The sequence below is a fragment of the Budorcas taxicolor genome, chromosome 18, assembly GCF_023091745.1.
Source record: "Budorcas taxicolor isolate Tak-1 chromosome 18, Takin1.1, whole genome shotgun sequence".
Classification (NCBI taxonomy): domain Eukaryota; kingdom Metazoa; phylum Chordata; class Mammalia; order Artiodactyla; family Bovidae; genus Budorcas; species Budorcas taxicolor.
The window spans coordinates 51471024-51615202 of record NC_068927.1 but is presented as its reverse complement, the minus strand read 5'-3'; the positions used below and the strand labels follow the sequence as shown (position 1 = coordinate 51615202).

At 45.3% G+C, this 144179-nt stretch overlaps 3 protein-coding genes, 1 non-coding gene and 2 pseudogenes across 4 annotated transcripts; 5 read left to right on the top strand and 1 right to left on the bottom strand.

Moving 5' to 3' along the window:
* Positions 1 to 8971: 8971 nt before the first annotated feature.
* LOC128063651 (40S ribosomal protein S26-like) lies at positions 8972 to 9318 on the top strand (annotated as a pseudogene).
* Positions 9319 to 45022: 35704 nt separating this feature from the next.
* On the bottom strand, positions 45023 to 45095 carry TRNAG-GCC (transfer RNA glycine (anticodon GCC)). Its single transcript has one exon. It is a non-coding gene; the product is annotated as a tRNA-Gly (tRNA).
* A 4260-nt stretch (positions 45096 to 49355) lies between these two features.
* Positions 49356 to 65656, top strand: LOC128063721 (cytochrome P450 2B4-like). The gene is made up of 9 exons (XM_052656534.1): positions 49356 to 49526; positions 55332 to 55494; positions 55643 to 55792; positions 57094 to 57254; positions 58653 to 58829; positions 59302 to 59443; positions 60978 to 61165; positions 61339 to 61480; positions 65466 to 65656. The coding sequence occupies exons 1-9, from the start codon at positions 49356 to 49358 to the stop codon at positions 65654 to 65656; spliced, it is 1485 nt and encodes a 494-aa protein (XP_052512494.1).
* Positions 65657 to 67827: 2171 nt separating this feature from the next.
* On the top strand, positions 67828 to 101108 carry LOC128063962 (cytochrome P450 2B11-like). The gene is given in 12 exon segments (XM_052656789.1): positions 67828 to 67879; positions 67882 to 67988; positions 71865 to 72031; positions 72117 to 72253; positions 72880 to 73055; positions 90254 to 90412; positions 90414 to 90452; positions 90813 to 90954; positions 92517 to 92704; positions 92892 to 92990; positions 98770 to 98890; positions 101059 to 101108. Coding segments are annotated over 12 exon segments (1437 nt in total).
* Positions 101109 to 101237: 129 nt separating this feature from the next.
* LOC128063961 (cytochrome P450 2B4-like) lies at positions 101238 to 125903 on the top strand (annotated as a pseudogene).
* Positions 125904 to 129416: 3513 nt separating this feature from the next.
* LOC128063735 (cytochrome P450 2B4-like) lies at positions 129417 to 143731 on the top strand. Its single transcript, XM_052656547.1, has 7 exons — positions 129417 to 129581; positions 138295 to 138457; positions 138548 to 138697; positions 139430 to 139590; positions 140018 to 140194; positions 142258 to 142399; positions 143562 to 143731. Exons 1-7 carry the CDS (start codon positions 129417 to 129419, stop codon positions 143729 to 143731), a joined length of 1128 nt encoding a protein of 375 aa, XP_052512507.1.
* The last annotated feature ends 448 nt before the right edge of the window (positions 143732 to 144179 follow it).

The following is a 144179-nucleotide window of genomic DNA, read 5'->3' as shown; positions in this document are numbered from 1 at the left end:
ACAAAAAACCTCGAATTGCCAAAGCAATCTTGAGAAAGAAGAATGGAACTGGAGGAGTCAACTTGCCTGGCTTCAGGCTCTACTACAAAGCCACAGTCATCAAGACAGTATGGTACTGGCACAAAGACAGACATATAGATCAATGGAACAAAACAGAAAGCCCAGAGATAAATCCACACACATATGGACACCTTATCTTTGACAAAGGAGGCAAGAATATACAATGGAGTAAAGACAATCTCTTTAACAAGTGGTGCTGGGAAAACTGGTCAACCACTTGTAAAAGAATGAAACTAGATCACTTTCTAACACCGCACACAAAAATAAACTCAAAATGGATTAAAGATCTAAATGTAAGACCAGAAACTATAAAACTCCTAGAGGAGAATATAGGCAAAATACTCTCCGACATAAATCACAGCAGGATCCTCTATGATCCACCTCCCAGAATACTGGAAATAAAAGCAAAAATAAACAAATGGGATCTAATTAAAATTAAAAGCTTCTGCACAACAAAGGAAAATATAAGCAAGGTGAAAAGACAGCCTTCTGAATGGGAGAAAATAATAGCAAATGAAGCAACTGACAAACAACTAATCTCAAAAATATACAAGCAACTTATGCAGCTCAATTCCAGAAAAATAAACGACCCAATCAAAAAATGGGCCAAAGAACTAAATAGACATTTCTCCAAAGAAGACATGCGGATGGCTAACAAACACATGAAAAGATGCTCAACATCACTCACTATTAGAGAAATGCAAATCAAAACCACAATGAGGTACCACTTCACACCAGTCAGAATGGCTGCGATCCAATAAATGTCTGCAAGCAATAAATGCTGGAGAGGGTGTGGAGAAAAGGGAACCCTCCTACACTGTTGGTGGGAGTGCAAACTAGTACAGCCACTTTGGAGAACAGTGTGGAGATTCCTTAAAAAGTTGCAAATAGAACTACATTATGACCCAGCAATCTCACTGCTGGGCATACACACCGAGGAAACCAGAATTGAAAGAGACACATGTACCCCAATATTCATCGCAGCACTGTTTATAATAGCCAGGACATGGAAACAACCTAGATGTCCATCAGCAGACGAATGGATAAGAAAGCTGTGGTACATATACACAATGGAGTATTACTCAGCCGTTAAAAAGAATACATTTGAATCAGTTCTGATGAGATGGATGAAACTGGAGCCGATTATACAGAGTGAAGTAAGCCAGAAAGAAAAACACCAATACAGTATACTAACACATATATATGGAATTTAGAAAGATGGCAATGATGACCCTGTATGCAAGACAGCAAAAAAGACACAGATATGTATGGCGGACTTTTGGACTCAGAGGGAGAGGGAGAGGGTGGGATGATTTGGGAGAATGGCATTGTAACATGTATACTATCATGTAAGAATCGAATCGCCAGTCTATGTCTGATGCAGGATACAGCATGCTTGGGGCTGGTGCACGGTGATGACCCAGAGAGATGTTATGGGGAGGGAGGTGGGAGGGGGGTTCATGTTTGGGAACGCATGTACACCCATGGTGGATTCATGTTAATGTATGGCAAAACCAATACAGTATTGTAAAGTAAAATAAAGTAAAAAAAAAAAAAAAAAAGACTGAAGTATGTTGTGTCCCTGACTGACCACGGGGAGGGGAGCCACCTGCCATCTTAGACAACATGTCTACTTCAGGAGGGTCACGAAAGAGAATGAGAACCTTCTATTTTACTTAAACCATTGTATTTTGGGATCTTACAGTTATAGCAACTTGGCCTTTACATTAATATAGACCTTCTCTGGGCCTTATCTTATTTATTCATTTATTTTTGGTGGTGTTGGCCCTTTGGTGCTGCACGCAGGCTTTCTCTAGTTCCAGCGAGTAGGGGCTACTCTTCGTTGCAGAGCACAGGGTCTAGGGCACAGGCTCAGGTGCTATGCTGCAAGGCTTAGCTGCTCTGCAGCATGTGGAATTTTCCCGGACCAGGGGTTGAACCCATGTCCCTTGCATCGGCAGGCAGATTCTTATCCACTGTACCATCAGGGGAGTCCTGGTCTTTCTTCTTGGAAATGTTCTGATGAATACCTTAGGTCCCATCTACAGTCAGTAACATGGCTGATGTTTGTCTATAGTTGACCAGCTCCGTTGACTCCCGTTAGGGGTCTAGCGCTCTGATGACTGTTGCTGAGAGGCACACCCTCCAAGGTGGGATCCAAACAGTGAATGGCTGTGTGGCTGGCAGGCTGTTCACTGCACACGGAGTGAGCAGCAAATGCAGCCTGCTTACACTTCACCTGCCAAGTCACGCACCGTGGAGCAGAGCTGCATCCAACCACAGGAGGGCAGTTTTGTTTGTTTTTTCCCTGAGAAAGCATTGCTTGCCAAACTTTGCTCTTTGAGGTATGGCTCTGCCCAGATGAGATCCTTGCTTCCATCTAGAGGGAGAGCCTTTTTCTGGTTTAATACAAAGGCACCCCACTGGCCCTGAGTTTAGATTCAAGAACCAAGAGTTGTCAAGATTTCTGGTATTACAGACAAGCTCCGTGGAGTTCTGTAACTGAGTGAGGGCTCATATGCCCACAGCAGAGAAAGTCGACCTCTGATAGTGGGTGTTTGCAGCAAAGTAAAACTTTATTTGTGGGGCTTTCCTGGTGGCTCAGATGGTAAAAAAAAAAAAATCTCCCTGCAATGTGGGAGACTCAGGTTTGATCCCTGGGTAGAGAAAATCCTCTGGAGAAGGGAATGGCAACCCATTCCAGTATTCTTGTCTGGGAAATCCCATGGACAGAGGAGCCTAGTGGGCTACAGTCCTTGGGGTTGCAAAGAGTCGGGCATGACTGAGAGACTTAACACGCATGCATTTGGAGGACAGCAAGCAAGGAACTGGGAGACAAACCTCAGGTCCACTTGAACTTGGTCTTCAAGTTAAAGATATTTTAAAGAGGAAGATGACAGAAAAGATTGAGCATCATCTTCTGATCTTTCTTAATCATAGTTCCAGGAATCAGGATGTCTTCAGTTTACAATTCTTTGGCCAAGTGGCCAATGGCTTAGGGATCCCTGAGTTCATTTTGCCCTGGGGAAACATCCTGAGCTTGTAGTTAATGATGTCTTTAATACCAGTTTTAGTGCACTGATGATTTGACAACAGCAATCTTAGTCATCTGATTGTGGTGAAGCAGTGTTCAGTCAGGCAGACTCTGGGAGATGGTGAGGGACAGAGAGCCCTGGTGTGCTCCAGTTCATGGGGTTGCAAAGAGTCAGACACGACTTGGCAGTGGAACAACAACAACAGCACAGGATTGACTTAGAATGGATGAGGATGGGACTGGGGTCAGAGGAGACACTCAAGGGAAGAAAGTTCTGGAAAGAGGAATTAAATCACAAATGTGGTAAGGGAACTCAGTTTTAAGGGGACTTGGTTTCCTTCCCATGAATTGAAGCAGCCCCCCTCCCCCCGCCCAGGGATCAAAGCTGGGTTGCGTGCGTTGCAGCTAGATTCTTTACCAACTGAGCCAGCAGGGAAGCCCCAGTCTGTGGTCGATCGAGGCAAATTTAAGATCCATGAACAAGAAGAAATAAAGCAGCACAACCCCAGGAGGGAAATACCTTCTAAACTCCCTTCAGGCTAGACAAGGAAGACAAAGTGGAGAATTAACCCTCAGAGAAGAGGATTAGAGACAGCCATGTTGGTTACTGAGGATGGTGAATGCAGCCGTAATTAAAAGACGCTTGCTCCTTGGAAGGCAAGCTATGACAAACCTAGACAGCGTATTAAAAACCAGAGACATCACTCTGCTGCCACAGATCTGAACAGAGAGCTATGGTTTTCCCAGTAGTCATGTATGGATGTGAAAGCTGGACGATTAAGAAGTTTGGGCACTGAAGAACTGATGCTTTCAAACTGTGGGGCTGGAGAAGACCCTTGAGAGTCTCTTGGACTGCAAGGAGATAAACTAGTCAATCCTCTTAGTTGAGGCGTGAGGATCCAGTTCCCTGACCTGGGATGGAACTGGGCTCCCTGAACGGGGAGCATGGAGTCTTAGCCACTGGACCGCCAGGGAAGTCCCAGAGGTAAACATTTTTAAGCAACTTGACTACCAGACTTGGTATTAATATACCCACATCCTCATGGATCCTCCAAAACGACCCTGTGCAATGAGTACTCTTCTCATTTCATTTTACAGATAAGGAAACAGAGGCAGAGAGGCCAAGACATTTGTCCAAGGTCTCCAGCTTTGGATTCAGACCAGTGATTTCAAATTGACTCCCCCATGCATGGACCCCATATGACCTCTCTTTACAGCTGGAGAAACTGAGGTGCAACAAGGGGAAAGGGCTTGGTGAGAACGTTGGTCAGGCAGGGCTAGGTTCCTCTCTAGAAGTCAGCGAGAAGTACCTGGGCCATTCTGGGCTTGACCTGGAGGACACACATGACTTGGCAGGCAGAGTACACAGAGTGGGAGAGGCAGCAGAATAGTTCCAAAAGAATCCCTCGGGAGGTTAAGGGCCCATGCCTGCTTTGTTTACAGCTTTGTGTTTATAGCCTTGTCAAGAAGGGCATGAAAGAATTATGCACAGGAATGTCTGCAAACACAGGTCTCTTATTCAGACTTCCCACCTCCTCTTCCTCACCGCAGCCCTTTCTTTGGCTGCATTTGGCTGGGGAAACTTGCATGAGACCCTTCCTTCTCTGACCTTCTCTTCTTTTAAAAAAAGTATTGATTGATTGATTTGTCTGTGCTGGGTCTTAGTTGCAGCATGCAGTTTCTTTGTTGTGGTATGGTGGTGCTTGTGGTAAAGAACCCGCCTGCCAATGCAGGAGGCTTAAGAGATGCAGGTTCCATCCCTGGGTTAGGAAGATCCCCTGGAGGACAGCATGGCAGCTCATTCCAGTGTTCTCGCCTGGAGAATCCATAGAGTGGAACCTCGTGGGCTACAGTCCCTGGGGTCGCGTGGTGTCGGACACGACTGAAGCAACTTAGCACACATACATGCACGTGGGGTCTTTAGTTTTGGCATGTGAACCGTTAGTCGCAGCATGTGGGATCTAGTTCCTTGACCAGGGGTCGAATCCTGGCCCTTGCACTGGAAGTGTGAAGCCTTAACCACTGGACCACCAGGGAAGTCCCAGAGTCTTCATTTTCAAAAATTAGTATAAGCGAGGAGCTCTAGGATAGACTTTGGAGGCAAAAACAGCTTGGATTCAAGCCACATCTCTGCTGGATGGCAACCTTGGACATATACTTTAGCCTCTTTGAGCCTCAATTTTCCTCTGTGAATTGGGGGTGAAATGACATAAGGCCTGGCCTGTCAAACTGTCAGGCAGTGCTGACTCACAGCAGGCTCTCTAATAAGAGCATTCTTGTCGTTATGAATGTTTCAGTCAGAAATGTTAACAATGGCATCATTGCAAGGAAGGCTTATTGTTTGAGGGGGTTTTTGCCTTTTTTTTTTTGCCATGTGGCATGTTGAATCTTAGTTTCCTGACTGAGGACTGAACCTGTGCTCCCTGACGTAGAAACATGGAATTTTAACCACTGGACCGCCAGGGAAGTCCTGTTTGAGGGTTTTGGAGCTGGGTGGACCTGGGGTCAAATCCATCTCTGCTGCATTCTAACCCTGACTAGAGACCACCCCCGCCCTGTCTGAGCTGTTTCCTCATCTAGAGGTCAGGGATAGCGGACTCAGAAGACGAGAGGGTTCAATCATGTAATTTCATGAATGTAAATTGCTCAGTGTAAAGCTAGTTTGGACTAAGAAAAACTCTGTCGACATTAACTATTATCCTGAGATTCTAAGATCCCTCAGCACTGCACCCACCCTTCCAGGTGCATCTATTACTGAGTCCAGGCTCACTTTTATTTGGAAAACCAGCTGAGAAGCTGGCTGACTGATGTGTCAAAATAACCATCTTACGGGATCTGGATGCCAGGTTCTTTTATAGAACAGAAGTGAAGGGAGGTGAGGAAACAAGGCAAAAAGCCCATTAACCTTGCCTGTATCTCCTAGAATGGCAAACTTGGGCAGGGGAATCTGTCAATCTCCTCTTTCCTGAAGCCATTCACAGGTAGGCAGGGTCAGATGATCTCTCTGTGAGCTGAACAAAGGCATTCTAGCCCTACAGGTCAAGCAGAGGGGGCAGAGTTCCCTAAAGCAGGCCATTATGCCTGGTTATAATAACAAAAACAACATAAAGCAAGTTAAAGGAACAATTCCAACATGGACTTAGAATTGGCTCTTCCCTGCACACATCAATTCCTCTGGATGGCTTTCCTCCCAAATGAGGGTGCTTCAGCCCCCAACCTGCTTGTCTGGAATAGCAGCAAGACCAGAGCAACCCCGGCCCTTTGTGTGTCTGGGAATTTCCCATCCACCCATTGTCCCCGCCACCATCCCAGCTCCAGCCTAATCTTCCCCATCTCTTCCCTTGTTTGCAGCTTACCACCAAATCCTGTCCATTTTACCACCAAAGTATCTCCACTTAGAAGATACTCAATCTGGGGGCCATCTCATTTAACCACTTATACTTGCTTTCCTGTTTGAAGAATATGGGGCAGAAACAGAATCTATCAATATATCAGAGGATTGTCAAACGCATTAAATAGCTAAAGACTGAAAAGCTGAGTGTCTGAGACATAGTAAGAAGTCAATAAAGGAACTCACCAAAAAATAAAAAATAAAAAAGAGTTGAAACAACTCCAAGGTGACTCACATAAGAGGGGTTAAGTTGACAAACAACACACTGGCCCATCACACAGTTTGCAATAGTATTCTTTTCCTGACAAACTGACCCTGAAACAGGAAACAAAGCCTCCAAATCATTAAAAACAAAGGGCACCAGAGAGTCAGTCTTCATAGCTATTAATAACACTCCAGCCAGGTGCATGTACAAACGTGGAGCTTACACTTGACAGTACTTGCTTAAATGGGAGTGCTATGTTATAGGAGATCTCACTGTGAAATGGCCGAGATGGGGCTCTTCTGACATTCTAAGATGGCTTGTTCTGTGTAAGCTCTAGAGAAAGCCTACTTGAAAAAGCTATTCCCCCACCTCCTCCGCCTCCCTCAAAATTCTGACTCTAAGGGAACAGAAGTCCTGTAAGATGGAAGAGTCAATACTGACTTTCCACATGCTAGATCTGTCTCTTTGACTTTACCCTGACCCTGGTATTCTTTACCAGGGCTTCCCTGGTACTTAGCTGGTAAAGAATCCCCCTGCAATGCAGGAGACCCCAGTTCAATTCCTGGGTTGGGAAGGTCCCCTGGAGAAGGGAACAGCTATCCACTCCAGTGTTCTTGCCTGGAGAATTCCATGGACAGAGGAGTTGGGCAGGCTGCAGCCCACAGGGTCACAGGGAGTCAGATACAACTGAATGACTAACACTAGGAGATATTTGCAAGACTAACGGCCTTTTTCACTTTGTTTCCCCACCTCCCCGCCCCAGCTTCTAATTCATAAACAAACCTGGCATCCAGACCCTGACAGGATGGTTATTCTGAGATTTTAGTCTGCTGTCTTCTTGGTCAGCCAGCTTTCTGAATCAAGTCCCATTCCTTGCTTCAACACTGTGTCTTGGATTCGCTGGCCTATTGTGGCAATCAGAGTGAGCTTGGACTCCATAAGAATCCTAAGGGGAGCTTGCATTCCTCTTCAGGTGCCTTTGGGGTGTAAATGTTCTACCTGCTTTTTTCAAGGAACTTTTACATAAGTGATAATTCCAGGACTTCCCTGGTGGCCCCGTGGTTAAGACTCTGTGCTTCCAATGCACGGAGTCCAGGTTCCATCCTTAGTCAGAGAACTAGATCCCACATGCTCCAACTAAACTGAAGATCCTGCCTGCTGCAGCAAAGGTCCTGTGTTCGGCACAGTCAAATAAATAAAGACTTTTTAAAATAAGAGAGAGAATTCTTAAAATTGAAAAAAGAAGCCTTTTAAAACTCAAAAGTTTAAGTGTCTTCTCCACAAAACAGTACAAGACTTTAGCCTTCAGAGTGAGCAGACCTAACATATCTCAACTGCTATTTATAAACGAGTCAATTTTATATTGTATCTGATCCATGACTAAAGTTTCATTTTTATTTCTATTTTTAAAATTCATGACTGACGTTTTAAAATGAAAGGTGAGATCTGTGGTTATGTCTGTCTATATGTCTATTTGTGTACATTATAGATATATTTTTTTCTATCTCTGAATGGTATTACCAAAACTAGTTTGTAAAAGACCTCTATTTAATTGGCATAAAAGTAAGTGCCAAAATTTTAGTGAAATTCCAGAGGATCAGCACAGTCTTTTGGTAAAGTATAAAATTTTGGATGTAAAGTATTTGGTTAGTCAAAATAAGAAGACTGGACAGGAAGATGATCCTGCTGACCGAAAAAGATGCACAATGTGAGAATTGTGAGTGAAGTTTTATTTGGGGCAAAATGAGGACAGCAACCCGGGAGGAATGCATCCCAAATAGCTCTGAGAAACTATAGTAGTTCCAAAGAGATAGTGGGAGAAGGTCAATATATATGATTTTGGTGAAAGAGGAGTTCAGTGCAATCAAGCACTTATTTTACAAAAGGTTTTCGGCTAGTCACAAGAAGCTGATGTCACCGTGAAGAGATCTAGTGCTTTTCTAGGTATGAGGAGATGTAAAGATTGGGATAATCAAATGAGCTCCTGAAAACATCAAACTATGTAAAGATTTGTTCCACCAGTTTCCCTGGAGCATAGAGTGCCTCATTCTCCACACTGAGCTCATTTCAAAGCGTGTCACAGGTCGACAGCCGCAGCAGCACAGGATTCAGTCTTTGCAGAGGCAGATGGCTAATGTCCTTGGCAAGTGCCAATTTGTTGCTGATAATCCCTTGAGTGATGAATTAAACAAAGAACAAGAAGATATTACAAATAGTACTTCAAGAACTTCCTTCTCCCATTAAAGACCTTGTCTCGCTCTCTCGCCTCCGCGCTTCCAAGATGACCAAGAAAAGAAGGAACAAGGGTCATGCCAAAAAGGGCCGCGGCCACGTGCAGCCTATTCACTGCACCAACTGTGCCCATGCGTGCCCAAGGATAAGGCCATTAAGAAGTTCGTCATTCGGAACATCGTAGAGGCTGCAGCTGTCAGGGACGTTTCTGAAGCGAGTGTTTTCAATGCTTATGTGCTTCCCAAGCTGTATGTGAAACTACATTGCTGCGTGAGTTGTGCCATTCACAGCAAGGTTGTCAGGAATCGCTCTCCGGAAGCCGGGAAGGACCGAACACCTCCACCCCGATTTAGACCTGCGGGTGCTGCCCCATGTCCTCGACTAAAGCCCATGTAAGGATCCAAGTCCTTAAAGATGGAAGAAATATTGGTTTCTCTGAAAAGACAATACAATGGAAATTATACTTTATGTAGCATGTTGAATATATGTTGCCGGATGGAGTGGGGGTTGTGTACATCTTATTTCTGTCTTTGGTCTCCCCAGTTTGCATAGCTTAGGGGTGGGGCGAGGAATTAGGGCATCTGTGTTTGATTAATTCAGCCTGGCAAATGGCTTAAGTTGGTGTCTTAAAAGTGGGGAGGAAGCTAGCAGAGTGAGGAGTGCATCAGGAAGTCACTAGGGTGTGCATTCCTCTTGTGGCAACATGAAGACTTTAATGAAAGTCCACAACTTGAACAGCATGAGGGGATCTGTATTCAGGTCCTTAACCTCAGGTCAAGTTTACCTGCCTACCTTGGTCTGCTGCTAAGCTAATCACCCAGCCTTCATCTTTCTGTGGTACATTGCTCTATGGGATGACAATGCCCTGAATGCTAAGCATTCGTAGAAATTTGTGGAAGTCCCATATGAGGGGAGTTTGTGCAAAAAGTCTGGGAAAAGTCTGTGTGACAACAGCTCATTTGTTCCAGAATTCAGAAATTAGAGGATTCCCAGCTAGAAATACACAGCTGGCCGTTTAACAACATGGGTTTAACTGCAGGGGGCGGGGTTGCCTTGTTTTCAGTAAATACATCCTACACGATCCACAGTTGGTTGAATCCTCAAGTGTGAAAGTACAGACAGATACAAAAGGCTAACTCTAAAATTAATTATAGAAGGATTTTTGAAGAGATGATGCCCCTAACCAATGCTTTGTTCAAGGGTCAAATGTACATGTATATTTGAAAAATTAATATGTAAATGGTTTGCTAAGGACTTTACTGGTTAGGTTATGTGATTTTTTCCCTTAAGCTGAACTAGTAGCTTGGAAGTTTTGATTAAAGTACACATTGTTCTGGGGAAAAAAAAAAAAAAAGACCTTGTTCTCAAATCTAGGATATCATTAGTAACGGAATACTTATGTGTGTGTGTGCGTGCGCGCACGCATGCATGTGCACGTGTGTGACCGTGTGCGCCCGTGTGTTTAGTTGCTCAGTCATGTCTGACTATGACCCCATGGACTGTAGCCTGTCAGACTCCTCTGTCCATGAAATCTTCCAGGTTGGCATTTCCTACTCCAGGGGATCTTCCCGGTTCAGGGATAGAGCCGGAGTCTCCTACATCTCCTACATCGGCATGTGGATTCTTCACCACTTGAGCCACCTGGGAAGCCCAACATAAGAGTAATAAACTTAATTTATTTTTGTCACATGGTAAACATTTTCCCCCAAAGTTAAAGATGAGTGGTTACAAAATAATATTCACTTCATAATCTCCAACCCCTTCAACAGCCTCTCCCACAAATACCATTCAGTTAAAACAACATGTTCAAAGTAAACCTTATAAAAATGTGAATTTTTATAACTTGGGTTCTTCATGGAAGACTTCTTCTTCACATAATAATTTTAAAAACTGTACATTTCAGATTCATACCACTGGGCCACCAGGGAAGTCCCCCAAAATGAAAATTCTTACTGAAAAATAGATATTTTTGTTTTCTAAAGATTACTAGTAGTCAAAAGTAACTGAATAGCTTCTTGGAGCAATCATTTCAACCAAGTGACTTTCATTAATTAATTACATTTTGGTTGCTCTCTTGGTCTTCGTTGCTGCAAGTGGGCTTTCTCTAGTTGCGATGAGCAGAGGCTACTCTTCCTTGAGGTGCACAGGCTTCTCATTGCAGTGACTTCTCTCGTTTAGGAGCACAGGCTCCAGAGCATGGGCTCAGTAGTTGTGACCCAGGGGCTTAGTTGCTCAGTGGCATATGGAATCTTCCCCAATTATGAAGTGAATATAATTTTGTAACCACTCATCTTCCATGGGCATATGGAACCCTTGGCAGGTGGATTCTTAGCCACTGTACCACCAGGGATGCCCCCAACCTGTTTTATTTTTTTTCTTCAGTCTTTAAGGATGTTATCATTTGTGTTTCAGCAGATACCAAGGTAATTCATGTTTGTGTCAAACTACATTGGAGTCAGTAAAACAAGTGACATCATTCTGACTTTCTTAATTCCATAGGGGAGGAATCTCTAATCACCTTACCCTGGGCGGGGTGGGGGGTGGGTGGGGGGGTGGGGGCGGCATCTGCTTTCTGCTTTCTGCTTCATTAATACCTAGATTTACTCCAAGTTCATCTTATCTCTGTTACAAAATTCATCAATAACAAAAATAACTTCTTGTGATATTTTCCTAGGTAATTAAATAAATGTAAATTAGAAAAGAGTTTTTAGAGGAAATCTTTAAAAATAATAATTATGTTTTTATGGTATGTGGTGACTGGAAACTTTAGGATCTTGCTAAATTAAATAAAACGAAAATTTACTGAATATCTAGATTATTCCCAAATAAAATAAGATACTGAAACACTGATTACTGAACATAGGATTCTTTTTACAGAGAAAATGAAGATATTTAGGACTACTCGTAAGTATACTTGGTGCCGCACTGAGAAAGTTTCTATAAGAAAGCACATGTTTTAGGAAGCTATAAATAGTATTTATGAGTTCGCCAATTCACAGAATGCTAATGCAAAATTTGCTTACTTCTTAATGTAAAGTTGCTTACTTCTTCATTTGCACTAGAATTTAAGTATCTTAAAGGTCAAGGATTCTAATTAACATATGCAGTTAAAATTACTACAAAGTTAATAAAGAAAACACCTTTATATGTAAGACCAAAAAAAGGTACAAAGAATGGAAATGGTATTTGTTAGGGAAAGAAAGTAATTTTGTCCTAAAGCTGGTTATTTCTAAATGAGAAAGAAAATAAAGGATAAACTAAAATGGACATAGAAAGATGTAAAAGGTTTGTTTTTGTGAGAAAATAGGAATCTTTAGAAAGAAATTTTAAGTGTAGCCAGGACTGGCTAAGGTGAAAACGAATTTAAGTTAATGAGTAAGCTACGTGCTGCGATTCACAGGGTTGCAAAGAGTTGGACACACTGAGCGACTGAACTGAACTGAATGCAAAATTAAACTTTGTCTTTTCGCTCTGTTAAGAGGACAAAGTTTTCTTGAATATTGATCTGCTTTTGAGAGCAGATTGTGAAGTTGTTTTTTTAACCTTTTAAGTAATCTGTTGTAACTTCCTGTATTTGCTTTTGAAATATTTTATTGTCCTGTTTGCCAAAGAATTGATGCTTTTGAGCTGTGGTGTTGGAGAAGACTTTTGAGAGTCCCTTGGACTGCAAGGAGATCAAACTAGTCAATCCTAAAGGAGATTAGTCCTGAATATTCACTGGAGGGACTGACACTAAAACTGAAGCTAGCTCCTATACTTTGACCACCTGATGTGAAGAGCCGACTCATTGATGCTGGGAAAGATTGAAGGCGGGGGAGAAGGGGGCAACAGAGGATGAGATGGTTGGATTGCATCACTGACTCAACAGTGAGTTCAGGCAAACTCTGGGAGATATCGAAGGACAGAGAAACCTGGTGTGCTGCAGCCCATGGGGTTGCAAAGAGTCAGACATGACTCAGCGACTGAACTGAACTGAACTGATTGTCACGTTGGTTAAACAAATAAGCATTGTTTCACAGTGACCTATGATTCAACTTGACCAAGTGTTTTAAAACCTTTTGATATTTCCATCAAACTTTCTCAAATAAAATTCTAAATGAAATCCCTTTATTATCTAAGTAACCCTGAGATTTTCAGAGGCCCCTGAAACATCTAAGAGAGATATTAAATTAATTGACTTATTTGGTACATGAAATTACATGGGAACCATTGTCAAATAAGTGATAACCTTCTTAGGTCATATTGCATGGGTAAATGTTAATAATGTGTGTTCTAAAATTATATGGAATTCCTAAAGTCTGTTATATGTTAGTGTTAATGTCATCATTCATAATTCTAGTTATTACGTTAAAATGTGTATCATAGAAATAACCAAATTTTCTTTGTCGATTACCTTATAGTCAGATCTTTACCATGCCATTTTAACTCTTTTGTCATTTACAAACAGTTAACATTTTACTCTCATGCTTTTGCAAAAATGCTACATCTTCAAGAAGGGTCATAGAAAGGACTTTTTGACAAGAACAAACTGCTGATAAACTTTTAGACCATACCTTTGAGCTGGGTAAGAATTTATAGAACTCTAATGAAGAAACCGATGGCTTTATAAAACTACTAACCAAAGATCAAGAATTAGTTACATAAGACTGAATGGACTGAGAAATGATTATAATTTTTGTGGCTTTTTGTCTGAAATATTACTAATTTTTTAAATCTTTGTTTTCCAGACATAAGGAGTCTTTCCTCTCGAGGTAACTAGAACTTGCAGCAATTCGATATCTTGGTAAATAAAGATGAAACATTTATTTATTTTTTTATTTTTGCTGCATGGCTTTCAGGGTCTTAGTTTCCTGAAAGTGAAAGTCGCTCAGGCATGTCTTATTCTTTGCAACCCTATGGACTATACAGTCCATGGGATTCTCCAGGCAAGAATACTGGAGTGGGTAGCCTTTCCCTTCTCCAGGGGATCTTCCCAACCCAGGGAACGAACCCAGGTCTCCCGCATTGCAGGCAGATTCTTTACCAACTGAACCACAAGGGAAGCCCAAGAACACTGGAATGGGTATGCTTTCCCTTCTCCAGGCGATCTTCCCAATGCAGGAATCGAACCAGGGTCTCCTGCATTGCAAGAGGATTCTTGACCAACTGAGCTATTAGGGAAGCCCTAACCAGAGATCAAACCTGGGTCCAGGCAGTGAAAGTGCCAAGTCCTAACCACTGGACCAGCAGAGAATTCCCAAAACATTTATCTTTTTCTCTCTACCTGATCCCTTCTGGTGGGATCCTTCCAAAATCCCTCCAGAATTTCTTGTGCCACTACCCTCCACCCTGCCCTGGCACACTCGTATTCTGGTGGCATGGCACAAGAAAAGAAAAAGACTCCTGGGAGTCAAAAAAGGAGATTTGATCCCAACGAAGAGCTTTGGATAGGACCAAACAGGAAGCCTATCCTTCTGTCTGGAGCTCAATACTTTATTTTATAATATATTCATGAGCTAGCTCATTGGAACCCAGACAAGATGGTATTATGGGGTAAACAATAATTTTGGAAGGCATCCTTTACAACAGCTCAGAAGGTTTATTCTTCAAAGATGTACCATTTGGCCAAAATATTACTCATGGAAGCCATGGTATGGTTCTCAAGGACATTTTCCTTTACCTGCAGGTCCCTTTGAAATTTGGCAGCTTGATTTTATACAAATGTCTGACTCTCAAGGTAATCAATACATTCTTGTTATGATTTGTATATTTCACATTGGGTTGGAGCATTCTCATGTAGACAGCCCACAGCACAATCAGTAGGGAAACTCATTTTCAAAAGGGTAACCCTCTTTTGGGGAGTCCGCTCAGAAATGTGTTAGTCACTCAGTCGTGTCTGACTCTTTGTGACCTCATGGAGCCCGCCAGGCTGCTCTGTCCATGGAATTCTCCAGGCAAGAGTACTGGAGTGGGTTGCCATTTCCTCCTCCAGGGCATCTTCCCTACCCAGGGATCGAACCTGGGTCTCCTGCACTGTGGGCAGATTCTTTACCATCTGAGCCACCAGGGAAGCACCCTCTTCCCTCAGAAATACATAACCATTAAAAAAAAACAAAACATAGTAATAGAGGAACTCATTTTACTGGACAAATTGTTTAAGAATACTTTAAGATTTGGCCGACTATGGAGCGTTTCCATGGTGATTTTCCTCGGTCTTTCCGGTTAATGGAACCAGCTGGAACAATTAAAACCCAATTGGCTAAAACTGTAGACGCTAAGTCTATTCCACTAACCCTCCTCAACCTCAGATCTATACCCGTCGATAGAAACATCACTGGTTTCCTTTAGAGATCATCATACGGAAACTAATGAGACTGGATGAAGGATTATATGAACCCATATTATTGAAAGGAAACATATCACATTATTACAAAAGTTTAATTGAAAGTGGAGCACATGATCTCTCACCTTAGGCTATCGTTCCAGAAAAAATTCTTCTGGCGATTGAGTGCTTATTGCCTGTGGTATGTATTTGCTTTTAGTGAGTGCATGTTCAGTTGCTAAGTTGTGTAAGTTGTGTCCAACTCTGAGTGACCCCATGGACTGAAGCTGGCCAGGATTCTCTGTCCTTGGAATTTCTCAGGCAAAAATAATGGAGTGGGCTGCCATATCCCCCTGCAGGGGGTCCTTCTGACCCAGGGATCGAACTCATGTCTCATGCATTGGCAGGCAGATTCTTTACCACTGAGCAACCCAGGAAGTGCTTAGAGGCAGGTTCAAATGAGGCCAGAGCTCAGAAATGTCAACTAAGAAGACCCCCCCACCCCCACCCCCTCCCCAAACTGCCCCATCTTTGCCCTCTTTCTCCATATCCTTGCTGGATTAACTGGATGTGAATTCTCTGAGCTGAAGACCCCACCTCCTCCCAGGAATGTCTCATTATAGTTCTAACAAGCCTCTTGCACTTACACAATAAGAACAGATACCTGATATAGGGCAGGAGCAAGGTAGGGAGGCTCATTGCTGAGTCCAGCGTTAACTCTTTAGGTGCTGTTTTCTGGGGAGATCGGGGGATTCTGGGGTGACCAGGGCCACATGGGAGCAGTAGGGGAGACCCTCAGGGCAGTGGCTATTTACCACTAAGTCCAGGAAGTATTTAGATATTTTATCAATATTAAGCCTTGTCAGTCCTGGCCCCAAGATCTTAAAATGCTGCTGCTGCTAAGTCGCTTCAGTCATGTCCGACTCTGTGTGACCGCATAGACGGCAGCCCACTAGGCTCCCCCTTCCCTGGGATTCTCCAGGCAAGAACACTGGAGTGGGTTGCCATTTCCTTCTCCAATGCATAAAAGTGAAAAGTGAAAGTGAAGTCGCGCAGTCGTGTCCGACTCCCAGCGACCCCATGGACTGCAGGCTACCAGGCTCCTCCGTCCATGGGATTTTCCAGGCAAGAGTACTGGAGTAGATCTTAAAATGCTAAAGCTCTCTAATTTAAGAACTCCAGCTCCAGGTGTCAGTGTGGTAACAGCAGGGAAGAGCATGGACTTAAACTTCAGCTAGACCTGTCTTTATGGGGCTTCCCTGGTAGCTCAGCAATGTAGGAGACCCTGGTTCGATTCCTGGGTCGGGAAGCTTTCCCTAGAGAAGGGATAGACTACCAACTCCAGTATTCTTGGGCTTCCCTGGTAGCACATAAGAAGCTGCCTGCAATGTAGGAGACCTTGGTTCGATTCCTGGGTCGGGGAGATTTCCTAGAGGAGGAAATGGCAACCACTCCAGTATTCTTGCCTGGAGATTCCCCATGGACAGAGGAGCCTGGAGGGCTAGAGTCCATGGGGTTGCAAAGAGTCACAAGACTGAATGACTAAGCATAACAGAGACCTGTCTTTAATTCTGCCCCTGCCAGTTCCTACATCTCTTGGAGCCCCTGTTTTGCAATGTGTAAAATGAGACGATGCCTGTAAGGTATGAGCCCAGGATTAGCCCAGGTAAACATCACTTCTCGGAGATTGTTCCTGGGTGTAGGGTAAACCTTGACGGTTGTTTTGTTTTGTTTGCTTTTTACTTTTTTTGTAATGCAGTTGCTTGACTTAAGCTTTGATTGTCAGAGGCATCTGCTTCCAAGGTGCCTTTCTCAAATAAACACATTACCGGCCACAGGATTAGGTGAAGAGCCAGCCCACCTTCTCCCACTGAGGCCCTTTGTTTTAGAGCTCTTGGTTGACATGGATAACTTTAGATCATTTGGGTTGCTTGCTTTTTTCTCTTCTTACACTTCATTTATTTTTCCACACTTTATTTTCATTTGATTTTTAAATTAATTAATTTGGCAGCACCAGATCTTAGTTGCAGCACTTGAAATCTTTAGTTATGGCCTGTAGGATCTAGTTCCCTGACCAGAGATGGAACCCAGGCTCACTGCATTGGGAGCGCAGAGTCTTAGCCACTGGACCACCTGGGAAGTCCCCTGTCTTCCTACACTTTAAATTCATGCTCTTCTGTTTTGAATTCACCAGTGAGGAGTGGGCCAGTGAAACCCTAGGTGCCCATTCTTGACACCAATAAAAGCAGAACCCCAGGTTTGCCCCCCACCCCTCTGCACTCCCCCCCACCCCCCATCTATACCAGAGACCTCACTGAGTGGCTCCAGCTGCACTATGTAATTTCTAGGTCTCATAAATAATAAATCTTTATTTTTTTTCTCCACAAAGTTTCCTGATGGTTATTGCTGAAGGGCATCTTGCATTCATAATAAAAACTCCAAGGGCCAGTCCAACCACAGACACTGCTTATTGATAGCCTGAGGCCAGCAAAAACACTGGGAATTTAGAAAAGACAGAGGAACCAGAGATCAAATTGCCAACATCCACTGGATCACAGAAAAAGCAAGAGAATTCCAAACAAACATCTACTTCTGTTTCACTGACTATGCTAAAGCCTTTGACGCTTAGATCACAACAAACTATGGGAAATTCTTAAAGAGGTGGGAATACCAGACCACCTTACCTGCCTCCTGAGAAAGCTGTAGGTGGGTTAGAAGCAAGTTATAACCAGACATGCAACAATGGACTGGTTCACAATTGGGAAAGGAATGCATCAGGGCTGTATATGGTCACCCTGCTTATTTAACTTCTATGCAGAGTACATCATGTGAAATGCCAGGCTGAATGAAGCTCAAGCTGGAGTCAAGATTGCCGGGAGAAATATCAACCACCTCAGAAATGCAGATGATATAACCCTCATGGCAGAAAGCGAAGAATTAAAGAGCCTCTTGATGAGGGTGAAAGAGGAGAGTGAAAAACGTGGCTTAAAACTCAACATTCCAAAAATGAAGATCATGGCGTCCAGTCTCATCACTTCATGGCAAATAGATAGGGAAAAAATGGAAACAGTGGCAGATTTTATTTTCTTGGGCTCCAAAGTCACTGCAGATGGTGACTGCAGCCATGAAATTACAAGATGCTTACTCCTTGGAAGAAAAGCCGCAACTAACCTGACCGAGTATTAAAAATCAGACACATCGCTTTGCCGACAAAGGTCTGTTTAGTCAAAGCTATGGTTTTTCCAGTGGTCATGTATGATTGTGGGAGCCGGACCATAAGGAAGGCTGAGTACTGAAGAAACGATACTTATGAATTATGGTGCTAGAGAAGACTCTTGAGAGTCCCTTGGACAGCAAGGAGATCAAACCAGTCAATCCTAAAGGAAATCAACCCTGAATGTTCATTGGAAGGACTGATGCTGAAGCTGAAGCTCCAATACTTTGGCCACCGGATGTGAAGAGCCGACTCATTGGAAAAGACCCCGACGTTGGGAAAGACTGAGGGCAGCAGGAGAAGGGGGCAACAGAGGATGAGATGGTTGGATAGCATCACCGACTCAATGGACTCTGGAAGATAGCGAAGGACAGGGAGGCCTGGTGTGCTGCAGTCCACGGGATTGCAAAGAGTCAGACACGATTTAACAACTGAATAGCAGCAACACATCTGTGAGGCAAAACAATGCCACGGTTAAGAGCCCAAGCTCCGAAGTCAAGCAGATCCTGCTTAAGTGGCAGGCCAGCCACCTACTAGCTGTGACCTTGAGAAAGGCCTTTTGCCACTTTGCAAAGTCTCACTTCCCTCAGCTCCCTCTCTCTCTCTTCCTCAGTTCAGTTCATTCGCTCAGTTGTGTCCGACTCTTTGTGACCCCATGAAACGCAGCACGCCAGGCCTCCCAGTCCATCATCAACTCCCGGAGTTTACCCAAACCCATGTCCATCGAGTCGATGATGCCATCCAACCATCTCATCCTCTGTCATCCCCTTCTCCTCCTGCCCCCAATCCCTCCCAGCATCAGGGTCTTTTCAAATGAGTCAGCTCTTCGCATCAGGTGGCCAAAGTATTGGCATTTCAGCTTCAGCATCAGTCCTTCCAATGAACACCCAGGACTGATTTCCCTTAGGATGGACTGGTTGGATCTTCTTGCAGTCCACGGGACTCTCAAGAGTCTTCTCCAACACCACAGTTCAAAAGCATCAATTCTTCAGTGCTCAGCTTTCTTTATAGTCCAACTCTCACATCCATACATGACCACTGGAAAAACCATAGCCTTGACTAGATGGACCTTTGTTGGCAAAGTAATGTCTCTGCTTTTTAATATGCTGTCTAGGTTGGTCATAACTTCCCTTCCAAGGAGTAAGCGTCTTTTAATTTCATGGCTGCAGTCACCATCTGCAGTGATTTTGGGGCCCAGAAAAATAAAGTCAGCCTCTGTTTCCACTGTTTCCTCATCTATTTGCCATGAAGTGATGGGACCGGATGCCATGATCTTTGTTTTCTGAATGTTGAGCTTTAAGCCAACTTTTTCACTCTCCTCTTTCACTTTTATCAAGAGGGTCTTTAGTTCTTCTTCACTTTCTGCCAAAAGGGTGGTGTCATCTGCATATCTGAGGTTATTGATATTTCACTTTGCTCCAAACTCACTGGCTCCCTCTCTGTTTCTGAACACAGTGGGCCTATCAACTTCAGGGCCTTTGCACTAGCTGGTTCTTCTGGGAATGCTCTCCCCCAGTATATCCAGATGGCTCCCACTCTCATCACATCTAGGTCTTTGCTCAAAGACTTTCCTTCTCAGGGCAGCCTCTCCTCACTTATTTAAAACTACCACCCCCTCTGCCTAGCATTTCCTTTGTCCTGTTTCTACTCTATTTTTGACCACAGCACTCATCACCATCTGATACATCATATATTTTTCATTTGTATTTTTACATTTTAAGTATAGTTGATCTGCAATGTTGTACTAGTTTCTACTGTACGGCAAGGGGATTCAGTTGTATATATATATATGTATACGTATAAATACCTGGCTTCCCAGGTGGCCCAGATGGTAGAGAATCCACCTACAATGCAGAAGATCTGGGTTATCCCTGAGTCAAGAAGATCCCCTGGAGAAGGAAATGGAAACCCACCCCAGCATTCTGGCCTGGAGAATTCCATGGACAGAGGGGTCTGGAGCACTACAGTCCACGGGATTGCAAAGATTGTGAGTGACTAACCAGCTGGCACTAGTGGTAAAGAACCCACATGCCAATGAAGGAGACATAAGAGATACAGTTTTGACCTCTGGGCGGGGAACTTCCCCTGGAGGACGGTATGGCGACCCAGTCCAGTATTCTGCCTGGAGAATCCCATGGACGGAGGAGTCTTGTGGGCTTCAGTCCAAAGGGTTGCAAAGAGTCAGACACGACTGAAGCAACTTAGCATGCACGCACACACACACATATATATTTTTTCATATTCCTTCCCATTATGGTTTATCACAGAATATTGAATATAGTTTCTTGTGCTATACAGTAGGATCTTGTTTATTTTATATATAGAGTTTGATATGGCATATCTTTTGCTTTTTACTTAGTATTTGTTTCCAAACATACAGGAATGTAGATGCTTTGAGGGCAGTGTAAACTCTTTGTCAGTTTTATCCACAGCTACTGTGTTAGGTGTATAATTTGTTAAGTAAATGAGTAAATGAATAAATAAAACTGACACAGAGGAATAACTGGACAAACAAAATGTGGTATATCCATACAGTGAATGTTGTTCAGCCTTATAAAGGAAGGAAATTATACTCATACTGTACCATAGAGGAACCTTGAGGACATTATGGTAAGTGAAGTAAAAGGTGAAAGTGAAAGTCACTCAGCTGTGTCTGACTCTCTGCGACCCCATGGACTACACGGGTCATGGAATTCTCCAGGCCAGAATAGCAGAGTGGGTTGCCATGCCCTCGTCCAGGGGATCCTCCCAACCCAGGGATCGAATCCCAGGTCTCCCGCATCGCAGGTGGACTCTTTTCCAGCTGAGCCACCAGGGAAGCCCTAAGTGAGGTAAGCCAGCCACAAGAGGACAAATGCTGCGTGGTTTCTCGTATATCAGGCACCCAGAGCAGCCAGATTCACGGCGACAGGAAGTGGAGAGGCGGTTGCCAGGGCCTGGGGGGAATGGAGGATGGGGAGTTGTTTTTTAAACGGATACAGTTTTGCAAGATGATCAACACCTTTGCAGATGCAGGTGGTGACGGGTGCACCAACATGAATGTACTTAAAGCCACTGAACTGCACTCTTAAAAACGGTTAATTTTATGTTACACCACTTCCAAGTGGTAAATTTTATGGTATGCATATTTTACCACAATTAAAAATAAATGAATCAATAATTTAAAAATATCTGATGGGGGCTCATGATATCTACTTCACAGGCTTGTTGTAAAGCTTCAGTAAGATGGTCCCTGTGAGCAGCAGATAAATACAGGTTGTGGTTCTCATGGCTGGAGAATTCTAAACTGTAGTGGCTCTGTGATGAGAGAAACAGCATAGCACGGGGATGTGGGTCTTGGCAAGTCCTGGCTTTCCCACCTACCAGCTGGCCACCACTGGGGCTCAGTTTCCTCCACTGTAACATGGAGATAACAGTGCCTACACTTGAGGTCATGGGAGGATGGAATGACTTAATAACTGTAAAATGTTTACAACATTGTCTGGCACAGAGGGAGTGGTTAACAAAGGCCAGCTATTCTGGTTGTTTGAAGAGCTCATGATTCCAACATTTATTTATGATAAATATGATAAAAATAAATATTATTTCTTTGTTTCTAAAGCCCCTAAATTCACCCTCCACCCCCAGATAACTGGGCTGTAAAATCATTTAAACTAGACCTTATAATTTGTTGCTACACCCAAATTGCTTTGAGAGTGCAAGAGGTGCTATTAGTAACTGAGCCAGGGACTTCCCTGGTGGCCCAGTGGCTGGAACTCCAGGCTCCCAGTGCAGGGGGCACGGGTTCCATCCCTGGTCGGGGAACTGAAATCCCACATGCCATGGCCAAAAAAGTGAATGAATTAATTCAAAGAATAATTAAGCCAGGACAAGAGGCAGTTAACCGGACTATCCCCAGGCCATCCCGGGCAAGAGTCATCCTTGTATAACTCATCCCTCCACAGAAGGCAGCAGAGAGCAAGTCTCTTGGCTGATGTTAACAAACAGGGCTCACTGGTTCACCCACCCGGCAAGGTTTCTTTGCATCATCAGTTTACTCAAGGACTGAGAGTTAAGCCAAAGACAGGTGGAAACACGTGAGCCCTCTCCCCGGTACAGGCTGTGGCTCAGAGGCAAGAACACGGGTGGGAACCCAGCCCTGGGGCCCAGCCCCTGCTGGGTCTGGGTGTTGGCTAGGAGTTGGAGAAAAGGATTACCAGGGCCCTGGCTCTGTCTGCACGTGCCTCAGAGGAGATGGCACTCTGAGGACATACAGGCGTGCAGCGAGTGGGATTCTTTGAAAATATGTCAGACCACGTTCCCGCCTCTGCTCAAACACCTTCCACGGGTTCCATCTCTTTCAAGAAAAAAGCCAAAGTCCTCTGCCATCAATCCTATCACCTCTCCATAACTGGCAAGCTCACTCATCCTGTCAGCCACACTGGCCACCTGGTTGCTTCTCTGAACTCCAGGCACATTCCTGCTCCAGGGCCTTTGCACTGGCTGCTCCCGTGGCCTGAAACTTTTCATTGGGATATCTGCATCAGCGCTTTCTCATTTCCTTCGAATTTCTCTTCCAAAGTCCCCTTCTTAGCAGGGTCTTCCAAATCACCGAGTTGAAAACCACAGATGGCCCCATCCACTACTCCTGCCCCTCTTATTTATTCTCCCACAGCTTTTTACATCACCTTCAAACATTCCATGTTGCTGTCATTCAGTCACTAAGTCATGGCCGACCCCTTGTGACTGCATGGACTGCAGCACGCCAGGGTTCTCTGTCTTCCACTGTCTCCTGGAGTTTGCTCAAATTCATGTCCATCGACTCAGTGATGCTATCTAACCATCTCATCCTCTGTCATCCCCTTCTTTTGCCTTCAATCTTTTCCAGAATCAGGGTCTTTTCTAATGAGTCAGATCTTCGCATCAGGTGGTCAAAGTATTGGAGCTTCAGCTTCAGCATCAGTCCTTCCAATGAATATTCAGGGTTGATTGCCTTTAGGATTGACTGGTTTGATCTCCTTGCAGTCCAAGGGACTCTCAAGGGTCTTCTCTAGCACCACAATTCGAAAGCATCCCATACCATTTAGTTATTTCTTGTCTCTTAATTATTATCTATCCCCTCTCCCTCCCTCAACACACTTAAATGTCAACTCTGCAAATGTAAGTACTTTTCCTGTTTGTTCGCTATGGTATTCTCAGCACCTAGCACAGAGCCTAGAATGTAGTAGATGTTCGATAAGTAATTTGTTGAATGGTCTGTGAGGCAGGCATTTTTATTACCCCTCTTTACAGGTGAGGAAACTGACGCTGTGAGGTGGAAAATCGCTTGACCAAGGTCACACAGTAGAGAAAGTGTCAGAGCTGGGATTTATTTAAGAAACATATTCATTCAGGATAAAGATGTGGTACATACATACAATGGAATATGACTCAGCCATAGCAAGAAGGAAATAATGCCATTTACAGAAACAGGGATGAACCTAGAGATTTTTATTCTAAGTGGAGTAAATCAGACAGAGAAAGACAAAACCATATGACATCACTTACAGAAAGAAAGTGAAAGTGAAGTCTCTCAGTCATGTCCGACTCTTTGCGACCCCATGGACTGTAGCCTACCACGCTCCGCCGTCCATGGGATTTTCCAGGCAAGAGTACTGGAGTGGGTTGCCATTGCCTTCTCCAGAGGATCTTCCCAACCCGAGGATCAAACCCAGGTTTCCCGCATTGTAGGTAGATGCTTTACCATCCGAGCCACCAGGGAAGATCTAAAATATGACCACAAATGAACTTCAAAACAGAAACAGATCCACAGACACAGAGAACAGACTTGCAGTTGCCTAAGAAAGGAAGGTGGGGGAGGAAAGCAGTGGGAGTTTGGGGTGAACAGATGCAAACGATTTATACATGGAATGGATAAACAACAAGGCCCTCCCGAATAGTACAGGGAATTACATTCAATATTCTTTGATAAGCCATATTGAAAAGAATGTATGTATATGTATAACTGAATCACTCTAGAGTACAGAAGAAATTAACATGACATTGTAAATCAATTACACTTGAATAAAATAGATTTTAAAAATGCAAAAACAAAACAACCCCCCCCTGCATTAATGCAGCAAATGTTTGTTGAGCACCTACTGTATGCCAGCTGCCATTCTGGGAGCTGGGGATAGAACTCCCAGTGATTGAAGGGAGCCCCAACCCAGGGTGTCAGACTCCCGAGCCTATTTGTGGACATTAATGTGCATGTAGGGAAACTGAGGCCAGACAATGGAAGGGAGGCACAGGGTCCCAGCCAGGGGACAGGGGCTCAGTGTCAGAAGTGGGCTTGGCTCTGCAGGAGCTGTCCTGGCTGTAGGATGAGCTGGAAAGCTGTCCTGGGTCTGCAGGTCCAGAGCCACGGGAGGCAGTGGAGAGGTGGGTGAGAAGTGCTGTACCAGCCACGTCAGGTGGAGAAAGAGCTCAGTCTCGGCCAGAGACTCTCTGGGGCATACCCAGCACCCAAGGGGAGCAGGGAGCCCGAGATTAGAGATGAGGAGGGAGAGACAGAGAGAAGGGGATGGGAAGCACAGATTAGAGGTAACAGACCTGGAGAAAGAGATAGGTCAGAGATGACCTCTGGGCCACTGTCCGAGTCACTGATGATTTAAGACTGGGATTTCAGTTCAGAAATCTTTCCTGATTTCCTCCTTGAACATTGAAACTTCATTCTCCCATAAGCCAGGATGTCACACACTATCGTCCCCAGGTGATCACCTCAATGAGTGTGGACAGCTCCATCTGAGAAGCAAAGTCGCCCCTGGGTTTGGGGAGAAGATAGACTGAGGCATTTCAGTATCTTCCCAGAGATCCTGGGAAAGTGAAGTTGTGGGACTTTCAAAGACTCCAGGAATCAACCATGTTTCAAATATGCTGAAAAGTCAGGTGGGGAAACGATGGATTAGCCCTGCTTAAGATCATCCTTGGGTCTGCATCCTTTTGTCTTTCAGTAGCAGCCCACAGAATCAGGCAATCACTTCTTTTTTAAAGACAAGAATTTTATATGTTTATTTTTGGCTGTGCTGGATCTTTGTTCCTGGGCAGGTCTTTGTTACTATTTCTCTAGTTGCAGCGAGAGGAGGCTACTCTCCAGCAGAGGTGCTCGGGCTTCTCATTGCGGTGGCTTCTCTTGTTGCAGAGCACGGACTCTAGGGAGCATGGGCTTCAGTAGCTGCAGCCCGGGGGCTCGGTGGTTGTGACTTCTGGGCTCTAGAGCACAGGCTCAATAGTTGTGGCACATGGGCTTAGCTGTGCTCCTTGGCATGTGGGATCTTCCCGGACTAGGGCTTGAAGCTGTGTCTCCTGCATCGGCAGGCAGTCTTTACCACTGAGCCACCGGGGAAGCCCAGGTGATGGCTTCTTTTATTGAACTGAAGTTGATTTATGGTTTGTGTTAGTTTCCGCTGTACAGAAAGTGAAAGCAGTAGCTTCTTCAGTGAATGCATGTGACCCAAGAGTTTGCTCCTAGGGACTGCTCCTTCAGTAACACTCTCTGGGGAGGCTGGAGACCCATGTAGAACAGTATACGTTGCAACAAACAGAAAAATTCAAAAATCATGTTGATGTTTGGCAGAAATCAAACCAATGTTGTAAAGCAATTATCCTTCAGTTAAAAACAAATACATTTTTTAAAAAAGAGCAAACTAAAAAAAAAACCTCGAAACGATCCACATCAATATGGGAATGAGTGAATACATTATGGTGTCTCAACAATAGAAGCCACACAAACATTAAGAAGACTTAGAACTCTGCATGCTGCAAAGGTACAATAACCGAGATGGATGGCTGAAGAAAGTTCACAATGGGAGGCTAAGAGTGCTTATTTTTGTAAACCATCTACGTAGATTCATATTTATGTGTGCATATGAACAAACAAAATTTGAAGGATGTGTAAGAAATCCTTAGCCATGCTTGTCACTAAGTTTATAGCTTGTGATCTAGGAATAGGATGGGGAGGAGGACTTTATTTTCATTTTATTATTAATTCATAATTAATTAATTAGACCATGTCTCATGGCTTGCAGAATCTTAGTTTCCAGACCAGGGACTCCAGAACCTGGGCCCTGGCAGTGAAGGTGCCAAGTCCTTACCACAGGGCTGCCAGGGGGACTGCCATACTTTCACTTTATATTCTCTCGTTCTGCAGGATTAATTTTTTATTAAGTGTTTGCTTTATCCTCATAGCTCAGTTGGTAAAGAATCCGCCTGCAATGCAGGAGACCCTGGTTCAATCTGCTGGATTGAAGATCTGCTGGAGAAGGGATAGACTACCCACTCAAGTATTTTGGGTTTCCCTTGTGGCTCAGCTGGTGAAGAATCTGCCCTCAATGCGGGAGACTTGGGTTCGATCCCTAGGTTAGGATCCCTGGGATCCTTGGAGGAGGGAAAGGCTACCCACTCCAGTATTCTTGCCTGGAGAATTCCATGGACGGTATAGGCCATGGGGTCGCAAAGAGTCAGACACGACTGAACGACTTTCACTTTACATGTATAATTAAAAAGTAGTTTAAATAAAATGATTAGCCAGTGTTTACAAAGCTGTCCAATTTTTAGGTAACTAAGAAAACTGATCATTTTAAAAGCATTTTGTATTTTGAATTAAATGTGCTGTTTATTTTACCTAGAAGTTGGAGGATTATGTTTAGTTAGGTATTTTTAATCATTATCTAGCAAATGTAAAAAAAACAAAAAACAAAAAACCTTTCGGGTGTTTTCCATAGGCTTGGCACAATCTATAGTTCCTGAGTGAGAACTGACCTCAGGATTAACTGTGGCTAGGGTATGTCTGTGCTTTCCATCTACTCTTCTCGCCTGAGCCTGGTCTCCAGCATGTGTTTTCCAAACCAATGAGAAATGGAGTACTTTCTTGCCAAACTGGCAAACAAGGATGTCACAGTCATCATCGATTCCAGCCCTCCATGTGAACTTCTGAGCCCAGAGGAGACCCAGGAAGGAGAACAATACCAGTGATCCCACAGCCATTAGGCTGCAGCCACTCCCTATGGTGAACTCCGGGAAACTCAGGATGTGAATAAACACAAGATACTGGCCCCCTCTCCCCCAGGGGAGATGCATATGAAAGGAATGATTTCAATGAGCCCAGACTCTTGCATTTTCCCATACGTAGAAAAGCACTAAATTCCTTAACTTCGGATATCTGGTTTCCTTTAATTAACAATAATCTCTTACTGTTCAGGCTACCTTCCCTTTGTTGTAAAACTTGTGTATAATCCGGCTCTTCCCCTCACTTCCTAGGAGCAATTCTCTGGGTTACTTGAGATGCTGTCTGTCAGGCTTAAGTACTGAACATTTTTGCCAAATAAAACATAACTCTCAACTTTTAGGTTGTGTGTACACAACTTTATAGGTTGTGTCACAACTTTTAGGTTGTGCTTAAGTTGACACCAGCAATCACAAAATCACTAGTGTTAAAGAGGGAGGTGCAGAGAGAGAAGGGATTCTCTGTGGAGTCACACAGCAGCCCCTGGCCTGGACAAACTCATGGACACTGACCAGCAGAGAAGGGCAGAAAGGCGGGGCTCTTCTGAAAAGCTCCGTTGGCATCCAGAATCCTCTCGGGCTGGAAGGAGGAGGGATCCTGGAACTGGTCAGGATTGTGGAGAATGGTATGGAGCAATGGGAACACCGTGGTGCCCTGTGAAGGGAGTCTGTCCAGATGTTCATGGCTGCCATACCCAGGAAAGCAACCAGAGGTGGGGCTTTTCACACGTTGACCCCAAACCCCCGGTCTACTCAGCCCTGGGGAACAGCAGCGTGGGGAGACTGCGGACTTTGGGGTCTTTGTGAAGAGCCTAAGCTATTCCATCTTGTAAAAGAACTCCATTTTGTAAAGGTTCCGTGCAAACAGACTTAGACTTTGGATATTGCCTAAACTTGCTCCACTGTGCGCGAGCCAATCAGCCCTTAGGTTAAGCCTCCTGACTTTAAGTTCAAGAATTCGTTATTTACCTTGGAAGTAATGGTTTACCTTGGAAGTAACGAGTAACATTTGTGATTTACCTTGGAAGTAATGAGTTACATTTGTGATTTACCTTGGAAATAATGAGTTACATTTGTGATTTACCTTGGAAGTAATGATTTACCGTGGAAATAAGAAAACCAGTCAGAACCCAGCACCTAACCCTTCCACACAAGGTGACCAATTAGACGTCTCCCAGCCTGGAAACTCCCGTTTTTTGAATTTTTCGCGCGAGAATACCCTATACAAGCAATGTAACACAGAGTTCGGGGCTCCTCCCTATAGCCGCTGTGTCGGTATCGGTGGGAGCCCCAGCTCGAGCTTGGTAATAAAAACTCTCTGGCTTTTACATCGGATACTGGCTCCCTGGTGGTCACTGGGAGATTTCGCAACTTGGGCATAACACTGTGGAGCCCAAAACCAAGGTCACAGGTGCGAGACCTTGGATCAAGACCATAGATGTGGAGTCCTGCCCCAAGCTCACCTCTGATGAGCTTGGGAACTGACTGAACCCCATTGTAATGGTTGCCAAAAGCCCTCCTGATCCTTACCAGCCAGCTTCCTGACTAATGTCCACCCCTGTTCTCATCCTATAGCGCCCTAACCAATCACCTAATGCCACCCTTCCAGCAGGAGTTTTCTTTATCTTGAGGCTATAAAAACTGGCTAATAGCCCATGAAAGGCATCGACTCTTCCCTTGAGCTGACCCAGTGTTCTAAGAGTTGGCTCTCCCTGTCTGTCAGAAGAATGGTCTGCTCTGCTTGCAGTGTTCGCATTATCTCTGTTCTTTGTCCTTAATAAACTCACTCCTTTCTGAAATGCTCTGTGTCTGGACAGTCTTTTCCAACCTGCCATCAGATTGCTATAACAAAGTCAGCAGACCTGGGCTCAAATCCTAGCTCTGTCATTTCCCAGCTGGAAGACCCAGCAAGCGACTTCTCCTGAACTTGAGTATCTCCATCTGCAAAATGGGCATAAGAATAGCACCTGTTCACAAGAGTTCATAAAATAGTGAGAAATCAGTTGGCACATGCTAAACCTTCAGTAAATGGACTATTATTACTCAGGGCTATCACATGGACCAGGCTATCCTGGTAGCTCAGTGGAAAAGAATCTGCCTGCCAAAGCAGGAGACATGGGTTTGATCCCTGGGTGGGGAAGATCTCCTGGGGAACGAAATGGCAACTCACTCCTGCACCTGTATTCTTGTCTGGGAAATCCCACAGACAGAGGAGCCCGGTGGGCCACAGTCAATGGGGTTGCAAAAGAACCAGATGCAACTTAGCAGCAACTAAACAACAACAACAACAATCACATGGGCTGTCACCGCAGCAGGACTGAAATCCCAGAAGGGCCCTTTTTCTTCGTACCATGCAATCCACAGGTCACTTGCTCAGAGAAGATTTTTTTTTTTAATTATCACAAAGATGCACTATAAAAGCTGGTGGCTCCTCTGGTGTTACTTACATGGCTTCTGACCACAAAAACAGATTTCAGCCCTTGGTGAGAACACTTGCCTGTTTGAGATCATGTTTAGTTGTTCTGATGGCTTTTGAGCAATGTCATAGATTTATTAACCTCTCCACCCAAGAGTACATGTGTTATTTATTCAAGCAAACAAGCAAACATCCCAGTCAACACTAAGGACATTTGGGAACTTTCAGGCCATTGAGGACCAAGGTTCAGGCACTCCCCTGGCAGCCTCTCTCCTCCTTAGCACTACTCACCACTTGCTATTGAAGAGGGAAGAAAGTCCCCACTCCACACATAAAAAGCGGTGTATGCAGGTAGATCTATCCTCAGATTTAGGGAGATTTGTTTTCAGGAATAGTTTTATTTATTTAAAGATTGTTTAAAAGTCTATTAAAAAATTTTTTTTATTAAAGTCTATATTTGAATTTTGAGAGTCTATTGAATTTGGTACATTATTGCTTCTATTTTTTACATTTTTTATTTATTATTTTTGGCTGTACTGGGTTTTTGTTGCTGCCTGTGGGCATCCTCTAGTTGGGGAGAGTGAGGGCTATTCTGTAGGGTAAGGGAGTTAGAGAAGGCGAGGTTCGAGGTTAGGAAAAAGAATGAGACTGAGACCAGCACTTTACAGGAACAGATCACCTTTAATGAGGAGAGAAGGGGCAGCAGTCAGATTAGTGAGCTGCTGCACTAACCCAAGACAGAGTAAGTATATACAGGCATATATGTGGAAATAGTCTGTCTTAAGGGGGCCTGCTCCTCTCCAAGGTTGTTCAGAGCAGATATCTCTTAAATGGCTGGGGCAAGGAATTCTGGAGATCAGCCAGAGGCTGGACCGGCTGGGAGCTGGTAACTTTCCTTCATAGTCTCTAGCTGCAGTGCAAGGGCTTCTCATTGCAGCGGCTTCTCCTTTGCAGAGCACAGGCTCTGTCTAGGGAATGCGGGCTTCAGTACTTGTGGCTCCTGGGCTCTAGAGCGCAGGCTTAATAGTTGTGCTGTACAGGCTTAGTTGCTCCAAGGCATGTGGGATCTCCCTGGACCAGGGATGGAAGCCATGTCTCCTGCATTGGCAGGTAGATTCTTCACCACTGAGCCACCAGGGAAGCCACTATTGCTTCTACTTTATTTTATTTCTTTTGCCACAAGGCATGTGAAATCTTAACTCCCTGACCAGGGATTCAACCTGCACCCCGTGCACTGAAAGGCGAAGCCTTAACCAATGGACTGTCAGGGAAACCCCTGCTTATTTATTTTAACCCTTATTAGTGATAGCTTGTGGCCCTAAAAGAGAAAAGGTGGAGGAGGCGCTGGTTTCTGATCTGACGTCCACCTCCCTCAGACGCGTCAGACCCTTTGTGACCCCATGGACTGCAGCCCAGCAGGCTACTCTGTCCATGAGATTTCTCAGGCAAGAGTAATGGCGTGGGTTGCCATTTCTTCCTCCAGGGGATCTTCCCAACTAAGGGATCGAACCCAAGTCTCCTGCATTGGCAGGCAGATTCTGTACCACTGAGTCACTTGGGAACTCTATGATTTCTGACCACCCTTGTTTTTAAAACTCTATTTTCTAATGCAAGGAGGAAGTAAAGAGAAACATTTATTGCTATTACCACCTATAAATAAGTGCTTAGCGTTTCCTTATTGTTACCATGTTTTAGACTCTATTTTAAATATTTTACTTATACCCTACTTAATCTCATAAAAACTCCAAGAAGCATATACTATTGTCCTCATTTTTATACACAAAAAATAATTCAGGGTCAACTATAGTATGTAACTGTTCCAATGTTATGAAGATTCTGAGTCATGGCCAGGGTTCAGATGCAGGCACGTGGCCCTGAACTATTGTAATACATGACAGAAACCGCAAGCTGAGTAGGTTATACATGAAGTTATTTAGTTCCTAGAACAATAGTTTGAAATAATTTGTTATCCATGTGTGACGAATGAAGCAACTGAGACTTAAAGCAATTTAATAACATGGTAAGTTGAACACAGATAATTGATTTTAGAACAAGACCCAGTCTACCTTGAACATAATGGTCTATACCACCCTGTGCCCAATTTTCCTAAAGTAAATTTCTCCTTCTAAAAAATACAGTAATCTCGATGCCTAAAGATAATAAAATTGAAACGATCATTGAAGCCATTAAGTCCTAATTTTATCAATTCTTTTACTATTGACCTCGTAAAATTTTTGCTAGAATGTTCAGGAAGCTGGCCTTTGTGCCTTAGTTCTTTCAGTTCTTTTTCATTTTGTTTAACCATCAGACGGATGGGATAATTATTAGGGACATCGGACACAACTGAGCAACTTCACTTTCACTTTTCACTTTCATGCATTGGAGAAGGAAATGGCAACCCACTCCAGTGTTCTTGCCTGGAGAATCCCAGGGACGAGGGAGCCTGGTGGGCTGCCATCTCTGGGGTCGCACAGAGTCGGACACAACTGAAGCGACTTAGGAGCAGCAGCATAACCTTTCCAGGTGGTTCAGCGGCAAAGAATCTGCCTGCCAAGCAGGACTTGGGTTCGACCCCTGGGTTGGGACGATCCCCTGGAGAAGAAAATGGCAACCCATTACAGTATTCTTGTCTGGAAAATCCCACAGACAGGGGAGCCTGGTGGGTTACAGCCCATGGAGTCACAAAAGAGGCAGACACAACTTAGTGACTAAACAAAACAAACAAGTAACCATAAAAGAGAAGCAGGGACAAAGGGTTTCAATAAAGGGGCGGCTGGATATGGGTGTGGATGGAGCTTGGCTCACTCAGGCTGCGGTGCAGGATGGAGCTGTAAGTGGGAAGGAAAGCACGTAGGCACGGGTCTGGGGCCAGGGTTAGCTCTCCCCGGAACTGTCGCATTCCTTTGAGGAATTCTGAGACTATCCAGATAAAACTTTGCTTTTCACGTCACTGGGGAGTTCTCTCTGTCAGGGAAGGAGGAGGAAGCATGCTTTATCTAATGGTTGTTAGTTCATGTCCACATACTTAGAGAAGGTTGGACCTCCCCTGGTGTCCTGCCCCACGTAGTGGACACTATGGTGGCCGCCCACACCTCCTTCGGGACTGAAGCATTAACTCTAGCTCCTGGGAACGTCTGCTGCTAACAACTCAGACCCGATCCCTTTCCAAGAATTGCCTTTGACAAAGGAAGCTTACCTTGCCCTGGTCAGAGCCCCTCCCCGCAGAAAGCCATGACCAGCCACTGTTGATACAGGAGTATGAAGCCAGCCCCTTGCTCTGGTTTGGGACAGCTCTGTGGGTCCCACAGTCGCAGAGCCCCCGAAGGGACCAACCGGGGCCTCTATGCAGCCGAGTCACAGTCCACTACCACTTGCTCCCCATCCTGCAACCCCGCTGCCCCAGGGGGGTCACTCCCTGGAGGCTTCCCTGGTGAAACTCCTACATGCATATCTCCATCTCACCGTCTATTTCTAGGAAACCAACCTCACACACGCTGTGCTCACAACAGTGAACCTGTCTTCAAGCCCCTGGTGCCCTTGTCTTTCGAAGCAAAATGCTGACTCAAGAGTTAATGACTGGGAAAAGTGAAGCTGTAGAAACAAAGATAGCTGTTGGGCTAAGGAACTGTAACAATTTAGATGGTAACTCAGCCACGTAAGAGTCACTGAACTCCCAGTTCTCTGAAAGACATAGATAAAGCCTGACACACACTCATAAGTTGTTTCTGTTTTTACAGGAAGAAGACCTCCCTTGACCCCAGATGAAAAAGAAGACCCACTGCCCAGATGAAAAGCGCTGACCACAAGGACACGGACCTTGGACTGGCTGAAACCAGAAGGCTGATGATGCTTGAAACTTCACCTTGATGCCAGCCAATCCAAGAACTCGCCATGAGTTGACCACATCCTGCTCCCTGAACACTATAAAACTCCTTACTACCCCCTCCAGGGTGGGCCACACGGTTTTCAGGGCATTAGCCCACTGTGGCCCCCTTTGCATGGTAAAAAAATTGAAGCTACTCTTTTCTGCTGCTGCTGCTGCTGCGTCGCTTCAGTCGTGTCCGACTCTGAGCGACCCCAGAGACGGCAGCCCACCAGGCTCCCCTGTCCCTGGGATTCTCCAGGCAAGAATAGTGGGGTGGGTTGCCATTTCCTGCTCCAATGCATGAAAGTGAAAAGTGAAAGTGAAATCGCTCAGTCGTGTCCAACCCTCAGCGACCCCATGGACTGCAGCCTACCAGGCTCCTCTGTCCATGGGATTTTCTAGGCAAGAGTACTGGAGTGGGGTGCCATTGCCTTCTTCTACTTCCCTCCAAATTCCGTCTCCATGTTTCTCTTCGGCACTGGTGAACACAGGCTGTTTCGGCAACAAGAGTAGGCGTAGACCTGGGACTTCTCACTCCAGGCAACTCCAGGGCAAAACACGATTTCCCAGGCGCCTCCTCTCTCCTTCACGGTGACTGACGCAAATGACCCATGTGGATGAGATCAGACAGACACTTCTCTCTACACTATGTGCTTGTTCATCTGAGGGCCAGGGAAGGCCTTCTGGAGAAGGTGACTTCTAGCAAGTTCTAGGAGAGGAGAGAGTGAGCCATGAGGGTCTCTGAGTGAAGGGCATTCCCCCAGTGCACAGCCCTGAAATGAGAGAAGCCCTGGAACATGCAAGGACAATGAGGTCAGGTGGGCTGGAGTTAGCCAGGAAGACAAGGCCGGAGGTGAGCTCACAGAGGGGGCTGGAGGGCGGCTGATGCAGGCCCACTTGGTCTGTCCTTAGAGAAGGGAGCCACGGGGGAGTTAAGCAGAGGAGTGCTTAGGCGCTCAGCTGTGTCCAACTCTTTGCCACCCTTTGGGCTATAGTCCACCAGGCTCCTCTGTCCATGGGATTTCCCAGGCAAGAATACTGGAGTGGGCTACCATTTCTTTCTCCAGGGGATCTTCCTGACCCAAGGATCGAACTCAAGTCTCCTGTGGCTCTTGCGTTGTAGGCAGGATTCTTTACCCACTGACCCATCAGGGAAGCTCTCTAAGCAGCGGAGGGATATGACTTAAGAGGAGGTATTAGACTACTCTGGCTTTGGTGTTGACAATAGTTGGAAAAACAACCAAAATAGCTAACATGTTTGAGCATTTACTATGTACCATCAATCCACTGAATCCTCACAACCATACAGAGTGTTGTGGTGGTATTATTATATCCATTGGATCATACAGGAGACTGGGGCTCAGAGAGGTTGAGTCACTTTCCCAGAATTGCACAGCTGGGCAGTGGAGGTGCAGGGATTCTAGGTGACTCCAGAGGCCTAGTTCTCAACGGTTGTGCTTTGGTGTTCCATCAGGGGCTGGCAATCCCAGACCTCTTTGGGTTGGGGTGAGGGTCAAGCTATGGATGGATCCAGGAACCTAATACTGAGAGGCCCAGTCTTGCAGCTCTACCTAGGAGGCTGGAAACACCAGCTGAACCCAGAGGATCCATACCCAGCCTGTACCTTGGGCATATGGTATCTCCAGAACTGGGTGCCCTGGGTGACTGCACAGGGCACGCCCAGAGGTAGGATGTCAGCAAACCTCAGGATCTCATGGAGGACAGCATCTGTGTGGCGTTTGGGCCCTGTACCCCTGGCAGGGCCACCTCTCTGGCCCCACTACACGGTCAATCTCCTGCTGTATGAGTTCTGCTCCATTCAGAAAAGGGTGGGAAAAAGGAAGTCCTGACCATGGGAAGGCTTGTCATCCTGGGCACCTACCCCTACCCTCAACTTCCCAGGCTTCAAGCCCAGGATTGCATTAATGGCAGTCACCTTGCATGCTCTAAAACGGATACCCAGTCTTCCCTGGGGGTCCAGTGGTGAAGACTCCACCTGCCAATGCAGGGGACACGGGTTCGATTTTCCTGGTCCAAGAAGATTCCAAATGATACAGGCAACTAAGCCTGTGCACCACAACTACTACCCATGCTCTGCAACAGAAGAAGCCACCACAAGAGAAGCCCACACACAGCAAGAAAAAGGAGCCCCTGCTTGCCGGAATTAGAGAAAACCTGTGCATAGCAACTGTGCGGTAGTGGGAGCATTCCTTGGCATTGCCTTTCTTTGGGATTGGAATGAAAACTGACCTCTTCCAGTCCTGAGGCCACTGCTGAGTTTTCCAAATTTGCTGGCATACTGAGTGCAGTACTTTCACAGCATCATCTTTCAGGATTTGAAATAGCTCATCTGGAATTCCATCACCTCCTCTAGCTTTGTTTGTAGTGATGCTTTCTAAGGCCCACTTGACTTCACATTCTAGGATGTCTGGCTCTAGGTGAGTGATCACACCATCGTGATTATCTGAGTCGTGAAGATCTTTTTTGTATAGTTCTTCTGTGTATTCCTGCCACCTCTTCTTAATATCTTCTGCTTCTGTTAGGTCCATACCATTTCTGTCCTTTATTGAGCCCATCTTTGCATGAAATTTTCCCTTGGTATTTCTAATTTTCTTGAAGAGATCTCTAGTCTTTCCCATTCTATTGTTTTCCTCTATTTCTTTGCACTGATCACTGAGGGAGGCTTTCTTTTCTCTCCTTGTTATTCTTTGGAACTCTGCATTCAAATGGGAATGTCTTTCCTTTTCTCCTTTGCTCTCTGCTTCTCTTCTTTTCACAGCTATTTGTAAGGCCTCTTCAGACAGCCATTTTGCTTTTTTGCATTTCTTTTTCTTGGGGATAGTCTTGCTCCCTGTCTCCTGTACAATGTCATGAACCTCTGTCCATAGTTCATCAGGCACTCTGTCTCTCAGATCTAGTCCTTTAAATCTATTTCTCACTTCTACTGTATAATCATAAGGGATTTGATTTAGGTCATACCTGAATGGTCTAGTGGTTTTCCCTACTTTCTTCAATTTCAGTCTGAATTTGGCAATAAGGAGTTCATGATCTGAGCAACAGTCAGTGTCTGATCTTCTTTTTGCTAACTATAAAGCTTCTCCATCTTTGAGGGCAAGAATATAATCAATCTGATTTCAGTGTTGACCATCTAGCGATGTCCATGTGTACAGTCTTATCTTGTGTTGTTGAAAGAGGGTGTTTACTATGACCAGTGCATTTTCTTGGCAAAACTCTATGAGCGTTTGCCCTGTTTCATTCTGTACTCCAAAGACAAATTTGCCTGTTACTCCAGGTGTTTCTTGTTTTCCTGCTTTTGCATTCCAGTTCTCCATAATAAAAAGGACATCTTTTTTGGGTGTTAGTTCTAGAAGGTCTTGTAGGTCTTCATAAAACCGTTCAACTTCAGTTTCTTCAGCATTGCTGGTTGGGGCATAGGCTTGGATTACTGTGACACTGAATGGTTTGCATTGGAAGCAAACAGAGATCATTCTGTCGTTTCTGAGACTGCATCCAAGTACTGCATTTCAGACCCTTTTGTTGACCATGATGGTTGCTCCATTTCTTCTAAGGGATTCTTGCCCACAGTAGTAGATATAATGGTCATGTGAATCAAATTCATCCATTCCAGTCCATTTTAGTTTGCTGATTCCTAAAATGTCGACATTCACTCTTGCCATCTCCTGTTTGATCACTTCCAATTTGCCTTGATTCATGGACCTAATATTCCAGGTTCCTAGTGGAGGTGATGGAATTCCAGTTGAGGTATTACAAATCCTTAAAGATGATGCTGTGAAAGTGTAGCACTCAATATGCCAGCAAGTTTGGAAAACTCAGCAGTGGCCTCAGGACTGGAAAAGGTCAGTTTTCATTCCAATCCCAAACAAAGGCAATGCCAAAGAATGCTCAAACTACCACACAATTGCACTCATCTCACACGCTAGTAAAGTAATGCTTACAATTCTCCAAGCCAGGCTTCAGCCATACGTGAACCGTGAACTTCCAGATGTTCAAGCTGGTTTTAGAAAAGGCAGAGGAACCAGAGATCAAATTGCCAATATCCGCTGGATCATTGAAAAAGCAAGAGAGTTCCAGAAAAACATCTATTTCTGCTTTATTGACTATGCCAAAGCCTTTGACTATGTGGATCACAATAAACTGTGGAAAATTATGAAAGAGATGGGAATACCAGACCACGTGACCTGCCTCTTGAGAAACCTATATGCAGGTCAGGAAGCAACAGTTAGAACTGGATTGGAACAACAGACTGGTTCCAAATAGGAAAAAGAGTACGTCAAGGCTGTATATTGTCACCCTGCTTATTTAACTTCTGTGCAGAGTATATCATGAGAAACACTGGACTGGAAGAAACACAAGCTGGAATCAAGATTGCCGGGAGAAATATCAATAACCTCAGATATGCAGATGACATCACCCTTATGGCAGAAAGTGAAGAGGAACTAAAAAGCCTCTTGATGAAAGTGAAAGAGGAGAGCGAAAAAGTTGGCTTAAAGCTCAACATTCAGAAAACGAAGATCTTGGCATCTGGTCCTATCACTTCATGGGAAATAGATGGGGAAACAGTGGAAACAGTGTCGGACTTTATTTTGGGGGGCTCCAAAATCACTGCAGATGGTGACTGCAGCCATGAAACTAAAAGACGCTTACTCCTTGGAAGAAAAGTTATGACCAACCTAGACAGCATATTGAAAAGCAGAGACGTTACTTTGCCAACAACGGTCTGTCTAGTCAAGGCTATGGTTTTTCCAGTGGTCATGTATGGATGTGAGAGTTGGACTGTGAAGAAAGCTGAGCGCTGAAGAATTGATGCTTTTGAACTGTGGTATTGGAGAAGACTTTTGAGAGTCCCTTGGACTGCAAGGAGATCCAACCAGTCCATTCTAAAGGAGATCAGTCCCGGGTGTTCTTTGGAAGGACTGATGCTAAAGCTGAAACTCCAGTACTTTGGCCACCTCATGCGAAGAGTTGACTCATTGGAAAAGACTCTGATGCTGGGAGGGACTGGGGGCAGGAGGAGAAGGGGACGACAGAGGATGAGATGGCTGGATAGCATCACTAACTCGATGGACATGAGTTTGAGTGAACTCTGGGAGTTGGTGATGGACAGGGAGTCCTGGCGTGCTGCGATTCATGGGGTCGCAAAGAGTTGGACACGACTGAGCGACTGAACTGAACTGATGCATAGCAAGGAAGACCCAGGGCAGCCAAAAGTAAATTTTCAAAAATGGGTACTCCACCCCACACCACTCCCCAAGCCTCCAAGCAAGGTGTTATTAGAACTTGATCCTTATACCTAGCTTGACAACATAAGAAGAGAAAGGGCCTAACTTGTAACTGGTGGGTACTTCAGGAGGACCAGGAGCCCATATCTGAGGGTGGTGCTGGTTGTCTCCACCTTGGCAAAAAAGATGTCGAGAGCAAAACTGAGCAAATTCTCTTCCTAAATTCTGAGTGTGTGTGTGTGGGGGGGGTCCCTTTCCTCCTATATGCAAAAACACAGGATGCGGGAATTAGAGAGGAGCCAAAAGAGCCTTTTCAGATAGCTAAAAGATCTATTCAGATCCTTGATTACATGTCTCCTTCCTGACTCTCTGACCACAGCAGGCATCACCAATTAATCACAGAACTCTTTGATACTAAACCTCAGAATCCTTCTCAGATGAACAAAGTTGACACCCAAAATGAAGCCTGTTTATAGTTCCAGAGCTAGAACAAAAGCTGCCTCATCAGAACTTCTATTTTACTGATGGAAAACCAGAGGCTCAGAGATGTGGGGGGAATTGTACCCTCTCACACACTAAACTGAAAGAGTGGGGAATCTGGGGCCCAAGTCTCTTGAGTCTCATCCAAAGATGAGACCCTCAGACCCCAAGACTCTCAGCGCCTACTAGATCCCAGAATGCACTGCCTCTTGCTCCAAGTCTCACCTGCTGCAAGCGAGTGAGGAAGGCATCCATGAAATCCCGGGTCCAAGGAAACCTCATGCTTCCTCAACACTCCAGCCACAAGCTCCTTCTGTTTCTCAAGGACCTCAAAGAGACAGCTGCGTGGACCAGGAAAGTGGCTCAGAAAAGCAGGGAGAAGGCTCTGTATCTTGGGGGGAAGAGGCCCTGGAGAGAATGTGTCTTGGCACATGCTGTTCCCTCTGCCTGAAACCCTGTTCCCCGTCTTTCCTCTCACTTTCGCTGGTTCAGTCCTGTTCATCACTGAGGTTTCACATTGGATGTGACCTCCTCCAGGAAGCCTTCCCTGACCTCCAGACAATGACAAGCAGTTTCTCTGTGCTGTCACGGCTGCGTGAGCATCAGCTCCCCCTGCCCACCCCCACCCCCCGACATGTCACTGTCTGCTGACTGTTCCATCTCCCCTCTGGGATGAGTGTTCTGTGAGGGCAGGTCCCAGTGAGATTGGCTGGGACCTTGGACCCTTTACTGGAGTGCTAGCTCTTGGACAAACATCTCCGGTAGCAAGAGAAAACGAAAAAAGTAGAAGCTGCTGAAAATAACTACATGCATGCGCAGTTGGGGCAATTAGGAAGAAAAAGATACAAAGAGGCCACAAACCAACGACCACTTCTGAGATGCTCAGAGGAAAAGCAGGGTATTGCGCATGATCCGCCCCGCCCACAGCACCGCGGAGGGAGTGGGCAGACCACCTAAGCGACGCCTCCTGCCCAATCCACCTATCCGCCCCTATCCTCACCCGGTTTAAGAAACCAGCTTGCCCCACCCCCTTGGAGAGAGCAAAGGAACTTGTTTCCTATTTTCACTCTTTGGGATTGCAGCCTAAGCCCCCCAAAAAGCCTTGCCTGAAATTCTCCTCTGGTCTCTAGTCAATTTATATTGATTAAAGAGTTCAAGGTTGCCAGGTCAGGGCCACTACGGCTGTCTGGGCCACCCTTGTGTCTTCCGCAGGTTGGCCTGTGCAGGCGGGATAGCAGGTTCAGTGAGCATGGACTGAATGATTGCTCAATCTGTCATGGTCCTGGTCTCTCTGGGCTATCAGGTTTGGTGACATGTCTGTCTACCCCACTGAACTGTGGCCCCATGATGACACAGCTAGGTATATCTTGGCTCCTGGTGTGTTTCCAGTATCCAACCAAGAGCTGAACACACATATAGGCTTATTTATGTTGGCAGACGTTTGAACTGAAAGAAGGGACTTTGGAGGAAGGGCTGTGCGATTGGCGTTGGGGTGGCTTCAGCAGATACCTCACCCAAAAATCGTCCACCTGCTGCAGGTTTTCAGCCAGCAGCCCTAGGAAGTCTTCATCCTGGGAGTCCAAACAGTGGTCAAAGGTCATGGAGCAGATGATGCTGGAGACCAAGGAGCAGATCAGGAATGTGGGGTGGGAGGATGAATCTGTGCCAAGGTCAAGAGAGGCAAGCTGTTCTCCCAGCCTCTCTCTGCTTAGTAGCCAGAGCGTGATCCCTTCCAAGCACACATCTGACCATCTCACTCTCCTGCTCAAAGCCATTCCATGGCTCCCAGGTCCTTCTTCAGGAATTTGTTGTTGTTCAGTTGCTAAGTCGTGTCTGACTTAGCAGACTTCGTGACCCCATGGACTGCAGCATGCCAGGCTCCCCTGTCCTTCACTGTCTCCTGGAGTTTGCTCACGTTCATGTCCATTGAGTTGGTGATGAGAACCAACAGGGGTCTTACGCACGAATGTCCATCTCAGAGTCACTTCCCATGGACCCAGCCTGCAAAGTCCTGTGTAGTATCTCCCCACCTTGTGCCAAGGATCTCTGTGTCCTAATCTTTACAACCTGAGAATATGTTAAAATATCTTTCATTGCATAGGGGGCTTTGCAGATGGGACAAAGTTATGGATCTTGAGGTGGGGAGATTAACCTGGATTATCTGGATGGACCCAATGTAACAGTAAGAGTTTTTGTAAAAGGGAGGCAGAGCGAATTCCCTGGTGGTCCAGTGGTTGGGACTCCATGCTTCCACTGCAGGAGGCACAGGTTCTATCCCTGGTTGGGAAACGAAGATCCTGCAAGCCATGCGGTGTGTCCTCCTGGGGAAAAAAAAAAAAAGGAAAGAGGCAGAAAGATCAGACACAGAGAAGATTTAAGGACAGTGGCAGAGGTCAGAGAAGAAAGAAGATGCTACGCTCCTGGCTTTGAAGACTGAGGAAGGGGCCATGAACCAAGAGACGCAGCATCTAGAAACTGAAGATGTGTAAGATAATAAGAATAAATAAAAAAGCTGTAAGATGATACAGCTAAATAAATAAATAAGCTGTAAGATAATACGTTTGTGTTATTTGAAGGCACTGAGTTTGTGATTGTTTTTTATATCAGCCATAGGAAACTGATATATCATGTGACTTTCCATCTGGGGTCATCCCAGTCTATATTAGTTTGCTAAGTCCGCTGTAACAGGGACCATGGAGTCATCAGAGTTGATTCCTTCCAAAAGCCATGGGAGAGAATCTATTCTAGGCCTCTCCCCCTGTGTCTGGTGGTTTGCTGGCCATCTTTGATGTTCCCTGACTTCTAGAAGCATCATCCTGATCTCTGCCTTCCATCTTCCCATGGCATTCTCCCTGGGATGTGTCTGTGTCCTGAACTACCCCTTTCATAAAGACACCAGTCAAACCAGATTGGGGCCCACACTAAGGACCTCTTTTTAACTTGTTTACATTTGCAATGAATGAATGCATCTTCAAATAAGGTCACATTCTGAGGTACTGGGGGTTAAGGCTTCAATTCAGTTCAGTTTAATCGCTCAGTCATGTCTGACTCTTTGCGACTCCATGGATTGCAGCACACCAGGTCTCCCTGTCTATCACCAGCTCCCATTTACTCAAACTCATGTCCATTGAGTCGGACTTCAATGTGTCAGTTTTGGGGTGACACAATTAAACCCCAGAAAATTGTTATTCATGTCACAATATTCTTCTGGGCCCCTGCCATGATCCAAACGCCCAACTGGGCACTGGAAACACCAGACACATTCAATCTGTGCCCTACTCTTCAGCTTCCTGACCGTTGTTTCCTGTTGGTCTTATGGTGCATTTCAACACAGGGGTGAAACATGCACTTTCCTGACCTTGGAGGGGTGCCACCGTGGACTTTCCTGACCCCAGGTCACGGTTCCTACTGTGCTGTGTGACCTGTGTGATTCATTAAGTAGCCACATTCTTCATGTAGTGCATACAAACAATTTTAAAACGCCCCATTTTAGGAATATTACTCACTCATAAAATGGGACACATTTGAGTCAGTTCTAATGAGATGGATGAACTTAGAGCCTATTACACAGAGTGAAGTAAGTCAGGAACAGAAAGACCAATGTCGCATACCGACACATATATACAGAATCTAGAAAGAGGGCACTGATGAATCTGTTTGTATGGCAGCAGTGGTGATGCAGACATAGAAATGGACCTGGGGATGTGGGGGTGGGAAGGGGAAGGTGAGGGTGGGGTGAATGGAGAGAGTAGCAAGGAAGAATACACACTGCCACATGCAAAATAGACAGCCATTGGGAATTTGCTGTATGGCTCAGGGAACCCAAACCTGGGCTCTGTAACAACCTAGAGGGGTGAGATGGGGGTGGGAGGTGGGAGGGAGGTTCAAGCGGGAAGGGACATAGGTATACCTATGGCTGATTCATGTTGATGTATGGCAGAAATCAACACAATACTGTAAAGCAATTATCCTTCCATTAAAAATTAATAAATTTTAAAAACGATGAGAAAAAAATATTCCCCATTTTACAGATGACAAAATGGAGGCCTAAGGAGGACAGTCACTTCTCAAAGCTAATATGTGCCAGAGACAGTGTTGAAACCCAGGCTAACAGGACTCCAGGGCCTAGATTTGAAGCCTGTAGACCTGGAAGTCTTTAAGTGAGGTCCAGGCAGCCCTAGATTTCAGGGCCCCCAGGAACTTGGATGGAAAGCAAAATTGCATGTTTTTCACTAAACTCATTCTGAAATTTAGCCTTTCTCCCAATTATGAAGGCAGACTGCAGTCATGTCAGCAGTAACAGTGGCTTTGTCACTAATGGAAACCAGACATTTTCTTCTCTTTTTGGCCATGCCCTGCAACATTTGGGATCTTATTTCCCCCACCAGGAATGGAACCCATTCAATCCTGCTGCATTCCTGCTGCAGTCCTAACCACTGGACCATCAGGGAAGTCCCCAGAAACCACAGATATTTTCACAGCACATTTCAATTGCAGCTCTGGAAATATAATTTAGACTCATCACCAATCTAAGATGATGCCTAGATCTTGTTTTTGAGCACGTTTCTGACAAGAATGCACTATATCACACATTTGGTTTATTTTTGACTTTTAATAAAATTGATTTTTGTGGGGATCTTATGAATTAAATATTTTTATCATGGTAAAGCAAACATAACATGAAGTTTACTATTTTTAAAAGTACAATGGAGTGCATTAAGTACACACACGATGTTGTAAAACACTGTCTAGTTCCAGAACCTTCTCATCACCCCAAAGGAAAACCCTGTATATATTAGGCAGGCACATCCCATTCTCCCCTCCCCTAGTCTCTGCCAACCGCTGAACTGCTTTCTGTGTCCCCAGATTTGCCAGTTCTGGGTATTTCATGTAAATGCAATCATGTGCAATGTGTGACTCTGTGTGACTGACTTCTTGTTTTTCTGGTTTGACATTTATTTATGCTAAAAAAACTTTATAAAGGTATACAAAGAATATTAGATATCTTAAAAATTGCCTTTTTTTTCTTTTGAACTTTATTTTGTATTAGGGTATAGCCGACTAACCAGGAGGGCATGGCAACCCATTCCAGTATTCTTCCCTGGAGAATCCCCATGGACAGAGGGGCCTGGCGGGCTACTGTCCATGGGGTCGCAAAGAGTCAAACACGACTGAGCGACTAAGAGGAGCACACAGCCGATGAGCAACGATGCTGAGATAATTTCAGGTGAACAGCAGAGGGGCTCAGCCACACCGTGTGCTTGGCTTCTTGAAGGGATTTACCCTTATGCCGCTAAAAGCGCTATTCTGAAACCATCGTGCACCTTCACGTGCGAATGGGCAAAAGAGGATTTGGAGCAAACCTCCCAATGTTTCAACTGACTTTAGCAGGCAAACAGGTGTGTAATGGGTATTACATGCTAGAATCTATCCAAGTTGCTTTTTCTTTTTTTAAAATTATTTCTAATTTTTATTTATTTGACTGTGCTCGGTCTTAGTGGTGGCATGCAGAATCTTTAGTTTGCAGCATGGGGGATCATCAGTTGTGATATGTGGGATCTCGTTCCCTGACCAGGGATGGAACCTGGGCCCCCTGCATTGGCAGTGCAGAGTCTTAGCCACTGGACCACCAGGGTATAACACGAATAGGCGTAACACCTGATTGAACTCTCACAACATCCCTGGGGATGGGGTTGGACATTATCCCCGCTTTACAGGTGAGGGAAGAGAGGTACAGAGAGGTTCGAGAACCAGCCAGCATATAGACAGTGCTGGTGGGGCTGGGGTTTGAACTCGGGTCCTCTGGCTCCTGACATGAAGAGCCAACTCATTAGAAAAGACCCTGATTCTGGGAAAGACTGAAGCCAGGAGGAGAAGGGGATGACAGAGGATGAGATGGTTGGATGGCACCAGCGACTCAATGGACATGAGTTTGAGCAAGCTCCGGGAGGTGCTGAAGGACAGGGAAGCCAGGCGTGCTGCAGCCCCGGGGGTCGTAGAGAGCTGGGCAGGACTGAGCAACTAAGCAACAGCAGCCTCTGACTCTAGGGCCTGAGCGCTTAGCGACTGGGCTGAGCTGCACCTTGCAGGGGACCTGCTGGGTGCGAAGTGAGCCCTGAGCCGGGCGCCCCCATCTCACCACTGACCCACAGGGTCCCCTGGGCGATGGCTGTGCCCAAAGTGCCCAGTGAAGGCACCCACCTCTCCAGCAGCCTCACACTGCCTGGTAGCCTCACAGCGATGACCGTGGGCGTTGGGCCCAGGCGCCCCGTGAACACTGGCCCTGCCAGGCCCTCAGCTGTGGTGGGTGCGGGTTGCGCTCCGCAGAAAGAGAGAGGCAGTGAAACTCCCCTCAGCAAAGCCGAGGGGTCCCGAGGAGAGGTGAGCCTGCTATCTGCCAACCCAGCCCCTCGGGGAGCGAGAGACAATCTGACGCGACAGGGGGTCTAAGCAGTTCCGCTTTATTGCCACAAACTCTTGGTTTATATAGGCAAGCAGGGGGTTTTGCGAGGGACTTTCTATAGTTGCACCAGTGACATTAAAGGTCAAATCGTCATGTGCCATAGTTGCACCAATCTCGTTAAAGGTCAAATCGTCACGTGCCTTCATTATAACAGGAGTCTATGGTGATCATGTGCTGTCCACGTGCACGGAAATCAAGAGAGCCAATCAAAAACTGTAACATAGACCAAGCCCCTATCTCTTCCACCTGGTGCCATCTTAGTTTCCAACTGCAAAACTAACCCATCTTTTTTAAGGTTTCCCATTTAGGGCCCCACAGACAGGGGGTGGCCCCAGAGACCAGCACCCACCTGTCTGTCCGTGGTGGTCTCTGGACAGGCGGTTGTCGCTGCGGCTGCCCTGGGTCTCATCGCACGGTGTTGCCCTCTCTTCTGGGTCTCTCCGTGTCTCTGTGTTTTTATGTCTCTGATTCTGAGTGTCACCTTGTTTTACCCTGAGCCTCTCAATCTGCCTCAGGTGGCCCCTGACTTTCCCTTCAGAATCTCACCAGTTCTACCAGCTTCTCACTAGCTCTCCGAGCCTCTTGTGGGTTCCCTCAGCCCAGAGCCCCTCCTTTAGCCCCTCGCTAGTCCCTCAGCTCCTCACCAGTTCTCTCAGGACATGCGTCTGTCCTTCACTGTCCCCTAGTGTGCCTTCATTTAGAGCTTCCCTGGGGGCTCAATGGTAAAGAACCCGCCTGCCAATGCGGGAGACACGGGCTTGATCCCTTTGCTGGGAAGATCCCCTGGAGAGGGGAATGGAACCCACTCCAGTGTTCTTACCTGGGGAATCCCATGGACAGAGGAGTCTGGAGGGCTAGAGTCTATGGGGTCGCAAAGAGTTGGACATGACTTAGCAACTAAACAGCTACAACCAGTGCCTTCATTTCTCCAATGTTTATGTCTGTCTTTCTGTCCTCCCGTCCCTGGGCTTCTGTGTTTCCCTCATCATGTCTCATTATCTCTCTGCCTGCCTCTTTGCCATGCACAATCTCAGGTTATCACCATTTCCACCTTTGTGCCTCTTTCCCTGACAATAAAACTGATCACACTCCCGGGGTGATTATCAAACTTACCATGTACCCAGTGTAGGTGGATGTTAATCAAACAAAGTGCGCACAGGTGATAAGACAACCAGTAAGGACAGCCAAGGGCTTGATGCCTGTATACTACCTGTCACTATGTGAATTTACTGAATGTATCACCATTTTGTTGTTATCTGACCCCCCCCCCCCACTAGAATGTTAGCTCTGTGAGAGCGAAGATACTCACGTTTTGTTCACAGCTGTGTCCCCAGTGCCTAAAACAGCCTAGCACACAGTAGGTACCCAATAATTGCTTGTTGAGTGGATGAGTAACTGTGTGCTGTGTCCTTGAGGTCTCACCATAGCCTTGTCTTGGGTGCCCCTCAGTCATGTCTCAAGCCTCTCTTTCTGGGTCTGTCTCTCTGCCTTCCTCAGTCTTGGTCCCTGAGTCTCTCTCTGTGGCCACCATGCATCCATAGCACACTTGCTATGGGCCAGGCCCCCTGCAGAGTGGGTCTCATTTTCATTTTCATCAATATCCTACAGGGTAGGTACCCACATTTTCCTGATGCGCAAACCTGAAGCTCGAAGAGCAGCAGACACTTGCCCGAGAGATTGTGATGCGTCCTCTAAACAGAGTGGGAGCTCCTGTCAAGTCCCCTCCCCTCTCGATGAGTTATGGACAGCTCGTGTTAGCAATCTAAGGGCTCTGAGAAGCCCTGTAGGAAAGAAAGCAGCTTGTTTAACCAAGGTTTTCCCTCGCTTGCTTACCCAGAGAAGTCTTTCCCTTAGAGCGTTCTGCCCTCTCCTGCCTCTCACCCTTTCTGTTTCTTCTCCCTGCTGCTGCTCCCTGTCTGTTATCTCACTCTGCATCTGCATCTCTGCCTCTCTCTCTGCAAGGCAGCCCAGTCAAATGGTTGGAAGAACAGACTCTGGAGCAAGACTGTCTGGGTTTGACTCCTGAGGCTGCCACAGGATGGCTGTGTGACCTTGGGCAAGATCTTAACCTCTCTGTGATTCACTCCATTAACGGAGTGAAGATCAGGTGATTTCCTCTGTGTAAAGCACTTCATGCCTCCCCATCAGTGATTCCTGGGCCTGGAATAAGGACCCAAGTTCAGTGCCAGTTCACACAGCACAGCGGAACCCAGGACCTGGGTTGAGGAAAGTTCATGGTGGCCTCTCTCCAAGGTCAGGAAAGTACAGGTCCCACCTCTTCAAGAGATGAAGGGACACTGGGTTGGAGGAGTCTGACTCAGCTGCTAGGATCAGAGTTTTGGGTTCTCAAGACGTTTGCCTAACATTGCAAGAAAGAGACTGCCACCCTCCTTCTAAAGAGGAGAGACAGAGGGAGGTGGAAAGCCAGACCCAGGCCATGACAAATGGACACAGACACAATCATGAGCATATTTGGTAAATACAAATTGAGCCTGCCAAAGGCTCAGGGAAATGCTGGAGACGCAAGCTCAGTGGGCATTGATCAAACTGCACGCAGTCTCTGTGCTCCTGGAGCTCAGAGTTTAAGGAGTGAAACAGAGACACGGAGACAGAGAGAGATAGCAGGAGAGAGAGGGACACGCACACAGCGTGTCCTGCAGCTGTGAAGACAGAGCAGGAGGCAGGGAGGAAACTCAGGGCCATCAGAGATCTGAAGACCCGAGAACTGTCTCTTGCCCTATTGCTTTGTTCCTCCCGCCTCTCCCATCTGTGGCTCTCACAGAAGGGAGGGTGAAGGAAGGCGGGCTGGAGAGAGAAAGGCTGAGTGTCTGCAAGCCCTGTAGTGACAGGGACTGCTGGGATGCAGACACACACACACAGACTCACACACACAGACCCACCCCACCACCACCACCGCGAAAACACAGACACACCTTCAGGTGTGAGACCCCACATAAATACATAGAAGTCCACACACGTGTGGAGACACATGCACAAGCACACTCACACTCATGTACAGAAACACACACAGGCATGTTCACATAAGTACAAACCCTCTTTCACGTGTAAGAATCACGCAAGCACACACACGCAAGCAGGTATGCACCGAAGTATGTAAACACAAACCCGCTAACATAGCTAAAGCAGGGAGACAGCGGGTGCTCTCCATACCCACAAAAGTAAACAGACTCATGTGGACCTTGTCATTGCTACCGCGGTGTCTCTGCCAGCATCTAGGGAGGGGCTGTAGAGGTATCAGGGGAGCAGGTCAGCTGACTGTCGGAGCAGGAAGTGTGTGCTCCTTCTCTTTGAGTTCACACTCCTGGAGGATGCCAGGGAATGGATGATGTTACATAACTGGGTGTGGGGACAAGCTTAGTATAAAAGGCTCAGCCAGAAGCCCAGCAGGTTGGAAGACCGTCAACCTTCGGCCATGGAGCTCAGCGTGCTCCTTCTCTTTGCTCTGCTCACCGGACTCTTGATCCTCCTGGCCAGAGGCCGCCCAAAGGCCCGTGGCCACCTCCCGCCTGGCCCCTATCCTCTGCCCTTCCTGGGGAACCTACTGCAGATGGACAGAAAAGGCCTGCTCAAATCCTTCCTGAGGGTGAGACTCAGGTGGGCGGGATCTGAGGGTGGCTGCTTGCCTCCGTCCCTGGGGATCATTCACCAGTAGATGTGAGGCATCCTTCCAGGCTCAGGGGTGGGCTGTGGGAAGTTCGGTGAGGAAGGGATGTGGAGCTGAAGTGTGGTGGATGGCGATCAGGCAGTCAGAGGCGTCCCTTGCTCATCTGGAAGTGTGTGGGCACTGTCCCTGGAGAGGGCAGGCGGGCGTGAAGAGGTGTCTGGGTGTGAGCCAGGGGTGTAGAAATCCCTGCTCCTCTGTCCCCTTCTCCCGAGTCCCTGCCTGCCACAGGGAGAGAGGGAGAAAAGGGGTGGTAGTACCCCCCAACAAAAGCTGTCAAAGATTGGTCCCAGCCAGCGCCAGACAAAGAGGAGGAGGGAGGGAGAACAGCACGGGAGGCCAGGTCCCAAGTTCTTACTAATCATAAACGTTAACGTGCAATGAGTAGCTGACACTGGAGTGTTTACCAGGTCCTGCATCACTGCTCTCTAGGCATGATTTCATGACTGATGATCTATTTATGTATTAATAATGTAATCCATGGGCTTCCCAGGTGGTGCAGTGGTAAAAAATCTGCCTGTCAGTAGGCTCGAATCCTCTGTTGGGAATATCCCTTGGAGTAGGAAATGGCAACCCACTCCAGTAGTCTTGCCTGGAAAATTCCATAGACAGAGGAGCCTGGGGGGCTACAGTCCATGGGGCTGCAAGGAGTCAGACATCACCGAGCAACCGAGCACACCCACCATGTAATCTACACCCGTGAGCCCACTCCCCGACAGGTTAGGCTTAGGGAACACTTGACAGTAACTTCCAGCAGCCCCAGGTGCCTCTGTCCCCTCCCCCCAACCCCTGCAGCGACCACACTCCTGAGTCTTGGGCTTGTCATGTGTTTGATTTTTTTTTTGAGCTCCGCTGGCTCTTTGCTGTGGTGTGCAGACTTCCTCTAGCTGTGGTGAGCCAGCTTCACTTGGAGCGCACGGGCTCTAGAGTGCGCAGGCTCAGAGCTCGAGAGCTCTCTAGCTGCGGCCCTCTGATTTAGTTCCTCTGTGGCATGTGGATCCCCGACCAGGGACCGAACCCGTGTCCTCTGCATTGGAAAGTGGATTTTTAACCACTGGACCACCCTTTGATTTTAAGGGAGAGTGTTTTATCACAGATGTGGAGGCCCCAAGTGCATATTATTTCGTTTTCATCGCAAGGGTAAACACCATGGACTTTCATGGAAATACCTGGACTTAGTTTCTTCACTCAGAACTGTGTGGCTGGATTTATTTGTATCGTGGAGGGAATTCATCAGGTCTTGGTTACAACGCCTTGTGGGATAGAAGAGATGTCGCCTTCACCTTAGAGAAATAGATAGTGAGGGCAGCCCGGGGAAGGCACTGGTCCGTAGTTACACCCTGGGACTTCACAGAGGGGACGTGCGAGTCCAGCACAGAGGCCTTTTCTTCTCCTTCATAGATGGAAGCTGCCTAACAATTTGTTATTTTATTTATTGTTATCACATGCGTACTCAGTCGTGTCTGGCTCTTTGTGACCCCATGGACTGTAGCCTGGCAGGCTGCTCTGTCCATGGGATTCTCCAGGCAAGAATACTGGTGTGGGTTGCCATGTTCTACTCCAGGGGATCTTCCCAACCCAGGGATCGAAACCCCTTCTCCTGTGTCTCCTGACAACTTGGGGATCACTAAATCCTTTGGGAGTTTAAGGCACGGTGGATCCCCTCCCCCGCAAATATTCCATACATTTTGCATAAATTTTTGCTAGTTTCAGACCCCCTAAATCTCTTCTATAGTCCTTGCAAGTGTTCTCTGTGTGTCTGTGATCCTCTTTTCTTCCTGTCGTGTCATGCGGCATGTGGGATCTTAATTCCCCAACCAGGGATTGAACTCGTGCCCCCTACAGTGGGAGCTTGGAATTCCAACCACTGGACCACCAGGGAATTCCCCATGATCCTCCATTCCCATTGCATCTTTGGAGAGAGAGAGAGAGGTTGGGAGAGAAAGAGGGAGGGAGGGAAGGAAAGAGAGGTCATAGGTTAGTAGGTGTCATGATTTATATCCAAATCCTTCTGGAGTCAGACAGATGAGGGTTTGTGTTCCAGATTCAACTCTTACTCATTGACTCTTAGCTTCTCTTCAGCAAGATGAGGTCGTGATGATAAGAATGCCTGCCTCATAAGAGAGTTGTGAGGACTAGACAGTGCGTAGAGCTTGGTATACAGTAAGTGCTCATTAATACTCGATCTATTCATTCATTCAATGGTAGCTTACTGGGCACCTTCTGTGTGCCCAGAAACATTCTAGGCATTGATGATATGGCATTAGACAGGGCACACACACAGAGAAGGAAATATTGGGTTGGTAAGAACTATGATTAAAATAAAGCGAGGTGATATTTTCAAGAGTGGCAGGAGCTACAAACCAGGGCTCTGTGACAACCTGGAGCAGTGGGATGGGGCAGGAGGGGGTAGGGAGGTTCAAGAGGGAGGGGACATAGGTGGACCTATGACTGATTCATGTTGACATCCGGCAGAAACCAATGTAATGGTGTAAAATCGTTGTCCTCTAATTGAAAATAAATATATATTTTTTAAAAGTGACAGGAGTTACTTGAAGCTACTTTAGAATGAGTGATGAAGAAAAGGCTCCATCTTGCCTTGTTGCTGATCAGACACCCTGAAAGATGCCTGTGGAAGACATCAATGAGTGACAGGTATCAGTGCCAGAACTCAGAAGCAGGAGCAAGCTCAGCATGTTTGGGGAGCCCCAGGGAGCCTGGATCTGTGCGATCAAAGGACCTGTGTGAGTGGGTGGAGGTGTCAGAGGGATGATGGGCAACATCACATAGGCTCTGTCTACTGTGGGGAAACTTCAGGTCTTACTCAGGGGAGTAGGAGTGCTGGGTGGTTTGAAACAGGTTAGGGATATTAATTAATTTACGTTTTAATCAGATCGCTCTGGTTTCAAGATAGGATGGGGTGTGCAGTGAAAGGATTGTGGGTAGCACAGGAAAGGAAGTAAGGAGACCAGCAAGAGAGGTTTGCAGAGATCACTGTGAGAGTTTTCAATAAACTTAACCATTTTATAATTTTAAGTCAACTTTTGAAACAGTTTTTGAAATTGCAGTATCGTTGATTTACCAAGTTTTGCTGATTTCTGCTGTACCAAGTTTTGCTGATTTCTGCTGTACAGCAAAGTGATTCAGTTGTACATATACATGCATTCCTTTTTAAAAATCTTCTTTTCCATTATGGTTTATCTTGGGATATTGAGTATAGTTCCCTGTGCTGTACAATAGGCCTTCATTGTCTATCCCTTCCATATGTGAAAGCTTGCATCTGCTCTGCCCAGCCTCCCTCTCCGATCACGCGATCTCCCCCTTGACAACAGCCAGTCTGTTCTCTGTGTCTGCGATTCTGTTTCTGGTTCTTAGATATGGTAACTTGTGTCACATTTGTTTCATTTGTGTCACTTTTATTCCTTCACACTGTGTTACCTCAATTTAATTATTATTTCTTTGGCCACGTTGTGCAGCATGCAGAATCTTAGTTCTCTGACTGTGTCATACTTTAGCTTCCACATATAAGTGATATCATATGCTGTTGGTCTTTCTTCTTCTGTAAGTCAATTTGTAATTGAAGTTTAACCTTTAGGGTAAAGTACACAAATCCTAAGTGCTCAGTTCAGTGAATTTTCTCAAATGAACATACTGATGGAGCTGACATACAGATACGTAACAACTTGGCTCATGCCCAGATACCCCCTTAAGTCCCCCTTCCAGTCACTGCTGCTGCTGCTAAGTCACTTTAGTCGTGTCCAACTCTGTGTGACCCCATAAGATGGCAGCCTACCAGGCTCCCCCGTCCCTGGGATTCTCCAGGCAAGAACACTGGAGTGGGTTGCCGTTTCCTTCTCCAATGCATGAAAGTGAAAAGAGAAAGTGAAGTCACTCAGTCGTGTCCGACTCTTCGCGACCCCATGGGCTGCACCCGTCCAGGCTCCTCCGCCCATGGGATTTTCCAGGCAAGAGGACTGGAGTGGGGCGCCCTTGCCTTCTCCACTTCCAGTCACTGCCCTCCTATTATTCTGACTCTATAAGTTCCTGTTATCTGTCTCTGAATTTCATAGAAATGCAGTTATGACATATGAACTCTTCTGGGTCTAGTTGCTTTCACTCAGCATTACATCTGTGAGTTTCATTCTCGTTGTTGGTTGTAGAAGTGGTTTGTTCTTTTTCATGGTTGCATAGTAGTCCACAATGTGAATTCATCACTAGCTGTTTATTCCCTATGTTGCAGAGCATTTATTATAAGGCATCTATGAATCTCCTTGTTTTTTATTTTGCTGAGCACGTGTATGCATTTTAGTTGAGTGTGTTTCTGGGAATGAAGTGGCTGAGTTATTCAGTATACCTGCCTCCAGCTTCAATAAATACTGTTGAGCTGTTGCCCCAGTAGCAAGACTTGATGTTATGACTTTTCAAATTTCATGATAACCCCCAGAAGGCCATCACTTTACCTTCATGCCTCCCAAGTGGGTGGGTGGTTCTCTGGGGAAATTGCCAGGAGGCAGATGGGGATTGAAGATGGGTCACAAGAAGGATGATTTTTTAAAAAATATTTGATTTATTTATTTTGCTTGTGCTAGATCTTAGCTGCTCTTCACTGCAGCATGCAAATACTTAATGGGATCCAGTTCCCTGAGCAGGGATTGAACATGGGCCCCTGCATCGGGAGCTCAGAGTCTTAGCCAGTGGACCACCAAGGAAGTTCCAAGAAGGATGATTCTTTAGTTGAGATGCCTTGGAGATCTCACCAGACTCAACTAATATCACCTGGGCTTGGGTGAAATTATTAATAGGAATATTTAACCATCTGTGATTCTTGGGGGGCTTTCCAGGTGGTGCTAGTGGTAAAGAACCCACCTGTCAATGCAGGAGATGTAAGAGACGATGGTTCGATCCCTGGGTCAGAAAGATCCCCTGGAGGACAGCATGGCAACCCACTCCAGTATTCTTGCCTGGAGAATCCTATGGATAGAGGAGTCTGGGGGACTACGGTCCACAGGATCGTAAAGAGTTGGACACGACTGAAGTGACTTAGCACACACACGCTGCTTAAGACACCAGCCAAGCCAACCAGTGTGGACTGGGCTGGGTCATGGGTTAATCTTTTAACTGCTGGGTTCTGGGAAGCAAAAAGGCAGACTGGGGTGTAAGGTCTTGGGGCAGTGGCTAGTCATCAATCTATATGCAAGTGTCTAATCACTAATCTATATGCCAGTATCTAGTCACCAATCTATATGCAACTGTCTAGTCACCAATCCATATGCAAGTGTCTAATCACCAATCTATACACAAGTGTCAATCACCAATCTATATGCAAGTGTCTAATCACCAATCTATACACAAGTGTCAATCACCAATCTATATGCAAGTGTCTAATCACCAATCTATACGCAAGTGTCTTAGGGCTTCCCTGGTGGCTCAGATGGTAAAGAGTTTGCTTGCAATACAGGAGACCCAGGTTCGATCCCTGGTTTGGGAAGATCCCCTGCAGAAGGACATGGCAACCCACTCCAGTATTCTTGCCTGGAGAATTCCATGGATAGAGAAGTCTGACGGGCTACAGTCTGTGGGGTCACAAAGAGTCAGAAACAACTGAGTAACTCACACACACACACACACACACACACACACACACGTGCTTTACTGGTTTAAAAGTGGAGATGGCGACAGAGGTGCATACCGACTAATAGCAACCCTGGCTGTGGGTGTGCTTGGCAGTTCCAACAGAAATATGGGGATGTCTTCACGGTGTACCTGGGGCCAAGGCCAGTGGTTGTAATATGTGGGACAGAGGCCATTCGGGAGGCCCTGGTGGACCAGGCCGAGGTCTTCTCTGGCCGAGCGAAGATCGCTGTTGTTGACCCAGTTTTCCAAGAACACGGTAAGGGCCTCAGGGCCACTGGGAAGGGACAGTGGATGGAGGATGGGGATTGGGGAGGGTGAGCCTAGGAAGGGAAGGTAAGGGGTGGAGAGGGACCCAGAATCTCCTTGAAAATTCCTCTGCAACCCAAGCCTCTCCTAAACCCTAGGTGTTGTCTTTGCCAATGGGGAACGTTGGAAGGCCCTTCGGCGATTCTCTCTGGCCACCATGAGGGACTTCGGGATGGGAAAGCGGAGCGTGGAGGAGCGGATTCAGGAGGAGGCTCAGTGTCTGGTGGAGGAGCTGCGGAAATCCCAGGGTGAGCCCTGGGGCGGGGGGTGGGCAGGAGAGAAACACGGGAAGCTGTGTGAGGACTGTAGCCCAAAGACAGAGGGTATAGGAGGGCAGAGAGAGAGATGTACAGACAGAGAGGAGACAGAGCTTGGGAGACCGTCAGAGGAGCAGGGACAGAGAGAGGGGCAGAGAGCCGGGGCAGAGGTGGTAGGTGAGAAATGCAGGGGCAGGAGAGATACGGAAGTGCAGTGTCAAGAGGAACGTGAAGACGACTCAGACAGTAAATAGCACGTCAATTGCCTGTGTTCAAGGGAACCAGTTCATGGTTTGATTGTATCTGTCAAGGGCCAAAATGTGACTTCAATAAAAAGAAAGTAAAGAGAGAAAAAGAGAAAACTACAGACTTTTTTTTTTAAAAGGACAAATTGTGTTTTCCTTTCTTTAGGTGAACAACTGGCAGTGAGCAAGGGGGCGCAGTCAGGGTTTTCTGCTCTTAGGAATTCAAGTGGGCACTTCCAGTGGTTTTAGGATTCCTCAGAAACGTGTGTCTGAGACATAGAGGTGACAAGATGCTTTCTTAAGAGATTTTGAGACACAAATGGAGAGTCTGGGAGAAAGAGGCAGAGCCACAGGGAGCTATAGAGGTATAAGGACGGAGGGACTCAGAAGAAAGACAAGAAGAGACAGAGGGATTCAGATGGAGACACAGAGAGGAAGAAAGAGACAGGGATGGAGGGACAGAGGCAAAAAGAGAAGAGACTCAGAGAGGCAGGAAGGAACAACAGCAGAGAGAAACTGAGGCACGAAGATTAGAGAGAGACAGGCTCAGGAAAGGGTGTGCAAGGGAACAAGAGGCGATGGACAGGCGAGCCCCAGGGAGAGAGACTGCACTGAGCTGACACTCCTGGGTGCACAGCCCGCCCTCCCTCCGACTGGGGCGAGCTTGGCACATCTAGACATCAACAATCAAGTGCAGAACAGTTCCCAAAAGACCAGAGAACTCTAGAGGTGGACAAAAAAGATGGGGAGGGGCAGGGCGGACAGTTAAGGGACCAGGAGAGCAGAGCTATGTAAATGGCACATGCAATTGATTGAACACCTGCTCTGCACCTTCTTCACAGGACTGAGATGAGAATTTAATAAAATAATATGTGAAGTGCTTAGAATAGGGCCTGGCACAACTTCCAGGCTAGCGAGTGTTGGCTGTTACGATGCCAGTTGTTTTTTAAATTTACTTATTGTGACTGAGTGATAGAGGAGAGTCACACAGAGACAGGTCCCCAGGCATTTGAGTCTGTGCCCTGCGACCCACCCCTTTCCCTCTAGGCGCCCTCCAGGATCCCCTCTTCTACTTCCACTCCATCACCGCCAACATCATCTGCTCCATTGTCTTCGGAAAACGCTTTGACTACAGAGATCCTCAGTTCCTGAGGCTGCTGGAGTTGTTATTCAAATCTTTCGTGCTCATCAGCTCCTTGCCCAGCCAGGTCTGAGAGGGCAGAGCTCAGGTGGACATCCAGGCAGGGGAGAGGGGTGATTCGCTTTTGTGAACCGGAAATGCAGCTTCCAGCCAGAAGAAGGGCAAAGACAACAGACAGAGACAGAGAGACAGGGACACAGAGACCTGGGGGAAGGGAGAGATGGTGAGACAGGACTGAGAGAGTGAGAGGAAGAAAGGGGAGTGACGGCGGAGGGAGAAACAGAGAGAGGAATCAAAGACACACACACGAGCATGCTCCTCGTTTAAAACAAAATGATAAAGTTTGTCTTTCCCAATCAACCTAGAAATACCCCCATTGTGAAACGTGAAAGTGCTAGTCCTCAGTTGTGTCTGACTCTTTGTGATCCCATGGACTGTAGCCTGCCAGGCTCCTCTGTCCATGCAGTTCTCCAGGCACGAATGCTGGAAGGGGTTGCCATTTTCTCCTCCAGGGGATCTAACCCAGACCCCAGCATTGTAGGTAGATTCTTTACCTTCTGAGCCACCAGGGAAGCCCCACCCCTATTGTATGTTAAATTAAAAAGTGAAACTTCAGAAAAGTCTGCCTGGCTGTTGTTCTCAGCCGAGAGTGCAGGTCAGAGTCACAGGAACGAATATCGAAAATACAAATTCCCATGACGTCCTAGTGGAGAGTCAGGCCTGGAAAATCTGGAAGGAAGTTCAGATGAGTCCATGCAGAAGTCCAACATGGGGTTTCAATTTTCTCCTCTCACAGAGAACCACAGAGAGGGGAAAAGTCTGGAAGGAGATCTGCCAAAGAGTTAACCATGTTATCTCTAGAAGGACAGGTGAAGGAGAAATTCCATATCATAATTTATACTATCCTGCCTTTTTTTGCAACTGTTGGCAACAAGTTAGATGTTACATTTCTCATTAGGCAAAGCAATAGACATATGCTCCCAAATAGTCAGCAGCTTCATTCTGTGTAAGCATCATGTTATCAACGCCTGACACACAAGGATGCAAGAGGTGGAAAGAGACAGAGAGAGGTTTGAGCAGAACAGATAAACTGGCTGGGGTAGGCAGGGACAGGGCAGAGGGTGGATGAGCAGGAGACCCACGGAGATGAGGAGAGGTGGAAAGGAGAGAGAGAGGTGGGCTGGAGACTAACAAGACACAAGGAGAGGGGCGAGATGCAGAAAGAGAAAAGTGAGGTCTCTTACACAGCGGGGACACACAAGCAGTGAGTGAGGGGCTCAGACACAGAGTAAGGGCCGGAGGGAGACAGAGGCAGGGACAGGGAGACCAAGACACCCCAGAGAGGCAGAGAGAGGCAGGAAAACAGAGATCCCTTGTGAAGGTACTGGGGGCCAGGAGGGCTGTCCCTCCCCGTGACCGGCTAGCTCAACCCCAGAAGGGCCTCACAGCCCCTTCTCTCCTGCAGCTGTTCGAGCTCTACTCCAGCTTCTTGAAGTACTTTCCTGGCTCACACAGGCAAATCTACAAAAACCTGCAGGAAGTCAACGTCTTCATTGACCGCAGTGTGGAGAAGCACCGTGAGACCCTCGACCCCAGTGCCCCCCGGGATTTCATTGACTGCTACCTGCTCCGCATGGAAAAAGTGGGATTTGGGAGAGGCAATGGGGGTGGAAGGGAGGAGAACAAAAGATGCGGAGTGAGAAGGGACAGGAAAGGAGTGGAGCAGTGGCGGGAGGGAGAGGGGAGGGGAGAATCGTAAGGGAGCAGAGGGAGAGAGGAAAGAGTGGGGAGATGGCAGGGAGGAGACAGAGGCATGGAAATACAGGACAAGGGGGAAAACTGCAGCAGCTGGTGAAAAGAGTCGCAGAGGCAGAAAGAGACGGAGAGGAAGGGGGACAAACACGCCAAAGAGATGCGAGATGATTGAAACAGAGCAAGACAGAGCGAAGAGAGATTGAGACGGAGATAGAGAGACGGTGGATGCACAGAGCATAGAGGAAAGGGGGAAGGGCCGGACGGTGTGAGACCCAGAACCAGGTGGAGGGGCCGGAGAGAAGAGGTGAGGGCAGCAGGCCCCGCCTCCCCTGATGGGCACCCCACCCACCCGGCTGCAGGACAAGTCCGACCCCCGCAGCCAGTTCGATCATCGGAACCTCATCATTTCTGTTCTGTCGCTGTTCTTTGCCGGCACGGAGACCACCAGCACCACGCTTCGCTATGGGTTCCTGCTCATGCTCAAATACCCCCACATTGCAGGTGGGCAAGCTGGGGACAGACGCTGCGGAGGGGTTCTGAGCCCTTTGCAGGTACAGAAATGGGGCTAGAGGTCTTTGGTGAATGAGAGAGGCAGCATTCCCCTCTTATACCAGGAGCCCTGAAGGTTGTTTCTGTTTTTCTTCTTCACTTGACCCCTGACCAGGGATGGAATTTGCACCCCATGCTGTGGCAGTGTGCAGTCTTAACTACTGGACCACCAGGGAAGTCCCCCGAGCAGTGCAGGTCTTGATGGTCTACTCAACTAAGCCAGCCCTGTTGGTGGGTGGATGAATGAAGAATCTGTCAATCTGGGGAGTTCCCTGGAGGTCCAGTGGTTAGGACTCAGTGCTTTCACTACCATGGCCATGGGTTCAATCCCTGGTCAGGAAACTAAGATTTGGCAAGTAGCGCAATGTAGCAGAGAAAAAAAATCTGTCCATCTGTTTTCCCACTATTTCTCCTATCACTTAAAGATCGACCCATCATTTATCCATCTGTCCTTTCAACTCATCAATCAACCTGTGTGCTCAGATTCTTTCATCTATGACTCATCTAGGATATATATATCCATGCTTTATTTGGACAGACTGGTTCATCTATTGATCATTTGAAACAGCGATTCGTTGAACGAACTGTTTGTCACAGAGTCATCTGTTCCTTCCTTCATTCATGCGTCCATCTGTTTTTCTAAAATTGGTTACAGACCTTAATCCTTCCATTGCTTGTTTTTCACTCCATCCTCATCCATCTATCTTTTCATTTAGTTGTTTAATAATTCACTCATTTATTCACCTTGATTCATAATCTGTCATTCAGTCCCTCCTACCACCCACTCATTCCTCTGCTCACCTGTCCCTTTAAATGTACTCGTTCACATGTTCTTCCATGAATTTAGCCACCCAGCCATTCACACGAGTCATTGGTTCATCAAGTTCCTTTATTTGTCTGTGGATCATTTAGTGATAAATTAACCTTTGATGAGTTAATAATGCATCCACTCATTAGCCTTCTCCTATTTACCAGTCTTTCCACTCATGAATTGATCTACCGATCGATCTACGATTGATGTACTCATGTATTTACCCAGCTGTTCATGGGTTAATCCACTGGTGTAACTTCACAGCTATATTCCTGAGGACCTAGCACAGTGCCTCTCTATAATATACATGCAATAAATATTAGCTCACTTTCTACTCATCTTAGAGGAGGAACTTTGATAGGTTCATAGCCTTGAGTTCTTAGTCTGAAATTCTGAGCAAAAGTGGGCTGCACGTGTGTGCATGTGTTTGCTTGTGTATGTTGGGAGAGGATCCATAACATTCATTAGATACCAGCGGATGAGAAATCACAGTTTTTCCATTTCGCCTCCTGCCACAAGCTGGTTACTCAGAGGGGTGTCAATGATCTAACCATTTCCTATAGGTTTTCTGGGCTCATTGGCCTGGAAATCAACGGACCAAGGTTCATAGAACATTGAACTGTGTTCCAGCATAGAAATATAAATGAGGTTCCCTGGTCCCATTCTTCTGTGCAGAGAGAGTCCACAAGGAGATTGACCGGGTGATTGGCTCAGATCGCCCTCCAGCCCTGGATGACAGAGCCCAAATGCCATACACGGATGCAGTCATCCATGAGATTCAGAGATTTGCGGACCTTCTCCCCATTGGTGTGCCCCACATGGTCACTAAAGACACTCATTTCCGAGGGTACATCCTCCCCAAGGTACAGCACCTCACTGGGCTCCCATCTCTCCCTTGTGTGGGTCTCCTCGGTTCTCTCTCATCTGCCAACCTTGACCTCTTTTTGGTTTTATCACTCACCCTTGGTTCATTATATGTAGGGGTGGGTTGGGGGCGGAAATGGCAATACTTTTCAACCTTGTGACCCTCCCTCAGGGCACAGAAGTCTATCCCATCCTGAGCTCTGCTCTCCACGACTCGCGTTACTTTGAGAAACCAGATGACTTCAACCCTGACCGCTTTCTGGATGCCAATGGGGCAGTGAAGAAAAATGATGCTTTTATGCCCTTCTCCATAGGTAAGCTGGGCCTGCATTCCAGAGTGCAGGTGCTGTGACCTCTTGAAGACAATCAAAGAGAGGTCTTTGTTCATTGAGCAGTTTATTTGTGCCACTTGCTTTACCTGTATTAACTCATCTCATCTCCATGCCAATGCTAGAGGGGGCTTGAGAACCAAGATCATGTCCCAAAGGCACAGCTCTGTAAGGGGCACAATTATACCTCTCTACACACAGGTATCAAATCTGTTGAGCACCACCATGAGCCAAACATTTTATCAGAGGTTAAAGATAACGCATCAGACAAGTCAGGAAGAGACACAGTTCCTGCCCCAGGAAGTTTACAGCCCAACAAGGGAGATAAGCATGGGTCATATGGTTACAGAAAAATCTATAATTAAGTGAATAAATGTTTCCATGGGCTTAGAACTCCTTGACTGAAGTAAGTGCTCAGAGGCCAACTCTTATTCATGTAACGAACCATAATTATGACAACTGCTCTAATGGGGGCTTTGGGAACATCAAATAGGAAATACTGACTACTCCTGGTGGGTCAGTGAGGAAAAGCTTACCCTAAAGAGTGTCTTCTAAGCTATGACATCATGAGGGAGTATCAACCAGCCACTGGAAGGCATGTTCTCTCAGAAGGAGAAGCAAGAGCAGAGCCTGAAGGTGGAGATGGCATGGCTCATCTGAGAAAGAACTCAGGAAGACTGGGATGTGGGTTACAGAAGAGAAGGGCAAAGAAGAAGATAAGTGAAGAGGAACTAAAGAGCCACTTGATGAGGGTGAAACAACATTCAGAACATGAAGATCATGGCATCCAGTTCCGTCACTTCATGGCCAAAAGATGGGGAGAAAGTGGAAACTGGTAGATTTCATTTTCTTGGGCTCCAAAATCACTGCAGATGATGATTGCAGCCATGAAATTAAACGATGCTTGCTCCTTGGAAGGAAAGCCATGACAAACCTAGATGGTGTATTAAAAAGCAGAGACATCACTTTGCCGACAATGATCCATATAGTCAAAGCTATGGCTTTTCATTAGTCATGTATGGATTTGAGAGATGGACCATAAAGAAGGCTGAACACTGAAGAATTGATGCTTTTGAATTCTGGTGCTAGAGAAGACTCTTGAGAGTCCCTTGGACTGCAAGTAGATCAAACCAGTCAATCCTAAAGGAAATCAACCCTGAATATTCATTGGAAGGGCTGATGCTGAAGCTGAAGCTCCAATACTTTGGCCACCTGATGAGAAGAACTGACTCATCTGAAAAGACCCCGATGTTGGGAAAGACTGAGGGCAGGAGAAGAGGGTGACAGAGGATGAGATGGTTGGATAGTATCACTGACTCAATGGACATGAGTTTGAGCAAACTCTCAGTGATGGTAAAGGATAGGGAAGCCTGGCATGCTGCAGTCCATAGGGTCGCAAAGAGTTGGACACGACTTAGCAACTGAACAACAAGGGTGAAGAGCTCAGCTGGGTGGGGCCTTGAAAACTGGGAGAAGTCTGAATTTGTTCTGCTGGAACTAGGGAGCCAGGGAGGGTCTTGACCTGCTTTGATTTCACTCTCTCCCTCTTCTCTGCTCTTTGATCCCAGCCAGAGGAAACCCCAAGGCCCAGGTTCTCCTCCTTGGGGAGGAGGATGGACCCCAGCATCAAGTCCCTAGTTTTGAATTGCGCCGGTGACTCCAGTGACGCGGGGCCTCTAGCTCTGCCCAGTGCCATGGTGTCCTCTCTTGTTTCTTTCTAAGTCTTTGGCTGCGCTGGGTGTGGTGTTGCAGGGGCTCTAGAGCATGTGGGCTCAGTAGTCGCTGCGCAGCCTCGGTTGCGGTATGTGGGAATTATTAATAGTTCCCCGGCCAGGGATCAAACTAGTTACCCTGCATTGGGAGCTTGCAGTCTTCTCCACTGGACCAGCAGGGGTGTCCCCTCCCTCCTTAGTTCTTCTTCAGTGAGACCCAGGGCACCTGTGGGGTCTGGGTGGTGGGTGAGGGTTTCTCCATTAAACAGTCTTGTCCTAAGTTTTAAGAGAGGCAGAGATGTGGCAAACAAAAACAGAGACAGACAGACAGATGAGGATAGAGTGAGTGAGAAACAGAGAGAGATGGGGAAAGACAGGAGAGAGAGCAGTAGAGAGAGGCTTAGAGTGAATATGAGGTAAAAGAGGGAGGTGGAGAAAGAAGAGGCTGAGAAAGAGTAAGAGAGGGAAAGGGAGAGAGACTTAAGCAGCGAGGAAGACACGCTGGAGGAGAGGAAAGGGGAGGCTGTGCAGGGAGAGTGGAAAACGCAAGAGCACAGCAGGGAGGATCAGACTCGAACAGACAGAGAGAGAAAGGGAGTCACGGAAGATCCAAGAAGGCGGAGCAGGGAAGAGACAGAGAAGTACAGTGCCTGGCAGAAGGTATAGACCGAAAAAAGGCTGAGGCAGACGGCTGTGGGCAGAGAGAAAGAGCCAGAGAGTGTCCAGCTGCAGAGCCCGGGGGACGGGAAGGACCGGGTTGGAGGGAGCAGGAGTCAGACTGTTCTTGGAAGAGCCTGGTTGCAGAAGCAGTTACAGAAGAATCAGCTGGGCGCGCCACTCTGAGTATTGCTATGCTCCTGTGTCCTAACTTCTAAATGAGCCTAGAAGGTGTAGACCCTTCTCCAGTTACCTCCAATGGGCATAGAGTCTAACCACTTGGAAGACTTGAGGGGGAATTCCTTGGCCATCCAGGGGTTGACTCTGGGCTTCCCCAGCAGGGGCTAAAGGTTCGAGCATTGGTCAGGGAACTGAGGTTCCCAAAGGCCGCTCGGTGCAGCCAAAAAAAAATTAAATTAAATTCACTTTTTTTTAAAAAAGAGAGAGGCTGTCAGGTCTCAGCCTTTCTTCTGGCTCCTTCCATTCTCACTTCCCTCCAAGTTCATGGTTTAGACCTGTGGTGGGGGGATCCATATGCCTCCGAGAATCTCATGGAAGCTGTCCACTCACATCCCATGACCATCAGTCCTGCACACAATGTTACGTACGTTTTTGTTTTGTTTTGTTTTTTAGAACTCCTGGAGCCCATGGCTCCCAGGCTGAGATAAGAAGAAAACACAGAGACATGTAAATACACACAGGGCCAGACACACACCTGGCACACAAACCCCCACTACACACACCCAGAAACCAACACAGGTACGCACTACATTTGCCTTTATTAACAGGCCATCCTAAAGGAGACCAGTCCTGAATATTCATTGGAAGGACGGATGCTGAAGCTGAAGCTCTAATACTTTGGCCACCTGATGAGAAGAACTGACTCATATGAAAAGACCCTGATGCTGGGAAAGATTGAAGGTGGGAGGAGAAGGGGACAACAGAGGATGAGATGGTTGGATTGCATCACCGACTCAACAGACATGAGTTTGAGTAAACTCTGGGAGTTGGTGATGGACAGGGAGCCCTGGCGTGCTGCAGTCCATGGGGTTGCAAAGAGTTGGACATGACTGAGCGACTGAACTGAACTGAACTGGTCAGGTCTTCTAAAAATTTTAGAAAACACTAACTTCTTTATCTTCAAAAGAGCCCTACTAGATAGGTACCATTCTTCCCATATTAGGTATGACAGACATGAAAATATTAAGTCAGAAATATGCACCAGTCTGTATGTGCAGGCAGATGAACACACACATACACACACACACACACACACACACAGAGTCAGGCATCCTTGCATTCTCTGGGGCCACAGAACTCTCTGGAAATTGAACAGAAGCTTACAAACTCTGTCCCAGAAAAATGAGCAAGGTACATTCAGCCCATAATTGGCACTGGCTTTCAGAGAGTTTTGAAATCCTCTAAGAGACTACCGTGACTACAGGTTAAAGGGTAATCCCACACAACTTTGTTGCAATGAACACAGGTGTCTGGGCTGTGGGGTGTGACAAGGCAAAGTATGTGCATTGCCCCGATGTACACCGTGACCCGAGAGTCTGTGCCTCGTGTCCGCATTGTGAACCTCTGTTCTGTCCTCACAGGGAAGCGTATCTGTCTTGGCGAAGGCATCGCCCGCACCGAATTATTCGTCTTCTTCACCACCATCCTCCAGAACTTCTCCGTGGCCAGCCCCGTGGCCCCTGAGGACATTGACCTTACTCCCCAGGAGAGTGGGGTGGGCAACGTGCCCCCAAACTACCAGATCCAGTTCCTGCCCCGTCAAAGGGGCTGAGGGAAGGCGATCAAGGATGCCAGGGTCATATGTGTCCCCACCTCTGCAGAGAATGGCTCCTGAACTCTCTCTCTGTCTTCCTGCTTCTGGAAAAGCTGTGCTGTGAGCCAGCATCCCTCCCCTCCATCGATGCTACCTCCATGGGAAAGTCCCATCTGCGTCTCACCTCCTTCCGTCCTTCTGCAGCTCTTCTAAACTCAAGGAGGTGTTTTCCTTTCACCTATTAATAGAATTCCACAAGTGATGTATACATATATATATTGGCTAAATAAATGAGGCAAAGAATGAAAATTTGCCTCAGTATCTCTCGGCATTTCTGCCTCTGCACCAGAGCTTACAAAAGTGACTATTCCCCTCTTGAGAATAACCACAGCCTCCCTTTCTCCACATCTTGGGCTCCATGATCTGTGCATCCATGAGCTCACTTGAGTCCTTCCAGTAGCCCTATGCAGTGAGTACAATGATCATGCCCATTGTACAGATGAGTAAACAGAGGCCATGCAATGGCCAGCATGGTCTGAGGTGACCTGGCTAGTGAGTGGAGAAGCGAGATTCACACTCTGGGTCCCTGGCTCTTGAACCTAAACTCTTCACACAGCTCCTTTCTGTCCCCGAGATAGAGTTTAAAATGAAGATGAAGTTCATGTCTTGTAACTAACCAATCTCAAGTGTATAGCGAGGTGGCACTTGGTTCATTCACAATCCTGGCTATCACCATCATCTAGTTTCAAACATTTTCATCACCCAGAGGAAAACCTGGTACCCCTTAGTAGTCATTCCCCATTTTCCCTTGTGCTCAACCCCTGGCAAAACCAAATGCTTGCTGTCTCCATGAATTTGCTATTCTGCACATTTCATATAAACGGATCATACAATGTGTGTTCCTTTGTGTCTGGATTCTTTCACTTAGTGTGGTGTTTTTGTGGTACATCCCTGTTGTAGACCATGGGTTACACAGAGTGGTCCTCTTTCTTATTTATCTTCCTGCTTCTCCCGCCTCCCTCCTCCCATGAAGGACCTCAGCCCACGGCCCCTGAGCTGTGTGGCTCTATACAGGGGTCTTGGATTCCCTGACATCCCCCCTCCAATGCCCCGAGTTGCAAATAAACATCAGAAGCCTGACATCCCTGGGTCCGGTGGTGATCCCTGCCAGCTTACAGATGACTCATTGATTGTCAGATCACTGGAGATCGTTCCAGAAGGTGAGAAATGCTTCATCTCAATGCTTGTTCCTTGAGGGAAAACCTATTGTCTTGTTTAACCCTCTACCGCGGAGAAGGCAATGGCACCCCACTCCAGTACTCTTCCCTGGAAAATCCCCTGGGCGGGGGAGCCTGGTAGGCTGCATTCCATGGGGTCGCTAAGAGTCGGACACGACTGAGCAACTTCACTTTCACTTTTATGTATCGGAGAAGGAAGTGGCAACCCACTCCAGTGTTCTTGCCTGGAGAATCCCAGGGACGGGGGAGCCTGATGGGCTGCCGTCTATGGGGTCGCACAGAGTTGGACACAACTGAAGCGAGTTAGCAGCAGCAGCAGCAGCAGCAGCAACACTCTACCGTCAGCACCTGAGGCAGTGTGTGGTAGGTGACAGGTATCTACAATATTTGCTGATGGATGAATGAAAAAAGCAATGAACCCCTAAACCCAGACCACACGGAGTTAGGTCTTCCATCAGACCCCGCCTCCTCCTCTACACCTCTCGCTTCACAGATGCGCAGACACACCCCTGTCTCCAGTGGGCACAGGACACCCACTTCTGCTGGCCAGCTAAGCTTAATCTCTTATGTTGCAATGCCACTCACTGATAAAATGTCTGAGAGCCACCCTTGTAGGGCCCCCACCCTAAGTGCAGCCTCCACAAGTTCCTTCAGCTGGCACCACCCCTCTTCCATGGGGGATGTACTCTCTGTTCAATGGCATCGCCCACCAAGACAACTCCAGCCCATCAGAGGCCCTTGGGGAGCTGGCTTGGGATCTGCTGAGATGATAAAACCTCGTGGCCTCTGCAACCCCTGCAAACTTTGGGCTCTCTGTTGTCTCTGGAGAGTTAGCAGGAGTTCTGCCAAGGCAGGATCCTGGTACAACCTCCACACCCATCGGACAAAGTAACAAAGAACAGAGACACCTAAATTTTTAGAGGAACATCGGACGGAAGGCAGGCATGGACCATGGCTCTCTCTGCCATCCTGTGCCTCATTCTCTTCATTGGCCTCCTCCTCCTCTGGGGTGCCCTGCCTCCCAGGGCCGCCTTCCGGCTGGACCCTGGCCTCTGCCCTTCCTGGGAAACGTTTTGCAAATGAACCCGAAGGATTTACTCAAGTTATTGCAGGCGATGAGATGGAAGGGGCACCAGGAGGTGGAAAGCAAGAGGTGGGGTGAATGGGAAACAGCTCCCAGTTAGCAAGGGAGCTGGGAAAGGCAGGTCAACTTTGGATGGGATTCCCCAGACTTCCTTGGGAGCTGTCTTCTTCCAGCCATGATCTGGCCCTAGATATGGGATAGAGAAGCTACCAGAATTCCTATGAGAAGGACTGGAGGATGGGTTGAGTGAAGAGAGAAGTTATTTTTTTTTTAATTAAAATAGTTTATTGGAGCATAGTTGATTTACACTCTTGTGTTAGTCTCAGATGTACAGAGAAGTGATTCAGCTAAACATATATATTCACTCTTTTCAAATTCTTTGCCCATATAGGTTATTACAGAATATTGAGTAGAGTTCCCTGCTGTATAGAGGTCCTTGTTGATTATCTGTTTTATATTAATATATAGATGGGTGTGTATGTTAACCCCAAACTCCTAATTTATCCTGTCCCGCCTCCCTGCCTTATATTTTCTTCTCAGTAACCATAAACTGCGGGTGGCGCTCCCGCAGAAAGAGAGAAGCAGTGGAACTTCCCTCAGCAAAGCCGAGGGGTCCCGAGGAGAGGTGAGCCTGCTGCCCGCCAACCCAGCCCCTCAGCGAGCAAGAGACAGACAGACACGACAGGGGTTCCGTCTGAGCAGTTCCACTTTATTGCCAGAAACTCTTGGTTTATATAGGCAAGCAGGGGGGTTTTGCGAGGATCTTTCCATAGTTGCACCAATCATGTTAACGGTCAAATCGGCATGTACCATAGTTGCACCAGTCACGTTAAAGGTCAAATCATAATATGCCATAGTTGCACCAATCACGTTAAAGGTCAAATCGTAATATGCCATAGTTGCACCAATCATGTTAAAGGTCAAATCGTCATCCGCCTTCATTATAACAGGAGTCTATGGTGATCACATGCTGTCCACTGCGCGGAAATCAAGAGAGCCAATCAAAAACTTTAACATAGACCACGCCCCTCTCTCTTCCCCCAGGCGCCATCTTAGTTTCCCACCGCAAAGCTGACCCATCTTTTTTAAGGTTTCCCATTTAGGGCCCCACAATAAACTTGTTTTCTACATCTGTGACTCTTTCTGTTTTGGAAATAAGTTCATTTGTATCATTAAAAAAAACTGTATTCCATATATTGACAACATCGTAAGATACTTGTTCTCTTTCTTACTTCACTTCGTAAGTGAATAATCTAGATAATGGATAATCTAGGTCCATCCATGTTGCTGTGAATGGCATTATTTTGTTCTTTTTTATGACTAAGTAATATTTCACTGTATACATACACCATATCTTCTTACCCAAGCCTCTGTCAATGGACAAGTACGTTGTTTCTGCTTCTTCCTTATTTCGAATAGTGCTGCAATCAATATTAGGGTGCAAGAGTCTTTTCTTTCTTTAAAAATACTTTTAACACAGTTCCCAGTACAGTTTAATAACCAGTGCCAAATGGGTTTTCAAAAAGCAGTCATAGTAAGGATAGATAATGATCATTAGTACTTTGGAAGGTGCAGTGAAAGAGTTGCTCCTTAAGGCCTTCTTTTTTTAAATAAAATTTTTTTTTTTCGCCGAGCTGAGTCTTGAGGCTGCTTGTGGGCTCTCTTTAGTTGCAGAGAGCAGGGGCTCCTCTCTGGCTCAGGTGTGTGGGCTCTGCGTTGTGGGGGCTTCTCTTGTTGAGGGGAATGGGCTCTGGGCACGTGGACTTCAGTGGTTGTGGTGCATGGACTTGGCTGCTCTGTAGCTTGTGGGATCCTCTCGGTCCAGGGATCAAACCCGTGCCCCCTGCAGTGGCAGGAGGATTCTTATCCACTGTACCACAGGGAAGTCCTGTCTTATTTCTCTAATCACTTTATATTGGAGTCTAGTTGATTTAGAATGGTTAGTTAGTTTCTGCTGGCTAGCAAAGTGGATCAATTATACATGTAGATGTATCCACTCTTTTTATGGGCTTCCCTGATGGCTCAGACAGTGAAGAATCTGCCTGCAATGTGGGAGACCCAGGTTCAATCCCTGGGTTGAGAGATCCTCTGGAGAAGGGAATGGCAATACACTCCAATATTCTTGCCTGGAAAATCCCAGAGACAGAGGAGCCTGGTGGGCTACAGTCCATGGGATCATAAATAGTTGGACATGACTCAGTGACTAACACACACACACTCTAAGATTCTTTTCTCATATAAGTCACTGTAGAGTATTGAGTAGAGTTCCCTGTGCTGTTCAGTAAATTTTTATTAGTTATCTATTTTATGTATATTAATGTACATGTGTTAATCCCAGTCTCCCAAGTAATCCCTCCCTTCTTTTATCCTTGGTTACCGTAAGTTTGTTTTTTTGTATTTGTGACCATTTCTGTTTCACAATTTTAATTACTTTTTTATTGGAGTATAGTTGATTTCTGATGGCGTGTTGGTTTCTGGTGCAGCAAAGTGAGTCAGCCACACACACACATATATATCCACTCTCTTTTAGGCTCCATCCCCATATAGGTCATTACAGAGAACTGAGCAGGCTTCTCTGTGTTATGCAGTAAGTTCTTTTTTTTTTTTTTTTTACTTTATTTTACTTTACAATACTGCATTGGTTTTGCCATACATTGACATGAATCCACCACGGGTGTACATGCGATCCCAAACATGAACTCCCCACCCACCTCCCTCCCCACAACATCCCTCTGGGTCATCCCCGTGCACCAGCCCCAAGCATGCTGTATCCTGCATCGGACATACACTGGCGATTCGATTCTTACATGATAGTATACATGTTTCAATGCCATTCTCCCAAATCATCCCACCCTCTCCCTCTCCCTCTGAGTCCAAAAGTCTGCTATACACATCTGTGTCTTTTTTGCTGTCTTGCATACAGGGTCATCATTGCCATCTTTCTAAATTCCATATATATGTGTTAGTATACTGTATTGGTGTTTTTCTTTCTGGCTTACTTCACTCTCTGTTATGCAGCAAGTTCTTATCAGTTACCTATTTTGTATATTAGCCTGAGTATATGTCAAACCAGTCTCCCAAGTTACCCTTCCCCACTTTCCCTCTAGGTAAATAAGTTTGTTTTCTATATCTGTGACTCAATTCCTGTTTCTAAATAGGCTTTCTGGTACCATTTTTTTAGATTCCACGTATATGTGACAGCACATATTTGCCTTTTCCATCTGCCTTCCTTCACTCGGTTTGCCAGGCCCACGTCCATCTTTGTCAGTGCAAACGGCGTCACTTCATTCTCTTTCATGCTGGGTGATTGTCCATTGGATATATGGGCCACACCTTTTTACCCACTCCTCTATCGATGGACATTTAGGTTGCTTCCACGTCCTGGCTTTTGTAAATAGTGCTGCGATGAACACTGGGGTGCATGTATCTTTTTGAATTATAGTTTTCTCCAGATATACGCCTAGGAGTGGGATGGCTGGGTCACACGGAAACTATTTTTAGTATTTTTGAGGGACATCCATTCTATTCTCTATGGTGGCTGCACCATGGTGGCTACACCAACAGTGTAGGAGGGTTTCCTTTGGAGAGAGAGATTCTGATAGACTTGAGACTTTGAGCTGTGGTCCTGTGTGGGTTGAGAAGGAGAGATTCCATAGCTTGGATGTGGGGAGTCTCTGTAATTCTTAAAAGCAAAGCTGGGAGGGCTCTTGGAAAAACCGAGAGGAGGATGCTGGGGGTCAGGTGATATATGTGAGGCTCGGAGGAGACCACAGAGTTCCAGCCTCTGCTCTTCCCTGACGGGGCTGCAGCCTGCAGGGTAAGCTTGCTGGGAGGTGTGATGCAGGGGTGAGGTGGAGAGCCTTCTCTTGAGTCAGAGAGTGAGACCTGGACTCTGCCCCCACAGCTCCAGGAGAAATACGGGGATGTCTTTACCGTACACCTGGGGTCTCGGCCCGCTGTCATCCTGTGGGGGTACGAGGCGATGAGGGAGGCCCTGGTGGATCAGGCTGTGGCGTTCTCTGCCCGAGGACACGTTGCCATCACTGACCCTGTCTTCCAGGGAACAGGTGAGTGGGGGACGAGGGTGAGGATTAGGGAGAGGGGGAGGGAGTATCCCATGTGCCTTCAAAACCTTCCTTCCACGCCCCACCATCAGGTGTGGGTTTGCCAGTGGAATATCTTGGAAGGTTCTACAGCAATTCTCTGTGAACACCATGAAGGACTTTGGGATGGGGAAGCGGAGTATTGAGGAACGAATCAAGGAGGGGGCTCAGTGTCTGGTGGAGGAGCTGGGTGAGTGTGGGCTGGGTGGAGGTGGGGATGAGATGGGGTGAGAGAGAGAGGGAGAGAGAGATGCAGAGACAGGTTCAGGAATAGAGAGAAGGTATAGACAGGAATAAACAGAAAAACAGAAGATGGTAGAGAGAGAGACAAAGTGAGACCAGCAGACGCAGAGAGAGAAACAGGCAGAGAAAGCAGCCAGAAGCACAAGAGACCAGAGGCAGAGAGAAAACAAAAGTCAGAGAGATGCTGAGGCCACTGAATGAATGAGTGAGTCCGGGAGCAGAAGCTGCAAGAAAAAGCCATACAAAGATTAAGGTAGAGAGATACAGAGTCAGAGGAACATGGAATGCCAGTGAGGTCAAGGAGAGGGGCCGTGAGGGTAGATGGGGAGTTGGAGAGAGAACAGAGAAGAAGGGGTGAGCCTGGAATAGAGTCAAAGACCAGAGAAAGTCAGCCCAAGACAGAGAGCAAGAAAAACTACAAGAGACACAGATGTGGACATTCCTAGAAAGAAAGGGGGAGACAGAGAGGGACAATGAAAGCAAAGAAGAAAAGAGGAAAACCATCAAACAAGCTAGGCTGGCACCAGTCAGGTCAGTCTCCTAGAAGGACACTGCAGGGGACCCCCATGACAGACCTCTCCTCCTCAGGGGCCCACCTGGATCCCCACTTCCTCTTTAACTCCATCACTGTGAACATCATCTCCTCCATTGTCTTCGACGAGCACTTTAATTACCAGGACCCTCAATTATTACAGCTCCTACATTTAATGAAGGAGGGCTCTGTCATTATCAGCTCCTTCTATAGCCAGGTGAGGCTAAAGATTCCACGGTGGGCCAGGAATCAGGATGGGTAGACCCTGGGAAGAGGTCAGATGATTTCTGTCCTGATCACCAAAGGCAGAAGGCATCGAGAGATCAGTTTCATGTGCGCACTCCAAGCCCTGACCCCTCCCAGGTGAAGCCATCCGTCAGTCTGGGTGTCAGAATCAGGCCTTGGACAAGGATGGGCTTCGAGAGAAGAAACCTCAGCAGATGAGACAGTGACTGGGGCTGGATTCAGAGGTCCATGCAACACTGTGTGTGTGTGTGAGTGTGTGTGTGTGTGAGTGTCAGTGTATGTGTGTGAGTATGTGTGTGTGAGTGTGCTCTGGTGGGAGCCATACCCTCCAAGTCTGCAGGGTAAATAATAGCCTTTGGATGTTGCTATATGTGCAGCTCAGAACATCAACACTCACAGAACCAGTCCAGCGAGTATAATGGGTTCTGGGGCCTTGTCTGCCACCCTGTAGGAGTTTGAAATCTCCCCGGGCATCTTGAAAACTCTTTCCTGGCACACACACGTGCCTGTACAGCATGATCCAAGAGGTGAAAGATTTATCACTGAGAACATGGAGAGGCGCAAGAAGACGCTGGATCCCAGTGGCCCCAAGGACCTCAAGGATTCCTTCCTGCTTCACATGGACAAGGCAAGACCTGGCCCAGATGGGCGTTGGCGATGGGAAACAGAGTGATGGAAACCGTACTGACATTGAACTAATATCTTTGGGTGTGATTACATGTTTTTTAAATGTTGAAATATTTCCCTAAGGATTAGAAGAAAGCCAAGATCCACAGTCCCCCGCCATTTTTTCCTATGCCTCCCCAAGCCTTCCTCCCAGCAGCCTTTAAAGAGCTGGTAATTAAGCAGTTAACATGTGTCCAGTAAGCTTTCTCTGAGACACAGCTCCCTTCTTCCCCAGTTCTGACAGTCGAGTCTGTTCTGATTGGTCAGGCTCCTCATATATTCAGATGATAGAGACCAATGTCTGTTCTGATTGGTCGGGCATGTGCCATGTGCTGTGCTGTGTTTAGTGGCTCATCGTGTCCAACCGTTTGTGACTCCATGGACTGCAGCCCACCAGGCTCTCTGTCCATGGGGCTTCTCCAGGCAAGAATACTGGAGTGGGTTGCCATGCCCTCCTCCAGCGGGAATCTTCCCAACCCAGGCCTCCAGCATCACAGGCAGATTCTCTACCAGCTGAGCTACCAGGGAAGCCCAGGAATACTGGAGTGGGGAGCCTATCCCTTCTCCAGGGGATCTTCCCCACCCAGGAACCCAAGTGGGCTCTCCTGCATTGCAGGCAGATTCTTTACCAGCTGAGCTACCAGGGAAGCTTGGCAAGTGCCATACCAGTTGTTAAATGTCTTCATTCGCATCCCTGGAATGTCAGCTGCAAGGGCCAAACAGGAGTGCAACGACACCCAAGGACAGGAAAGCAACAACACAAGAACAAAAATGTCAGCAATTTAAACTCTACATTCATTGGGCTGGAAAGTAAAAGTGTTAGTCGTTCGGTTGTGTCCAACTCTTTGTGATCCCATGGACTGTAGCCTGCCAGGCTCCTCAGATTGGAATTCTCCAGGCAAGAATATTGGAGTGCGTTGCCATTTCCTTCTCCAGAGGATCTTCCTGACCCAGGGGTCAAACCCGGGTCTCCTGCATTGCAGGCAGATTTTTTACCATCTGAGCTACTAGGGAAGCCCATTGAGCTTATTATACATTATATCACGACAACCCACGTGATGAACTAAGCACATAGAATTTTTATTTCTTGCACAAAGATACACAGTTAATACATGGTAGGACCTGAGTTTGAAATCCAGAGCTTTGGCTCCAGAGCTCACCCTTTTAGTATCTTATAGGCCTTGGCTAGAGAAAAACAGATCAGGAAAAAGAATGATGGGCACAGAGGAACATGGTGCTGGTACAGAGGGAGGAAGACCCTAAAAAGTGAAATCTTTGCAAGGCAAGACCTTAGGAAGCGCCCATCACTGTCTCTCGGAGTGCTCAGATCCTGAGAGTGAGTTTCACCAGAAAAATCTCCTTAACACGGTGCTCTCACTGCTCATTGCTGGCACAGAGACCTCCAGCGCCACTCTCAGCTATGGGTTTCTACTCCTTCTTAAAAATCCCGATGTCTTCAGGTGAGCTGGGCTTATGGGAGGTGGGGACGATGGAGGGGTGAGTGTCCCTGAGGCCGTATGGGAAGGTGGTTGTCTGATGGGCTAAGACAGATAACTTTTGTCCTGAGTAGTCTGAAAAATAAAAAATCACTTCTATTGGGACTTATAATAAAAGCACAAAGCATTTGAAGTGGATTTTGCCAGTCTATGAAAGTACATGGTTTTTGAGTTTGACAAAAAACTTGACTTTTTGAAGTATATTGCCTATTTCAGTTCAGTTCAGTTCAGTTCAGTCGCCCAGTCATGTCCGACTGTTTGCGACCCCATGAATTGCAGCACGCCAGGCCTCTCTGTTCATCACCAACTCCCGGAGTTCACTCAGAGTCGCGTCCATCGAGTCAGTGATGCCATCAAGCCATCTCATCCTCTGTCATTCCCTTCTCCTCCTGCCCCCAATCCCTCCTAGCATCAGAGTCTTTTCCAATGAGTCAACTCTTCGCATGAGGTGGCCAAAGTACTGGAGTTTCAGCTTTAGCATCATTCCTTCCAAAGAAATCCCAGGGCTGATCTCCTTCAGAATGCATTGGTTGGATCTCCTTGCAGTCCAAGGGACTCTCAAGAGTCTTCTCCAACACCACAGTTCAAAAGCATCAATTCTTCGGCGCTCAGCTTTCTTCACAGTCCAACTCTCACATCCATACATGACTGCTGGAAAAACCATAGCCTTGACTAGATGGACCTTTGTTGGCAAAGTAATGTCTCTGCTTTTCAATATGCTGTCTAGGTTGGTCATAACTTTTCTTCCAAGGAGTAGCATCTTTTAATTTCATGGCTGCAGTCACCATCTGCAGTGATTTTGGAGCCCCCAAAAAATAACGTCTGATACTGTTTCCACTGTTTCCCCATCTATTTCCCATGAAGTGATGGGACCAGATGCCATGGTCTTCATTTTCTGAATGTTGAGCTTTAAGCCAACTTTTTCACTCTCCACTTCACTTTCATCAAGAGGCTTTTTAGTTCCTTTTCACTTTCTGCCATAAGGGTGATGTCATCTGCATATCTGAGGTTATTGATATTTCTCCCGGCAATCTTGATTTCAGCTTGTGTTTCTTCCAGTCCAGCGTTTCTCATGATGTACTCTGCATAGAAGTTAAATAAGCAGGGTGACAATATACAGCCTTGATGTACTCCTTTTCCTATCTGGAGCCAGTCTGTTTCAGTCTGTAAATTGCCCATTTACTAGTCTGTAAATTGCCCATTTACAACTAATTAAAGAGCCCCTCAGTTCAAGTTAATGGTCTGCAGATCAGACTTGGAGATGCTCTCACCTGGTCAGACATGTTATTTCACAAGAATGAATTTAAGGCCAGAGTGGGGAATGACATATATAAAATTACATAGCATGTGAGTGGGACAAAAAGAGATGACACCAGTTTTACCTGCAACTCATTTTTAGCTGAAAATGAAAAAAACACACCCTGCAGTGTTGAATGAATTTCCACCCACCCGTCTTTATCCAAGTTATCCTCATGTTGTAACTGGAGTGGAAACACCACACAAGACTTCCCTCAAAGAAGCTTCTAACTTCCTTTTTGATGCTTTCATTAAGAAGGAATGGTAGCCTAACATCTTTAGTAAAGAATTTACAAGATCCTCCCATCAGGCTGCAGGTCATTTTTAGGTCACTTGGTTGAGTCCACTGGTATGGATATTTATCGACATACCCACCTCCCACCCTAACCATTCTCAGAGGAAGTCCAGGCACAAATCGACAGAGTAATGGTGCACCCCTTCTCCCAGCACTGGAAGAGCGGGTAAATATGCCTTATACAGATGCCGTCATCCGTGAGATTCGGAGATCCAGTGACTCTGTCCCACTTGGCCTACCCCACTCTGCCATCAGGGACACTCACTTCCGGGGATATTATCTCCCAAAGGTGAGACCAGAAGGGCCAGAGAATAATGGTTGGAAGGTGCTGTCCACCCCCAGTCTTATGGTTCATGTCTGGTTTGTGACTATAAGAAGAATTCTTATTTCCAAATTTTTGTGGGAGGGAGGGAGATTTTAGAAAGAGAAAAGTCCTCTCCCTTTTGTTCTTTTTATTTTTTTTACCTTTACAAGATGTTACGTTTGCTGAAAAAAGTACCATGTACTTATTGAAACTTGTTATACAGCTGACTGGTTTTATAATCTGTGTTCTAGTCTCTCCTTTATATGAATCCATATGTTTATATATACCTATATACACAATGATTGGGCCCTACTGCATCTGTTACTGTGCAATTTATGTGCCCAGCGTTCATGTCACCTTCCCCTCTGGTCTTTATGTCCATACCAATACAATTTGCAATTTGTGTGTGTGGCTTTCATTTTGAAATATAACCATACTCTGTAGATATGAACAGTATCAAATTGCCCAATGAACAGCACCCACCCGATTATATTCAGGCCCCAGTCCTGGAGTCAGCTTCTTATAGGGCTCTGTTGAGTCAGATGTGAACCTTTCCGTCGACGGATCATAAAGAAGACCCGGGGTCTTGGGGAGGAGGAATCAGGGTGGTTGGTGAGGATACCTGGAGGGATGGGACACTATTGACCAAATAGGGCAGAATTGTTTCAACATTCCTGCCAGCAACTGTAGAGCCACGCAGCAGGTGAAGCTCCTTATCTGCTGAGGATTCAGCCGCTCCTTGTTGATGGCCATTTGGGCCCATTTGTCTTTGACGTCCTCTTAGGGCATTACTGCGTACCCCATCCTGAGTTCTGCCCTCCATGACCCACGCCACTTTGAGAAGCCAGATGCCCTCTACCCTGGCCGCTTCCTGGATGCGCAGGGCAAGTTCAAGAAGCCACAAGTCTTCATTCCATTCTCCACAAGTCAGTCATGCTCCTTCTCCCCCGCGGGAATGTCTGCTCACTCCCACTCTGTATGTGACTCTCTCCTGATCCAACTCCAAGCCCTGTGTGAACAGTCTGGGAAAAGATGAGGAGTCTAAAGGGAAGAGAAAGCAAGACATCTTCAGAGATTAGAACAGTGTGAGGGGGAAGGATAGGGATGGGGTATGATGGGGAAGGAAGACGGAGACTCAGTCAGTGATGGAGATAAAGTGAGAGGCAGAGAGACATGCTTGCACACAGAGAACAGATAAACCAAGGATCCAGTACTGAGCACCTGCCATGTGGCAAGAATGGGGAAAGGCGTTTACAACTTTCCTTTCAAGATTAAATAAAGACATTTCTCTCATTTTCATACAAAAAATGAAGTATGAAGTAAAGGTGAAAATCGTCCGTAATTCACCACTAAACCTGACCTATTAGTACTACAGAGGATGGCCTTTACTGGTTCTATTAATATTTGCTCACACACAAAGGTAGGTGGTGGGTAGGTAAATAGATAATAGGTAGGTAACTTAATTAAAAGTAACAAGAAAGGAAGGGAACAGAAAGGAAGAAAAAGAAAGAAAACTCCTTAATTTGTTTCTTGTTAGCTGATCTCATATTTAAAAATATAAGCAAGACTAGAGTGAGATATATGAGACACTTAAGGCACAGAAATGTGAGGAATATTCAGTCCTAGGTTAATCCTGATTCAATACGCATTCCTAGAGTTATTCTGTATTCATCACTTAGGAAATAATTCAGTTTTAGCCACTGACTTGAAATTCACCATATTTGAAGTGATTATCCTCCTCAGGTCTATTTCTGTTCGGGGGTTCTTTTTTTTTTTTTTGGTAATAATCCATATTCACACTGATTTTCCAATCTGTCTTTTTCAGCTATATAATATTCTTTGAATTATTAATATTATACCTGTACATATGTTTTAGTGTTTTCTAGGGGACATTACCCTTCTTTTTTTTTTTTTTTTGGTAACACATTTTATTTTTCTTGAGTGTATTTTAGAATTATTTTGTCAAAGTCCCAAAATATCCCACTGGGATTCTACTAGGATTAATCTAAATTTGTATTTTGATTCTGATGCTTTGCCAAATCTCCATTTTTTATAGTAATGGTTTAGTTGCTAAGTCATGTCTGACTCTTGCGATCCAATGGACTGTAGCCTGCAAGGCTCCTCTGTCCATGGGATTCTCCCGGCAAGAAGACCAGAGTGGATTGCCATGTCATTCTCCAGATCTTCCCGACCCAGGACCCAGGGATCTAACAGGCGTCTCTTATGTTTCCTGCATTGGCAGATGGATTCTTTACCATGAGCACCACCTGAAGCCCATTTTTGATATGTCCTAAGCAGCAGCAGCAGCATAAAAGGCAGTGTGTTCATTTAGTCCTTGTACCACTGCTGGCATCTTGAACTTTTCTAAAACTAGGTTTTGCATATTTTTTGCTAACTTTATTCCTAAGAAACATGGGAGAAGATTGTGGCTATTGTTTGTAGGACCTCTTTGTCAGCTCAGCTGTGGGCTGCTGTAACAAAATGCCGTAGACTGGGTGGCTTAAACAAAAGAAATTTATTTTCTCACAGTTCTGGAAGCCACAAGTCTGCGATCAGGGAGCCAGCATGGTCCAGTTCTGGTGAGGGCTCTTCCTGGTTTGCACACAGCCACTGTCTTGCTGTGGACTCGCAAGCCTGGGGACCGTGGTCTCACTTCTTGTAAGAATGCTCTCCTCTCAGGGAGACCCCACCCTAATGAACTAATTTAAACCTAATTACCTCCCAGATCCCGTCTCAAAATACCGTGGTGGACATCAGGACTGCAACATATATATTTTGGGAGCACAGGCTTCAGTCCAGAGCACTTTTCTAAAGGTATTTCAAATTGTCTTACTAAGTATATCAGAAATCCACTCATCTTTTGGGGTGTGTATTTCTGTCATAATTGAACAAATTCCCTATATTACTTTTATACTTAACAATGTTTCATTTTATTCTCTTGGATTTTCCTAATAACTGATGTTAGCAGCTATAAATGATGACATTTTGACTTAATTGTTTCTTATGTTAAGGTCACATGTCATGTTTTCCCTAATATCAAGGACTAGCCCTTCTGGAATCATGTGAAGCAATAGCACTGATAGTGAGCAATCTTGTCCAAGTCCTAACTTTAAGGAGAATATTTTTATTTTCTCTATGAAGCTGAATGCTGGCTATTGCCTATTCCAGCTATTTTATGGCTAGTCTACCATATATTTTTCTCAACTGTAAATCAAACTTAGGAAATGTTTTTTTCTCCATATTTTACAGTAAATTCTTTTAAAAATTTTAACCAAGATATTACACTGAGTATTCTCAATAATCTTTTCAGCTCTTGTCAGGAGGATCAAATTGTCTTCCTCCTTTGATCGCTTAAAAAATAGTCACTGTCTCAGTGTTGAATCATTCTCTGTTGTAGAAGCAGAACAAGGGAGGCTGGCTGGGTGGGCAGGTTACTTGCTCAAGGCCGGGTAGGAAGTCATGTTCTGTAGAGGTCAGGGTGGGGCTAGGCTGTAATAAATAATCTGAACATCTCAAGAACTTAAAATTAAAAGGTTATTATTTTCCTGCTCATGCAACATGCCCATCCCTGACCATAACAGTCATGTAGAAATGGGAGCTAATGGGGACTCTTTCCTGATATATGAAGAAACAGGGGAAAATGCATGACATGCATAAGTTTAGACCTCATTTCACCAGATAAAGGAAATCCCATCCAAGTTCAATGTGGCAGAGAAGTTTATGCACCAAGAGATTTACTGGGAATACTTAATGAACGAACAGTAATGAACTTTGCCACACACACAAGGCAGCTCTCTGGGCTCCTTTCCTTCCCACGAGACTGCAGGTCAACAAGATGCAGATGAAACTCTTGCTCAACCCAGGAACATGCTGGTCCTTCTCTTGATTACTCTAGTGGACACAGCCTGTGCTGAGGTCGGTCGAGGATATTCAGGGCTCCACTTACATGGTGGACCCATTGGTGATAGTTGACCCCGTGTGGCAGGACGATGTGAGGAGTGGTCATGAGAGTCAGAAAAATGGGTGCAAAGGCGAGCAGGGTGTTATTTAAAGTCTCTATCAATCATGATGTGGGCATGACTAGACTACCTCCATGGGCTGGGGTGTGGGGATTGGGTCTGGGAGGCTGACTCTGTTGACTGCAGATGCGGGGCAGGACCAGGGGGCTGGGAGGAGGGTCAAAGTGACCAGAAGAGTGCGGACACTCAGAAGCTTAGAGCAAGGACTGTGCATCCACTGAGCAGAAGTAGGTCAGTATTTGATCAGCCAAGTCCCCGCCTACCCCAGGGTAGGCCAGAGGTTTCAGCTCCCCTCTACCCCTCTGGGAAGGTCCCCTGGAGGAGGAAATGGCAACCCACTCCAGTACTCTTCCCTGGAAAATCCCATGGACAGAGGACCGCGGGGTTGTGAAGAGTCGGACAGAACTTAGCAACTAACCATCACCAACATAGAATCAGAAGTACTTGACATGTAAATCTATGTAAATGAGCATGCAGATATCCTTAGATTTTCGTGGTGGGGCAACCAACTGCTCTGCAGGGCTCCCCTCATTGACACTCTCTCCCTTACACCCACAGGAAAATGCCTCTGTCTGGATGAGAGTTTGGCTCGCTCCCAGCCCTTCCTCATCTTTACCTCCTTGCTGCAGAACTTCTCCTTAGGGTCTCACAAGGCCCCTGAGGACATTGACCTTACACCAAGGGTGAATGGGCTGGGGTGCTGGGGTCTAGCCCCCACAGGATCCAGGGGAACCCTCAGGAGAAACGGCGTCGGCAAATGATTTAGAGAGAGACATTCAGAAAATGAATATCATGGCATCCACTCCCATCACTTCATGGGAAATAGATGGGGAAACAGTGGAAACAGTGTCAGACTTTAGTTTTTTGGGCTCCAAAATCACTGCAGATGGTGACTGCAGCCATGAAATTAAAAGACGCTTACTCTTTGGAAGAAAAGTTATGACCAACCTAGATAGCATATTCAAAAGCAGAGACATTACTTTGCCAACTAAGGTCCATCTAGTCAAGGCTATGGTTTTTCCAGTAGTCACGTATGGATGTGAGAGTTGGACTGTGAAGAAGGCTGAGTGCCGAAGAATTAATGCTTTTGAACTGTGGTGTTGGAGAAGACTCTTGAGAGTCCCTTGGACTGCAAGGAGATCCAACCAGTCCATTCTGAAGGTGATCAGCCCTGGGATTTCTTTGGAAGGAATGATGCTAAAGCTGAAACTCCAGTACTTTGGCCACATCATGCGAAGAGTTGACTCATTGGAAAAGACTCTGATGCTGGGAGAGATTGGGGGCAGGAGGAGAAGGGGACGACAGAGGATGAGATGGCTGGATGGCATCACTGACTCGATGGACGTGAGTGATCTGAGTGATCTGAGTGAACTCTGGGAGTTGGTGATGGACAGGGAGGCCTGGTATGCTGCGATTCATGGGGTTGCAAAGAGTCGGACATGACTGAGCGATTGAACTGAACTGAACTGAAAGAAAAAATGTTGTAGATAAGGAAATAGAGGAGAGAAAGAGGCTGATATTCCTCTGTTTACACAGAAAGCCAATAAAGCCCCGAGACAAGGAGCTTGCTCTGTTCACGGAGGCCGCAGGTGCCCGCCCGGTCTCCTGAGGGAGTGAAGACGCAGAACGCCTTCCTGTTCAGGTCTTAGAAACCCAGGCAGATAAGTGAATGCAGAGAGCCTCTATGCTTCAAGGGATCAGCCTGAAAAAGAGAGTAAGAGAGAGAAAGAAAAAAAGATAGAAAGACACGGGGTAACCAAGCTTCAGTGAGCGAGGCCCGTTATTTTATTTTCAAAAGGGACTTTTATACCTTGACTTGTACATAGAGGGAAATGAAAAATGCAAGGTCATGCAGAATCAGCCCAAACACTCCAGCAGTTTTGCCCTTATTGAAGCCAGTATTTTTTCTGCATACCTTTTCCACAAATGATGTTGTGTACATTATCTTCTGGCCTTGGAGGCCTGTGGACATTTTATGACCCTCTTTTGATGAAGGCTGCTCAACCAGAAAACTTATTTTCCCTCAAAGTGTTTTTTCTTTATATTTGTAATCTATGTCAGCCTCAGAAAATGCTAAACAGAGTTACTTTTCTCACGGAGCAAAGGTACAGTGTGTTACAAGAAAGAACCAATTAGCTCAAAGGTCTGATGTAGTTAATCTCAAGGCTACACTTGTTTTTCTTACATTCCAACTATGTTAACTAATGCACTGCCAGGTGCACAGTGAATAAGAGATATGGGAACTTAGCAACAAGCATTGGCCCAATAATGAAATCTTACACCAGCACTACTCTAATAGTTTTTAACTCTTTGAAAGGCTCTATGTTTTAGGCTTCCCGTGCCTCTCACAGCTGGGAGGCTGTGAACAATCATATGTGTAGCTGCAAGAGTCTGGATAAACTTGCCAAGCAAGCTAGAATGCTAACAGAGGGGGGTTGATTTGAAATATCCCTCTCATGTCCAGGAGACTTATTAGCTAGAGCCCTAAGTCGATTTTCTCCAGAGAAAAGTGGTCGGGGATAGCCCCCTGTTCATGTCAGGAGAGTTGGACTATACATTCCATGGAATTCTCCAGCCCAGAATACTGGAGTGGGTTGCCTTTCCCTTCTCCAGGGGATCTTCCCAACCCAGGGATTGAACCCAGGTCTCCTGCATTGCAGGGGATTCTTTACTGGCTGAGCCACAAGGGAAACCCAAGAATACCGGAATGGGTAGCCTATCCCTTTAAGAAAGGCACAAAATAGTAAGACAGACAGATTCTGGTTTTGGGATAGATGCTCAAGCTGGTCTAGGGAGCCCCTCGAGTCCTGAAGCCTTGCTTATCAGGTCTCTTCCACATGACTTTGTCATGGCTGGGATGGCCCGTGCTGGCTCCTGGCACTGGGGAGACTGCCCCCTGTGTTCCAGGTCAGCTTCCTGCCCTGTAGGGGAGGGGGAAGGCAAGAAGAGGCTCAGATCCCCTCTGAGTCCTTGCATGCAGCCCTTCTCTCTGTCCAGAATTAATGCATGCAGGCTCCTGACTCCTCCCTGTTCACTCTCTCCTGTGGAAAGTCCCTTCTGTGGTCTCTCCATCATCTAGCCTGCTGTAGTCACCACTCATCCCCAGATGGCTTGTATTGTTGACTGAGGATATTTCAGGATCAAGAAATACCTGCAATATATTAGTGTTACCACCCCACTAGCACAGTCTGGATAACTGAAGCCCCAGAAGAGGACAAGATTTAGACCCAAGCTTACCCAGAGCAGCAGCAGCAGCACGAGGTTTGCTGCCTCTCCTCCTTGTCTCATTTACTCTGCTCACCCCTGCCCTCCTCCTATCTCCTTGAACTGAAATGGCTAGTTCAGCTCTCAGTGCTGTTTTCCTATGTGACTTCAAAATATCTCCCTCCCCTCTCTGATTTTATCCTTTAAAACCGGTGAGACCAAAATAAAGTTCTGTTTTCTCTGGCCAATGGCTGTCTGTGCTCCCTTTGCTCTCTCTCTCTTTCTTTTAGGTAAATTCACATATCTTGACATTAACCATAAAAATTTTAAAGCATACACTTCAATGGTATTTAGTTACAATGTTGTGTAACCATCAATTCTATCTATTCCGAAACATTTTCATAAAAAACTCCATGCCATTAAGATGTCAGTCCCCATTCTTTCCTCCAGTTGACCCCTGACAACCACGACTATGTTTTTGGCTTTTATTTTTCAGATGAATTGATCAATTCTGGAAATTTCATATAAATGGTATCATACATGAAGTGATTGTTATGGCTTTTTCATTTAGCTTAATGTTTTCAAGGTTCATTCACATTTTAGCAGGTATCAGTACTTCATTTCCTTCATGGCTGAATAGTATTGTGTTATGTGGAAATACCACTTTTATGTATTCCTTCATCAGTGGATTGATGTTTGTTTCCACATTTTGGCTATTGTGAATAGAGTTGCTAGGAAGAGTCATGTACATGCTGCCCCATTTTTGTTTCACTCTTTATTGGGGTAATAGAAGGGAGATGTTCTTCCTTTTTTTTTTTTTTTCCAGCAAGGCTTTACTGGGACTCCTCCTGCATATGGGGGACTGGGAACAAGTAACAGGTTCCCTTGCTGAACTTCTGACTAAGGGGGGCGAGCTTGTTCCTTATATGGAGTGAGGGTAGGGGTGTGTCCAGGGGTTAGGTTGTAGGATTGGTTTAGGTGGTTTGCCAACCCCTCTGGTGAGAGTTGGATCATAAAGAAGGCTGAGGGCTGAAGAATTGATTCTTTTGAATTCTGGCACTAGAGAAGACTCTTGAGAGTCCTTTGGACAGCAGGGAGATCAAACCAGTCAATCCTAAGGGAGTGAAGTGAAAGTCACTCAGTTGTGTCCAACTCTTTGTGACCCCGTGGACTATACATTTCATGGAATTCTCCAGCCCAGAATACTGGAGTGGGTAGCCTTTCCCTTCTCCAGGGGATCTTCCCAACCCAGAGACTGAACCCAGGTCTCCTGCATTGAAGGGGATTCTTTACTGGCTGAGCCACAAGGGAAACCCAAGAATACTGGAATGGGTAGCCTATCCCTTTTCCAGCGGATCTTCCTGACCCAAGAATCAAACTGGGGTCTCCTGCATTGCAGGTGGATTCTTTACCAACTGAACTATCATGGAAGCCCAATCCTAAGGGAAATCAACCCTGAATATTCATTGGAAGGACTGATGTTGAAGCTCCAATACTTTGGCCACTTGATGCGAAGAGCCAACTCATTGGAAAAGACCCTGATGCTGGGAAAGATTGAGGGCAAGAGGAGAAGGGGGTGTAAGAGGATGAGGTGGTTAGATAGTATCATTAACTCAATGGACATGAGTTTGAGCAAACTGCCAGATAGTGAAAGACAGGGAAACCTGGTGTGGTGCAGTTCATGGGGTTGCAAAGAGTACTTGGTGACTGAACAACAAATAGTTTGTATATTGTTGCTGGAGGAGAGGTGTGCCCAGGTGCAAGCCCTGAGATGAAGCATCCCAGATCCCAGATCATCCTCATGTCCCCTGACACACTCTAAACTGTTGTTCTTAAGGGGTCAGGGATTGACTGTCTTCTCTTCTGAAACTTCTTCCTGCTGGAGAGACCCTAGCCTTCCCTAGCTGTGTAGAATCCCTCATTGAGTATTCTAGGACCTGTAGGGACCTGGACCACTCTGCTGGAATGGGTTGATTTTCTTGAGTCATCATGAGGTTTAGTTCCAACTATTGGAGCCTAGAAGACACAAACTTAGCCAAACCTTTAAACAAACAGCGGCTGAAAAGGAGAAGAACAACAATACCCTTGAAGGGTCTAGAAAGGAAAGGAACCACATTAACGTTGGAAGGGCTTCCTTAACTGTTGACCAGATGGGGAGGTGATGTCACCCGTTTCAAGAAGCCACTCTGCTTTGGTATATATTTTTGTTAATCTCGAGATTCAAGTTTAATATGTTTCTCTATTTTTATAATGGAAGTTCTGGACCTATTGGTCCCAGATGTCCTTATTGGACCAAAAATTCTTGGTCATAGGTTGACCACAGTAGGGTAGATAACAGAGCGTGAGACATATGTAGGATGAATCTGTATGACTGGGAAAAAAAAGGGTTTAAGAAAATGAAAACCTCCTGCCAGCAAGTTTGTTAAACCTCATAGGATACTAGATACCAAAGTAGAGAATCAGTTTTTAATTTTCTATCCTATATTAAATAACAGGATTGGTGGTTGTTTGTCTGCTGAAGCCTAGCAGCTTGTTGTCAAATTTTCTCCATGTTTGTTTTCACTGATATCTGGGTTGGGAAGATCCCCTGGAAAAAGATACGGCAACCATTCCAGTATGCTTGCCTGGGAAATCCCATGGATAGAGGAGCCTGGAAGGCTACAGTCATGGGGTCTCAAAGAGTTGGACTTGACTCAGCAACTACACACACACACACACACACACACACACACACACACACACACACCTTTAATGGTCATCAGGTCTGTGGCTGTTTTCTTTGCCTCTCGATCTGCCCTGTTTTTTGCTCCCCTGGGTAATTGGTGAATTTTCCTTCTGGTGCCCACAGCAGGGGATAACTACTAGTAGTTTTGGCTCTTGATCCCTTTCTATGAGCTGTAAAATCACAGGTCCATATTTTACAGGGGAATTTTTGCATATAAAAGTCCTCTTTCTTTTCAGATAGTAGCATGGGCATGTAAGACAAGGAAGGTATATTTTGAGTCTCTGTATATATTTATAATCTTTCCTTCCCCTAAGGTTAAGGCTCAGGTTGGGGCTACTAGCTCAGCCCTTTGGGATGAAGTATTACTGATAAAGGTTTTGCTTTTACGAAGTATAAGGGTTCATAATAGCATGGCCTGCCCTCCCAACTCTATCTTTAAGGCAACTACTGACATAAGTAAACCATTCCTCCTCAGGTTTCTCTATGGCCTGGTCAGTAAGATCAGATCCATAGGCATAAACCCAGACAAGAGTTTCAAGGCAGGAATGTGTTAGTTCTGGGGCCAGAGCAGGCATTAGTGTTGCCGGGTTGAGGGTGTGGCAAGTTTTGAAGGTTACATCTGGGAAGTCAAGGAGTAAATCCTGGTATTTAGTAAGGTGGCCTCCAGCTAACGAATGGTGGCCTTTAATTTCCAGAATCCCTTGTACTTGATGAGGGGTCTGGACTTCCAGTGGCTGTCCAAAGGTGGGCTTGTTTGCTTCTTCCACTAATAAAGCAGGGGCAGCTATCACCCAGATTCAGCCACGCCACCCTCAGGCCATGGAATCCAGTTGTTTGGAAAAAACAGCCAATAGGCTTAGGAACTTCTAGCTTTCATACAAGGACCCCCACAGCAGTGCCCTGTTCTTCAGCTTCATACAAGATAAATGGTTTTTTAAATTGGGGAGTGCTACACTTCACGGGGCTTCCCGGGTGGCTCAGTGGGTAAAGCGTCTGCCTCCAAGGAGGGAGACTTGGTTTTGATCCCTGGGTTGGGAAGATCCCCTGGAGAAAGAAATGGCAACCCACTCCAGTACTCTTGCCTGGAAAATCCCATGGACTGAGAAGCCTGGTAGGTCGCAAAGAGTCGGACACGACTTAGCGACTTCACTTTACTTCACACTTCATGGGAAATAGATGGGGAAACAGTGTCGGACTTTATTTTTTTGGGCTCCAAAATCACTGCAGATGGTGACTGCAGCCATGAAACTAAAAGATGCTTACTCCTTGGAAGGAAAGTTATGACCAACCTAGATAGCATTTTCAAAAGCAGAGACATTACTTTGCCAACAAAAGTCCATCTAGTCAAGGCTATGGTTTTTCCTGTGGTCATGCATGGATATGAGAGTTGGACTGTGAAGAAAGCTGAGCACCAAAGAATTGATGCTTTTGAACTGTGGTGTTGGAGAAGACTCTTGAGAGTCCCTTGGACTGCAAGGAGATCCAACCAGTTCATTCTAAAGGAGATCAGTCCTGGGTGTTCTTTGGAAGGACTGATGCTAAAGCTGAAACTCCAGTACTTTGGCTACCTCCTGAGAAGAGTTGACTCATTGGAAAAGACTTTGATGCTGGGAGGGATTGGGGGCAGGAGGAGAAGGGGACGACAGAGGATGAGATGGCTGGATGGCATCATCAACTCAATGGACATGAGTTTGGGTGAACTCCAGGAGTTGGTGATGGACAGGGAGGCCTGGCATGCTGCGATTCATGGGGTTGCAAAGAGTCGGACACGACTGAGCGACTGAACTGAACTGAACTGATGTCTTAAAAAAAAATTCTCCTGAGGACTTCCCTGGTGGTCCAGTGGTTAAGACTCTGTGCTTCCACTGCAGGGCGCAGGTTCAATCCATGGTCAAGGAACTAACATCCCATACAAAATTTTCTCCCAGATTATAAAGCAACATGCTCCTCTTTTAAGGCAAAATAATAGGGACTTGCTTGGTGGTCCATTGGTTTAGAATCCACCTGCCAATGCAGGAGACATGCGTTCAATCCCTGTTCTGGGAAGATTCTTATGCCTTGTGGCAATGAAGGCGGTGTGCCACAAGCGACCACTGAAGCCAAGTTCCTGGAACCCGTGCTGCACAAGAGAAGCCACCACAATGAGAAGCCTGAGCACCACAACCAGAGTAGCCCCAATTTCCCACAATTAGAGAAAAGTTGGCGCACAGCATGGAAGACCAGCACCACCAAAAATAAATAAAGAAATAATAAAAATAAAACAGAGTAATAAAGCTTCTCTTTCTCAACTAACCTGGAAATACCTCTGTGGTACATTAAGCTAAAAGGTAAACTTGAGAAAGTCTGACTGGCTGTTGTTCTCAACTGGGAGTGCGGGCCAGAGTCACATGAATGAATGTCACAAATACAAATTCCCGTGACCTCCTAGCGGACAGTCAGATCCGGAAAAGCTGGAAGGACGTTCAGGTGAGTATTTGCACAAGGCCAACACAGGGTTTCATTTTTCTCCTCTCACAGGGAATCAAAAGTCTGGAAGGAAATCTGCCAAACAGTTAACCATGGTTATCTCTAGAAGGACAGGTGAAGGAGGAGTTTTACCTCAGACTTTATACAATTTTGCATTTTTTTTTTTTTGCAATTGTTGACAAGTTAGGTATTATATTTCTCTGTAAGCCAAACACAGAGATATGCTCTTAAATACATAAATCGTCTTTAGTCAGCAAATTTATCCTGTGTAACCATTATGTTATCAACATCCGACACAGCAAAGAAGATGCAAGAGGTGGAAAGAGACAGAGAGAGGGGCAGGGCAGAGGGTGGATGAGAAGGAGACACAGGGAGATGAGGAGAGGTGGAAAGGAGAGGGAGAGAGGCAGGGCAGAGACCAACAAAAAGACATGAGGAGAGGGGGAAAGATGCAGAAAGAGGAAAATGTGAGAATAAGAGATCAAAGGAGACACAGAAGCAGTGAGTGAGGGACTCAGAGACACCGAGACAGAGGGAAACACAGACATAGAGAGATGGAGACAGAGACAGAGAGATGGAGAGGGAGACAGAGGGAGACAGAGATCTCCTGTGAAGGTTCTGGGGGCCAGGAGGGCTGCCCTCCCTGTGACCTGCTAGCTCAGCCCCGGGAGGACCTCATGGCCCCTTCTCTCTCGCAGTGGTTCAAGCTCTACTCTGACTTCCTGAAGTTCCTTCCTGGCGCTCACAGGCAAGTCTACAAAAACCTACAGGAAGTCAACACCTTCATCGACCACAGTGCGGAGAAGACCCGTGAATCCCCGGACCCCAATGTGCCCCCCTACTTCCACCCTGCTCCTCCCAGACTTCATCGACTCCTACCTGCTCTGCTTGGATGCAGTGGGATTCAGGAGAGGCAACGGGGGGGCGGGCGGGGAGGAGAAAAAGACGCGGGGTGAGAAGAGAGGAGAAAGGAGTAGAAGAATCGGGTGGGGGAGATTCTGAAGGGGAAAAACATTAGCAGCTGGTGAAGAGTTACAGAGGCAGAAAGAAGCTGAGGGAGGAAGGGGACAAATACACCGAAGAGATGGAGAGACGGATTGAAACCAAGCAAGGATGAGGCGGGAGAGAGATGGTTGAGCACAGAGGAAAGGAAAAAGGACGACGTGAGACCCAGAAAGAGGTGGAGGAACCCAGAGACATGTATGTGCAGCAGGGCCCCAGTCTCTCCTGATGTGAACCTTGCGCTTGTGGACCCAGGAGAAGTCCAACCCCAACAGCAAGTGCCACGAGCACAACCTCATCATCACTGCTCTGTTGCTCTTCTTCCCTGGCCCTGAGACCACCAGCACCACACTCCGCTATGGATTCCTGTTCATACTCATATACCTCCACATTGCAGGTGGGCGGACGGGGGACAGCCATTTGGGGGAGGGGCGTTCTGACCCCTCTGGGGGCTGCAGAAATGGGTCTAGTGGTCTTCTGTGAACCAGAAAGGCAGTGTTCCCCTCTTATACCAGGAGCACTGTAGGGTTTCTTTCCCTCTTTGGCCGTACCCTATAGCAAGAAAATCATATTTTCCCCACCAGGGATTGAACCCATGCCCCCTGCATTGGAAGCTCAAAGGCTTAACTACTGGACCACCAGGGAAGTCCTGGAGCACTGTAGGTTCTGAATGACTCCAAAACTAAGCCAGCCTAGTTGGTGGATGGATGAATGAAGAATCTGCCAATGTGGGGAGTTCCTTGGTGGTCCAGTGGTTAGGACTCAGCGCTTTCACTGTCTTGGCCCCAGGTTCAATCCCTGGCAGAGGAACTAAGATCCTGGAAGCAGAACAGCAAGGCTAAAAAGAGAGAGAAGCTGTCAATGTCTTTTCCTCCATCACTTAAGGATGGACCCATCCATTTATCCATCTGTCTATTCTTTCATTCATCAATTAAACTAATTCAACATCAGATTCTTTCATCTATGATTCATCTAAGGACATGAACTTCCATTCTTTATTTGGATAAATTGATTCCTCTGTTGACCTTTTAAAATAATTATTCACTGAATGAATACATTGATACATTGGTCCCTTTATTCATTCATTCATCCACATAGTTTTCTAAAACTAGGTAACATACCTTAATCCTTCCATCATCCAGTTTTTCAATTCATCCTTCGTCCAATCTTTCTTTTGATTTATGTACTTAGTAATTGACTCCTTTATTCACCCTTTGTTTATATATCTATTATTCAATCCATCTAACCACCCACTGATTCCTCTTATTTATTCCTTTAAAACAATTCATTCACTTTATTCTTCCATAAATTTAACCATCCACCATTCATGTGGTTTACTGGTTAATCATGTTCATTTATTTATTTGTCTATGGATTATTAATTAATAAATGACTAATTAATTGATCTTTGATAAGGAAATATATCCACTTATTAATATTCTTCTATTCACCAGTCTTTCCATTTATGAATTGACCCACTGCTTGACTGATTGATGTATTCGTTTATTTTTCCAATTGTTTGTGGGTTAATTCACTGATCTGTTTTATTATTATATTCCTGAGGACCTAGCACATTGGCACATCTATAATACACGCATGATAAATATTAGTTCTTAGAGGAGGAGTTTCAACAGGTTCATACCTTGAGTTCTCAGTCTGAAATTCTGAGCAAAACTGGGCTGCACATGTGTGTGCATGCTTGCCTGTGCATGTTGGGAGAGTATCCATAACATTCATTAGATATCAATGGGTGAGAAATCTTACAGTTTTCCCACTTCGCCTCCTGCCACAAGCTCGTTACTCAGAGGGGTGTCAATGATCTAACAATCTCCTATAGGTTTTTCTGCTTTCATTGGCTTGGAAATGAATGGGCCAATGTTCTGTGTTCCAACATAGAAAGCAGTGTTCCTGGAGAAATGTCTCTATAAACAACGTTCATTGGTCCCACGCTTCTGTGCAGAGAGAATCCACAAGGAGATTGATCAGGTGATTGGCTCATATTGCCCTCCAGCCCTGGATGACAGAGCCCAAATGCCACACACGGATGCAGTCATCTATGAGATTCAGAGATTTGCGGACCTCATCCCCATTTGCGTGTCCCACATGGTCACTAAAGACGCTCTTTTCCGAGGGTACATCCTCCTGAGGGTACAGCACCTTACTGGGCTCCCATATCTCCTTTGTGTGAGCCTCCTACAACAACTCTTTTGGTGGATCACTCACTCTTGTTTCATTATGTCTGGGGGTGGGTTGGAGAGGAAATGGAAGTATCTTTTATTTATTTATTTATTTATTTTTTTGGAAGTATCTTTTAATCTTGTGACACTCCCCTCAGGGCACAGCAGTCTATCCCATCCTGAGCTCTGCTCTCCATGATCCGGGTTACTTTGAAAAACCAGATGCCTTCAACCCTGACCACTTTCTGTTTGCTTGTGTTTGTTTCTTAAATTTTTGGGCCACTCTGTGGGGCATAAGGGATCTTGGTTCCCTGACTAGGGATTGAACTGGCGCCCCCTGCATTGGAAGTGTAGAGTCTTAACCGCCAACGTGGTCCCCCTGACCACATTCAGGATGCCAATAAAAGTAGGCTGGACCTGCATTCCAGAGTACAGGTGCCATGGTCTCCTTGAGACAAACAGAGGTCTTAGTTCATGGGGCAGTTAGCTTACACCAGTTGCTTTACCTGTATTCACCCATCTCATCTTCACTACAAGCCTAGAGGGGGCTGGAGAAGTGAGATCACATCCAAAGGCACATCTTGGGAAGATAGACCTTGGGCAATTATTTTTAACCTCTTGATTGGTGGGTCGCCATTTTCTCCTCCAGGGTATCTTCCGGACACAAGGATCGAACCTGCATCTCTTCTGCATTGAGCAGGCACATTCTTTATCACTGAGCCACCTGGGAAGCTCCACACACATTGGTATCAAATATCTGTTGAGCACTATGCTGATCCCAAATATTTTATTGGGGTTTGAGGGTAGTGCAGCAGATAAGTCACATAGAAACAGTTTTTGCCCCAGGAAATTTACAGTCCAGTAGGGAAGATGAGCATAAGTCATGGTCACAAAATAACATAATTAAATGACTGCTTGCAATATGCTTAAAACTGCTTGGCTAAAGTACGTGCTCAGAGGGCAACTCTTTTTTTTTTTTTAACTTTTCATTTTTTTAATAATAATTTTCTTTCTTTCTTTCTTTTTTTGGCCATGCTGGGTCTTCTGTTGATGGCCAGGCTTTTCTCCAGTTGCGGCGAGCAGGGGATAGCGGCAGTACTTGAGTTTCTCATCGTGGTGGTTTCTCTTGTTGCAGACCATGGGCTCTAAAGTGCATGGGCTTCAGTAGTTGCAGCACAGCGGGCTCAGTAGCTGCGGCTCCTGGGCCCTGGAGCACCGGCTCAGCGGTTGTGGTGCATGGGTATCGTTGCTCCGAGGCATGCGGGATTGTCCCACATCAAGGATCGAACCCATGTCTCCCGTGCTGGCAGGCAGACTCTTTACCAGTGAGCCACTAGGAAAGCCCAAGGGCAACTCTTTTTCAGATAATTAATCGTAATTATGATAAGTGTTCTAAAGCTGGCTTTGGGAACATAAAATAGGAAATACTTACTCCCCCTGGTGGGTCGGTGAAGAAAAGCTTGCCTGAAGCAGGGGCTTCTAAGCTATGACATCATGGAGGAGTATCAGCCAGCCACCGGAAGACGTGTTCCTTCAGAAGGAGAAGCGAGGGCAGAGCCTGCAGGTGGACACGGCATGGCTCATTTTAGAAAGTAGAACTCTGGAAGACCTGGTTACAGAAGTCGTGTCCAACTCTGCGACCCCATGGACTATAGGCTACCAGTCTTCTCCGGCCGTCCATGAAATTTTCCAGGCAAGAATACTGGAGTGGGTTGTCATTTCCTTCTCCAGAAGATAGCAGTGAAGAGCTCAGCTGGGCGGGGCCTTGACACGGGGAGGAGTCTGGATGTGTCCTGCCTGCCAGGGAGGGGCTGGGGGGGGGCGGGGGGGGGATTTGGCGGGGGGGGGGGGGTGGGGGGGGGTGGGGGGGGGGAGTCGGGAGGATCTTGACCTGCTCTGGCTTCTCTCTCTCCCCATTCTCCACTCTTTGACCCCATCCAGAGAAAATTCCAATGCCCAGAGTCCTTCTTCTTGGGGAGAAAGGTAGACCCCAGCATCATGTCCCTAATCTTGAATCGCACAGGTAACTTCAGTGACCTGGGACTCCTAGCTTCTTGCAATGCAATGGCCTCTTCCCTCATTTCATCTTCATGACAGTCAGGCGACACGTGGGGTGGGGGAGCTGAGGGCCAATTTCTCCATCCATGAGTCCTTTCTGAAGTTTAGAGAATGACAGATGTGGCAACTAAACAGACACAGACAGATAAGGACAAAGAGGTGAGGAACACAGAGAAAGACAGGAGAGATGATGGCAGAAAGAGAGTGAATGTGAGATAATAGAAGAAGGTGGAGGGTGAAGTGAAGCAAAGTGAAAGTCGCTCAGTCGTGTCTGACTCTTTGTGACCAGTCCATGGAATTCTCCAGGCCAGAATACTGGAGTGGGTAGCCTTTCCCTTCTCCAGGGGATCTTTCCAACTGAGGGATCGAACCCAGGTCTCCTGCATTGCAGGCAGATTCTTTACCAGCTGAGCCACAGGGGAAGCCCAAGATGGAAGGTGGAGGAGGAATAAAAGGTAGGGAAACAGAGTAAGACAGAGAGAGGAAAAGAGAAAGTGATATAAGGAGCAATGAAGAAACACTGATGGAGAGAAGAGGGAACTACACAGGAATACTGAAAAATGAGAGAGCACTGCAGAGAGGATCAGACCTGCACAGACAGACAAAGGGAGTTAAACAAGATTCGCAAGGACAAGGAAGAGGAACAAGGAAGAGAAAAAGAGAAGACAGACAGAGGAACAGTGCCTGGCAGGAAGTACAGCCATATAAAAATACTGCGGAGATCGCCATGGGCAGAGAGAAAGAGCCAAAGGGTGTCCAGTTGCAAAGCCCCAGGGATGGGGAGGACCGACTGGGAGGAAGCAGAAGTCAGGCTGTTTTGGGAGAGCCTGGTTGCAGAACCAGTTACTGGAGATGAATCAGCTGGGAGCTCCATTCCGAATATTCACAAGCTTTTGTATCCTAACCTGTAAATGTGCCTAGAAGATGTGGGTTAAGTGTAACTTGAAAAATTTTAACAAGCACTAACTTCTTTACCTTCATAATAGCCCTGCAAGATAGGTGCTGTTCTTCACACGTTAGGCATGACAGGCATCAAAAACATCAAGTCAGAAATACGCACCTGCCTATATGTGGAGGCTTCCCAGGTGGCACAGTGGTAAAGAATCAGCCTGCAAATGCAGGAGATGCAAGGGATGCAGGTTTATCCCTGGGTTGGGAAGATCCCCTGGAGTAGAAAATGCAACCCGCCATTTTCTCTTTTTAAAAAAATAATTTATTTTATGGAGGCTAATTACTCTACAATATTGTAGTGGTTTTTGCCATACATTGACATGAATCAGCCATGGGTATACCTATGTTCCCCTTCCTGAACCCCCCTCCCACCTCCCTCCCCATCCTATCCCTTAGGGTCATCCCAGTGCACCAGCCCTGAGCACCCCGTCTCATGCATTGAACCTGGACTGGCGATCTGTTTCACATATGATAACATACATGTTTCAATGTTATTCTCTCAAATCATTTCACCCTCGCCTTCTCCCACAGAGTCCAAAAGTCTGTTTTTTACATCTGTGTCTCTTTTGTTGTCTCGCATATAAGGTCATCGTTACCATCTTTCTAAATTCCATATATGTGCATTAGTACGCTGTATTGGTGTTTTTCTTTCTGACTTACCTCACTCTGTATAATAGGCTCCAGTTTCATCTACCTCATTAGAACTGATTCAAATGCACTCTTTTTAATAGCTGAGTAATATTCCATTGTATATATGTGCCACAGCTTTCTTATCCATTCATCTGCCGATGGACATCTAGGTTGCTTCCATGTCCTGGCTATTACAAACAGTGCTGCAATGAACACTGGGATACACATCTTTTTAAATTCTGGTTTCCTTGGTGTGTATGCCCAGCAGTGGGTTGCTGAGTAATATGGCAGTTCTATTTCCAGTTTTTTAAGGAACCTCCACACTGTTCTCCATAGTTGCTGTACTAGTTTCCATTCCCACCAACAGTGTGAGAGGGTTCCCTTTTCTCCACACCCTCTCCAGAATTTATTGTTTGTAGAGTTTTGGATAGCAGCCATTCTGACCAGTGTGAGATAGTACCTCATCGTGATTTTAATTTGCATTTCTCTGATAATGAGTAATGTTGAGCATCTTTTCATGTGCTTGTTAGCCGTCTGTATGTCTTCTTTGGAGAAATATCTGTTTAGTTCTTTGGCCCATTTTTTGATCAGGTTGTTTATTTTTGTGGAATTGAGCTGCACGAGCTGCTTGTATATTTTTGAGATTAATTCTTTGTCAGTTGCTTCGTTTGCTATTATTTTCTCCCATTTTGAAGGCTGTCTTTTCACCTTGCTTATAGTTTCCTTCGTTGTGCAAAAGCTTTTAAGTTTAATTAGGTCCCATTTGTTTATTTTTGCTTTTATTTCCATTACTCTGGGAGGCGGGTCATAGAGGACCCTGCTGTGATTTATGTCAGAGAGTGTTTTGCCTGTGTTTTCCTCTAGGACTTTTATAGTTTCTGGTCTTATGTTTAGATCTTTAATCCATTATGAGTTTATTTGTTGGGGTCCTTTTAATGGACCGGGACCTGGTGGTCCAGAGGTGACGATAAGAGAGTGAAAGAGAGAAAGAGGCTGAGACTCCCTGGTTTATGCAGAAAACCAATAAAGTCCTTGACACAGGACTTGCGTCTCTCACGAAGGCACCAGGCACCCTCTCGAGGGTGGGGTGGTGAAGGCACAGGGCACTTTTTGAGAGAGTCTTAGAAGCCCGGGCAGGAGAGTGAGCAAGACAGGTCTCTGCATTCTAAGGAATCAGCCAAAGAGAGTCAGAGAGAGAGAGAAAGAAAGAAAGAAAGAAAGACATGGGGACCCAAGCTCTGATGGAGCAAAGGTGCTTTAATTATTTCTCTGTGAGTATATAAAGGCTGTGGTACAAGAAGTTTCTTTCGTCAATTATAAAGATCAGAAAACCAAACGTACAGTAACCGTTACCAAGGGAACAAGGGATGATGATGGTCACAAGGTCAGGAGACAATTCATATCTCAAGAAAGGGGATCAAGACTAAGCAGTTTTGTCATAAAGAGAATGTTTACTAAAGGAGATTCAAGCCTGTCTCACACAATGACCCCCGTTCCTGGGAGCAGCATGCTGTTCCACTGAAAAAGAAACAAAGGACTTGTGAGAAACAGCACGAGGAATCCTCCTGTTAAACATTCCCAGACATTTATTTTTGTATATGGTGTTAGAAAGTGTTCCAGTTTCATTCTTTTACAAGTGGTTGACCAGTTTTCCCAGCACCCCTTGTTAAAGAGATTGTCTTTTCTCCATTGTATATTCTTGCCTCCTTTGTCAAAGATAAGGTGTCCAGAGGTGCGTGGATTTATCTCTGGGCTTTCTATTTTGTTCCATTGATCTATATTTCTGTCTTTGTGCCAGTACCATACTGTCTTGATGACTGTAGCTTTGTAGTATAGTCTGAAGTCAGGCAGCAACCTGCCACTTTCTAATGATATTCATGCCTGGAAATGAAATGGTATTCATGCCTGGAAAATCCCATGGAGAGAGGAGCTTAGTGGGCTACGGTCCATGGGGTTGCAAAGAGTTGGACATGACAGAGAATACGCACACACACCTATGTGCAGGCAGATGTGTGTGCATGCACAGGCACACACACACACACACACACACACACACACACGCAGCAATATCTTGTTATATTCTGTGGGGCTGCAGAACTCTTCGGAAATTGAACAGAAGCTACAAACTCTGTCCTGGAAAAATGAGCAAGGTACATCACCCAATGACTTGCAACTGCTTTCAAAGGATTTGGGAGTCCTCTACCAGTCTACTGTAACTGGAAGTTAAAGGCTAATCCCATACAAATCTATGGCAATGGACAGAGATGTCTGGGCTTTGGGGTGTGACAGGGCAAAGAACGTGCATGCATCCTGTGCCCACATTGTGAACTTCTGTTCTGTGCTAGTGAAGGCATTGCTTGCACAGACTTATTCCTCTTCTTCACCATCACCCTCCAGAACTTCTCTGTGGCCAGTCCCATGACCTCTGAGGACATTGACCAGACTCCCCAGGAGAATGGAGTGGGCAGAGTGTCCCCAGTCTACAAGATCCAGTTCCTGCACCATCGAAGGAAGGAAGGTGATCAAAGATACCAGGGTCATGTGTGTTCCCACCTCTGCAGAGAGTGGCTGCTGGACTCTCTCCCTGTCTTCCTGCCTCTGAGGAGCCTGTGCTGTGATTCAGCATCCCTCCCCTCCATGGATGACACCTCCATGGCGAAATCCCATCTACATCTCACCTCCTTCTGTCTTTCTGCAACTTGGCTCAGGATCTCTCTGCACTTCTGTCTCCAAGGCTACAGCTCACCCTGAGTGACTTCTCCCCTCTTGAGAATAGCCACAGCCTCCCTTTCTCAACTCCTTGGGCTCCATGATCTGTGCATCCATGAGTTCACTTGAGTCCTTTCAGTAGCCGCATGCAGTGGATAAAGTGATCATGCCCATCATACAGATGAGTAAACAGAGGCCATGCAATGGCCAGCTTGGTCCAAGGTCACCTGGCTAGTGAGTGGAGAAGCGAGATTCACACTCTGGGTCCCTGGCTCTTGAACTCAAACTCTTTACACAACTCCTTTCTGTCCCCAGGATAGAGTTTAAAATGAAGATGAAGTTCACATCTGGTAACAAACCAGTTTAAAGTGTATAATGAGGTGGCATTTAGTTCATTCACAATCCTGGCCATCACCAGCCCTATCTAGTTCCAAACATTTTCATCACCCAGAAGAAGACCCAGTACCCATTAGCAGTCAATTCCCATTTGCCCTTGCGCTCAGCCCTTGACAGCACCAAATGCTTGCTATCTCCATGGATTTGCTATTTTGCACATTTCATATAAGCAGATCATAAAATGTGTGGTCTTTCATGTCTGGCTTCTTTCACTTAGTGTGGTGATTTTGTGGTACATTGACACTGTAGACCATAGGGGTACACAGAGTGGACCCCCCACTTTTTCATCTTCCTGCCTCTCCCACCTCCTTCCATCCATGAAGGCCCCATCAGCCCATGCCCCCTGAGCTGTGTAGCTCTATATAGGGATCTTGAGTCCCTGTCAGTTCAGTTCAGTCACTCAGTCATGTCTGACTCTTTGTGGCCCCAGGGACTGCAGTATGCCAAGCTTCCCTGTCCATCATCAACTCCCGGAGCTTACTCAAACTCATATCCATTGAGTTGGTGATGCCATCCAACCATCTCATCCTGTATTGTCCCCTTCTCCTGCCTTCAATCTTTCTTATCATCAGGGTCTTTTCCAGTGAGTTAGTTCTTCGCATCAGGTGGCCAGAGTATTGGAGCTTTAGGTTCAGCATCAGTCCTTCCAAAGAATATTCAGGCCTGATTTCCTTTAGGATTGACTGGTTTGACCTCCTTGCCTATATTTCCCTCCTAATGCCCTGCCACCCAAATAATCTGAAGCCTGACATCTCTGGGGCAGGTGATGATCCCTGCCAGCTTAGTTGTGAACCGTTTATTGTCAGGTCACTAAAAAGCCTTGGAAAAGTGAGAATTCTCTTTCACATCTCCACGCCTGTTCCTTGAGGGGAAACCTGTTGTCTTAGTCATCACTCTTCTCTCAAGACCTAGAGAAGTGTGTAACAGATGACAGGCATCTAAAATATTTGCTGACTGGGCTTCCATGGTGATCCGGTGGCTAAGATTCTATGCTTCCACTCTAGGGGACTGGGTTACACCCCTGGCTGGGGAAAATCCCACATGCCATGATGTGTGGCAAAATAACATAAGGTAAAATAAAATAAAATTTTCCATGGGGAAAAAATGAATGAGTCAAGAAACCCATTGGGGCTTCCCTGGTCCCTCAGTGGTAAAAGAATCTGCCTCCCAATGCAGGAGACGTGGGTTCGATCCCTGGTCCAAGGAGATCCCACAATCTCCTTGGTGGAGTGATAAGCCTGTGCACCACCGCTATTGAGACTCTGTTCTAGAGCCCAGGAGCTGCGACTACTGAACCCACGTATCGCTGCTACTGAAGCCTGCATGCCTCGAATCCAAGCTCCCCAACAAGAGAGGACACCGCAGTGAGAAGACCCCTGCATTGCCACCTCCGCCCCTCAACCCTTGCCCCTGCTTGCTGCAACTAGAGAAAAGAAGTGCAGCAACGGATCCAGAACAGCCAAAAATAAATAAATAAATAAAATCATATATGTAAAAAAATACAACCCTCCAAACCCAGACCACACGGAGTTAGGTCTCCCATCAGACCCCACCTCCTCCTCCACACCTCACTCTTCACAGATGCCCATCCCCAGCGGGCACAGGACACCCCACTTCTGCTGGCCAGCTAACCTCCGTCCCTCATGATGCAATGCCACAAACCCATAAAACTGTCTGAGAGCTGTCCTTGTGGTGCCACCACCCTGTACCCAGCCTCCACACGTTCCTGGAGCTGACACCCCCTCCCACCACCTTGGCGGATGTGCTCTCCATTCAAGGGCATCGCCCACCAAGACACCTCCAGCCCATCAGGGGCCCGTGGGTAGCTGGCTTAGGATCCGCTGAGATGATAAACTTCATGGCCTCTGCAGCCCCTGCAAACTTTGGGCTCCCTCTTGTCTCTGGAGAGTTAGCAGGAGCTCTGCCAAGGTAGGATCCTGGCACACCTTCCCCACCCATAGGGCAAAATAACAAATAGTGAAGCAGACTGCCTTTAAGAGAGACAGCAGGATCGAAGGTAGGCACGGACCGTGGCTCTCTCCACCATCCTGCTCCTCATTCTCTTCATTGGCCTCCTGCTCCTCTGGGGCCCCGCTGCCTCCGGGGTCCACCTTCCCCACCTCCCCCCGGACCCTGGCCTCTGCCCTTCCTGGGAAATGTCTTGCAAATGGACCACAAGGGCTTCCTCAAGTCATTGCAGGCGGTGAGATGGAAAGGGCAGGTGGGGGGCGGGAGGAAAAGGAGGTGGGTGGATGGGAAACAGCTCAGAGGCAGCAAGGGAGCTGGGGGTCAAGTTCGGGTGTGACTTCCCAGACCCCCTTGGGGACTGTCTTCTTCCAGTCATGATCTGGCCCTAGATACACAATAGAGAAGCTACCAGAATTCTTATGAGAAGGAGTGAAGACAAGGTTGGGTGGAGAGAGAAATTAAAAAAGAAAATTTCTTTTAATTATTGATTTTTGTTTGGAGGATAACTGGTTTACAATATTGTATTGATTTTATTTTAAAAATTTATTGAAGTGGAGTTGATTTACAGTGTTCCATTAGTCAGGTGTACAGAAAAGTGATCCAGTTTTATATATATATACACATATATTTATTCTTTTTCGATTCTTTATCCGTATAGGTTACTACACAATACTGAGTCGAGTTCCCTGTATTATACAAGTAGGTCTTTGTTGATTATCTACTTTGTATATAATAGTGTATATGAATGTATTTTTTAGTGTGTGTATATTAATCCCAAGCTTCTAATTTATCCCACCCCACCACCCATGTTTCCTCTTCAGTAACCATACATTTGTTTTCTACATCTGTGACTCTGTTACTGTTTGTAAATAAGTTCATTTGTATGATTTGTTAAAAAAAAAAAAAACTAGATTCTATATGAGTGCTATTATACATTTGTCTTTCTTTGTCTAACTTCACTTACTATGATAATCTCTAGGCTCAACCATGTTGTTGCAAATGGCATTATTTCTTTTTTGTTAATGGCTGGGTAATATTCCACTGTATATAAGCAACATATTTTCTTTACCAATCCTCCATCAATACACATTTAGGTTACTTCCCTGTCTTGGCTATTGTAAATATTGCTGCAATCACACTAGGGCTCATGTATCTTGTTCTTTTTTTTTTTTTTTTTTAAGACTTTTAATATAGTCCCCAGTACAGTTTAATAATACATGCCAAATGAGTGTTGAAAAGTAGTCATAATAAAGATAGATGACAATAATTATCAATACTTTGAATGGTCTGCTGAAAGAACTCATCCTTAATGCCTCTTGTGCTGCTGCTGCTAAGTGGCTTCAGTTGTGTCCGACTCTGTGCGACCCCATAGACGGCAGCCCACCAGGCTCCCCCGTCCCTGGGATTCTCCAGGCAAGAACACTGGAGTGGGTTGCCTCTTGTGCAGTATTTTGTAATTAATTTTTATTGAAGTATAATTGATTTATAATGTTGTGTTAGTTACTGCTGTACAGCAAAATGAGTCACTTACGCATACACATATATCCACTCTTTTTAAGATTTTTTTCCAAATAGGTTAGGTTATTATGGAGTATTGAGTAGAGTTTCCTGTACTCCATAGTAGTTCCTTATTAGTTATCTATTTTTTATACTAGTGTGTATATGTTATTTTTTATTGAGGTATAGTTGACTTACAATGTTTCAGGTGCACAGCAAAGTGATTCAATTATACAGATACACATATACTGCTTTTGAAATTATTATTCATCATTGGTTATTACAAAATATTGACTATAGTTCCCTATGCTATACAGTAAACTTTTGTTGCTTCTTGCAATCTATTTTTTAATTAGAAATCTAGCATTCTATTCATACCAAGTCAAACAAGTAGAATCAAAATGCCATAATTTTTTAGCTTAGGCAAAAAGTCACAAGTTTTCAAAAATATATGTATTATACATATTATACAGATATACATATACATACAAAAGCTTTTCTACTACACTTGATAAGCTTTGAGAAAAAAGATTAAAAAGGAGATGGAGAAATTGAAGAACATAAATGAAATGAAATGGGAGCACTGGATATGAAATAGAAAAAGTGAAATAAATTAGATAAAAATAGATCATCATAGAGTCCAGTTGTTTTTAAACATGACTGCTCATGAGAAGCATTTATCTAGAGTAGTGTGTATATGTTAATCTTAGTCTCAATTTATCCCTCTCACCCATTATTCCTTGGTAAACATATGTTTGTTTTCTGTATCTGTGACTCTATTTTTGTTTTTCAATTTTAACTAATTTCTTTTGAAGTACAGTTGATTTGTACAATGTTGTATTGGTTTCTGCTGTACAGCAAATTGAATCAGCCATATATATACATATGTCCACCCTCTTTTAAACTGCAGTGCCATATAGGTCATTACCAAGTATTCAGTAGAGTTCCCTGTGCTATACAGTGTGTTCTTATGAGTTACCTATTTTGTATCTGTTGTTGTTCAGTTGCCAAATAGTGTCTGACTCTGCGACCCCATGGACTGCAGCATGCCAGGCCTCCCTGTCCCTCATTATCTCCTGGAGTTTGCCCAAGTTCATGCCCATTGAATCAGTGATGCAATCACTGATTGCGTCCAACCATCTCATCTTTTGCCATCCTCTTCTCATTTTGCCATCGATCTTTCCCATCATCAGGGTCTCTTCCAATGAATTGGCTCTTTGCCTCAGGTGGCCAAAGTATTGGAACTTTAGCTTTAGCATCAGTCCTTCCAATGGATGTTCAGGGTTGATTTCCCTTAGGATTGACTGGTTTCATCTCCTTGCATTCCAAGGGACTCAAGAGTCTTCTCCAGCACCAAAATTCAAAAGCATAAATTCTTTGGGGCTCAGTTTTCTAATGGTCCAACTCTCATATCCATACATGACCACTGGAAAAATCATAGCTTTGACCATACAGACCTTTTTTGGCAAAGTGATGTCTTTGTTTTTTAATACGCTGTCTAGGTCTGTCATAGCTTTTCTTCCAAGAGGAAAGCATCTTCAAATTTCATGGCTGCAGAGGCCATCCACAGTAATTTTGGAAGCCAAGAAGAGAAAATCTGTCACTGCTTCCATTTTTTCCCCATCTATTTGTGATGAAGTGATAGGACCAGATGCCATGATCTTAGATTTTTGAATACTGAGTTTTAAGCCTGCTTTTTACTCTCTTATTTCACTTCCATCAAGAGGCTCTTTAGTTCCTCTTTGCTTTCTGCCATTAGGGTGGTATCATCAACATATCTATGGTTATTTATATTGAAAGATTGTTGCTGAGCCATGAAAGATGCTGGGATTCTTGGCCTCTGAAGGAGAGGAATTCAATCGGGGCCAGGGACAAGGCTTGATCACTCAGAGCTTTTGTGTAATAAAGTTTTATTAAAGTATAAAAGAGATAGAGAAAACTTCTGACATAGACACCAGAAGGGGGCAGAAAAAGTGTCTCCATGCTAGTCTTTAACAGGAAGTTATACACCTACTGGGCTTCCCTTGTGGCTCAGCTGGTAAAGATTCCACCTGCAATGTAGGAGACCTGGGTTCGATCCCTCGGTGGGGAAGATCCCCTGGAGAAGGGAAAGGCTACCCACTCTAGTATTCTGCCCTAGAGAATTCCATGGACTGTAGTCTATGGGGTTGCAAAGAGTCAGACACGACTGAGCGACTTTCACTTCACTTCACTTCACTTATATACCTACTTAGCTCAGTTCAGTTAGTTCAGTCACTCAGTCGTGTCTGACTCTTTGTGACCCCATAAATCGCAGAACATCAGGCCTCCCTATCCATCACCAACTCCGGGAGTTTGCTCAAACTCATGTCCATTGAGTCGGTGATGTCATCCAGCCATCTCATCCTCTGTTGTCCCCTTCTCCTCCTGCCTCCAATCCCTCCCAACATCACGGTCTTTTCCAAGACCCTGGTGTCCATGAACTGGACATGGAACAACAGACTGGTTCCAAATAGGAAAAGGAGTACATCAAGACTGTATATTGTCACCCTGCTTATTTAACTTATGTGCAGAGTACATCATGAGAAATGCTGGGTTGGAAGAAGCACAAGCTGGAATCAAGATTGCCGGGAGAAATATCAATAACCTCAGATATGCAGATGACACCACTCTTATGGCAGAAAAGGTGGCGAAAGTATTGGAGTTTCAGCTTTAGCATCATTCCTTCCAATGAACACCTAGGACTGATCTCCTTTAGAATGGACTGGTTGGATCTCCTTGCAGTCCAAGGGACTCTCAAAGAGTCTTCTCCAACACCACAGTTCAAAAGCATCAATTTTTCAGTGCTCAGCTTTCTTCACAGTCCAACTCTCACATCCATACATGACTGCTAGAAAAACCATAGCTTTGACTAGATGGACCTTTGTTGGCAAAGTAATGTCTCTGCTTTTTAATATGCTGTCTAGGTTGGTCATAACTTTCCTTCCAAGGAGTAAGCATCTTTTAATTTCATGGCTGCAGTCACCATCTGCAGTGATTTTGGAGCCCAGAAAAATAAAGTCTGACACTGTTTCCACTGTTTCCCCATCTATTTCCCATGAAATGATGGGACCAGATGCCATGATCTTTGTTTTCTGAATGTGGAGCTTTAAGCCAACTTTTTCACTCTCCTCTTTCACTTTCATCAAGAGGCTTTTTAGTTCCTCTTCACTTTCTGCCATAAGGGTGGTGTCATCTGCATATCTGAGGTTATTGATATTTCTCCCAGCAATCTTGATTCCAGCTTGTGCTTCTTCCAGCCCAGGGTTTCTCATGATGTACTCTGCATGGAAGTTAAATAAGCAGGGTGACAATATACAGCCTTGACGTCCTCCTGTTCCTATTTGGAACCAGTCTGTTGTTCCATGTCCAGTTCTAACTGTTGCTTCCTGACCTGCATACAGATTTCTCAAGAGGCAGGTCAGGTGGTCTGGTATTCCCATCTCTTTTAGAATTTTCCACAGTTTATTGTGATCCACACAGTCAGCAGTAGTAGATGCTTTTCTGGAATTCCCTTGCTTTTTCTGTGATCCAGTGGTAATTTGATGTCTTGTTCCTCTGTCTTTTCTAAACCCAGCTTGTACATCTGGAAGTTCTCAATCTTTTTGACTTATGTTTTTTCTGGACATATGTCCAAGAATGGGATTGTTGGGTCATATGGTAACTATATTTTTTGTTTTCTAAAGAACATCCATACTGTTCCCCATACTGGTTACACCAATTTACATTCTCTCCAACAGTGTAGGAGGGTTCCCTTCGGAGAGAGACATTTGAATAGACGTGAGACTTTGAGCTGTGATGCTGTGTAGGTTAGGAGGGAGAGATTCTATAGCTTGGATGTGGGGAGTCTCTGTAATTTTTAAAAGCAAAACTGAGAGGTCTCAGGGCAAAGCCAAGAGAGGGGGATGCTTGGGGTCAGGTGGTATGTGAGGCTCGGAGGAGACCACAGGGTTCCAGTCTCAGCTCTTCCCTGTTGGGACTGCAGTCTGAAGGTTAGGTTAACTGGGAGGTATGAGGCAGGGGTGAAGTGGAGACCCTTCTCTTGAGTCAGGAGTGAGACCTGTACTCTGCCCCCACAGCTTCAGGAGAAATATGGGGATGTCTTTATCATCTACCTTTACCGTCTACAGTGGTCTCAGCCCACTGTCATCCTATGGGGGTATGAGGTGATGAGGGAGGCTCTGGTGGATCAGGTCAAGGGGCTCTCTGGCCGAGGGCACATCACCATCACTGACCCTGTCTTCCAGGGAACAGGTGAGTGGGGAACGAGGGTGAGGATTAGGGAGAGGAGGAGGGACTATCCCATGTGCCTTCAAAGCCTTCCCTCCCCGCCACACCATCAGGTCTGGGTCTTGCCAGTGGGAAGTCATGGAAGGTTCTACGGCGATTCTCTGTGACCACCATGAAGGACTTTGGGATGGGGAAGCGGAGTATTGAGGAACGAATCAAGGAGGAGGCTCAGTCTCTGGTGGAGGAGCTTCGGAAATCCCGGGGTGAGTGCAGACTGGGTGGAGGTGGGGATGAGATGGGGTGAGAGAGAGGGAGAGGGCATGTGACTGATAAAGAGAGATCCAGAGACAAAGACAGAGAGAGGCAGAAATAGGTTCAGATAAACAGAGGAGAAGAAGATAGAGACAGAAAAAGAGAAAGAGAATGAGGAAAAACAGAGAGAGACAGAAACTAGCAAAGAGAGAGGGAGAGGCAGAGAAAGTAGACAGAAGCACAGAGAGCATAGACAGAGAAACACAGCAAAAGCAAGACAGAGAGATATGCAGAAGGTGACACAATAAATCTAGGAACAGAAACTGCAAGGAAACGTGAAAGCAAAAAGTAAAGGGAGTAGGGAGTTATTGAAGTCAGGGGAACACGGAATGTCAATGAGGTTAAGGAGAGGGGCTACAAAGATGTGGCAAGAGAACAGAGAAGAAGGAGTGAGTCTGAAAGAGTGAATGAAAAGACCAGAGAAAGTCAGCCCAAAACACAGACCATGAAAATCAACAAGAGACCCCGAGGTGGACACTTTCAGAAAGAAATCTTAGAAACCAATAAAAGCTGAGTCAACCAAGAGAAAGACAAACTAATCAAAGGAGCTAGGATGAGATGGCACCAGCCAGGTCAGAGACAACCAGAAGGACTGTGCAGGGGACCCCTCCCCCATGACAGACCTATCTCCTCAGGGGCCTACCTGGATCCCCACTTCCTCTTTAACTCCATCAGTGCCAACATCATCTGCTCCATTGTCCTTGGTGAGCACTTTAATTACCAGGACCCTAGATTATTATGGCTGCTACATTTAATGAATGAAATCTTTATCATTCTCTACTCTTTCTATACCCAGGTGAGGAATCAAATGAATGGTGGGCCAGCAATCAGGGTGGGTGGACCCCAGGAAGAGAACAAATACTTTCTGTCCTGAACACTAAACACAGAAGGTACAACCCCTGTCCCCTCCCAGGTGAGGCCATCCATCAGTTCAGGGGTCATAATCAGGCCTTGGACAAGGACGGGCTTCAAGAGAAGAAACCTCAGCAGATGTGAGAGTGACTGAAGCTGGGTGCAGGGATCTATGCACTACTGTTTGCATGTGTGTGTGTGTGCATGTGTGCACTCAGGTGGGAGGTACACCCGCCAAGTCCACAGGGTGAATTATGCCCTTTGGATGTTGCTGCGTGTGCAGCTCAGAGCATCAACACTCACAGCACCAGCCCAGTGAACACAATGGGTTCTGCGCCTTGTCTGTTGCCCTGTAGGTGTTTGAAATCTTCCCGGGCATCTTGAAACACTTTCCTGGCACACACACCCACTTGTACAGCATGACTGAAGAAGTGAAAGATTTTATCACTGAGAACAGGGAGAGGCGCCAGAAGATGCTAGCTTTCAGTGGCCCTAAGGACTTCATTGATTCCTTCCTACTCTGCATGGACAAGGCAAGGCCTGCCCCCGATGGGCACTGGGGATGGGAAAGACAGTGATGGAAATCGTACTGACATTGAACTAATATCTTTGGGTGTGATGTACATGTTCTTTAAATGTTGAAATACTTCCCTAAGGATTAGCAAGAAAGCCAAAGATCCAACCTCTCAGCAGAGCCCCCCACCATTCCTTCCTATACCCCCTCAACACTTCCTTCCAGCAGTCTTTAAAGAGATGGTAAGCAGTTAACATGTGTCCAGTAAGTTTTTTCTGAGACACAGCTCTCTCCTTCTCCCAGCTGGGACAGAGTCAAGTCTGTTCTGGTTGGTCAAGCTCCATGTATATTCAGGTTGATAGAGGCGAATGTCTGTTCTGATTGTTCTGACAAGTGCCATACCAGTTGTTAAATATGGACAAGGCAAGGGCTGCCCTGGACTCGGGGGGAGTGGGAGCCGGAAAGAGACTGATGGACCCACTACGGACATTGAGCTAGTATCTTTATGCGGGATGTATGTGTTCTTTAAATGTTGAAATACTTCCCTAAGGATTAGCAAGCAGTCCATGGTCCAATCCCTCCCCTCTATTCCTTCCTAATCCTCTCGAAGCCTTCCTTTTGGAATGCCTTTAAAGAGATTATGACAAAGTTAACACACGGTCCAGTAAGCTTACTCTGAGATGGATCTCACTCCTTCCCCCAATTCTGACAGGCACAGATCCGAGTTTGTTCTGATTAGTCAGAGGCCTATGTCTGTTCTAACTGATGGAGGCCAACATCTGTTCTGGCAAGTGCTTCAGTTCAGTCGCTCAGTCGTGTCCAACTCTTTGCGACCCCATGAATCGCAGCACGCCAGGCTCCCTGTCCATCACCAACTCCCGGAGTTCACTCAGATTCACGTCCATCGAGTCAGTGATGCCATCCAGCCATCTCATCCTCTGTCATCCCCTTCTCCTCCTGCCCCCAGTCCCTCCCAGCATCAAAGTCTTTTCCAATGAGTCAACTCTTTGCATGAGGTGGCCAAAGTACTGGAGTTTCAGCTTTAGCATCATTCCTTCCAAAGAAATCCTAGGGCTGATCTCCAGAATGGACTGGTTGGATCTCCTTGCAGTCCAAGGGACTCTCAAGAGTCTTCTCCAATACCACAGTTCAAAAGCATCAATTCTTCAGCACTCAGCCTTCTTCACAGTTCAACTCTCACATCCATACGTGACTACTGGAAAAACCATAGCCTTAACTAGACGGACCTTAGTCGGCAAAGTAATGTCTCTGCTTTTGAATATGCTATCTAGGTTGGTCATAACTTTTCTTCCAAGCATAAGCTTTTAAATATCTTCAGGATCATCCCTGGAATGTCAGCTATAAGGGCCAATCAGGAGTGCAATGACACCCAGGGACAGAGAGAATCAACAACAGAAAATCAACGAAATCAACAAATTAACCTCTAACTTTCATTGAGCTTATCATAAATTATCAAAATAACTCCATGAGGACGCAGTAAGGCACTGAGAGATTATATTCCTCACCCAAATACACACAGCTGGTAAATGTTAGGGCCAGAATTTGAAGTCCAGGCACTTTGATTCCGGAGCTCACCCTTTTGGTACCTTGTTGGCCTTGATTAGAGAAAAAGAGGTTCAATAAAAAGAATAACTGGCACAGAGGAACATGGTGTTGGTAGGGAGATAAGAGACTCAGAAATGGGGAATTTCTGCAGGGGGAAATGTTAAGAATCACCCATCCCCATCTCTAGGAGTGCTCAAATCCTGAGAGTGAGTTTCACCAGGAGAATCTCACTCACATGGCGCTCTCACTGTTCTTTACTGGTACAGAGACCTCCAGTTCCACACTCTGCTTTGGGTTTCTACTCCTTCTTAAGAACCCCTTAAGGTTCTTAGGTGAGCTGGGCTTATGGGAGGTGGGGGCGGGGGAGGAATGAGGGTCTCTAAGGCCATGATGGGAGGCTGATACACAGATAACTTCTGTCCTGAGCGATCTGGGAGAAAAAAAAAAATCACCCCTAGAGGGCTTCCCTGGTAGCTCAGCTGATAAAGAATCCTCCTGCAATGGGGGAGACCTGGGTTGGATCCTTGTGTTGGGAACATCCCTTGGAGGAGGGCATGGAAACCCACTCCAATATTCTTGCATGGAGAATCCTCATGGACAGAGGAGTCTGGTGGGCTATAGTCCATGGGATTGCAAGGAATCGTATGTGACTGAGCAACTAAGCACAGCACACAGGCATTTGTAACTTTGGTGGCTCAGATGGTAAAACGTCTGCCTGCAATGCAGGAGACCCGAGTTCGATCCCTGGGTCGGGAAGATCCCCTGGAGAAGGAAATGGCAACCCACTCCAGTACTCTTGCCTGGAAAATTCCATGGACGGAGGAGCCTGGTAGGCTACAGTTCATGGGGTTGCAATGAGTCAGACACAACTGAGCGACTTCACTTTCAGAGACAAAGCTCTTTGAAGTTAACAGAGCACTTTAGGATTTACTTTACAAAGAATTTTTCATGCAGGCAAGCACCCTCTGGTGTAGAAGGTGTTTGTACTTATGCAGTGTTTTGCAATCTTCCCTGAGTGATGGTAAGGTGCCTTCTGGTTTTCAAAGAATGCTCCTGACGTAAAGCATTACCTTTTGCAGTGCATTTTGCTGTCTACTAAAGTACAGGATTCTTGCCAACTACTCTTTCAAGTGGACTAAGAATTTGACTTTTTAACATATATTGCTAATTTACATGGAGAAGGAAATGGCCAATTTACAACTAATTAAAAAGCCCCTCCATTGGTTCTCAGTTGATGTCTGCAGATCAGACTTGGAGATACTCTCACCTCAGCAGACTCCATTCTTTCACTGGAATGAATTTAAAGCCAGCCTGAGGGAATGACTTATCTAAAATCACATAGCAAGTGAGTGAGACAAAAGGAGATGACACCAGTTTCAGCTACAACCCATTTTTAGTTGGAAAAGCAAAAAGCACCATGAAGTGTTGAATGAATTTCTACCCACCCATCCTTACCCAGTTTACCCCCTGTCATAACTCATAACTAGAGTAGAAATAACAGATAAGACTTCTTCACAAACAAGTTTCTAACTTTCTTTTTTGATGCCTTCATTGAGAGGAACGATAACCCAACATCTTAGAAAAGAACTTACAAGACCCTTTCATCAGTCTGCAGGTCATTTTCAGGTCACTTGGTTGAGTCCACTGTTATGGGCATTTGTTGACATACCCTCCTCCCACTTGAACTGTTCTCAGAGAAAGTCCAGGCAGAAATCGACAGAGTGATTGGTGCACACCGTCTCCCAGCTCTGGAAGATAGGGCAAAAATGCCTTATACAGATGCCGTCATCCACGAGATTCAGAGATTCAGTGACCTAGTCCCTCTTGGTGTCCCCCACTCTGTCATCAAGGACACTCACTTCTGAGGATATTACCTCCCTAAGGTGAGACCAGCAGGGTCACAAATCTTGATTGTAGGTGCTGTCTGCCTCCAATCCTATGGTTCATATCTGGTTGTTGGACTATGATAAGAATTTTCATTTCCAGATTTCTATGGAAGAGAAGAGATTTTACAAATATACTGAAGTCTTCTTTCTTTTGTTCAGTCATATTTATTACCTTTACAAGATATTAGGTTTGCTGGAGAAAATAGAATATATTTTTGAAGCTCGTTATACAGTAGAGTTGGTTTTTGTAAACCTTTTAAAATCATTTCTTCTTAATGTTTATATGAATCCACGTGTTTATATATACCCATACACACAATGATTGGCTCGTACTGTGAGAGTCAGGTTGCAACTGAGTGACCTTGTCTTTCCATGCATCTAGCACAATTTGGGAGAAGGCAATGGCGCCCCACTCCAGTACTCTTGCCTGGAAAATCCCATGGACAGAGGAGCCTGGTAGGCTGCAGTCCGTGGGGTCGGTAAAAGTCTGACACGACTGGGCGACTTCACTTTCACTTTTCACTTTCATGCATTGGAGAAAGAAATGGCAACCCACTCCAGTGTTCTTGCCTGGAGAATCCCAGGGATGGGGGAGCCTGGTGGGCTGCCGTCTATGGGGTGGCACAGAGTTGGACACGACTGAAGTGACTTAGCAGCAGCAGCAGCACAATTTGCAATTTGTGTGTGTGTGTGTGTGTATGTGAGTGTCCTTTTCTTTTTTTAATATAACAGTTTGTTGTAAACATATTGTTCAGGTCAATGCCTATGGTTATAACTCATTTTTTGTGTGTGTGTGGTAGCTTACATTGCTGAGATAGGTGTACCTAGAGGTGATATTCACAGTTTTGAATCACCCAATGGACAGCAGTGGAAGTGAGAAATAGATTTAAAGGACTTCCTCAGCGATCAATGCAAATAAATAGAGGAAAACAATAGAATGCGAAAGACTAGAGATCTCCTCCAAAAATTTAGAGATACCAAGGGAACATTTCATGCAAAGATGGGCTCAATAAAGGACAGAATGATAGGCACCTAACAGAAGCAGAAGATTTTAAGAAAGGTGGCAAGACTACACAGAAGAACTCTCCAAAAAAGAGCTTCACGACCCAGATAATCAAGATGGTGTGATCACTCCCCTAGAGCCAGACATCCTGGAATGTGAAGTCAAGTGGGCCTTAGGAAGCATCACTACGAACAAAGCTAGTGGAGGTGATGGCATTCCAGTTGAGCTATTTCAAACCCTAAAAGATGATGCTGTGAAAGTGTTTCACTCAATATGCTGCAAATTTGGAAAACTCAGCAGTGGCCACAGGACTGGAAAAGGTCAGTTTTCATTCCAATCCTAAAGAAAGGCAATGCCAAAGAATGCTCAAACTACTGCACAATTGCACACATCTCACACGCTGGTAAAGTAATGCTCAAAATTCTCCAAGCCAGGCTTCAGCAATACGTGAACCATGAACTTCCAGATGTTCAAGCTGGTTTTAGAAAAGGCAGAGAAGCCAGAGATCAAATTGCCAACATTCTCTGGATCCTGGAAAAAGCAAGAGAGTTCCAGAAAAACATCTATTTCTGCTTTATTGACTATGCCAAAGCCTTTGACTGTGTGGATCACAATAAACTGTGGAAAATTCTAAAAGAGATGGGAATACCAGATCATCTGACCTGCCTCTTGAGAAACCTATATGCAGGTCAGAATGCAGCAGTTCAAACTGGACATGGAACAACAAACTGGTTCCAAATAGGAAAAGGAGTACGTCAAGGCTATATATTGTCACCCTGCTTATTTAACGTATATACAGAGTACATCATGAGAAACGCTGGGCTGGAGGAAGCAGAAGCTGGAATCAAGATTGCCGGGAGAAATCTCAATAACCTCAGATATGCAGATGACATCACCCTTATGGCAGAAAGTGAAGAAGAACTGAAGAGTCTCTTGATGAAAGTGAAAGAGGAGAGTGAAAAAGTTGACTTAAAGCTTAACATTCAGAACACTAAGATCATGGCATCGGTCCCCATCAGTTCAATTCAGTTCAGTTCAGTCACTCAGTCGTGTCCAATTCTTTGCGACACCATAAATTGCAACACGCCAGGCCTCCCTGTCCATCACCAACTCCCGGAGTTCACTCAGACTCGCGTCCATCGAGTCAGTGATGCCATCCAGCCATCTCATCCTCTGTCGTCCCCTTCTCCTCCTGCCCCCAATCCCTCCCAGCATCAGAGTCTTTTCCAATGAGTCAACACTTCACATGAGGTGACCAAAGTACTGGAGCTTCAGCTTTAGCATCATTCCTTCCAAAGAAATCCTAGGGCTGATCTCTCTGCAGTCCAAGGAACTCTCAGGAGTCTTCTCCAACACCACAGTTCGAAAGCATCAGTTCTTTGGCACTCAGCCTTCTTCACAGTCCAACTCTTACATCCATACATGACCACAGGAAAAACCATAGCCTTGACTAGACGGACCTGAGTCAGCAAAGTAATGTCTCTTCTTTTGAATATGCTATCGAGGTTGGTCATAACTTTTCTTCCAAGGAGTAAGTGTCTTTTAATTTCATGGCTGCAATAACCATCTGCAGTGATTTTGGAGCCACCCCCCAAAAGAGTCTGACACTGTTTCCACTGTTTCCCCATCTATTTCCCATGAAGTGATGGGACCGGATGCCATGATCTTCGTTTTCTGAATGTTGAGCTTTAAGCCAACTTTTTCACTCTCCACTTTCACTTTCATCAAGAGGCTCTTTAGTTCTTCACTTTCTGCCATAAGGGTGGTGTCATCTGCATATCTGAGGTTATTGATATTTCTCCCAGCAATCTTGATTCCAGCTTGTGTTTCTTCTAGCCCAGCGTTTCTCATGATGTACTCCACATAGAAGTTAAATAAGCAGGGTGACAATATACAGCCTTAACGTATTCCTTTTCCTATTTGGAACCAGTCTGTTGTTCCACGTCCAGTTTTAACTGTTGCTTCTGACCTGCATATAGGTTTCTCAAGAGGCAGGTCAGGTGGTCTGGTATTCCCATCTCTTTTAGAATTTTCCACAGTTTATTGTGATCCACATAGTCAAAGGCTTTGGCATAGTCAATAAATCAGAAATAGATGTTTTTCTGGAACTCTCTTGCTTTTTCCATGATCCAGGGGATGTTGGCAATTTGATCTCTGGTTCCTCTGCCTTTTCTAAAACCAGCTTGAACATCAGGAAGTTCACGGTTCATGTATTGCTGAAGCCTGGCTTGGAGAATTTTGAGCATTACTTTACTAGCATGTGAGTTGAGTGCAACTGTGAAGTAGTTTGAGCATTCTTTGGCATTGCCTTTCTTTGGGATTGGAATGAAAACTGACCACTGCTGAGTTTTCCAGATTTGCTGGCATATTGAGTGAAGCACTTTCACAGCATCATCTTTCAGGATTTGAAATAGCTCCACTGGAATTCCATCACCTCCACTAGCTTTGTTCATAGTGATGCTTCCTAAGGCCCACTTGACTTCACATTCCAGGATGTCTGGCTCTAGATGAATGATCACACCATCGTGATTATCTGGGCCGTGAAGATCTTTTTGCACAGTTCTTCTGTGTATTCTTGGCAAATAGATGGGGAAACAGTGGAAACAGTGGCTGACTTTATTTTTCTGGGCTCCAAAATCACTGCAGATGGTAATTGCAGCCATGAAATTAAAAGACGCTTACTTCTTGGAAGGAAAGTTATGACCAACCTAGACAGCATATTACAAAACAGAGACATTACTTTGCCAACAAAGGTCCATCTAGCCAAGGCGATGGTTTTTCCAGTGGTCATGTATGGATATGAGAGTTGGACTGTGAAGAAATCTGAGCACCAAAGAATTGATGCCTTTGAACTGTGGTCTTGGAGAAGACCCTTGAGAGTCCCTTGGACAGCAAGGAGATCCAACCAATCCATCTTAAAGGAGATCAGTCCTGGGTGTTCATTGGAAGGACTGATGCTAAAGCTGAAACTCCAATATTTGACCACCTGATGCGAACAGCTGACTCATTGGAAAAGACCCTAATGCTGGGAAAGATTGAATGCAGGAGGACAAGGGGATGACAGAGGATGAGATGGTTGGATGGCATCACTGACTCAATGGGCATGTGTTTGGGTGGATTCTGGGAGTTGGTGATGGACAGCAAGGCCTGGCGTGCTGCAGTTCATGGGATCGCAGAGAGTCAGACACGACTGAGTGATTGAACTGAACTGAACTGAATGAACAGCACCCATCAGGTTATATTCTGGCCCCAGTCCTGGAGTCAGCTCTTTACAGGGCTCTGTTGAGTCAGATGTGAGCCTTTTAGTTGATGGATCATAAAGAAGACCAAGACGTCTTGGGGATGAGGGATCAGGGTGATTGGTGGGGATACCTAGAGGGATCAGACACTAGTAACCAAATGGGGAGTCATTTCAACATTTCTGCCACTAACTGTAGAGCCACACAGTGGGTGAAGCTCATTATCAGCTGTGGAGGCACCATAATGGATTCAGCCACTCTTTGTTGATGGCCATTTGAATCCACTTGTCTTTGATGTCCTCTTAGGACATTACTGTGTACACCATCCTGAGCTCTGCCCTCCAAGACCCACACCACTTTTAGAGCCAGATGCCTTCTACCCTGGCTTCTTCCTGGATGTGCAGGGCAACTTCAGAAAGTCAGAAGTCTTCATTCCATTCTCCATGGATAAGTCATGTTCTTTCTCCCAAGAGGGAATGCCTGCTCACTCACGCTCTGTGTATGACTTTCTGACTCAGTTCAGCCCCAAACACTTGGTGAACATTTTGGGAAAATGTGAGGATTCTGGAGGAAAAAGAAAGCAAAACATCTACAGAGAGAGAGAGAGTGTGAGGCAAAGGGAAGGGATATGGTATGATAGAGGAGACAATGGAGACAAAATCAGTGATATAGGTAAAGAGACAGATGCAGACACACGTTTCTTGCACACACAGAACAGGCAAAGAAATGATCCATTTTTGAGCACCTGCTATGTGCCAGGAATGTTGAAAGATGTTTACAGTTTTTCTTTGAAAACTCAAATAACTATTCTAATTTTTATATTGGAAACAAGGGGAATTTTTATAATATAAATGAAGACAAAAAGAGTTTCATATTTAAAATATGAGCCAGATTAGAGTGAGATCCGTTGGTACTCAGGGCACACAAATTTAAGGAATATTCACTCCCAGGGTTGTGCAGTTACCTTGATTCAATCACCTATCAAGTAATTCAGCTTTTAGCTACTGACTTGAAATTCCTTCAACTGAAAAAATTTAATCTCCTTAGGTCTACCTCTGTTTGTTTTTTATATTGACTCACCTCTACAGTCATTGTCTAATCTATCTTTTCTAGCTATATAATATTATTTGGCTTATTATACCTGTATGTATGTTTTAGTATTTTATGGACACCATACTCTTCTTTGTTATTGTAACACATTTTATTGTTCTTCAGAGTATACTTTAGAATTATTTTATCAAAGTCTCAAAAAAATTCGATTTGGATTTTATTAGAATTCACCAAATTGGTAGTTTGACTCAGATATCTTTGACAAATCTAAATATTTACTATATCCTAGACACAAGATAGTGTGTCCATTTAGTTCTTGTATTATTGGTGGCATCTTGAACTTTCTTTAAACTAGGCTTTGCCTATTTCTTTCCAAATTTATTCCTAAGGAACATGGGAGGAGATCGTGGCTATTGTTTATAGAGCCTCTTTTTCAGCTCAGGCTGTGGGCTGCTATTTTAAAAATACCATAGACTGATGGCTTAGGCAAAATAAATTATTTTCTCACAGTTATGGAAATAATTATTGCCACAAATCACCGCAAGTCTGCGATCAGGGATCCAGCATGGTCAGGTTCTGGTGAGGTCTCTCTTTCTGACTTGCACACGGCCACCATCTTGTGTGGCCTCACATGGCAGAGTGAGGGTTCTGGTATTCCTTCTTCTTCTTATAAGAATCCTCTTCCTTCTTGGAGGCTCCACCCTAATGAAGGCATTTAAACCTAACTACCTCTCAAGATCCCTTCTCAAAATATCACTTTGGGGGTTAGGGCTGCAATGTATAAATTTGGGGAGGACACATTTCAGTATAGAGCACTCTTCTAATGTATTTTAATTGTTTTAATATGTATATCATATATATATATACTACCTATATATACCACCCAAAGAAACTAAAGACCTATATATAGAAAACTATAAAACACTGATGAAAGAAATCAAAGAGGACACTAATAGATGGAGAAATATACCATGTTCATGGATTGGAAGAATCAATATAGTGAAAATGAGTATAGTACCCAAAGCAATTTACAAATTCAATGCAATCCCTATCAAGCTACCAGCCATATTTTTCACAGAACTAGAACAAATAATTTCAAGATTTGCATGGAAATACAAAAAACCTCGAATTGCCAAAGCAATCTTGAGAAATAAGAATGGAACTGGAGGAATCAACTTGCCTGACTTCAGGCTCTACTACAAAGCCACAGTCATCAAGACAGTATGGTACTGGCACAAAGACAGACATATAGATCAATGGAACAAAATAGAAAGCCCAGAGATAAATCCACACACATATGGACACCTTATCTTTGACAAAGGAGGCAAGAATATACAATGGAGTAAAGACAATCTCTTTAACAAGTGGTGCTGGGAAAACTGGTCAACCACTTGTAAAAGAATGAAACTAGATCACTTTCTAACACCGCACACAAAAATAAACTCAAAATGGATTAAAGATCTAAATGTAAGACCAGAAACTATAAAACTCCTAGAGGAGAACATAGGCAAAACACTCTCAGACATAAATCACAGCAGGATCCTCTATGATCCACCTCCCAGAATACTGGAAATAAAAGCAAAAATAAACAAATGGGATCTAATTAAAATTAAAAGCTTCTCCACAACAAAGGAAAATATAAGCAAGGTGAAAAGACAGCCTTCTGAATGGGAGAAAATAATAGCAAATGAAGCAACTGACAAACAACTAATCTCAAAAATATACAAGCAACTTATGCAGCTCAATTCCAGAAAAATAAACGACCCAATCAAAAAATGGGCCAAAGAACTAAATAGACATTTCTCCAAAGAAGACATGCGGATGGCTAACAAACACATGAAAAGATGCTCAACATCACTCATTATCAGAGAAATGCAAATCAAAACCACAATGAGGTACCACTTCACACCAGTCAGAATGGCTGCGATCCAAAAATCTGCAAGCAATAAATGCTGGAGAGGGTGTGGAGAAAAGGGAACCCTCCTACACTGTTGGTGGGAATGCAAACTAGTACAGCCACTATGGAGAACAGTGTGGAGATTCCTTAAAAAATTGCAAATAGAACTACCTTATGACCCAGCAATCCCACTGCTGGGCATACACACCGAGGAAACCAGAATTGAAAGAGACACATGTACCCCAATATTCATCGCAGCACTGTTTATAATAGCCAGGACATGGAAACAACCTAGATGTCCATCAGCAGACGAATGGATAAGAAAGCTGTGGTACATATACACAATGGAGTATTACTCAGCCATTAAAAAGAATTCATTTGAATCAGTTCTTATGAGATGGGTGAAACTGGAGCCGATTATACAGAGTGAAGTAAGCCAGAAAGAAAAACACCAATACAGTATACTAACACATATATATGGAATTTAGAAAGATGGCAATGACGACCCTGTATGCAAGACAGGAAAAAAGACACAGCTGTGTATAACGGACTTTTGGACTCAGAGGGAGAGGGAGAGGGTGGGATGATTTGGGAGAATGGCATTCTATCATGTATACTATCATGTAAGAATTGAATCGCCAGTCTATGTCTGATGCAGGATACAGCATGCTTGGGGCTGGTGCATGGGGATGGCCCACAGAGATGTTATGGGGAGGGAGGTGGGAGGGGGGTTCATGTTTGGGAACACATGTAAGAATTAAAGATTTTAAAATTAAAAAAATAAAAAACTAAAAAAAAAATTGTTTTAATATGTATATCAGAAATCCACTGAAGTTTTGGGGTGCATATTTCTGTCTTAACTGAACAAATTCCTTATATTATTTTTATAATTAACAGTTTTTCATTTATCTCTTGTCTTTTCCTAATAAATAGTGTTAACATCTGTAAATGATGATATTTTGACTTAAATGTTTCTTAGACTAAAGTCACATACCATGTTTTCCTAACACTTCTGTATCTTGAGAAGAAATAATACTGATAGTGAGCAATCTCCTCTAATTCCTAACTTTAAGGAGAATGTTTTTATTTTCTCCATTAAGCTTAACACTGGCTATCATGTATTCTAAATATTTTATGGCTATTCTACCATGTGTTTTTATCAATTGTAAATCAAATTAAGGACATATCTTGTTTCTATTTTACAAGTTCTTCTTTTTAAAATTTTTTACCAGGGTGATATATTGAGTATTACCAATAGTTTTCTCAGCTCCTATCAAATGATCAAATTATTTAAGTGGTCAAAGGAAAAAATAATTTGATCATTTGATAGGAGCTGAGAACAAGAGAGACTTCAGGGGACAGGGGACTGGCTCAAGGCCCCATAGGAAGCCATGGTCTATGGAGGTCAGGGCAGGGCTAAGGTATGATAAACACTCTGAACATCTCAGTGACTTAAAATCAAAAGGTTATTTTCCTGTGCATGCAACATGCTCATCCCAGGCCTTGAGAGTCTTATAGAATGGGAGCTAATGAAGGTTCTATCCTACATATTAGACACAGAGAAAACAGCATGACAAGCAAAACTGAGCCCTTGCTTCACTGGACCAAGCAAATACCATCCAAGTTCAATGTGGCAGAGATGTTTATGCACTCAGAGATGAGCTATGAATACTAATGAACAGTAATTAACTTTGCCACACACACACACACAAGGCAACTCTTTGGGCTCCTTTCCATCCCATGAGACTGTGGGTCCACAGGATGCAGGCGAAACTTTAGCCCAGCCCAAGGACACATTGCTCTCACCCTTGGTTATTCCGGTGGACATAGGCTGTGCTGAAGTCAACTGAGATACTAAGGGCTCCACCTGCATGGATGCTTTTGTGGAAGTTGAACCCATCTTATAGGGAGATATGAGGGGTGGTTTTGACAGTCAGAACCGTGGCTCTGACTCCCATGTCAATGTATGGCAAAACCACTACAATATTGTAAAGTAATTAGCCTTCAATTAAAATAAATCAATTTATAAAAAAAAATAAAAGAAAGAAAAGAAAGATGGGGGCAAGAGTGGATGTGGTCCTGGTCAAAGTTTTTAAAGCATGATGTGGGCATAAGCAGTCAAAATCTCCACAGGTTGGGAGGCCATGGGTCTGGGCATGGATCTGGGAGGCTTATTGGGTTGATTGCTGATTGTGGGCAGGACCAGGGGGCTGGGAAGAGGGTCAAGGTGACCAGAAGAGTGCGGACACTCAGAAACTTAGAGCAAGGCTGTGCATCCACTGATCAGAAGTCGGTCACCATTTGAACAGCCAAGTGCCCACCTACTCCGGGACAGACCAAAGGTTTCATCTCCCTCTACCTCTCTCCCATGGTCCTCATACCCAGGGCACGCTGCCACAGATTTCTCCAGTGTTTTCCCATTTTCTCATAAATTGGCTTAGTTGAGATTATAGTTAACACATAAAGGCACACACACAGAGACAGAGAACTCCAGAAGGGAAAAAACTAGGTTCCAGGAGGAACAGAGGAGGGTGCCATATGAGATAGGCTGAGAAGAGGAAGGTCTTAGAACATATAGATACCGCCCCCCCCAAAAAAAACATATAGATACCCCTCCAGCGCAGAGGCAAACACACACACACACACACACATACACAGAGATGTGTTAGTATTGAGGACAATAGGATCAGAAGTACCTCACATGTGCTGTTAAGTCATTTCAGTCGTGTCTGACTCAGTGTGACCCCATAAATGGCAGCCCACCAGGCTCCTCCATCCCTGGGATTCTCCAGGCAAGAACACTGGAGTGGGTTGCAGTTTCCTTCTCCAATGCATGAAAGTGAAAAGTCAAAGTGAAGTCACTCAGTCGTGTCCGACTCTTAACGACCCCATGGACTGCAGCCCACCAGGCTCCTCCATCCATGGGATTTTCCAGGCAAGAGTACTGGAGTGTGTTGCCATTGCCTTCTCCAACCTCACATGTAGGAGTAAGCAAATACCTCAGAATTGTGGGGGTGGAGCAACCAAGTGCTCTGCAGGACTCCGCCCACTGACTCTCCCTCCCTAACACCCTCAGGAAAACGCTTCTGTCTGGGTGAGAGGTTGGCCCCCTCAGAGCTCTTCCTCTGCTTGACCTCCCTCTGCAGAACTTCTCCTTGGATTCTCCCAAGACCCGAGAAGACAATGATCTCATACTGTGGGCAAATGTGGCAGGGAGGCCACCCTCTGTGTTTCAGGTCTGCTTCCTGCCCCACAGGGGAAGGGGATGGTGAGAAGCGGAGCGAGTCCTTCCATCCAGCCCCTGCCTCTGTCCAAAATTAACATGTGCAGGTTCCTGACTCCTCTCTGCTCCCTCTGTTTGTGGAAGTCTCTTCTCTGGTCTCTCCTTCATCTCCTGCTATAGTCACCACTCCTCCCCAGATGCCCACTCTGTTGACTGACAATATTTCAGGGTCAAGAAATATCTTCAAAACTTAGTGTTACCACTACCCCTGGGCTTCCCAGGTGGTACAAGTGGTAAAGAACCCACCTGCCAATGCAGGAGACATAAGAGACTGAGTTTGATCCCTGGGTTGGGAAGATCCCCTGAAGGAAGTCATGGCAACCCATTGCAGTATTCTTGCCTGGAGAATCCCATGGACAGAGGAGGCTGGTGGGCTACAGTACTTAGGGTTGCAAAGAGCTAGACATGCTGAAGCAACTCAGCATGCAAGCACTATCGCCCCTAGCACAGTTAGGGTAACTGAGGCACCAAAGGAGGGCAAGATTTAGATCTAAGCTTACTGGAGAAGGAAATGGCAACCCACTCCAGTACTCTTGCCTGGAGAATCCCATGGACAGAGGGGAATAAGTGACTATCTCTGGCTCTTTCATTTACCATAATGTTTTCAAGGTTCATCGACATTGTAGCAGATATTAGTAGGTCATTTGTTTAATGGCTGACTAATATTCCATTGTGTGGAAATACATTTTGTGTCTTCTTTCATCAGTCAATTGACATGTTGATTGTTCCACCTTTTGTCTACTGTGGAGAGGTATGTCCACACACAAGCGTTGTAACACTGCAGTGAAGGGTCCCAGGTTCCACATCTGTTTCATTTCCTTGCTGAAACACTTTCCACCTTTATTCTTTTTTTTTTTTTTTAAACTTTTTACTTTGTATTGGGATATCCCTGGTGACTCACAAGATGAAGAATCTGCCTTCAGTGTGGGAGACCCAGGTTCAGTCCTTGAGTTGGAAAGATCCCCTGGAGAAGGAAATGGCCACTCACTCCAGTATCCTTGCCTGGAGAATTCCACAGGCAGAGGAGCCTGGAGGGCTACAGTCCACAGAGTCGCAAAGAGTCGGACATGACTGAGTGACTAACACTTTCAATTTCACATAGCCAATTAACAAACAAACAAGATTGTGATTGTTTCAGGTGAACAGTGAAGTGACTCAGCCATACGTGTACACGTATCCATTCTCCAAATTTCTGTGCCATCCAGGCTGCCACATAACTTTGAGCAGGGTTCCTTGTGCTATACAGCAGGTCCTTGTTGGTTATCCATTTTAAGTATAGCAGTGTGTACATGTAGGTCCCAAACTCCCTAAGTATCCCTTCCCTGCATCCTCCTCCTCAACCATAAATTCGTTCTCTGTTCATCCAAGCAGAAGTCTGTGTAGTCTCTTTTTGTTTTGTAAGTTCATTTGTATCATTTCTTTTTAGATTCCACATATGAGGGGTGTCATCTGATATTTCTCCTTCTCTAACTCCAATCAGTATGACAATCTCTAGATCCACCCATGTGGCTGCAAATGGCATTATTTCACTTTTTTTTAAAGCTAAGTAATATTCTATTGTATATATACACCATGTATTTCTGGGGTTTTATCTTGTTCATTCATCTGAGGCATAATCCTCTGCCTTTTCATTTTGTTTAGTTTTCTGTGATTGTGGTTTTCATTATCATCAAGTCCATAGTCTTGAATTTTACCAATGACTTCACTGACCCAGGAACCCTAGCTCTGCCCAGTGCAATGGCCTCCTCCTTCAATTGATCTTCAGCTGGGGGCACATGCGGGTTGATGCATGAGAGTCAGTTTATCCATTCAACAGTCCTCTTCTAAGCTTAGAGAGAGGCACAGATGTGGCAAGTAAAGAGAGAGACAGACAGGTAAGGATATAATGAGAGAAAGACAGAGACAAGACAGAGTCAGAGAAAGACAGGAGAAATACTGGCAGAAAGATTGAGAGAGATGTGAGGGAACACAAGTAGATGGAGGAGAAGGATGAAGACGAAGAGGAGGAAGAAGGAGAGAAACAGGGTAAGACAGAGAGAGAAAAAGAGAGACTGACATAAATAGCAAAGAAGAAACACTGAGGCAGAGAAAAGGAAACTCAATAGGGAGACTGAAAAATGAGAAAGCATTGCAGACAGAATCAGACTGGCATAGACAGAGAAGGTGAGTTAAATAAGATTGAGGAAGACAGAACAAGGAAGAGGAAGAGAGTATAGAAAGAAACAGTGCCTGACAGGAGGTATAGACAGGAAAAAGGATTGAGGCAGATGACCACGGGCAGAGACAGCCCAAGGGTGGCTGGTTGCAGAGCCCAAGGGATGGGGAGGACTGGGTGGGAGGAAGCAGAAATCAGGCTCTTTTGGAAGAGCCTAGTTGCAGAACCAGTTACAGAATAATCACATGGGAGCTCTTCCCTGAGTGTTGCTAAGTTCATGTGTCCTAACTTCTAAATGGGCCTAGATGTGGGTCAAGTGTTATTCTAAGAATTTTAACAAACATTAACTTCTTTTACTTCATAATAGCCCTACAAGATAGGTACTGTTCTTCCCATATTAGACATGAAAGACAGTAAAAATGTCAAGTCAGAAATATGCCCATACCTCCAAGTGGAAGCACACACACTCACACACACATCCAAGGAGAAGTATCTCCTTACATTCTGTGGAGCCACTGAACTCTTTGGAAATCAAACAAATGCTACAAACAGTGACATGGAAAGATGAGAAAGTTACATCCACCCAGCAAAACACACCTTTCACAGGATCTGGGACTTCACTAGGAATCAACCTTGAATGGCAGGTTAAAAGTCAATTTCACACAAATATATTGCAATGGACACAGGTGTCTGGGCTTTGGGAGGTGACAGGGCAAAGAATGTGCAAGCACCTGTTGTCCACATTGTGAACCTCTGAGCTCACAGGAAAGCCTATTTGTCTCAGCAAAGGCATCTCCCACACAAAATTACTCCTCTTCTTCACCACCATCCTCCAGAACTTCTCCATGGCCAGCTCCTAGACCTCTGAAGACATTGACCTCACTCCCCAGGACAGTGGGGTGGGCAAAGTTCCCTTGATGTTCCAGATCCACTTCCTGCCCCATCAAAGAGGCTGAGGGAAGGTGATCAAGGATGCCAGGGTCACGTGTGTCTCCACCTCTCCAGAACTGCCCCTGGACTCTCTCCCTGTCTTTCTGCCTCTGATCAGGCTGTGTTGTGAGCCAGCATCTCTCCCCTCCATGGATGCCCCTCCATGGGAAAGTCCCATCTGCAGTCTCACCTCCTTCCATCCTTCCCCAGCTCTTCTAAACTCAAGAAGGTGTTTTTCTTTCCCCATGTATAGAATTTCAGCAGTGTTCTATGTGTAGAAAATAGGACTAAATGGGAAAATATGGCTCAGTATCTCTCTCCACTTCTGCCTCTGACACCACAGCTCACCCCAAGTGACTTCTCCTCTCTTCAACACAACCACAGCTTCCTTTTCTCATCACCTTGTGCTCCTTAATCTGTGCATCCATGGGCTCCCTTGAGTCCTCCTTCCAGTAGCCCCTTGAAGTGGGTTCAATTGATTTTGCACACCTTACAGATGAGTAAACAGGAGCTAGGCAATGGCCAGAGTGCTCCAAGGTCATCTGGTTAGTGAGTGGAGAAACGAGATTCACACTCTGGGTCCCTGGCTTTTGAGAGGAGCTGGCTTTTTCACTCAGCTCCTTTCTGCCCACGAGATAGTTTTAAATGAGGCTGAAGTTCACGTCATGTAACTAACTAGTTTAAAGTGCATAATTTGGTGGCATTTAGTTCATTCACAAACCTGACCATCACCACTACTCTCTCTAGTTCCAAACATTTTCATCACCCAGAGGAAAACCTGGTACCCTTTAGTAGTCATTCCCCATTTGCCCTTCCCCTCAGCCCCTGAAAACACCAAATGTTTGCTGTCTCCATGGATTTACCAGTTCAGCACATTTCATATAAATGAATTATACAATCTTGGTCTTTCATGTCTGGCTTTTTTAACTTAGTGTGGTGTTGTCCAGTTACATTCATGTTGGAGATCATAGTTGTACAGAGTGGTCCTCCCTCATCTTCAGCTTCTTGCCTCTCCCTCCTCCTTCCCTTCATGAAGGGTCTTATCAGCCCATGGCCCCTGAGCTGTGTGGTTCTATAATGGGGTCTTGGATTCCCTGATATTCCCCTTCCAGTACCCTGAGCCACAAATAAACATCCTATATCTGGCATTCCTGGGGCAGGTGATCCTAGCAGGTTACATCCGACTCATTTATTGTCTAATCACTAGGGATCTTTTGAGAGGTGAGAATTCTCCTTCCATTTTTGCATGAAATGTTCCCTTGGTATCTGTAGTTTTCTTGAAGAGATCTCTAGTCTTCCACCATTCTATTGTTTTTCTATATTTCTTTACGTTGTTCACTTAGGAAGGCTTTCTTATCTCTCCTTGCTTTACTTTGGAACTCTGCACTCAAATAGGTATACTTTCCCTTTTCTCTTTTGCCTTTAGCTTCTCTTTTGCCTTTCTTTCAGAGCTTTCTGCTTTGCCCTTTCACTCATCTCACACCCTAGCAAAGTAATGCTCCAAGCCAGGCTTCAACAGTACATGAACTGTGAACTTTCAGATGTTCAAGCTGGATTTAGAAAAGGCAGAGGTACCAGAAATCAAATTACCAACATCTGTTGGATCAGCAAAAAAGCAAGAGAATACCAGAAAAACATCTACTTCTACTTTACTGACTATGGCAAGCCTTTGACTGTGTAGATCACAACAAACTGTGGAAAACTCTTCAAGAGATGGAAATACCGGACCACCTTACCTTCTTCTTGAGAAATCAGTATGAAGGTCAAGAAGCAACATTAGAACTGGACATGGAACAACTGACTGGTTCTAAACTGGAAAAGGAGTATGTCAAGACTGTAAATTATCACCCTGCTTATTTAACTTACATAATGCAAAGTACATCATGCAAAATGCCGGGCTGGATGAAGCACAAGCTGGAATCAAGATTGCCAGGAGAGATATCAATAACCTCAGATATGCAGATAACACCACCCTTTTGGCAGAAAGCAAACAGGAACTAAAGAGCCTCTTGATGAAAGTGAAAGAGAAGAGTGAAAAAACTGGCTTAAAATTCAACATTCACAAAACTAACATCATGGCATCTGGTTCCATTACTTTATGGCAAATAGATGGGGAAACAATGGAAACAGTGACAGACTTTATTTTCTTGGGCTCCAAAATCACTGCAGATGGTGACTGCAGCCATGAAATTAAAAGATGCTTGCTCCTTGGAAGAAAAACTATGACTAACCTAGACAGCATATTAAAAAGCAGAAACATTACTTTGCCAACAAATGTCCATCTACTCAAAGCTATGGTTTTTCCAGTAGTCATGTATGGATGTGAGAGTTGGACTATAAAGAAAGCTGAGCACCAAAGAATTGATGCTTTTGAACTGTGGTGTTGGAGAAGACTCTTGAGAGTCCCTTGGACAGCAATGAGATCCAACCTGTCCATCCTAAAGGAAATCAGTCCTGAATATTCATTGGAAGGACAAATGCTGAAGCTGAAGCTCCAATACTTTGGCCACCTGATACCAAGAGCCAACTCATTGGAAAAGACCCTAATGCTGGGAAAGATTGAAGGCAGCAGGAGAAGGGGACAACAGAGGATGAGATGGTTGGATGGCATCACTGACTCAATGGATGTGAGTTTGAATAAGCTCCAGGAGTTGGTGATGGACAGGGAGGCCTAACGTGCTGCAGTCCATGGGGTCATAAAGAGCTGGACACAACTGAGCTACTGAACTGAATTCTCCTTCCCCTCAATGCCTGTTGCATGAGGGAAAACATACTGTCTTGTTCAACACTCTACTCTCAGTACCTGGAGCAGTATGTGACAGGTGACAGGTGTCTAAAATATTTGCTGAAGGGACTTCCTTGTTGGTCCAGTGATTAACTCCAAGCTTCCACTGCAGGGGGCACGGGTTTCTACCCTAGTTGGGAAAGATTCCACATGTCACACAATGGGGCAAAATAAAATGATAAGATAAAATAAAATAAAATAAAACACTTGCTGTGAAATGAATGCATGAATCATCTCAGCCCACATGGAGTTAGGTCTCCCATCAGACCCCACCTCCTCCTCCACACCACACTCTCTGCAGATGTGCAAACAAACCCCAAGCCCCAGCGGGCACAGGAAGCCCATTACTGCTGGCCAGCTAACCTCAGTCCCTCATGATGCAATGCCACTCACTGACAAAACTGTCTGAGAGCTGCCCTTGTGGTGCCAACACTCTAAACACAGCCTCCACAAGTTCCTGGAGCTGACACCACTCTTCTTCCTTGGGAGACATGCTCTCTGTTCAAGGGAATTGCCCACCAAGACAATTCCAACCCACAAGGGCTTATCAGAAGCTGCTTGGGATCCAGAGATGATAAACATCGTGGCCTCTGCAGCACCTGGTCCTTTGGGCTCCCTCTTGTCTCTGGAGAGTTAGCAGGAGCTCTGCCAAGGGAGGATCTTGACACACCTATTCCACCCATAGGGCAAAATAACAAACAACAAAGTAAGCTACATTTAAGAGGGACAGCTTGATCAAAGGCAGGCCCAGACCATGGCTCTCTCCGCCATCCTGTTCTTCATTCTCTTCATTGGCCTCCTGCTCCTCTGGGGCTGCCCTGCTTTCCGGGGCCACCTCCCTCCTGGACCCTGGCCTCTGCCCTTCCTGGGGAATGTCCTGCAAATGGACCAGAAAGGCCTCCTCAAGTCTTTCCAGGTGGTGAGATGGAAAGGGCAAAGGAGGTGGAATAATTAAAGAAGGGATTGTCTACCCACTCCAGTATTCTTGTCTGGAGATTTCCATGGACAGAGGAGCCTGGCTGGCTACTCCCTGAGATCACAGAGAGTTGGACACAACAGAGTGACTTACACTTTCGTTTTATATATAGTAGTGTATATATGTTAATCCAAATTCCCCAATTTATCACATTCCCTTTCCCCACTAGGTAACTGTAAGTTTGTTTTCTATATCTGTAATTCAATTTCTGTTTTGTAAACAGGTCCGTTTGTACCATTATTTTAAAGATTCAATGTATATGTGACACCATATATTTGTTTTTCTGTGTCTGACTTACTTTACTCAGGATGACAATTTCGAGGTCCATCTGTGTTGCTGAAAATGACATTACTTCATTGTTTTTTATGGCTGAGTAATTTACCACTGTATGTATGTACCACATCTTTTTTACCCACTCCTCTATCTATGGGCATTTAGGTTGCTTCCATGTCCTGGCTATTGTAGACAGTGCTGCAGTAAAGACTGGGGGGCATGTATCTTTTTGACTTATGGTTTTCTTTGGATATATGCCCAAGAGTGGGATTCCTGGGTCATAAGGCAACTATATTTTTAGTTTTCGGAAGAACATTCATACTGTTCCCCATACTGGCTAGACCAATTTACATTCTTACCAACAGTGTAGGAGGGTTCCCTTTGGAGAGAGACATTCGAATAGACGTGAGACTTTGAGCTGTGACACCGTGTGGGTTGAGAGGGAGAGATTCTATAGCTTGGATGTAGGGAGTCTCTGTAATTCTTTTTCTTTTTTTCATTTTAAAAATTTTATTTATTTTAATTGGAGGGTAATTACTTTACAATATTGTAATGGTTTTTGCCATACATTGACATGAATCAGCCATGGGTGTACATGTGTTCCCTATCATGAACCCCCTCCCACCTCCCTCCCATCCCATCCCTCTGGGTCATCCCAGTGAGCACCCTGTCTGTTTCGCATATGATAATATACACGTTTCAGTGCTATTCTCTCAGATCATCCAAGCCTCGCCTTCTCCCACAGAGTCCAAAAGACTGTTGTATAAATCTGTGTCTCTTTTGCTGTCTCACATATAGGGTTATCATTACCATCTTCCTAAATTCCATATATATGTGTTAATATACTATGTTGGTGTTTTTCTTTCTGCCTTACTTCACTCTGTATAATAGGCTCCAGTTTCATCTACCTCATTCAAACTGATTCAAATGCATTCCTTTTAATAGCTGAGTAATATTCTGTGGTGTATATGTACCACAGCTTTCTTATCCATTCATCTGCCGATGGACATCTAGGTTGCTTCCATGTCTTGGCTATTATAAACAGTGCTGTGATGAACATCAGGGTACATGTGTCTCTTCCAAGTCTGGTTTCCTCGCTGTGTATGCCCAGCAGTGGCATTGCTGGGTCATATGGCAGTTCTATTTCCAGTTTTTTAAGGAACCTCCACACTGTTCTCCATAGTTGCTGTACTAGTTTCCATTCCCACCAACAGTGTAAGAGGGTTTCCTTATCTCCACACCCTCTCCAGCATTTATTGTTTGTAGATTTTTGGATAGCAGCCATTCTGAGTGGTGTGAGATGGTACCTCATTGTGGTTTGGATTTTCATTTCTCTGATAATGAGTGATGTTGAGCATCTTTCCATGTGCTTGTTAGCCATCTGTATGTCTTCTTTGGAGAAATGTCTATTTAGTTCTTTGGCCCATTTTTTGATCGGGTTGTTCATTTTTGTGGAATTGAGCTGCACGAGCTGCTTGTATATTTTTGAGATTAATTCTTTGTCAGTTGCTTCGTTTGCTATTATTTTCTCCCATTTTGAAGGCTGTCTTTTCACCTTGCTTATAGTTTCCTTCGTTGTGCAAAAGCTTTTAAGTTTAATTAGGTCCCATTTGTTTATTTTTGCTTTTATTTCCATTACTCTGGAAGGTGGATCATAGAGGACCCTGCTGTGATTTATGTCAGAGAGTGTTTTGCCTGTGTTTTCCTCTAGGACTTTTATAGTTTTTGGTCTTACGTTTAGATCTTTAATCCATTATGAGTTTATTTCTGTGTATGGTGTTAGAAAGTGTTCTAGTTTCATTCTTTTACAAGTGGTTGACCAGTTTTCCCAGCACCACTTGTTAAAGAGATTGTCTTTTCTCCATTGTATATTCTTGCCTCCTTTGTCAAGAATAAGGTGTCCATAGGTGCATGGATTTATCTCTGGGCTTTCTATTTTGTTTCATTGATTTATATTTGTGTCTTTGTGCTGGTACCATACTGTCTTGATGACTGTAGCTTTGTAGTATAGGTTGATTCCTCCAGTTCCATTCTTCTTTCTCAGGATTGCTTTGGCTATTCAAGGTTTTTTGTATTTCCATACAAATTGTGAAATTATTTGTTCTAGTTCTGTGAAAAATACCATTGGTAGCTTGATAGGGATTGCATTGAATCTATAGATTGCTTTGGGTAGTATACTCATTTTCACTATATTGATTCTTTCAATCCATGGACATGGTGTATTTCTCCATTGGTTTGTGTCCTCTTTGATTTCTTTCATCAATGTTTTATAGTTTTCTATATATAGGTCTTTTGTTTCTTTAGGTAGATACATTCCTAAGTATTTTATTCTTTTCATTGCAATGGTGAATGGAATTGTTTCCTTAATTTCTCTTTCTGTTTCCTCATTGTTAGTGTATAGGAATGCAGGGGTTTCTGTGTGTTAATTTTATATCCTGCAACTTTACTATATTCATTGATTAGCTCTAGTAATTTTCTGGTGGAGTCTTAGGGGTTTTCTATGTAGAGGATCATGTCATCTGCAAACAGTGAGAGTTTTACTTCTTCTTTTCCAATCTGGATTCCTTTTATTTCTTTTTCTTCTCTGATTGCTGTGGCCAAAACTTCCAAAACTATGTTGAATAGTAGTGGTGAGAGTGGGCACCCTCTTCTTGTTCCTGACTTTAGGGGAAATGCTTTCAGTTTTTCACCATTGAGGATAATGTTTGCTGTGGGTTTGTCATATACAGCTTTTATTATGTTGAGGTATGTTCCTTCTATTCCTGCTTTCTGGAGGTTTTTTTTTTTTTTTTTAAATCATAAATGGATGTTGAATTTTGTCAAAGGCATTCTCTACATTTATTGAGATAGTCATATGGTTTTTATCTTTCAATTTGTCAATGTGGTATATTACATTGATTGATTTGCAGATATTAAAGAATCATTGCATCCCTGGGATAAAGCCCACTTTATCATGGTGTATGATCTTTTTAATATGTTGTTGGATTCTGTTTGCTAGAATTTTGTTAAGGATTTTTGCATCTGTGTTCATCAGTGATATTGCCTGTAGTTTTCTTTTTTTGTGGCATCTTTATCTGGTTTTGGTATTAGGGTGATGGTGGCCTCATAGAATGAGTTTGGAAGTTTACCTGCCTCTGCAATTTTCTGGAAGGGTTTAAGTAGGATAGGTGTTAGCTCTTCTCTAAATTTTTGGTAGAATTCAGTTGTGAAGCTGTCTGGTCCTGGGCTTTTATTTTGCTGGAAGATTTCTGATTACAGTTTCGATTTCTGTACTTGTGATGGATCTGTTAAGATTTTCTATTTCTTCCTGGTTCAGTTTTGGAAAGTTAATGCTTTTCTTAGAATTTTTCCATTTCTTCCAAGTTGTCCATTTTGTTGGCATATAGTTGCTGATAGTCGTCTCTTATGATTCTTTGTATTTCTATGTTGTCTGTTGTGATCTCTCCATTTTCATTTCTAATTTTGTTGATTTGATTCTTCTCCGTTTGTTTCTTGATGAGTCTGGCTAATGGTTTGTCAATTTTATTTATCCTCTCAAAGAACCAGCTTTGAGCTTTGTTGATTTTTGCTATGGTCTCTTTTGTTTCTTTTGCATTTATTTCTGCCCTAATTTTAAACATTTCTTTCCTTCTACTAAAACTGGGGTTCTTCATTTCTTCCTTTTCTAGTTGCTTTAGGTGTAGAGTTAGGTTATTTATTTGACTTTCTTCTTGTTTCTTGAGGTAAGCCTGTATTGCTATGAACCTTCTCCTTAGCACTGCTTTTACAGTGTCCCATAGGTTTTGGGTTGTTGTGTTTTCATTTACATTCATTTCTATGCATATTTTGATTTCTTTTTTGATTTCTTCTGTGATTTGTTGGTTATTCAGAAGCATGTTTTTCAGCCTCCACATGTTGGAATTTTTAATAGTTTTTTTCCTGTAATTGACATCTAATCTTACTGCATTGTGTTCAGAAAAGATTCTTGGAATGATTTCATTTTTTTAAAATTTACCAAGGCTAGATTTATGGCCCAGGATGTGATATATCCTGGAGAAGGTTCTGTGTGCACTTGAGAAAAAGGTGAAATTCATTGTTTTGGGGTGAAATGTCCTATAGATATCAATTAGATCTAACTGGTCCATTGTATCATTTAAAGTTTGTGTTTTCTTGTTAATTTTCTGTTCAGTTGATCTATCCATAAATGTGAGTGGGGTATCAAAGTCTCCCACTATTATTGTGTTATTGTTAATTTTCCCTTTCATACATCTTAGCATTTGCCTTACATATTGCGGTGCTCTTATGTTGGGTGCATATATAATTATAATTTTTATATCTTCTTCTTAGATTGATACTTTGATCATTATCTAGTGTCTTTCTTTGTCTCTTTTCACAGCCTTTATTTTAAAGTCTATATTATCTGATATGAGTATTGCTACTTCTTTTGGTCTCCATTTGTGTGAAATATCTTTTTCCAGCCCTTCACTTTCAGCCTGTATGTGTCCCTTGTTTTGAGGTGGGTCTCTTGTAGACGACATATATAGGGGTCTTGTTTTTGTATCCATTCAGCCAATCTTTGTCTTTTGGTTGGGGCATTCAACCCACTTACATATAAGGTAATTATTGATAAGTATGATCCCATTGCCATTTACTTTATTGTTTGGGTTCAAGTTTATATATCCTTTCTGTGTTTCCTGTCTAGAGAATAACCTTTAGCATTTGTTGAAAAGCTAGTTTGGTGGTGCTGAATTCTCTGAGCTTTTGCTTGTCTGTTAAGCTTTTGATTTCTCCTTCATATTTGAATGAGATCCTTACTGGGTACAGTAACCTGGGTTGTATGTTTTTCTCTTTCATCACTTTAAGTATGTCCTGCCATTCCCTTCTGGCCTGAAGAGTTTCTATTGAAAGATCAGCTGTTATCCTTATGGGAATCCACATGTGTGTTATTTGTTGTTTTTCCCTCACTGCTTTTAATATTTGTTCTTTGTGTTTGATCTTTGTTAATTTGATTAATATGTGTTTATCCTGTTTGGGATTCTCTGGGTTTCTTGGGCTTGGGTGACTGTTTCCTTCTCCATTTTAGGGAAGTTTTCAACTATTATCTCCTCAAGTATTTTCTCATGGCCTTTCTTTTTGTCTTCTTCTTCTGGGACGCCTATGATTCAAATATTGGGGCATTTAACATTGTCTCAGAGGTCCCTGAGGTTGTCCTCATTTCTTTTAATTATTTTTTCTTTTTTCCTCTCTGCTTCATTTATTTCTACCATTCTATCTTCTACCTCACTTATCCTATCTTCTGCCTCCATTATTCTACTGTTGGTTCCCTCCAGAGTGTTTTTGATCTCATTTATTGCATTATTCATTGTTGATTGACTCTCTTTTATTTCCTCTAGGTCCTTGTTAAACATTTCTTGCATCTTCTTAATCCTTGTCTCTAGGCTATTTATCTGTAACTCCATTTTGTTTTCAAGATTTTGGATCATTTTTACTATCATTATTCTGAATTCTTTTTCAGGTAGACTCCCTTTCTTCTCCTCTTTTGTTTCATTTGATGGGCATTTATCATGTTCCTTTACCTGGTGAACATTTCTCTGCCTTTTCATCTTGTTTAGACTGCTATGGTTGGGGTGGCCTTTCTGTATTCTGGCAGTTTGTCATTCCTCTTTATTGTGGAGATTCCTCCCTGTGATGGGGTTGGACGAGTGGCTTGTCAAGGTTTCCTGGTTAGGGAAGCTTGTGTTGGTGTTCTGGTGGGTGGAGCTGGATTTCTTCTCTCTGGAGTGCAATCAAGTGTCTAGTAGTGAGTTTTGAGATGTTTATGGGTTTGGTGTGACTTTGGGCAGCCTGTATATTGAAGCTCAGGGCTATGTTCCTGCGTTGCTGGAGAATTTTCATGGTATGTCTTGCTCTGGGACTTGTTGGCTCTCAGGTGGTGTTTGGTTCAGTGTAGGTATGGAGGCTTTTGGATGAGCTCTTAGCGATTAATGTTCCCTGAGTCAGGAGTTCTCTGGTGTTCTCAGGTTTTAGGCTTAAGCCTCCTGCCTCTGGTTTTCAGTCTTATTCTTACAGTAGCTTCAAGACTTCTCCATCCATATAGCACTGATGATAAAACATCTAGGTTAATGGTGAAAAGATTCTCCACAGTGAGGGACACCTAGAGAGGTTCACAGACTTACATCAAGAAGAGAAGAGGGAGGAGGGAGATAGAGGTGACCAGGAGGAGAAGAGGGGAATGAAAAGGGGAGAGAGCAATCTAGCTAGTAATCAATTTCCTATGTGCTCTCCACAGTCTGGAACCCTCAGAGAGGTTCACAGAGTTACATAGAGAAAAGAGGGAGGAAGGAGATAGAAGTAACCAGGAGGAGAAGAGGGGGAATCAAAAGGAGAGAGACAGATCTAAGCAGTAATCAGTTCCCTAAGTGTTCTCCACACCCCGGAACACACAAAGAGATTCACAGATATGGGTAGAGAAGAGAAGGGGGAGGGAGGACATAGAGGTGACCTGAGGGAGAAAAAGGAGAGTCAAAAGGGGGAGAGAGTAATAGAGGACTTAAAAAAAAATTTTTTTTAATTTTAAATTTTCTTAGAAAAATTTTTTAATGATAATAGTAATATATCTAGGAATTTCTCTGGAGTTGTTGCGGGCAGTGTGGGGTCAGTTCAGTTTCAGATAGTTTCTTGCTTCAGCTTATTCTTCTCAAGATCTATAGGCCCATTCCAATGTAGCCGGTGCTAACTACAGGGCTTTAATCTGTTGCACCTGTCACTTCCAAAGCAGTTCCCTCTGTTTATTTTGGTTTCTTCTGTTTGCAGGTCTCTTCAGTGTCTAATTTCCACCCTGACACAAGGGAGTGAAGGTGGTCACTTCTTTAGGCTCACTTGTTCAATCGTGCTTTGGGGAGGGAGGAACACTGCAAACAAATATCACTGGCATGTGTGGGGAGTGCTTGCAGTATCTCAGCCACACTGGGTTTGCCCCCACTCATGGCATGTGTGCTTTCCCAGTCTACACTGCTCAGGCTCCAGGTTGCTCTGCAGGGGAACTGTCTAAAGTGGGCCCTGGGCTGTGTGCACTTCCCAGGTCTAAGCCACTCAGGTTCAGGTTCTCAGGTATTCCACAAAGGCACAGACTCGATTGGGCTTGCATTTTGTGCCTTTCCTAGGTCCTAGCAGCTCAAGGACCATGTGCTTGGAGAGTGCACTCTCCCCAGGTAGTGGATGTGTCTTATTGCCTCCCCTGTCCCAGCCACTTGGTTTCCTGGGTACACAGCAGGCGCGCCGTCTCAGGTATACCGTGTGTCTCTTCTGGGGAGCTGATCTCTGGCTGCGACCCTCCCGGTGGATGTCAGCTGTCCAGAATCCCAGGAAGTCTTGGTTAGCACCTGGGAGCCTGCTTGCAGTTTGGTAGAGGATGCCATCTCTGGGGCTGAGATTGCCCCTTTCCAGCTCTGGCTGCCACCTGCCTGCCTCCCTGCCTCCGGCACGGGATGGGCCAGTCCACAGCTGGCTAGCTCTCCTCTGGTATTAGCTTAGTCCTTTGTTCTGTGAGGGGGCCCTGCAGTGCCTTAGGTTAGGACTTTTTGCAGGATAGTTCTCTTTCTCTCTCTCTCTCTCTTTTTTTCCCTCACTCTCTCTCTGGCTATCCTACAGTTTGGGTTACTACCTCACATTAGCTCCCTCAGATTGCCCTCAGGGCATTCAGACCTGGTCCCTACCCTAAGCAATGCAGCCCGTGCCTCCGTGTTCAGCCTCTGCTTGCTGGTGGCGAGCATCTGGGCTACTTCTCTGTGGGGAGTTGCCATTAGGCATGTAATCTGTGGGTTTTATTTATTTATTTATTTTTCCTCCTGGTTATATTGCCTTCTGAGATTCCAAAACTCCCCACAGACCCACCAGTGAGAGGGTTTCCTGGTGCTTGGAAACCTCTTTTAAGACTCCCTTCCTGGGATGGGTCTCCATCCCTAACTCTTTTGTCTCTCTCTCTATCTTTTATATTTTGTCCTACCTCCTATTGAAGACAATGGACACCTTTCTGGGTGCCTGATGTCTTCTGCCAGCGTTCAGAAGTTGTTTTGTGAAATTTTCTCAGTGTTCAAATGTTCTTTCGATGAATTTGTCAGGGAGAAAGTGGTCTCCCTGTCCTATTCCTCCACCGTCTTAGGACCATGCCCTCTGTAATTCTTAAAAGCAAAGCTGGGAGGGCTCAGGGTAAAGTCAACAGAGGCGGATGCTTCGGGTCAGGTGATATATGTGAGGTTCGGAGGAAACCATAGAGTTCCAGTCTTTGCTCTTCCCTGATGGGGCTGTAGCCTGCAGGGTAGGCTAGCTGGGAGGTGTGATCCAGGGGTGAGGTGGAGATCCTTTTCTTGAGTCAGAGAGTGAGACCTGGACTCTGCCCCCACAGCTGCGGGAGAAATATGGGGATGTCTTTACCGTCTATCTGGGGTCTCGGCCAGCTGTCATCCTGTTGGGGTACGAAGCAATGAAGGAGGCTCTGGTGGATCAGGCTGAAGCGTTCTCTGGCCGAGGGCACATCACCATCATTGACTCTCTCTTCCAGGAACCAGGTGAGTGGGGGGATAGGGGTGAGGATTAGGGAGAGGAGGAGGGACTATCTCATGTGCCTTCAAAACCTTCCCTCCACACCACACCATCAGGTCTGGGTCTTGCCAGTGGGAATTCATGGAAGGTTCTACGGCAATTTTCTGTGACCACCATGAAGGACTTTGGGATGGGGAAGCGGAGGATTGAGGAACGAATCAAGGAGGAGGCTCAGTCTCTGGTGGAGGAGCTTCGGAAATCCCAGGGTGAGTGCAGACTGGGTGGAGGTGGGGATGAGATGGGGTGAGAGAGAGGGAGAAGGCGTGTGACTGATAAAGAGAGATCCAGAGACGAAGACAGAGAGAGGCAGAAATAGGTTCAGATAAACAGAGGAGAAGGAGATAGAGACAGAAAAAGAGAAAGAGAATGAGGAAAAACAGAGAGAGGCAGAGACTAGTAAAGAGAGAGGGAGAGGCAGAGAAAGTAGACAGAAGCACAGAGAGCATAGACAGAGAAACACAGCAAAAGCAAGACAGAGAGATATGGAGAAGGTGACACAATAAATCTAGGAACAGAAACTGCAAGGAAAAGTGAAAGCAAAAAGTCAAGGGAGTAGGGACTTAAAGTCAGGGGAACACGGAATGTCAATGAGGTTAAGGAGAGGGGCTACAAAGATGTGGCAAGAGAACAGAGAAGAAGGAGTGAGTCTGAAAGAAAGAGTGAGTAGAGTTAATGAAAAGACCAGAGAAAGTCCAGAGAAAGTCAGCCCAAGACATAGACCAAGAAAAGCAACAAAAGACTCAGAGGTGAAGACTTTCAGAAAGAAAATCTTAGATACCCAATGAAAGCCCAGTCAGCCAAGGGAAAGACAAAGAAACTAATCAAAGGAGCTAGGATGAGATGGCACCAGCCAGGATGAGATGGCACCAGTCAGGTCAGAGCCAATCAGAAGGACTGTGCAGGGGACCCCTCCCCCCATGACAGATCTCTCTCCTCAGGGGCCTACCTGGATCCTCATTTCCTTTTTAACTCCATCAGTGCCAACATAATCTGCTCCATTGTCTTTGGTGAGCGCTTTAATTATCAGGACCCTAGACTATTACAGCTGCTACATTTACTTAATGAAATCTTCATCATTCTCTCCTCCTTCTACACCCAGGTGAGTCATCAACTGCATAGTGGGCCAGCAATTAGGGTGGTGGACCCCAGAAAGAGATCAGATACTTTTTCTGTCCTGAACACTAAACACAGAAGGTTTAGTGGCCCTCCCAGGTGAGGCCGTCCGTCAGTTTGGGGGTCTAAATCAGGCCTTGGACAGGACGGGCTTCGAGAGAAGGAACCTCAGTAGATGTGAGAGTGACTGGGACTGGGTGCAGAGGTCCAGGCACCACTGTTTGCATGTGTGTGTGAGTATGTGTGTGTGTATGAGTGTGTGCATGCACACTCAGTTGGGAGGCACACCCTCCAAGTCCACGGGGTGAACGATGCCCTTTAGATGTTGCTACGTGTGCAGCTCAAAGCATCAACACTCACAGAACCAGCCCAGTGAATACAATGGGTTCTGTGCCTTGTTGGCTGCCCTGTAGGTGTTTGAAATCTTCCCGGGCATCTTGAAACACTTTCCTGGCAAACACATCCGCTTGTACAGCATGATTGAAGAAGTGAAAGCTTTTATCACTGAGAACGTGGAGAGGCACCAGAAGATGCTGGATCCCAGTGGCCCTAAGGACTTCATTGATTCCTTCCTGCTTCGCATGGACAAGGCAAGACCTGCCCCGGATATGCATTGGGGATGGGAATCAGAGTGATGGAAACTGTACTGACATTGAACTAATATCTTTCGGTGCGATGTATGTGTTCTTTAAACGTTGAAGTAGTTCCTTAAGGATTAGCAAGAAAGCCAAGATCCATAATCCCCCACCATTTCTCCCTATGCCTCTCCAAGCCTTCCTCCAAACAGCCTTTAAAGAGCTGGTAACTAAGCAGTTAACATGTGTCCAGTAAGCTTTCTCTGAGACACAGCTCACTCCTTCCCCCAGTTGTGATAGTCAAGACTGTTCTGATTGGTCAAGCTCCATGTATATTCAGATTGATAAAGACCAATGTCTGTTCTGATTGGTGCAGGCCAATGTCTGTTCTGATTGGTCTGGCAACAGCCATATCAGTTGTTAAATATGGACAAGGCAAGGGCTGCCCTGGGGGAGCCAGAAAGAGACTGATGGACACACTACTGTCATTGAGCTAGTTTCTTTGTGTGGGATGTACGTGTTCTTTAAATGTTGAAATACTTCTCTAAGGATTAGAAAGCAGTCCATGGTCCAATACCTTCCCTCTATTCCTTCCTAATCCTCTCCAAGCCTTCCTTCTGGAATGCTTTTAAAGAGATTAAGACCAAGGAGTTAACATGTGGCCCAGTAAGCTTACTCTGAGATGGATCTCATTCCTTCCTCCAATTCTGAGAGGCACAGAACTGAGTCTGTTCTGATTAGTCAGAAGCCCACAGCTGTTCTAACTGATTGAGATCAATGTCTGTTCTGGCAAGTGCCTCAGTTCAGTTCAGTTCAGTTCATTTCAGTTGCTCAGTCATGTCTGACTCTTTGCGACCCCATGAATCACAGCACGCCAGGCCTCCCTGTCCATCACCAACTCCCGGAGTTCACTCAGACTCACATCCATCGAGTCAGTGATGCCATCCAGCCATCTCATCCTCTGTTGTCCCCTTCTCCTCCTGCCCCCAATCCCTCCCCACATCAAAGTCTTTTCCAATGAGTCAACTCTTTGCATGAGGTGGCCAAAGTACTGGAGTTTCAGCTTTAGTATCATTCCTTCCAAAGAAATCCCAGGGCCGATCTCCTTCAGAATGGACTGGTTGGATCTCCTTGCAGTCCAAGGGACTCTCAAGAGTCTTCTCCAACACCACAGTTCAAAAGCATCAATTCTTTGGCACTCAGCCTTCTTCACAGTCCAACTCTCACCTCCATACATGACCACAGGAAAAACCATAGCCTTGACTAAACGGACCTTAGTCAGCAAAGTAATGTGCCTACTAGTTGTTAAATATATTCAGCAATATCCCTGGAATGTAAACTGCAAAGGCCAATCAGGAGTGCAATGACACCCCAGGACAGAGAAAATCAACAACAGCAATGACATCAAGAAATTAACCTCTAATTTTCATTGAGCTTATCATACATTATCAAAACAACTCCATGAGGATGTGCCAAGGCACAAAGAGGTTATATTCCTTGCCCAAATACACACAGCTGGTAAATGTTAGGGCCAGAATTTGAAGTCCAGACACTTTCACTCTGGAGCTCACCCTTTTGGTACCTTGTTGTTGGAGAAGACTCTTGAGAGTCCCTTGGACTGCAAGGAGATCCAACCAGTCCATTCTGAAGGAGATCGGCCCTGGGATTTCTTTGGAGGGAATGATGCTGAAGCTGAACTCCAGTACTTTGGCCACCTCATGCAAAGAGTTGACTCATTGGGAAAGACTCTGATGCTGGGAGGGATTGGGGGCAGGAGGAGAAGGGGACAACAGAGGATGAGATGGCTGGATGGCATCACTGACTCGATGGATGTGAGTCTGAGTGAACTCCAGGAGTTGGTGATGGACAGGGAGGTCTGGTGTGCTGAAATTCATGGGTCACAAAGAGTCGGACACGACTGAGTAACTGAACTGAACTGAACTGAACTGGCCTTGATTAGAGAAAAAAATGTTCAAGAAAAAGAAGAGGAACATGGTGTTGGTAGGGAGATAAGAAGACTCAGAAATGGGGAATTTCTGCAGGGGGAAATGTTAAGAATCACCCATCTCCATCTCTAGGAGCGCTCAAATCCTGAGAGTGAGTTTCACCAGGAGCATCTCGTTAACACGGTGCTCTCACTGTTCTTTGCTGGTACAGAGACCTCCAGCTCCACACTCTGCTTTGGGTTTCTACTCCTTCTTAAGAACCCTGGTGTCTTCGGTGAGCTGGGCTTATAGGAGGTGAGGGCGGGGAAGGAATGAGGGTCTCTAAGGCCATGCTGGGAGGCTGAGAGGCTGAGACAGATAACTTCTGTCCTGAGCGATCTGGGGGAAAAAAAAAATCACCCCTAGAGGGCTTCCCTGGTAACTCAGCTGGTAAAGAATCCTCCTGCAATGGGGGAGACCTGGGTTGGATCCCTGCATTGGGAAGATTCCCCTGGAGGAGGGCATGGCAACCCACTTCAATATTCTTGCCTGGAGAATCCCCATGGACAGAGGAGTCAGGTGGGCTATAGTCCATGGGACTGCAAGGAATCATATGTGACTGAGCAACTAAGCACAGCACACAGGCATTTGTAACTTGTAATAAAAGTTTGCTAGGGACAAAGCTCTTTGAAGTTGACAAAGTACTTTAGGATTTATTTTACAAAGAATTTTTCATGCAGGCAAGCACCCTCTGGTGTAGAAGGTGTTTGTACTTATGAAGTGTTTTGCAGTCTGCCCTGAGTGATGGTAAGGTGCCTTCTGGTTTTCAAAGAATGCTCCTGACTTAAAGCATTACCTTTTGCAGTGCATTTTGCTGTCTACTAAAGTACAGGACTCTTGCCAACTACTCTTTCAAGTGGACTAAGAACTTGACTTTTTAGTAGATATTGCCAAATTACAACTAATTAAAAAGCACCTTCACTGGTTCTCATGTTGATGTCTGCAGATCAGACTTGGAGATACTCTCACCTCAGCAGACTCCATTCTTTCATTGGAATGAATTTAAAGCCAGCCTGAGGGAATGACTTATCTAAAATCACATAGCAAGTGAGTGAGACAAAAGGAGATGACACCAGTTTCAGCTATAACTCATTTTTAGTTGGAAAAGCAAAAAGCACCATTAAGTGTTGAATGAATTTCCACCCACCTGTCCTTACCCAACTTACCCCCTGTCATAACTCATAACTAGAGTAGAAATAACAGATAAGACTTCTTCACAAACAAGTTTCTAACTTTCTTTTTTGATACCTTCATTGAGAGGAACGATAACCCAACATCTTAGAAAAGAACTTATAAGACCCTTTCATCAGTCTGCAGGTCATTTTCAGGTCACTTGGTTGAGTCCACTGTTATGGGCATTTGTTGACATACCCTCCTCCCACTTGAACTGTTCTCAGAGAAAGTCCAGGCAGAAATCGACAGAGTGATTGGTGCACACCGTCTCCCAGCTCTGGAAGATCGGGCAAAAATGTCTTATACAGATGCCATCATCCACGAGATTCAGAGATTCAGTGACCTAGTCCCTCTTGGTGTCCCCCACTCTGTCATCAAGGACACTCACTTCTGAGGATATTACCTCCCTAAGGTGAGACCAGCAGGGTCACAAATCTTGATTGTAGGTGCTGTCTGCCTCCAATCCTATGGTTCATATCTGGTTGTTGGACTATGATAAGAATTTTCATTTCCAGATTTCTATGGAAGAGAAGAGATTTTACAAATATACTGAAGTCTTCTTTCTTTTGTTCAGTCATATTTATTACCTTTACAAGATATTAGATTTGCTGGAGAATATAGAATATATTTTTGAAGCTCATTATACAGTAGAGTTGGTTTTTAAAAATCTTTTAAAATCATTTCCTCTTAATGTTTATATGAATCCATGTGTTTATATATATCCACACACACAACAATTGGCTCATACTGTGAGAGCCAGGTTGCAACTGAGTGACCTTGTCTTTTTATGCATCTAACACAATTTGCAATTTGTGTGTGTGTGTGTATGTGAGTGTGCCTTT

Coding starts and splice junctions, on each gene's coding strand:
- LOC128063721 (XM_052656534.1), top strand. CDS start 49,356: ATGGAGCTCAGCGTGCTCCTTCTCTTTGCTCTGCTCACCGGACTCTTG. Junction 59,444..60,977: donor CAAATACCCCCACATTGCAG/GTGGGCAAGCTG, acceptor TCTTCTGTGCAG/AGAGAGTCCACAAGGAGATT. Junction 61,166..61,338: donor GAGGGTACATCCTCCCCAAG/GTACAGCACCTC, acceptor ACCCTCCCTCAG/GGCACAGAAGTCTATCCCAT.
- LOC128063735 (XM_052656547.1), top strand. CDS start 129,417: ATGGCTCTCTCCGCCATCCTGTTCTTCATTCTCTTCATTGGCCTCCTG. Junction 129,582..138,294: donor TCCTCAAGTCTTTCCAGGTG/GTGAGATGGAAA, acceptor CTGCCCCCACAG/CTGCGGGAGAAATATGGGGA. Junction 139,591..140,017: donor TCTCCTCCTTCTACACCCAG/GTGAGTCATCAA, acceptor GCTGCCCTGTAG/GTGTTTGAAATCTTCCCGGG.